We start from the raw sequence: 144,179 nt of genomic DNA on the forward strand, positions 1-144,179 counted from the left end.
CAATCTGGTGAGTAGGCTGTTAGAAGCGGTTATTTCGATTGGTATAAATAGGAAGTCTTAGTGTTTGGAAGGGGGTGTTTAAGATTGTATAAATTCATCAAATTACCCAGAGTACCCGTGTGTAGAGAAAGTGTAAATTGAGAAAATGTATGTTTGTTGCCGCACCATGTTTTTATTCAAAGAAATTTAATCAATATTTTCTTTTCTTTTCAGAAATTTATCTTCTTCGCCATTTACTTTAGAGTACTTTCCTTGCTTTCCTTGCACTACCTTTCCTTTATATTCTCTAATAAGTTATTTGAGTATGAACCTTGTCGAAGTGATTATCATTCCCTAGACTTTACCCTAAAAACAATTAGCACATGTCCTAGGATCAATCTGGTTGATCCTACAAGTAACCAAAATATTTTCGATTTGGAAGATCAGCGGTTGTTTACTAATTTTCACAGTAAACACCCCTTTGTTTGAAGACACAACAAGGGGTCAAGGTATTAATCTAAAGTATCTTAAACAACATTATTCAAATATGATATTAACCGAGGAATCGACCGAGGATAAAAGAATAATTAAAACTCCGTGTTATATTATGTTATTATTTGGTAATTTTAATTTCCTGAAAATACTGGTAACACGGTAAATATTATGTATTTGTCTTTGTTAAGAAGCATAAATAAAATGGGAATATATAATTGGATACAACTGTTTTCTCTCATCTATATAGTTTCTTGTGTAAAAACACATAAAAGGGTACTTGTTTGTTGTATTCTTGCACTTTTTTGCTCCAACCATAGGGTTGGTCAAGAATGTCGTCATTCTCTCCCGTCAATGAAAACAGCTTCACATTCCCCTTCATAGTAAAGTAAGTTTATCTCATTATTTCCACTTGCTTACTTTATACTATAACTAACGATAAATAATTTATTTTCACTTTTTTCGGTTTAGGTTGTCTGTTATAGGGATGAACTACAACAAATGTCCCAAACATGCTATAACGGTCTATCAAAATGTTATAGATCACCTTGGACCAGACGATATATTACAACTAAACAACTCATCATCTCGTTAATTTAGTTTTAATATTACCAATTTACAAATATTCTAATCATGTATTTTTCCTATATAGTTTATCTGGAGGTCGTATATAGGTCTCAACCATGAGTTTAACCCCAAGGATGTTACAATTTGGACTGCAAAACACCAATCATCAAGTTCTCTACTGTGGAGATGCACCAGAGTGTCCGTGTCAAACTGTAATTCAGCATGCATCAACAAATCCCAGACCCCCCGACGTGTTTAGGACAATGACATCAACTAAGATTCGATGCTCAATGGAATTACTCCGAATAGAGAGAGTTCGTTAGGGAGATGTGTCTTCAATGGAAGCAGCGACAATCAACCTCACAACATCACCGTACTTGATACAACCAACAACCAATCAAACATGATTACGAACCCACATACATCAACCCCGCAACTAATTCATGTCACACACCAAAACACAAAACCAAGAGCATGAACCATACAACCAACAACCATATTCTGCCATCACATCTTACTATAGCCCTGAAGAGGTATATGATTCGACTCCATCCCACCGTAGCACCCAAACATCACACCGCCAAAGCACCCAACCAACATATGTCTTTCAAACACCACAAGAACCATTGCTTCATTTCAAAACAATTCAATGTCTCAATTCAACCAACCAGCTCGTCCACACGTAACCCAACCAATACAACTCAACTACGACAACATGGACACCGAACTCAATTATGGCAGCATCGACTACTAGGGAGATATGATCAAAGATTTGTTAGATGTCATTAATATCCTAAGAACCCCACACCAACCAGCTTTGGCTCGGGTTAATACTAGGAGATCCGAAACACCTCAGGGAAATCGTGGGAGACCTCGAAGGAAAGTGAACGTGTGAGGATGTGGAACTGATTAGGGGTGTTCAAAACCAAACCAACCCAATAGAAAATCGCAAACCAAACCAAACCAAACCGAAACCGCAAAAAACCGTATTTGGTTCGGATTCGTTTGGGTCATTTTTTAATAAAACCGCACGGTTTGGTTTGGTTTGCGGTTTGTATTTTGCAAAGCGAACTAAACCAAACCAAACTGCATTATCTTACAACCCAAATTTTACTTATCCTACATCCAACCAAAACATCAAACCTAGTACGCCTTAACCTTACAATTACAAACAACATCAAACCTAGTATGCCTTAACCTTACAATTACAAACGATTTTCTCTTACTCACGCTTAGGGTTTCAATTTCAACCTTCTTAAATCTCTCATAGTAGTATCACACATTCTTCTCGTCTTCTTTTCCATGTAGGTTTCGCCTATTCTACTCTAATAAGTCATCTCTTATGTTCTTTCTTTTTCATCTTTTATGTTACTATTTTCTCTTTTAATTATATTTTTATCGCACCTTTCTTCTCAATCTCGCATCTCTTATGTTCTTTTTTTCATCTTCTCTAATCTCTCATCTCATACGTTTTTTATGTTTTATTATAATGTCTTCGATATTATTTTATGCTACTATTTATATATGTTTTTATTCCACTTTTGTTTAATCTAATTTTTTGTATATTGAATGAAACATTTTTGTCTAAATATGATTAGTTTTGATGTTATTTAGTCATGTATGAATGACTAAATACAAAGTTATGTTGTTCTCTATAGGTGTATGTATGGCACAATAAAAATATTATAAAAAACCGAACCAACCGAACCAACCCAAACCGCTTTGGTTTGGTTTGGTTTGGTTTGATTTTATTTCTGAAAGCCAACCGAACCAAACCAAACCGCATGCATTTTTCTCTTGCGGTTCGGATGATTTTTATCGCCAAAACCGCCCAAACCGCACCGCGAACACCCCTAGAACCGATGGATGTTACGATCGAGCGGGACATTAAATTTCTATTCAATCGTTGTATAATTCTATTTGACAAAATAATATTATAATCTTTTTATTAAACATTTTATTTAATATCATTTTGTTGTTAACATAATTATAAAAAAAAAACTAAAATAACACAGTAGCCACAGACTATAACACATGCTCTTAAAGGATGCATACGTGCGTCATAGACAATGGCATGACATATGTGCATGCGTCATAAGCCAAATAATGAATGCTTACGTCACATGCAGTTGCACATTCTTTTGGGGGCAATTTTTTTTGTTTGAAATATGATTACTTTGAATTTTTTTTAAAAACATGATTATTTTAAAAATAAAAAATTACTTTATAATTTCTTTCAATTCATATTGATTTAATTTTTCTTTTATAAAGAGTTATTGAGAGGTGTAAGTGTGATAAATTTGACATCTCATATTAATGAATTTTCAATCAATAAGTTAAGATCCATTAACACCTGATATCAAACTTAACATACTTACTATTTCAATAACTCTTTGTAAAAATTAAATTAAATCAATCCGACGGTTAAATAATATAATATTATCGTAATGATTACTTAATAATTTAAGAATTTAAACACCAGTTGCATATATTCTAATAATTTATATTTCTTTAAATAAGTTATTATAAATTGAAATAAATTGATGTCATCAAATATCAAATAATTTTTTTAATAGTTATATAAAACAGTAGAATGCCACACGTGTGTTTACTTTGACTGTTAATCTTCCTGTGTATATTTCTCACTTATGCAAACCAAATATATGAACGAAGACCAGTCTCAAAGAAAAGTTCTCATAAAATAAAATAAAAACTTTTCAAGTTTGAAGGCGTTAAATTATATATTTTCGTTTAGTGATAGATAGTTCAAGGAAATTTAAAAATGAATGTATTATATTAAAATTATTACAATTATGATATATTATTATTAATATTATTAAATTTAAAATAATAATTAAAATATTAAATTAAAATTTTAGTTCTTTAACTTTATTTATTTTATAAAAGAGAAAAGGAGACTAGTCATCCTAAGGATCCCTAACAACAACGTTGGAAGAATGGCTGCAGGTGCGTACTTCCTTCGAATGCGTCGAATATCGGTCTCAAAAGAAGCCTTCATCTGAGTCTTCTCAAGGACAAGATGATCAACAATCTTCTTCCAAGCAACGGAAGGTTGAGGCATGCTAGAGGAAGATGAAACCTCTGGTTCTCTCTGTCTCTTCGTCACTCGGTCTTCAAGTAGCTCAATAAGTGCATCCTTGTCCTTAGACTCAAACTGCAACTCCTCATGCTTCTTGCTCAAAGCATGGAACCGTTCTTCCCACATATCTTTCTCTCGCTTCATCTTGGCGAGTGCGTCTTCCAACTCCTCTATATCTTGGTTAGGGAGAGTTAATGGCTCAACCACGACCATAGACATAGGTCTCTCACAAGGATAAGGCATCTTCAACTCCAAAGCTCTCTTCTTCACCCAAGTAGTGTAAGCTTCCAAAGCTACACAATTGCACAGACCAAGCTCGGATCTTCCTTTCCTATGCACATTATGCCAAGCATGCACAATCGTGTGCTTCAAATGTTGGGGATCTTTACCCTCTTGATAGAAAAGACCTTCTAACAACATGTTATTAGGTTTGTCTCTCAAGGGGAACCCAAGTTGACGATGAGCCAAAGCAGGGTTGTAGTTAATTCCTCCTTGTGTACCAACGAGAGGCACATTAGAGAATTCACCACAACTATCAATAATCTCCAAACTGCTCAAAGAAGGATCATACCAAACTATATCATCATTAGTGAGAGACATAAGTCTCTGAGATCACCGTAGATATTATTTGTTCTCCACAAAAGCAGGCGTCTGAGGCAAGTGCGAAATAAACCACTTGTACAGAAGAGGAATGCAACATACAATCGTTCCACCACCCTTAGAATTCCTTAGATGCAAAGAGAAGTACATATCACCCAACAAAGTAGGCACATGATTCCCAATCAAGAAAATTCTAATGGCGTTAACATCAACAAACCGTCAATGTTAGGGAACGAAGCTAATCCATAGATGAGCAACACAAAGATAGCTTCAAAAGTTTCCACACTACCGACTTGAGCAAAGGCAATAGCTTCCTTGATGAGGAAACCGGATGGCAACCCAAACAATCCTCCTTTCTTCACCCAATGAGCCTCTATCTCAGACTTCTTCAAGTGAAGAGCTTCAACAATAAGATGAGATTTGGGAATCTCTTCCAATCCACTAAATGGCACTAGGTGAGAAACAGGTATTCCCAAGAGATGGACATACTCTTCCAACGTAGGCACAAGCTGATAATCGGGGAAAGTGAAGCAACGGTAGAGAGGATCATAAAACTGCACCAATACACTCAAAAGTCCTTCAACCACATCAGTAGACAAGATAGATAGAAGCTTCCCATGAAGTTGCTTGAAGTCCAAGGGATCTAATACAAAAGATGCTAGCTTCCTTAACTCTTTCAAGTTGGGACATCTGAAACCGTACTTCTTAGTGCTCCTTCATCCACAATCCATGGTCTGAAAATATTTGCAAACAACACCTCAGTTCCTTGAAATTTTCGTGTGATGAATGTTATGATGCGCATGAATGCAACAATCACAAATAAGAGATCACACACAAGGCAAACAAGCAAAGGTCAAGGGATGAATCAAGTCATTGTCAAGATCAATCATCCATTTTGGTGGATTATGGTTTTCACCTTATCAAGGGTTTGTTGTAAGTCACGAGCATGAAGTCTGGGTAAGAACCATCCCAAAGGAGAGAACTAAGGATAAAACTTGTAGATCATGTTCTAAAAAGTTCCCATAGTCTTAATTCCATCAATCGGATATTACAGGTTAGGATGACTGACTCATCAACCCATAATATTCTCAAGAGAAACTCGTCTGAGTGTAGTATCGTGTAACAACTGTTATCAAGTCTACACTTGAACAATCTCCGCACTACATCCTAAATAGGCCAAGAGGGGTTAAATGTTCTACGGTCCTCAGCTTCTCGGACCCCAAATTAGAGATAGTAATGCCTAACCACAAATACTTGTGTGACATTCCCAAATCCAAAAGGGTCTCCACTGAGTAGATGGGTCTCAAGCCAACTTGTTAAGGACTTCTCCACACAAGTCGAACATGACTATACCATCCTCTTATCTTAATTGCACTCAAGTTCGGGTTAAAACTTATCTCACCACTCAGAGATCATCAAGCACAACAAGCAGATTATATCACACAAACAAACATACATACATCAAACATATAATTATATACATACAAAAAAGTAGACTAAACCCACTAGAGACTACTCCCCAGCAGAGTCGCCACTTAATTTTTGAAGCGGTAAATTCATGATCATCCAGCTATGGATAAGCAAGACGTCAAATAACAAGAGTCACCACCGCGCTTTTATTATTTCCAAGGGAAAAGGGAAAAGTACGAACAAAACCCAAAAAGAAGAAGTTTTTAAATCAAAACTAATAAAATGCCCGAGATTACAGGTAAGGGGGTTGGTTACACAGAGGGAAGGTGTTATCACCCGAAGTGTCCTAGGTACTCCTAGGGAGCCCTTTCTTGTGTGCATATGTATTTTGTACAAATGATGTTAGCAAGCAAATAGAATGGGGGAATGAGAAAAGAATTCATTAATTATATTTTTGTGTTTGACGAGACCTTCGGACTTTTACCTATGTACCAACATAAAAATGAGGGATCAAAACCTCGTAGTTCGTGATACAAATTTCAAAGTGGATGATTTGCTTTTAACCAAAATTTAAGTTTGAAAGGCACAAAGGCCTGAAATGGTTTGAATGGGTTAGTTCTTTTGGCTTTTGAAACTTTAAGTCAAGTATGGTTAAGTTTATTTACAAGTTTGATTAAGAAAAATGAGTTTGAAAGTGCAATGGCATAAGGCCAAAGTTTCTAATTTGCAAAATGGTCTAAGTTTAGAAAAAACAAGTACGAACAAAGAAGTTTTTAAAAGGAGGAAGAGATTTTGAAATTAAAGAAATGGGGAGGAGATGGAGAGACTAATCCTAAGTATAAATTTAAAAGTTAAGAGTTGAAAAGATCTGACCAGTGGGCTGCAATCCAATTGGAATGAGTGTTGCCTAAATTCTATGTCCAATTGTCTCATGTCAAACCAACAGTCCACACAAGATGTTTTTTATGGTTTTGGTTTTTATTATGTACATTAATGGTCAAAGACCACACAAACAAACACAATATATACAAGAAAAAATATATCACAAAATATGGTCCAAATGGGCAAAGTGAAAATGACATTAACATAAACAATTAGAATGGTATGAATAATGGCAAATGAATAAGGCTTAAAAATAAAGTGCATTAAAGTAAATGACTTGAAATTAAATGTTAGTTGTTAATGAGTTAGGAGTTAGTATTGCTTATGCTTTTTATTTTAAGTCATTCTTTGGAGAACACTCAACCCACTTATCACAAGCATGGATCCTTGAACCAAGACATCTTCCAAAGGAAGGAAAAAGGCCAAGTTTCCACACAATACCATGAAAGAGAGGAGACTTACAATCTCACTAACTAGAATGCTATGCCTTTTGTATAAAAAATTTAGCGCTATGTTAAGTAATCGTAATTGGACTTATGTAGAAGTCACAACTATTTGAGATTGGGCAATAGAATCTTGGTGTCAATGCATGTTAGAGACATAGTATAATGGACTATGCTCATGAAACATACTACACACAAAAAGAATATGCAAAAGTGGTGCCCTAATCTCATCCGTACTTATGTTGATTTTTACAATCAACTAGCCTTAGGATATAGAGATATCATAGGTCTATAATATGAATGCATAAAGAAGGAGAATGAGATGGAGAGGGAGGGGAATTGATCAAAACTCAAATTGGACAAAGGAGGACTTTTACGAAATTAAGATCATTCATTCATTTTGGGAGATGGAATGTATATTCCATCAATCCCTTAAATCCAATGATCTTAACTTAACAAATTCAAATCAACTTTGACCAAGGCCCAACAACACAAGTCAAACTTATACAAACAATCAACATGGTTCAACATAATTATTTGGCATTTATTCAATTTAAAAAATACAAAAATAATGCATTATATTAAATATGGTTTGTCCAATTCCTAAAACCTCACCAAAACACCAAAGAAATGGCCATGAGATTTATCATAGGTCAAACAAGGTCAAAGGACCTTGGAGAAAAAAATTCAGAATTTTTGGAAACTTAAAAGTATTTTTAAATAATTAAAAATAATCACAAAATTAACTAAATCATGAAAAATATTAATAATGATCCAAAAAATAATTTTAATTCAGAATATGGAAGAGGATTTTATTTAAATTTTTTTGGTGAAACTCTCATATTTTTTGGATAAATATTAAAATTAATATGAATTAATGAAAATCAAAGGAATAAAATGAAAATCAGAAAATACAAAAAAACGTGGACCACTTTATCTCCCTCATTAATTGAGGTGGCAGATCAAGTGGTCCTCAGCGTGCTTTCCACCATAGTCACTAGTCAACGCATAACACAAGTGGTATTTACAAGCAACACATGAGATTAAAACATTTTGAATTGATCATATGGCTCAGAATCTGTCCAACACATCACCGACGCTAAACCTCCGGTCACCTTCTCAGGCGAACCTCGCCGGACTGGTTCAGTCATCACCACCACAAAAATGAAAAAGGAGGACATGATCTGAAAGAAAAAATGGCGTAAAGCACGAATCTGACCTCAATTTTAACTAACTCCACATATATAGAAAGATATGTGGACTTGAATTTTGAGGTGTGTCAATTGAGTTGCTTCGATTTAGCCTCAAAGCAACTCAATCTTCTTGCCTACATTGGTAGGACTTCAGACAACCAAAGATCCAAGAGAATTGATGAGAATTAAGGGAGAATCGAAGAGAAGAAAATTTCGGGAAAATACCTTCAATGTTGTGCAGAACTTGCTCTTCCTTGCTTCAATTCTTGTTTGATCTTGCTCCAATAACTTACAGAAATGGATTAGGAATGGAAAGAAGCTTTGGTTCCTAGAGTTTTTGAATCTCCAAACAGTGAGATTCAAACTCAATTTTCAAGTGAAAATTATCAGGTTTTCCTTTGAATTGTGGGGGTTTGAAGAGAGGGGGAAAAGCTGGCGCGTAAGGATCCTCTCAAATGAGCTCTGAGGGTCCATATTTATAGCATTTGGAAGTGTTATTTGCACACTTGAAAATGTTTCCAATTTTGGCAATTGCATGATGCATGCTTGCATAGGCGTGCACAAGCACATGAAGCAATCCAATTAGGTCCAAATGTATCTGAAATGAGGTTGGAATCAAGCTTGAATGGCAAGGAAATTTTATGTGATCATTTGAACTTTGATTTCCACCAATGATGTAGGCCTGTTAAAACCATACGCAGCCCTAGCAAACTTGGTCCAAAATGAATGAATTAGGACTCTTTGGAAAGCTTAGATCAAGAGGAACAACTCTTATGTTGAACACCTTTTCATTTGGAACTTGGATCAAGGTGAAATTTGAGGTGGAAGTTGGAAATTTCAACATGTTGAAATTTTTTCTAAGTGTCAAGCCATATACCTCAATGTTCCACCTTACTAAAAAATTTATGTGAGCTCCAAATGAGAAAAGTGTCTTTAGAAAAGTTATAGCTATTTAAACGAAATTAAAAATGGTCACCAATTTGACATCATTTGGATTTAGACTGAGAGAGTTATGCATTTTTGAAGTTGAGAAAAATCACTTGTTCAATGGTATTGGTCCAAAATGACCTATAATGTATCCTCATATCACATGCTCATAAAAGTTGATTTATCTTTCACTCTAAACATAAAAGTGGAAGTAGACATATTGAATTTGATTGTGAAACTTGGAAATCTTTTATATCATAAAAATTGAGCAAGTTATGGCCTTGGGAAGTTGACTTTCAAATTAGGGTTTAGACAAAATGACCTATAATTTTTCAACATAGAAAATGACTTTCCAAGAAAACTTAGCTCTAGACTTCAACATGAAAGTTGTTTTTAATGTCATTTAGAGTAACTTTGATCTTGGAATCATTTTAATATGGTGAGAATTGTAGGAGATAGGGTATAGGGAGACCTAATTTTGATTAGATGAATTTATCTGGCCAACCACCATCAACCAACTTGCTAACTATCAATTCTATTGACTTTTTTAGGCTCATGGTAGATCACATATGCATAAGATGATGAATTTTGGAGTCTCCCTTTAGAAATTTTATCAATGGATGAGGAAGCTTGTTGAAGAAGTTACTCAAGATACCTAGACAAACTAGGGTTTCCAAGGCAAATCAACTCCAAACTCTTGAAGAAAACTTGATCAAAATAACATGTAGGGATCATTGGGACTCATATATGATGCTTAAAGACATTGTGGATCATTCCTTGGTTGTGCTCTTAACAATGAGGGTCTTAAACCCTAGATGTGAACTTGATATACCAAGGGGGACCATGCCCTACCTACAAAAGAGTTAGGCAAATACAAAGACATATTTTTGGTATTTTGGTTAGTAAAATGATAAACATACAAGTATGATACAATCCCATGGTGCTTGGTGATCTCTCCCAAAACAAACCCAATAGAAGGGGGGTAAGGAGGATGCCAAGGTAAGATCCCAATGCTAATGCATATGATGAGATTGCATGAGGGATCTTAGGGTCAAAATTAGGGTCTTACAGATGCCCCTGTTTAAGGACATTCTAACTGAGGAGGTGAAGGTTAAAACCTTCATATCGACTCAGTAGAATGGGCTTAAATAACAACATATAGAAATAAATTTTGCTCCCTAAGAGACCTCATGATGCGTATGATATGAATGTAAAAGCAAATTCTCCGTGGGGAAATGTTGCCATAAAGGAAAAGAAATCAGAGAGACTGAATGTCCGCAGAAGTATAATGTATTCCGTAAGGAAAAATCACTGGGGAGATAGAGACTCTGGGGAAAAAAGGTTACGCGTAGGCCAGGCTACGACTTTAAAAACTGTTGGGGAACTAGAGGAATTCCATAAAAAAATGGAAAGACTCAACTGGGAGAACAAAAATATCTGCAGGGGAAACAAGTAGATCAGGATAAAACCGACATACTTGAATCATGAAGGAAAAGAGATTTCACTAAGGAAATACGCACTCAAATCAACTGGGAAAGAAATAAATTTCAACACAGGAGGAGCAGAAATCTATTATCCACTACCTGTTACTGGATAAGGAGATAATAAAAATCTGACAGAGAGTTCATCCGTCACTGGTTAGGATGAACATATCAAGGATGACTCGCTAGGAAACGCCAGGAGGGAATATTCACTATCGGTTACTGGGTAGGAATAACCTTGCTGGGGGGAATTATAGAAATAGGATTTACAACTACCAGTTACTGGGCAGAAGACTGAATATGAGAATATCCATCATCAGTTAAGATGAACATATCAAGGATAAACTCAAAGGAAAGAAAATCCGCCATCGGTTAAGATGAACATATCAATGATAGACTTGCCTGGGGATGTTAAGGAGTATATCCGTCATCGGTTAAGATGAACATATCAAGGATAAACCAACTAAACAGAAAGTAGGAATTACATCTATCGAATGTCGGATAGAATATCATCAAAGAGAAAAACCGTCATCGGTTAGGATGAACATATCAAGGATAGACTTTGCAAGGAAGGAATAGGAATTACATCTATCAGTTACTGGATAGAATACCACCAGAGAGAGTATCCATCACCGGTTAGGATGAACATATCAAGGATAGACTCTGCAAGGAAGGAATAAAAAGCAGGATTTACATCTACCGATTACTGGGTAGAAGACCGCAAAGAGAAGGAACCCGTCATCAGTTAGGATGAACATATCAAGAATTAACTCTTCGGGGAACACTACGCCAAAAAATGGAATAGACAGCGCACCTTAGAGGGCGCTTTATTACAAAAGCGCACTCTAAAGTGAAGAGAAAAAATAAGGAGTGAACAACTGGAATAGACAGCGCACTTTAGAGGGCGCTTTTGTAACAAAGCGCCCTCTAAAGTGAAGCGAAAAAATAATGAGGAAATGGAGGGACACCAATAGAGGGCGCATTTATGAAAGCGCCCTCTAAGGGTACCCTTAGAGGGCGCTTTTAAAAAAGCGCTCTCAAAGTCCATGTACATTTCCAGTTTATAAGGCGCTTTTGGAAAGCTTTTAGAAGCGCCCTCTTAGGCCCCCTTTAGAGGGCGCTCTTTTTACACAAGCGCCCTCTAAGGTCCCCTTTAGTAAACATTAAAATTATAACATATACTGCATATCTCTTTATTTTCCCTCGCTATATGCTATTTCGTCTATGTAACTGGGTTTTCTCTCTACTGCGATTACTCTCTACTACGATTACTCTCGTCCTCCGTTCGTTCTCCCTCCCTCACCGTCGTCGTCGCCGTCGCCTTTTTCTGCTGCTGCGTTCACGTTCACTGAGTTATCTGCATCCACCGTCGCTGTTCACTTTCTTCTCCATCCTTACCGTCACCTTGAAGGTATTTCTCTCAATAGTTTATATTTTCAGGTGTTTGATTAGGGCATTTTCTAAACTAAGTTTTACATTTTGTGCATTATGTTGATTAATGTTGTTTAGGGCAAACGAGCACTATATGGTGTTCATGAGCACCTTGTTGAAAATCATTTTTTGTTATTTTTTTGTGTATGGTTTTGATCACTGAATGTTGTATGTTGTATGGTTATGTAAGGTTTTTTATTTCTGATTGAAAACTGATGTCATTTGGAGTGTGTTTGAGCTTGTGCTTGGAAGTTTGATGATTATGGATGCAAGTTTGTTCATGTTCCAAACACCATAAGTTTGCATTGGTCTTTTGTATGCAGTAGGTGTGTGTGTGAGTTTGTATTCAATAATGATGAAAAAAAGAGAGAGTTTAGATTGTTGTAACATGAGAGAAATGGAAGGTATATGAATGTGTTTTTTGTGTAGCTTCACGAATATGGTCATTGTCTTACTTGGGTCTTATTGAATCATTTCTATATTACAGATAAAATGGCTAGTAACCAAGACGATACCCATGACGCGAGTGGATCACGTAACAATGTTGAAAATGAAATCAAACGAGGATTGACTGTTATGAAGTCAATCATTCGTGCAAGAGACAAGGGTGAAAAATTCGAAGTACATTGGAGTGCTGAAGACCAACTAATTGAGCCTAACGGTTCAATGTTGGCAAGTTACATTGGTTTCCTTGTTCGACAACATATTCCGATTACATGTGATAATTGGAGAAGTCCGGAATTGAAGGTTGGCCAAGAAAAAATATGGTCCGAGATACAGGTACTTACCATATATTGTTATATGTTTTTTTTGTTGACTATTTGTTGACCATATATTGTTATAATATTACTTATAATAACACACTCCATGTGTATGTTTTTTAGAGATCCTTTCACATCGATGAAAGCCGGCAAAAATATTGTATTCAATTGGCCGGAAAAAGACTCCGAGGATTTCGATCCTTTTTGTCCAACAAATTTCTCAAGGATGAGGAAGGAAAATTTGTTGAAGCAGAACGGCCAATGAAGTATGCGGAGATTATTTCAGCCGAAGAATGGGATAACTTTGTCGCCAAACGAAGAAACGAAAAATTCCATGTAATGTCTATTAATTATGGTATTATACAATTGTTAAGTTACTTGGTTCTGATATGCCTTAAACTTTTTTATCCAGGAAGTAAGCGATAAAAATCAGAAAAGGGCATCAAAACCCGCGCATCCGTACAAAAAAGGGCGTACGGGATATGCACGGTTACAACAAAGAATTGTGAGTATATTCAAATGCTATGAGCTTATACATTGTCACAATATGTTATAATTGATGATCTTATAATCTGATTCAATGTGTAGCTAGCCGAGGAGAAAAGTGATGCAACATCTCTTCCGGAGCACGTATTGTGGAAGGCTGCTCGGGTTGGAAAGGATGGGGCTGTCGTTGAAGCGGTTCAAAATGTTTATGACGAATGTGTAAGTATATATAACATTATTTCTTTAATTATATCGAAAATTTTGTTAGACATATAATTCATTTTTAATCTCCTCTAATAATATTTCAGGAGACTTTATCCCAAACCTTACCTTCAACCGAGGTCCAGGATTGCAGGAGCCTACTTAGTCGAGTACTAAATGTTCCTGAGTATTCCGGTCGTGTGAGGGGTAAGGGTTTTGGTGTGACTCCGTCGTCATTTTATAAAAAACCAAAAACAAAAAATCCTACCAACAAAGAGGTGATGGAGACCTTGGTGGAGTTAAGGGCACAAGTACTCGAACTGCAAAAGGAGAATGCAAGGTATAGAGAGGAAAGGCGCGGTTCCGAGGCAAAAGATACTAGTGACCGAGCTAGTATCAATTGTCAACCGAAATTTCCCGAGGTAATTATATATGTTATTATGAAATTAAAATAGCACTTTTTTACTTGACACATATACACGTTAACAATAACATATTTATTATTGGTTTAGGGCATTACACCTTGTCAGCTGTATCTATCGTCACCAACTTATCGCATAGTTGGCAAGGGAAAAGTGCACAACACTTCGGATGAATTACTTCACCATAATCTCCTCCCGGTGGGATATATGAAAGTTTCGGTTGACCTTGTATTAGATACGGACACGTTTCTACCATTACCTGACGTTGTTTCAGAGACAACGTTGATGCGAGATGCAGTCGGATCCTTTGTTGGATGACCGTCAGATCTAATTTTCCCAGATGCCGAGGTATATATGTTCTAAATGATTATGAATATTTAGTATTCACATTTCAATTCAGCTACCATTATGATATTTAATCAATCCTTATTACATGGTAATGTTAGACTCCTACAAGACCCACACATAAAGCTGGTAAAGGGATTTCAAGACGCATCAAGTCGGTTGCATCTCAAAAAGAGGTACAAATATATATACCCATTGAATTATATACGCAACGATTCAGTTGCATCACAAAAAGTCATGATTCAATTTATATGAATTTTTAGGTTCCCGGTCGAATGTTGAAAAAAGCTAGTAAGGATATTCCAACGAAGTCCGGGACAAAAACAAATCCTAAATCTCAAAAAGAGGTACAAATATATATACCCATTGAATTATATACACAACGATTCTGTTGCATCACAAAAAGTCATGATTTAATTTATATGAATTTTTAGGTTCCCGGTCGAAAGTTGAAAAAAGCTGGTAAGGATATTCCAACGAAGTCCGGGACAAAAACAAATCCTAAATCTCAAAAAGAGGTACAAATATATATACCCATTGAATTATATACACAACGATTCTGTTGCATCACAAAAAGTCATGATTTAATTTATATTTTTAGGTTCCCGGTCAAATGTTGGACAAAGCTAGTAAGGAAATTCCAACGACGTCTGGGACAAAATCTCAAATTATGATGCGTCTTGAGAAAATGGTGGAAGAGTCAGATATTATGCACGGCGCCATCCGTAGTGTAGATATGGATGAAGGTGTTTTCGGAATTGCTCATTCCGAATTAATTGCAAAGGAGGACATGCAACAACTTTTTGAACACGAAGAATTGGGCATCGCTGTCATTCATACATACATATGGTACTCCGATCAATCTATTATTTACTTAGTTGAACAATTTATTTACACATTTCAATGAGTAGTCTAATGTTTATTATGTTTCTATTTAAGGTATATGTATGACACATTGATGCGGGGAACTGAATTGTGTAACCGATTCAATTTTATTGCTGCTTCCCGTATCAACACAACGTTTATAACGAAAAATCCAACATCCGTAATGAATGAACTAGTCGATAGATTCATGGTGGCCGGCGATAATACTACACCCAGTTTGTATTTTTTACCGTTTAATTCTGGCAACGGGTTAGATTTTCTTTCTAATAATTTCATTCTAATCTATGTATATCTTTTACGTAGAAAATTTTCATGCATCTAAATTTTTGTTTTATTTTACAGTGGTCACTGGGTGTTGGTTGCTATGGATCTTTCGAGACTAATGGTGTATTATCTCGATTCGTTACCGGGTAATTGGAGTAAATATCCGAGTATGAAGAAGACGGTTGACGCGTAAGTGAAATTCCCCTAAATATTCGTGTGTATTTGTATATTTAATTATGTCTGTCAGATTGATCTCAATATACGTTTTTATTTTGTTAGGGCAATACTAAAATTTAGATCGAAAAAGAATTATCGTAATAGGAAGGACATTACCTGGGTCAGAGTTCAGGTATATATTAAGTTTCTTATTTTTGCTTATAATAGTGTTTGTAAGAAATTAAAAAAAAAAAAAAAATCGATCGATTGCAGATTTTTTGTATTGAGATTTATGAGAGATATCATTGCGTTGAATCGTATAGACATCCCAAAAATGGTATGGAATAATAACTTAGGGTTTATTTTAATATTATCGGATATTTCATCTAATTTGTTACTAAATCATGAATATGTTTTATTGTCTTAATTGTAGTACTTTGACGAATACAAATCTTACTCAAGAACTCATTTGGATGAAATGAAGGATGAATTGTGTCAATTCATTATTGATCATAGAATCATATAGGTTGTAGTTGTTGTACATATATGTATGGAATGTTGTTGTACATGCATGAATATCAATATATTAATGTTGTATATATGGAGGATTAATGTTGTATATAAATAGATTCATGTTGTATATATCAATGGATTAATGGTGTATAACATTGGATTAAAGGATGAAATCAATATGAATTTTACACTTTTGCAGCATGCGAACAGGTTCCCAATTAAATACCCACTGTTTTTCAAACAAATTTTTTTAAAATAACTAACACTTTAGAGGGCGCTTTCTGTAGGAAGCGCCCTCTAAACACTTTACATTGACAACTTTAGAGGGCGCTTTGTCCAGAAAGCGCCCTCTAAGGTGGTCCTTTATGGACCACTCCAGAGGGCGCTTTTTTCTGAAAGCGCACTATAATGTGGCCCTTAAAGGGCCACTTTAGAGAGCGCTTTCTCCAGGAAAACAAAGCGCTGTCTTTACCTATGCCAGCGCCACTTTAGAGGGCGCTTAAAAGCGCTGTTATAGGCCAAAATAAGCGCCCTTTTTTCCCTTATTTGGCGTAGTGGAATGAAAATAGGGATTATAACTACCTTTTTTACCAAGTAGAATACCAAAGATGAGAATATTCGTCACCGGTTAGGATGAACATATCAAGGATAAACTCAAAATAGGGGAAGGAAATATCCATCACCGGTTGGGATGAACATATCAAGGATATACTTCCTGGGGAATCATAAAAAATGAATCCACTAGGAACTCCACTGCGGAGAAAACAATGGTACTTTTGTCGGGTACTGGGCAAGAAGTAGCAAACGGAAAACTAAGAAGAATATTACCAGTTACTGGGTAATAAACTCTTAGGGGACCCAAAGCATTTATCTAGGTAAGATCTAGAAAGAAACGGTCAATCAAGACTCAACCCAATGAGGATATAACTCAAGGGGAGTAATTCCATCCAGATAATCAACTGGGGAGGAAACTGAAATAATAATCATTCACGAGGAAATAACTCAGCGGGGAAAGGACAAAGGTTAAAGTCTTTCTACTTAAGGGGCTGACACTCTACAATGGAGGGAGGACAGACATCAAACTTTTATGGGGATAAAGTACCGCCATAACGGAGAATAAGAATCTTGTTAGTGAATCAACAAAAATGATGATGAAATATATGAGTATATATGTACATGTATATGTATATGTATATATGTATATGTGATGATCATGCTGACAAAACGATCTCAAAGGATACAAAGGTGTCGCAAATTTGAATCATCGATACAATTCTCGGTCAATCCACAAAAGAGGGAGACGACTTGCTGGAGAAAAGAGAGATCATCATCCCAAAGACTCAAACCTAGCTGGGGAAAGAAGATATCTGCTGAGGAAAATCGTTATCGAGTCTACGGGGAATTTTAGGTCCACATCATATCAAATGGGAGACAACCATGCAGAGGATAAACGCAAATAGCTGCTCAGGAACCAGGAGGAAATTCTGATTGGGAGCGAATCAGATGGTGATTGGTGAGGAAACCAAAGTTCTATCGTAACCACACGAACTGCTGAGGAAACCGATTTTCAAGTGAGGAATAAACATAAATTTCGCTGAGGAATAAACATTCCGCAGGGGAGTGAATCAACCAACTTTGCTGGCTACCCTACTGGGGAATAGTGGACAACAATTGCTGAAAGCTAAAAATGCTGTTGAGGATGAAAGAGAAATTGCGCCTACTGCTCGGGGAGACCAATAATGCTCCACACTTAGGGCTTACTACTTTCGAACCACTGATGATATTTCTTTTAAATGAAATCAATTGCTTTAAGATTCATGCTTTTATATGTTTAAGAAAAACGATTTTGATTAAAAAATTTAATTTCAAAAATGATCATGATAAAATTTAAAACTATTTGTTGAAGTAAACAAGAGTAGAAACAATTGGGTAAAAGTTCAACTTTATTTAATGGAGTGGTAGTCCGTAAATGACAAGACTCCATAGATTTTTACAAAGTTGAAAATGGTAATTTTCATGGAAAGGGTTACATTGAATACAATGATCACTAATCCTTCTACCAACTCTTGACGTCCACTGTGTTTTTGGCCGCTACTGGGATGATGAATCACTGTCGACCGTTGTGCTCAACAAAGTCTTCAAAATCTGAAGATCAGCAGGATGCAGTTACTTGCCATAATCCCTAATTTTTGCATAAATTTCCCCAAGGTGGGGTATTCAATTTGTCAGGATAATTTTTCTGTTTTATGTCTCTAACTTTTGCCTGGATCGCCCTTTCGGGTTTTTAATCCACCGAGACGCTCATTTTTGCCTAAGCCGCCCTTTCGGGTTTTCAACTTAGCGAGTTGTTCTTTTCTTTTTAGGCGAAGTATTTCTTGACTGCATCTGCGTTCACAAGACGAGTGAACTCTTTACCATCCATAGTTGTAAGAATCAAAGCACCACCTAAAAAGGCTCTCTTAGCAACATATGGGCCTTCATAATTGGGAGTCCATTTGCCCCTAGAGTCCGATTTGAACGATAAAATCTTCTTGAGCACAAGGTCACCTTCTCTGAATATACGAGGTCTGACCTTCTTATCAAAAGCTTTCTTCATTCTCTGTTGATACAACTGACCATGACACATGGTAGTTAACCTCTTCTCTTCGATCAAATTCAGCTGGTCAAACCTGGTCTGACACCATTCAGCCTCAGTAAACTTGGCTTCCATGAGCACACGCAATGAAGGAATCTCAACCTCTATGGGGAGCATTGCTTCCATACCATATACAAGAGAGAAATGGGTTGCCCCTGTTGAAGTGTCGATGGATGTTCGATACCCATGTAAATAAAATGGGAGCATCTCATGACAATCCTTATATGTCACAACCATCTTCTGGATAGTCTTCTTAATGTTCTTATTGGCAGCTTCAACAACCCCATTCATCTTGGGTCTGTAGGGAGAAGAATTATGGTGTGCAATCTTGAAGTCTTTACAAAGAGCTTCCACCATATTATTATTCAAGTTTGATCCATTATCAGTAATGATCTTTCTTGGCACACCATAACGACATATAATATGATTCTTGATAAACCGCACAACAACTTACTTAGTTACGTTCGTGTACGATGCCACTTCAACCCATTTTGTGAAGTAGTCAATTGCCACCAAAATGAAACGATGGTCCGTTCAAAGATTTGGGCTCAATCATGCCAATCATATCAATTCCCCGCATGGAGAAGGGCCATGGGGAGGAAATGATGTTCAACAGTGTCGGAGGAGCATGAATCTTATCCGCATATGTTTGACACTTGTGGCATTTCTTCACAAACTTGCAACAATCAGATTCCATTGTCAGCCAATAGTAACCTGCTCGCAACATCTTCTTTTCCATTGCATGTCCATTGGAATGAGTACCAAAAGAACCCTCATGGACTTCAGTCATCAACAAGTCTGCTTCGTGTCTATCCACGCATATGAGCAGAACCATATCGAAGTTTTTTTTGTACAATACATCACCATTCAGGTAGAAATTTCCGGCTAATCTCCTCAAAGTCTTCTTATCTTTCAAAGATGCTTCATGCGGGTAAATCTGACTTTGGAGGAAACACTTGATGTCATAATACCACGGCTTCTTGTCTTTGGTCTCTTCAACAGCAAACACATGAGCTGTCCTATCAAGACGCATCACAGTCAAATTGGGAACCTCATTCCAATACTTCACTACAATCATTGACGCCAACGTTGCAAGAGCATCTGCCATCCAGTTTCCATCTTGAGGGATATGATGGAACTCAACCTTTGCAAAGAAAGTTGAAATCCTCCTCACATAGTCTCTATATGGTATCAAACCGGGTTGATTCGTCTCCCATTCACCTTTGATCTGATTCACAGCCAAAGCTGAGTCTCTAAAGACATATAAATGCTTGATTCGGAGATCAATGGCCTCTTCGAGCCCCATAATGCAAGCTTCACATTCTGCCATGTTATTTGTACACTTGAAAGTCAATCTAGCTGTAAATGGAAAATGCATGCCTTGAGAAGTAATAATCACTGCCCCAATGCATTACCATACTGATTAACAGCTCCATCAAATACCATGCCCCAACGAGAACTAGGTTATGACCCATCTTCAAGCAATGGTTCATCATAATCTTTCATTTTCAAGTATAAGATCTCTTCATCAGGAAAGTCATACTGTACTGACTGGTAATCTTCAATCAATTGGTGAGCTAAATGGTCATCCAAGACACTACCTTTGATCGCTTTCTAAGATCGGTATTCAATATCATACTCTGACAACAACATCTCCCAACGGGCAATCCTCCCAGTTAAAGGAGGCTTCTCAAATATATACTTGATTGGATCAATTTTGGATATCAACCAAGTTGTATGATTCAACATATACTGACGCAGACGCTTAGCAGCCCAAGCCAATATGCAACAAGTTTTCTCAAGCATAGAATACTGAGTCTCACAGTCGGTGAACTTCTTACTGAGGTAGTAAATTGCAAATTCTTTCTTTCCAGTCTCATCTTGCTGACCAAGAACACAACCCATACTATCTTCGAGCACAGTCAAATACATGATCAATGGTCTTTCTTTAACAGGTGGAGACAAAATCGGGGGTTCAAGTAGATATTCTTTGATACTATCAAAGGCTTTCTGGCAGTCTTCGGTCCAATCACAAGACTGATCTTTCCAAAGAAGCTTGAATATAGGGGTACATGTGGCAGCCATATGTGAAATGAATCTTGAGATATAATTTTCAAGCGGTCGAGAAAACCTCTGACTTGCTTCTTGGTTTTGGGCGCAGGAATCTCTTGTATTGCTTTGACCTTGGCCGGATCAACTTTAATACCCTTCTCGCTGACGATAAAGCCCAACAACTTACCAGAACGAACACCAAAAGTACATTTATTGGGATTCAAGCGGAGTTTATACTTTCTCAAACGCTGGAAAAGCATCAACAAATGCTCAACATGTTCCTCTTCATCAATTGATTTAGCAATCATGTCATCAACATAAACTTTAATCTCTTTATGCATCATATCATGAAAAAGAGTAGTCATTGCTCTTTGGTAAGTTGCACCAACATTCTTTAAACCGAAAGGCATCACTCTATAACAGAATGTTCCCCAAGGTGTAATGAATGTGGTCTTCTCTATATCATCGGGTGCCATCTTGATCTGATTATATCTGGAAAATCTGTCCATAAACGAAAAGACTTTGAATTTAGCAGTATTGTCTACCAACATATCAATGTGTGGCAGAGGGAAATCATCTTTCTGACTGGCTTTATTCAAATCTCTATAATCAACGCACATGCGGACTTTTCCATCTTTCTTCGGAACAGGCACAATATTGGCCACCCATTACGGATACTCAGCGGTCACAAGGAAACCAACATCAATCTGCTTCTGCACTTCTTCTTTAATCTTTACTTCCATATCATGATGCATTCTTCTCAACTTCTATTTGACTGGCGGACACTCTGGCTTCAATGGAAATCTATGCTCCACAATCTTAGAATCCAAACCAGGCATGTCTTGATAGGACTAAGCAAACACATCTGAATACTCTCGGAGAAGATCAATCAACCCCTTCTTAAGATCTAGACACAGTCGCGACCCAATCTTAACTTCCTTCACATCATCCGCGGAACCAAGTTGACTAACTCAATCTGCTCTTCGAATGGCTGAATGGCTTTTCCTTCATGCTCAAGAATACGAGACAATTCATCACTCACTTCTTCATCACTTTCCTCCTCAGTCTCAAACATAGGGAATTCAAAATTTGGAGAAGGAGAAGGATCATTGTATTCAATGGGGTTAGAAACCAACCTGCATAATGATTTGATATTTTGATTTTAGAGAAGTTATTTGTGACCAAATATTATGCAGATGGACAAGTTTATTTATTTATTTATATTTTTTGTGATTACCATTTTCAGAATAAAGCAAAAAGTAAAAACAAAACATCATAGTTGTGGATGAATAAAATTAATTTTATTGATGATCAAATTTGAAAATGCCCAACAATGTTCACTTCTCCCTTAGGCATAGGAGAAGGATTTTAAAAAAAATAGATAAAAGCAATTACTTAGATCGATGCATAATAACAGGAATATCAACAGCAACCCAATTGTCGCAAGCCTTTCCATGCATCACAAAATTGGTGTAGTCTTCCTCTTCGTCATCCTCTAGCACAACAGCAAGTGTTGTTTATTTCCATGAATGAATCCTCCGCTACAGAAGCTGAGTTACTCATCCTCTAATCTAGCAACCGAAGATCCTTGCTGAAAACCCAGACTTGCTCTGTTTTTGTTATCGGCGACTTCCACTACTCGCCCTCACTGGTCAACAATTCCTTCTTCAACAACCTTCCTTGCATCTTTCAATGAGGACATAGTTGCCCCAACTCTCTTTTCAACAGCAATAAACAAGGCTTGGAACGGAGTTCCAACCTCACCCTCGGCTTCAACATAAGAGAAAGTTGACAAGTGGCTAACCAACAGTGCCTTCTCCCCACCAACAATGACTAATTTCCCATTCTTAACAAATTTGAGTTTCTAATGCAATGTGGAGGTAACAGCTCCCGCCTAATGGATCCATGGCCTTCCCAATAGACAACTGTAGGTCGGGTGGATATCCATTACTTAGAAAGTAATTTGGAAATCAGTCGGACCTATCTTTACTGGAAGGTCCACTTCACCTATCACTGTTTTGCGTGAACCATCAAAAGCTTTGACGATTACACCACTATACCTCATAGGCGCTCCTTGATATGACAACTTTGATAATGTTGACTTTGGAAGCACATTCAATGAAGATCCGGTGTCAACAAGCATATTAGATAAAGCGTCATCTTTACAATTCATCGAGATATGTAAAGCCAAGTTATGATTCCTACCCTCCTCAGGGAGTTCTTCATCACAGAAATTGAGATTGTTGCAGGAAGTGATGTTAGCTACAGTATGATCAAACTGATCCACTGTAACATCATGTTCCACGAACGCTTGCTCTAGAACTCTTTGCAGTGCCCTTCTGTGCACTTCTGAATTCATAAGCAGAGACAATACTGAAATCTTCAAGGGGTTTTCGAACAGCTGCTCTACCATATTAAACTCAATTTTCTTTATTAACCGAAGTACCTCATCATTATCATTAGTCTTCAAATTGCTGGATTCACCAGACTGACGCTTTGAAGCACTAACTGGATTTACTGCAGGCACTTCCACTCTCTTACTGACTGTTGAATCTTCCACATCTTTTGGGAACACTGGCCCAAACACTCGACCACTACGGGTCACCTTAGTAATATCAGCAATGCTCACAACAGAATTGGTTGTAGGTAATGGAACCTCTTGACCATCCTTCACCATAGTTGCATTATACTGATAAGGAACAGCCCTATCGGATGCGTACGGGACTGGGCCCGCCAACCGTATGACCAACGACGATACCGATCTTTGGCTGATGATGTAATTGTTGCTGCTATCATATTAAATTACCACTTTCTCGAGATTCTTAAACACAGGAACGATCACATTTACATCGTCATTTATGTGACAGGATTGTATAATCTGGATCATACCCTCATCCATCAATCGCTAGATGTCCCTTTTCACAATCTCACAACCTTTTGGGTTAACACTGCAGATAGCACAACCATCATGGTCATGCTCATAATCGCTCACCAAACAAATATCCTTGTGCATCGTCATCAAGGACCTTCGAATAAAACAGACATCAAACACTTTGAACTCCCTAGGGCAGCCATCTACCATGTTGACAGATGAATTTCCATGAGCGGGCAGTGGGTTAGCCTTTACGTTGGGTGTGCGGTCCTCAAAAGACACCATTCCACTCTTTACTAGCTTCTGGACTTCATATTTGAGAGGGTAGCAGTTCTCAATGTCATGTCCGGGTGCTTCTTGATGAAAAGCATAGTGGAGGTCAGGCTTGTACCACCAGGGAAGTGGTTCAGGTATTTGCAGCAGAATTCTCGGTTGTAGCAGGTTCTTGAGAAACAATGATGGATAGAGTCCTGCTTATGTCATAGGAATCGGGTCGAAAGAGACCTTCTTCCTCTTGAAAGTTTGTTGTTGATGATTGTTGGTATTGTTGTTATTGTAGGTGTTTGTTTGTTGTTGTGGTTGTTGTTGTTGATGTTGTTGTTGAACTGGTACTGATTGTCTAGCTGAAAAAATGGGAATTACTGAAGATACTTTATGATGATGTTGACGGGGTGGTTGACTTCTTCTGATCTGAGGCCTTCTCTGCCTCCCACTAGTTATTGCGTTGGCTTCATTGTCTTTTTTCTTACCGAAACTGTTATCATATCTTTTGCTGGACGATACCTCCTCCTTTGACAACCGTCCTTCTCGGACACCTTCTTCTAGCCTCATCCCCATGTTTACCATTTCGGTAAAGTCACTGGGGGCACTGTCAATCATCTTCTCATAGTAAAATGAGCTAAGGGTCTTCAGAAAAATCTTGGTCATCTCCTTTTCCTCTAGAGGAGGGTTGATTTGAGAAGCGAGTTCCCTCCATCTCTAAGCGTACTCTTTAAACGTTTCCTTGTCCTTCTGAGATAGTGATCTCAACTGATCTCGGTCGGGAGCCATATCAACATTGTACTTGTACTGCTTGATAAATGCTTCTTCCAAGTCATTGAAAGTGTGGATGCTCACACTATCTAACCCCATATACCATCTTAACGCAACGCCGGTCAGACTGTCTTGAAAGTAATGAACTAACAGTTGATCATTGTCTGTTTGGGTAGACATCTTGCCGGCATACATCACCAAATGACTGAGCGGACATGTGTTCCCTTTGCATTTTTCAAAGTCAGACACTTTGAACTTCACTGGAATCTTCACATTCAGCACCAAACATAATTCAACAACACTCTTCCTAAAAAGTTCATTACCTCTCAATGTTTTCAGCTCCTTACGCAGCTCAAGAAATTGATCCTTCATTTCATCCATTTTCTCATAAACGTCCGGACCCTCAGATGACTCAGAATGATAAATGGTGTCTTCCACACGAGGCAAGGTATGCACTACAGGCGGTGACACAGACATGACCAGGCTAGATACCGGCATGGAAGCAAATGTAGGTGCAAAACCTTTAGGCATGAAGTTTGGCGGCATTCCCCACAGGAATTCGGCAGGCCTGAAATGAGCGGCAGTTGCAGGAACAGTAGAGATAGCTACCTCTGAAATAACAGTCTTCTGAGGAGGAAGAGTTGTAGGTGTTGGAGAAGACTGGCTCTGTGCGGCTAGAACTGACTCCATCATGGAAGTCAGGCGGGCGATCTCCTCCTTCAGGTCTCTATTCTCTTGCTCAAGATGTTCCATGATTCTGGAGTGATTGGCGCGAGTATTGTACCGATGAGTCAGCTTGGCTGAAGCACATAAGAAACACCAATGAGACATCTGGCTAAAGAGAAACCTATTTATGTAAATGATGCATGAAATGAAATGCTTGATTCTTTTTATTTTCAAGGAACTTACTATATTATTTGCAAATATATATACAACAGTAATTGCAACAATTTGATATGACCAAAAATTCTCTTTTATTTATATAATTGGAAGGATTACACTGTGTACAACTTCAGAAACCAAATGAAAAATACAAGAGAAAAAGAGACTAGTCATCCTAAGGATCCCTAACAACAACGTCGAAAGATCTGGCTGCAGGTGCGTACTTCCTTCGAATGCGTCGAATCTCGGTCTCAAAAGAAGCCTTCATCTGAGTCTTCTCAAGGACAAGTGATCAACAATCTTCTTCCAAGCAACAGAAGGCTGATGCATGCTAGAGGAAGATGAAACCTCTAGTTCTCTCTGTCTCTTCGTCACTCAATCTTCAAGTAGCTCAATAAGTGAATCCTTGTCCTTAGACTCAAGCTGCAACTCCTCATGCTTCTTGCTTAAAGCATGGAACCGCTCTTCCCACATATCTTTCTCTCACTTCATCTTGGCGAGTGCGTCTTCCAAATCCTCTATATCGTGGTCAGGGAGAGTTAGTGGCTCAACCACGACCATAGACATAGGTCTCTCACAAGGATAAGGCATCTTCAACTCCAAAGCTCTCTTCTTCACCCAAGTAGTGTAAGCTTCCAAAGCTACACAATTGCGCAGACCAAGCTCGGATCTTCCTTTCCTATGCACATTATGCCAAGCATGCATAATCTTCTGCTTCAAATGTTGGGGATCTTTACCCTCTTGATAAAAAAGAACTTCTAACAAAGTGTTATTAGGTTTGTTTTTCGAGGGGAACCCAAGTTGACGACGAGCCAAAGCAGGGTTGTAGTTATTTCTTCCTTGTGTACCAATGGGAGGCACATTAGAGAATTCACCACAACTATCAATAATCTCCAAACTCCTCAAAGAAGGATCATACCAAACTATATCATCATTAGTGAGAGACAAGTAGCTTCAAAAGCGTCATAAAGATAGCTTCAAAAGCGTCCACACTACAGGCTTGAGCAAAGGCAGTAGCTTCCTTGATGAGGAAATCAGATGGAAACCCAAACAATCCTCCTTTCTTCACCCAATGAGCCTCTATCTCAGACTTCTTCAAGTGAAGAGCTTTAACAATAAGATGAGATATGGTAATCTCTTCCAATCCACTTAATGGCATTTTGTTAGAAACAGGTATTCCCAAGAGATGGGCATACTCCTCCAACGTAGGCACAAGCTGATAATAGGGGAAAGTGAAGCAACGGTAGAAAGCATCATATAACTGCACCAATACACTCAAAAGTCCTTCAACCACATCAGCAGACAAGATAGATAGAAGCTTCCCATGAACTTGCTTGAAGTCCAAGGGATCTAATACAAAAGATGCTAGCTTTCTTAACTCTTTCAAGTCGGGACATCTGAAACCGTACTTCCTAGTGTTCCTTCATCCACAATCCATGGTCTGAAAATATTTGCAAATAACACCTCAGTTCCTTGAAGTTATTTTTCGTGTGATAAATGTCTTGATGCGCATGAATGCATGAATGCATGAATGCATCAATCACAAATAAGGGATCACACACAAGGCAAACAAGCAAAGGTCAAGGGATGAATCAAGTCATTGTCAAGATCGATCATCCATTTTGGTGGATTATGGTTTTCACCTTATCAACACCCAAGTTCCATTGATATTGACAAGACTTGATTGGATCAACCAAGAATAAAGGTTTTGTTGTAAGTCACGAGCATGAAGTCTGGGTAAGAACCATCCCAAAGGAGTGTACTAAGGATAAAACCTGTAGATCATGTTCTAAAAAGTTCCCAGAGTCTTAATTCCACCTATCGGATATTACAGGTTAGGATGACTGGCTCATCAACCCATAATATTCTCAAGAGAAACTCGTCTGAGTGTAGTATTGTGTAACAACTATTATTAAGTCTACACTTGAACAATCTCCGCACTACATCCTAAATAGGCCAAGAGGGGTTAAATGTTCTACGGTCCTCAGCTTCTCGGACCCAAATTAGAGATAGTAATGCCTAACCACAAATACTTGTGTGACATATCCAAATCCAAAAGGGTCTCCACTAAGTAGATGGGTCTCAAGCCAACTTGTTAAGGACTACTCCACACAAGTCGAACATGACTATACCATCCTCTTATCTTAATTGCACTCAAGTTCAGGTTAGAACTTATCTCACCACTCAGAGATCACCAAGCACAACAAGCAGATTATATCACACAAACAAACATACATACATCAAACATAAAATTATATACACACAAAAAGTAGGTTAAACCCACTAGAGACTACTCCCCAGCAGAGTCGCCACTTAATTTTTGTAGCGGTAAATTCATGATCATCAAGCTATGGATAAGCAAGACATCAAATAACAAGAGTCGCCACCACGCTTTTATTGTTTCCAAGGGAAAAGGGAAAAGTACGACCAAACCCCAAATATAAGAAGTTTTCAAATCAAAACTAATAAAATGCCAGAGATTACGGGTAAGAGGGTTGGTTACACAGAGGGAAGGTGTTAGTGTGAGAGAATTCTATACCTTGAATTAATTTTTAATGATAGCAAATTGTGTGATCATCATCCAAATGTTGGTTGTGCATTGCATTACATGATACATTTGTGTTTTTATTATGTCTTTCATCCCACTCTATTGTTGCATAACTGTACATATAAACCTACATTGATACTTCCCTTAAAATAACAATTAAAATGCATTTTATGTCAGTATGCATCAATACATAAGCCTCTGCATCGATACATACAGCAAGTGATAAATCACAAAACCTTTTTGTTCAGTATGCATCGATGCATACGAGTCATGCATCAGTACATGGAAGGCTAAAGACTCTATGCATCGATCCACACGATCCCTGCATCGACACATGACCAATTGAAACAACCTGTGTATCAATACATGCGCATTAGGCATCGATACATACTAGTGAAATAATCACATGCATCGATACATACGAATTATGCATCGATACATGATTAATAAATTTCACCAAAAATTCACATATCTTACAGTATGCATCGATACACACTCTTATGCATCAATACATAAAGTTGTTTTATGTTATAACAGTAACTGTTTTGCAGCATATATAAGACAGGTTATGACAGCAGTGAAAACAACGAATTCATTGAGGGAAAACAATTGAACACAAGATCAAAAGCAGTGTTGGAGCAATTGTTTTGAGAGCAATTAGAAACCTGAAAGAGACTTCATCTTCTCCATCTTCTCAATCACTTTTCTTCAAGAACATTTACACATAACCATTCTTGTTCTTTGGATTAAAGAAGCATCGAGATAACGTTCAGTGGTACGATCAAGGATCTAGCTGTGGTTTGCAGTGGAACGATCGAGGATCTAGCTGAGTTGAAGATTGAAGGGGGTTTCTAGGAAAAACCTACTGGTTTGTCCTTCAAGAACTGGAGTGTTCTTGAGGGTTTGGGAGTCACGTTTGCAAAACATATTCAGCCGCAGCGTTGCGTTTGGAGATCGGGGGATTTCGCAAGCAGGTCGTGGAACCGGTGAATTGTTTGCAATTTCGTGCAGGAAAATCTTGATCGTGCTCAGATCAAGTGAAGGTTCATACAAGAAGAAGTTCTTAGAGTCTAGAATTCTGTCTTTGTATCATAACCTTGTATCAACGGATTCAGCAAAAATTGATAATCAAAGTTCTCAATTTCATTTGAAATTGAGAGGGAGACGTACCCACACGCGAGGACGACGTGGGGAACTTCCTTACCAAATCTCTGCGTATCGTATTCTTACCTTACTCCTCTTTACGTTTTTCAAACTGTTTTCGCAATTTCAGTTAGTGTGTGGTGATTGTTCCTTTTGCAAGACAGCAGTGGCAAGAAAACTTTTAATCAAACTCCATTGCTGTTTATCATAGATCACATACACACCAACTGTTTGATAAAACGGTTAGCTAGATTTTATTCATTGGAAATAGACTTTAATGATAAGTGCATTCAATTAGTTAAAATTCTGGTGTGAATTGTTTCTGTCATTCTCATTAAAATCCAGCATTAAAACTTGTGTGTCCGGCTTTCTAGTAGCGGTTCAGAATAGACGGAAGTCGATTCGGGACTGATTTTTTCCGCCAACTTTGAAAACTCTGATAAAATTTCAAATCCGTTAAATTTCAAAGAGGTGATCTATTCACCCCCCCCCCCCCCCCCTCTCGATCACTAGCCACACCGTCTAACAGTTAGCACCCAAAGTGTCCTAGGTACTCCTAGGAGGCCCTTTCTTGTGTGCATATGTATTTTGTACAAATGATGTTAGCAAGAAAATAGAATGGGGGGATGAGAAAAGAATTCATTAATTATATTTTTGTATTTGATAAGACCTTCGGACTTGTGCCGACGTACCAACATAAAAATGAGGGATCAAAACCTCGTAGTTCGTGATACAAATTTCAAAGTGGATGCTTTGCTTTTAACAAAAATTTAAGTTTGAAAGGCACAAAAACCTAAAATGGTTTGAATGGGTTAGTTCTTTTGGCTTTTGAAACTTTAAGTCAAGTATGGTTAAGTTTATATTTACAAGTTTGATTAAGAAAAATGAGTTTGAAAGTGCAATGGCATAAGGCCAAAGTTTCTAATTTGCAAAATGGTATAAGTTTAGAAAAAACAAGTACGGACAAAGAAGTTTTTAAAAGGAGGGAGAGATTTTGAAATTAAAGAAATGGGGAGGAGATGGAGAGACTAATTATAAGTATAAATTTAAAAGTTAAGAGTTGAAAAGATCTGACCAATGGGCTACAATCCAATAGACAAGAATGTCATATAGAAACCCAAATTTTGCTTGGACATTAGAATCAAGAAACAAACAATGCACACAGTGTTAACTTGAAGAGAAAGGCATCAAATAAAGATAGCCACATCCAAGCTTAGCAACTCCATGATCTTCTTCAAATTTGCCCATGTAGCATATGAATTCCACAATGCCATAAGTCACGGGTTCAAAGTAACAGCTTCACAATGATCATGTTGCAGATGAACTTAAATGGATTTTCAATGATATATCAGATGAAGTTTCAGATTACAAGCACTTGGTTACATGAAAGTTGGCATTGGCCAAGTCCTTTGCATAGGGAGTGTTGCCTAAATTCTAAGTTCAATTGTCTCATCTCAAACCAACAGTCCACACAAGATGTTTTTTATAATTTTGGTTTTTATTATGTACATCAATGGTCAAAGACCACACAAACAAACACAATATATACAAGCAAAAATATATCACAAAATATGACCCAAATGGACAAAGTGAAAATGATATTAACATAAACAATTAGAATGGTATGAATAATGGCAAATGAATAAGGCTTAAAAATAAAGTGCATTAAAGTAAATGACTTGAAATTAAATGTTAGTTGTTAATGAGTGAGGAGTTAGTATTGCTTTTGCTTTTTATTTTAAGTCATTCTTTGGAGAACACTCAACCCACTTATCACAAGCATGGATCCTTAAACCAAGATATCTTCTAAAGGAAGGGAAAAAGGCCAAGTTTCCCCACAATACCATGAAAGAGGGGAAACTTACAATCTCACTAACTAGAATGCTATGCCTTTTGTATGAAAAATTTAGCACTATGTTAAACAATCGTAATAGAACTTATGTAGAAGTCACAACTATTTGAGATTGGGCAATAGAATCTTGGTGTTAATGCATGTTAGAGACATAATATAATGGATTATGCTCATGAAACATACTACACACAAAAAGAATATGCAAAAGTGGTGGCCTAATCTGATCCATACTTATGTTGATTTTTACAATCAACTAGCCTTAGGATATGGAGATATCATAGGTCCATAATATGAATGCATAAAGAAGGGGAATGAGATGGAGAGGGAGGGGAATGGGTCAAAACTCAAATCAAACAAAGGAGGACTTTTACCAAATTAAGATCATTCATTCATTTTGGGAGATGGAATGTATATTCCATCAATCCCCTAAATCCAATGATCTTAACTTAACAAAGTCAAATCAACCTTGACCAATGCCCAACAACACAAGTCAAACTTATACAAACAATCAAAATGGCTCAACACAATTATTTGGCATTTATTCAATTTCAAAAATACTAAAATAATGCATTAAATAAAACATGGTTTGTTTATTTCCTAAAATCTCATCAAAACACCAAATAAATGTCTATGAGATTTATCATAGGTCAAACAAGGTCAAAGGACATTGGAGAAAAAATTTCAGAATTTTTGGAAACTTAAAAGTATTTTTAAACAATTAAAAATAATCAAAAAATCAATTAAATCATGAAAAATATTAATAATGATCTAAAAAATAATTTTAATTCAGAATATGGAAGAGGATTTTATTTAAATTTTTTTGGTGAAACTCTCATATTTTTTGGATCAATATGAAAATTAATATGAATTAATGAAAATCAAAGGAATAAAATGAAAATAAAAAAATACAAAAAAACGTGGGCCACTTGATCTCCCTCATTAATTGCGGTGGCAGATCAAGTGGTCCTCGGCGTGCTTTCCACCATAGTCACTAGTCAACGGGTAACACAAGTGGTATTTGCAAGCAACACACGAGATTAAAACATTTTGAATTGATCATGTGGCTTAGAACCTGTCCAACACATCACCGGCGCTAAACCTCCGGTCACCTTCTCAGGCGAACCTCGTCGGACTGGTTTAGTCATCACCATCACATAAATGAAAAATGAGGACATGATCTGAAAGAAAAAATGGCGTAGAGCACGAATCTGACCTCCATTTTAACTAGCTCCACATATATAGAAAGATATGAGGAGTTTAATTTTGAGGTTTGTCAACTGAGTTGCTTCGATTTGGCCTCAAAGCAACTCAATCTTCTGGCCTACATTGGTAGGACTTTAGACAACCAAAGATCCAACAGAATTTATGAGAATTGAGTGAGAATCGAAGAGAAGAAATTTCTTGAAAATACCATCAATGTTGTGCGTAACTTGCACTTCCTTGCTTCAATTCTTGTTTAATCTTGCTCCAATGACTTGCAGAAATGGATTGGGAATGGAAAGAAGCTTTGGATCCTGGAGTTTTTGAATCTCCAAACAGTGAGATTCAAACTCAATTTTCAAGTGAAAATTATCAGGTTTTCCTTTGAATTATGGGGGTTTGAAGAGAGGGGGAAAAGCTGGGGAAAATCACTTGTTCAATGGTATTGGTCCAAAATGACCTATAATGTATCCTCATATGACATGCTCATAAAAGTTGATTTATCTTTCACTCCAAACATCAAAGTTTAAGTAGACATCTTGAATTTGATTGTGCAACTTCGAAATCTTTCATCTAATAAAAATTGAGTAAGTTATGGCCTTGGGAAGTTGACTTTCAAATTAGGGTTTAGACAAAATGACCTATAATGTTTCAACATAGAAAATGACTTTCCAAGCAAAATTAGGTCTATACTTCAACATGAAAGGTATTTTTAATGTCATTTAGAGTAAATTTTCTTTTGGAATCATTTTCATATGGTGAAAGTTGTAGGAGATATGGTATAGGGAGACCTAGTTTTGATCAGATGAATTTATCTGGCCAACCACCATCAACCAACTTGCTAACTTGCAATTATCTTGACTTTTTTAGGCTCGTGGTAGATCACATATACATAATATTATTAATTTTGGAGTGTCCCTTAAGAAATTTGGTCAATTGATGAGGAAGCTTGTTGAAGAAGTTACTTAGGATACCCAGACAAACTAGGGTTTCCAAGGCAAATCAACTCCAAACTCTTGAAGAAAACTTGATCAAAATAACATGTAGGGATCATGGGGACTCATATATGATGCTTAAATACATTGTGGATCATTCCTTGGTTGTGATCTTAGCAATGAGGGTCTTAAACTCTAGATGTGAACTTGATAGACCAAGGGGGAACATGCCCTACCTACAAAAGAGTTAGGCAAATACAAATACATATTTTTGGTATTTTGGTTAGTAAAATGATAAACATACAACTATGATACAATCACATGATTCTTGGTGATCTCTCCCAAAACAAACCCAATGGAAGGGGGGTAAGGAGGATGCCAAGGTATGATCTCAATGCTAATGCATATTGATCGGAAAAATAGCAAGTGTACTATTTTTACCGATGTAGTAATAAGGAGTTTTATTTCCAAGTATCGATCTCAGGGATTGCGGAGGAAATACTTATTTTACTTCAGATTCTATTAGAAAAAAAAGATAATGGTTTGGTTTTGGGAATTTATAACAATAAACACAAAAATATAGTAGAAATAATTGATTAAGATAAAACATGCTAGGGTGAGTGGTTGATTTAACCAGTTATGAATTCAGTCAAGATTTCCTTAATACACATGAAACATTCAATCACCTAACCTCAGAATGTTCTTCCTTAAGTCCTTAAAGAAGAAACTATTAAACTACCAATTCTTACTCAAATGTCCATTCAATTAATCATTGGTTTTAATCATAAACAATATCAAGGTTTATGGTGATTTATAAAAGTTCCTAGTCCTAGGTGATGCAATTGTAAACCCAATTGTGTGAAAACCCTAACAATCACAATCCTGTTATTGATAGTCATAGATCTAATTGTATTTGTCCGATACAAAAGCATAAGCACATCACACAATTGAATTGAAATTCGTAACATCAGATCAAATCAGGACCACCCCCCTAACATTGAGGGTTTTGTAGCACCTCAAATTTGCACCTATCATTGTACATACCATTTCATATTAGGTCATAGCATATCATGGTCCATTGCATAGCATTGCATTGTCCCCAGTTGCCTCAAGAGCAGGCAAGTCAAGAATTAGGTCAAACTGATCAGGAGATCAGTCCACCAATCAAGCAAAGGTGTTTCTCAAGGAGCATAGGCCCTAGAGTTTGTCCAACAAGTTCACATGACTTGAAGGCCCATTTTGAAGTGTTTTGATCAAGGGTTGAAGGCTCAGAAGCCATCAGTCAATGCACAGTCAGGCAAAAACCATAGACAGTCAACAGTCAGTCAAAGCAGTGGATGGTGGCCATTCTTGTGGAATTTGGGCACCATGATCAATCATCGAGAGTCCATTCAACTTGGGACATCATTTGAAGTCAAGGTCTCAAGGAATTAGGGTTTGGAATTCATCAGAAGGTGCTTCAGTCATCCAAAACCTAGATAAGTCAAAGTTGGTCAACTGTGGTTGATTCTTTGTTTTGATGGATGGAAATGGTTTGAGAGAGCTTATTCATGTCCTAATAGGCCTCATATATCATGGCAATCAACATCATTGAAGAATTTGAAGCCAATCAGAAAATTTCCAGAAATAGAAAGTGGACCTGTAATTTCAACTGCCAAAAATGGAAACTTCTTGATCCTCAACTTGCATCATGATACAAGCTTCAAATGAATTTTTGCCCAACATGAAAGTTGAAGGTCTTGTTCTCCCATTTTCAAAAAGTCCAAGAACTCTCAATTCCCATGCACGGTTGTCAAGATATGATCAAATCATTTTCACAAAATCTTGAACTTCAACAAGTCATATCTCTTGAACCATAAGGCCAAATTTGGTGGGGTTTTTTCCTACAAACCACATTTTTACTCCTCTTTCCAAAAATGTAAATTTCATGAACCAAAACCTTGCCAATCAAAATGGCATTTTTTGACCTATTTCATTTAAAAATCAAGTTTGACTCAAGTTTGACTTTTTGATTTAAGCATTTTTTACACAATTGGCCAATTGGGATTCATTTTAAATGATATTTGCAAGATGTTACAAGCCCTAATTCATGCTCATGATACCATCATATCACCATTTTGGCCAAAGGTGCATAACTTGAAATTTTGCAAATGGCTTCATTAAAACAAGGCAATGTTAGCAATCCATAAGCAGATGCAAAACAGCAAATTGGTTGGTCCTTTGCAGCCTTTCCAAGCCCAAAACCGTGCAGGATCACACCCTCCATATTCACTTATGCAAAATTAGCAAAAATGCATTTTGGTTCCATTTGAGCTAATCCAACTTAGCATTTCTTAAACCAACCTTAAACAGACCTTTCTAAGATTATTTTCTGCTCATTTCACAACCCTAGAGACTAAGAGAAACACAGCAACCATAGCAGAAAAACTTTTTTTCTCTCATTTGGTATTTTGCTCGATTTGATTTTTTCTGCTAAAAGCTCCAAAGACCACGAGCCATTCTTGTTCACTCCATCACTTGGACAATCTTTGGAAGCATTTTTCATCATCAAACCTCAACTGTAGCATGGCTTTGTGTTCTGTTTTCACCAAGATCCAACAATGGCAATTCGAGCTGTGAAGGTTTCCATGCACCATTGAGCCAAACAACTTCAAGATTCCATCATTCCATAGCATTGTAAGCATCTGTTTGCACTCGTATCCACCAAAACAACACTGTACCATCGAGTTCTTCAAATCAAGTAAGTTTTTCGACTTTCTTATTTGTCCAAATCATGCTATATATCATGTAGGTCTTCTTGTGCTGATTATTTTGAGCTATGAGTTTGTGAAAATGGTTGAATATTTGTGAAGATATGTCGATCTGAAAGTTGATGTTCATGGATGTTTTTGCATATTGCTCTTTATTTAGTTTGTTTCAATGATAATGGTTGCTGGATTTGGGTTATGCATGCTTTGCTGATGATATTAGTATGATTGATTTTGATTTCTAGGCATTTGGAAAATTTCGAATACATGATGATGATGAATGCCCTGCTGTTTTGCAACCTTAAACCTGCCCAGAAATCCACATGAATCATGTCCTGTTTGTTGGTGTTATGATGCTGCATGAGTGTTAATGCCATGATATTGTGTTTTGCTGCTTGGAATTTGTTTTATGATGATGAACTCGCATGAAAATACCATGAATGTTGCTGCATAAACCCTAGGGTTTTTGAACCCAGAATTTTGGACCTTGATTGGTCCGGGTACTGTTCCATTGGCAACAGCCAATGAGAACATTTCGTTCTCCATGCCAAAACGCAAAGTTTTGATAAGTGTCACGCTGAATTACAAAATTGCCATGCTGACCACATGTTTGACTTGTTTGCCATGCTACTTTGCTCATGTTGCTACAATTTGTTCATCAACTTGTAAAATTCATTTCTCCTTCAATTTAAATCCAAAAATCATGCCAATTTTTGCATCATGTCCATGAAGATGTCTAGTATTTAATCATGATTTTTAATTATTTTTTGGTTGGCAGGATTTTAAATGGTATGAGTTTTCTTAACATGTATGCCTAATTGATACCTTTTGCCAAAACCCTTGTGAAATAATGATGTTGCATCCAATGGCCCTGAAATTTTTTGTGGTGAAACTAGACTCATTTATCTTTGTTTTGATGTAGAGTTTGTTCATTTATCATTTGTGGTGTGTGAGTTATGAATTTTTGAAGTAGGGTGTGACAATTTGTGTCACACCAATGATGTGCAATTTCTTGATTTTTGTTCACATGTCTCCTGGCCTCCAAACAACTTGAAATTTTGCATGAATGATCTCTTACATGTCTAGTTGGTGTATGAATTTTCTTGGATTTAAACATGCTGTTTCCTATTTGTTTGTGAATTTTCTTCCCTGCCTAGTCAAATGTTGACTTTTTGTGCTACACATTGCCATATCCTTTGGGAAATTCTCATACCATATTATATGATCATGAAATTTCATATGTGATAACTAGACATATTGAGCTTTGCATTGGTGTTAATCTCATTCATTTCTCATCTGTTTTCAATTTGTTATGATTTTTTGAAGTTGACTCATGTTTGTTGACCTTCATTGTGCATGCTTGAATTTGGTTTAACTTCTTGATTTTAATTGACTGCCTTCCTCTCATCCAAATGCCATGAAATTTGACATGCTTACCATGCTAGATGTTAGGATTGAGTGTGATTTATTTGATGATTTTTGAAATTGTTTGAGTTGACTTTTGATGCAAGTCATTCTGTTGACTTCTTTGAGCTTGCATTTGCCTTACTTTGACTTCAAATGTTCATGAAATGATAATAATGCATGATTTGAATGTGAGACCAATTGAGATTGATTCTTAAATGCTTGAATTTAACTTTGGTTGACTTTTCTTTGCTGTTTTGACTTTTTTTTCATTTGTTTTTGACCCTAGGCTTGTCCTAGGGGTCTTTTGGACTTACAATTGAGTTAATGTTTCAGGTTAAGCACCAATGCCTCAAAGATCATTCAAACTTGTTTGAACTTGATTGTTTACCATGTGCTAACCTTTGTTTTGTAGGTTTGACTCATGTGTTTGAGTCTTGTGCCTTGCACAGTTGATCATCTGTTTTTTTTGTGAATCCCATTCCTTTGCTTTTAACTGTTGAATTGCCTACTGATTGGTTTGACTCTTTCAGGTACCCTTAGTTGCTTAAGTTCTCTGAACTTGCTTTGCTTTGCTTTTTAGCAACTTGCTTGAGGTATAATCTCTTTTACTTCATGTAGTCTGGAAGACCTGGCCTGTTACTTGGCCAGGCAACTGTCTGAAGTCCTCCTTAAGAGGCAATGTTTGTGTATGTTTAAATCTTGTCCTTGTACAGAGTCAAAGACCTCCTAAGTGAAGAGGCAATTGGTAGATCAAAGGGATAAGCAATCTATCCCCTACTATTCAGTGAGTCTTCTCAGTGCTCCCATTACATGGTTGTAGCACTGAGATCTTAACCCAAGATCTTGTGCAATTGCACAGTTGAGTCAGTATCAAATGTGTAGAAGGGTTCCCACTTTCTGAACCCACACATTCTTGTCAAATGCTCTCCCAGGCCAGGGATAGAAGCAATGAGGCACGCCCCTCATTTCCTTTCATCTGCTTCACCTTAGCCCTTCAATGGCAAGGTTAAGAGCACCATCACCCATTTCCAGAGGTTTGTTTGTTGAGGTTGATATGACCCCTCGACTAAAACCTAACCTTTGTGTGAGCCCCTTGTGTGTATATAGTGTGTGCTACCTGTGCTTGTATGTTTGTTTGACTTGCTTCCTGTGCAAGTTAGGTTTAGTTTAGACTAATCCGTGCTTGTTTTCGCCCTCGTTGCGATCCTTTCTCTCGCGCCTCGTTGCGATCGAGACTTTCCCTTTCTCTTGCCCTAGTTGCAATTGAGACCTTTGTCCCTCCGTAGCCGAACTACGACAACTCTGATTCTCATGTTCAGATGAGATACGTAGGCACGAGATGCGATGTCTTGTCGAGTTTGACTAACAACTAACACTAATTCTTTTCTCTCGCCCTCGTTGCGATTGAGACCTCCCCTTTCTCTTGCCCTAGTTGCAATTGAGACCCTTGCTTCCTGTGCAAGCCTTGTCTAGGATAGGTCGGCCCTCGTGCCAGTTAGCTAGAAACCTTAACTTAGGGTTGACTTTGCATGACAACATCTAGGCTCGAGTCGTAGTCTCCCTAGAGTTGTGTCTCCCTCTGTTATCTGGTTAGGCTAGATCCTTTGTCCCTGCGTAGGGGAACTACATCGCCCTGATCTTCACACCAGATGAAGTATGTAGGCAGGAGATTGAGCTGATCTCTCCGGGCGCCCTTTTTTCTTTTTCAACTCTTTGTGTCTTAACCACCCTTGTGTGTGTTCTGGTTGGAGTCCGACATAAGTCCAGCGATTGGCAGTTGGTTTCCTGTGTGTGTTTTCTGGTTCGGATGCTGATGTAAGTCCAGTGATTGGCATTCAGGCTCCACGTTTGCCTTTGCCTGTGTCTGTTTGTGTGCGTGTCAGTCGAGCTACGAATGCTCTGATTCTTCTCTCGTCCGAGAAGATACGTATGCATAGGATGCGATATCCTAGCGAGCATGTGTCGCTTTCCCTAGTCCGAACTACTTCGACTCTGATGTCTATGCCTGATAGACTAAGTAGGCCCAGGATGCGACATCCTGCCGAGTCAGTTTCAGTCAGTTTCTTTTGTCTCTTTTCAGCCAGTGTGTGTGAGTTTGAGCAGTGTTTAGCAACCTTTTTCCCTTCCTTTTGTGCGTGGATCCCGTAGAGTACTACGGATGCGTAGGGTGCCTAATACCTTCCCTTCGCATAACCGACTCCCGAACCCATCCTCTTTGGTCGTGAGACCATGTTCTTTCCTAGGTTTACTTCGAGCGTTTCCTTTCCCTCTTTTGGGATAAATAACGCACAGTGGCGGCTCTGTTGTTTCTTTCTTTTCCCGCCGGTTTTTCGCGTGATGCGACAGCTGGCGACTCTGCTGGGGATACAGAGAAGTTGACCTATGCTGGTCCATCTTCCCTGAGCGAGTCTCTCCTAGCGCTCTCTAGGATTAGGGTTTTGGTTGCTTTGTGCTGTGTTTATTTTATTGCATCCCTTATTTACTGTTTGCATTCATGGTCTATTGTTTGCATTTATGTTTGTAATTATGTTTGCATTCATATTCATTATTCATTCTGCCTGGCTGGTTGTCTGTTTTTCTTTGTGGGGTGGGAGTCAGTTGAGGTAAAAGGTTCTATACCCGAACTCGAGTGCACTCTAGGATAGGAGAATGGCATAGTCTTGTTGACTGGTGTGGAGTATTCCTTAGCCAGTTGACTTGCGTGACCATTCACTTGGTGGAGGTCATGTTGAACTAATAATGTCACACAAGTTATTTGTGGTTAGGCATTATTCTTTCAATCATGTGCCGCAGAAGCCAAGGACCTTAGTTTACCAAACCCATCTTGGCCTATTTTTTAGGACCGTAGTGCGGAGGTCGTTCAGATGTCAGTTCTGATGCGATTGTCACGCGATACTACACTCATAAGAGTTTCTCTTGAGAATATTTTTGGAATACGAGTATTCGTTCCTCCGATAATATTCGAAAGATGGAACGATGATTATGGGAACCTCTGATAGAACATGTCTGGCAGGTTTAAACCCTAGTACACTCCCTTTGGGCGGTTCTTAACCGAGACTCCATGCTCGTGACTCTCAACAAACCCATGATTCGTGGTTGAGTCGTTCAAACATTGTTAATATCAATGGATCCCGGATCAGGGGTAAAACCTAAAATCCACCAAAGCGGCTGGTTGATATTAAGGATGTTAGAGCCGGTTCATGTACCGTTAATATCAATGGAACTTGGGTGTCGATAAGGTGAAAACCTAAATCCACCAAAATGGATGATTGATATTAGGGATACCATGAGCTTTCCCACGACCTTTGTTTGGCGTGCTTTGCTTGATCCTTGAGTGTGTTTGTTGCATTCATGCATTCATACATTCATCTGCATCCATATCAAGAGAAAAAAAGAAAATTTTCAAGGAACTCAAAGGAGTTTATTTGCAAAAAATTTCAAAACATGAAAAAACCGGGAAAATTTTTTCACCTGATATATCTGATGAGATATTCTCATATATGATCAAAATGCTAAATGTTTCAAAGTTTGCAAATAAAACCCTCGAGTTCCTTTGAAATAAAAACAAGCATATGCATAAACACTTCATGCATCATTTGCATCAGCAGGTGTTTTGTTCCGGTCTCCCGTCCTGTGGTCTGACCCTGCGATCTTCATTTATTTTGAAGACGCACTTTGCCGGTATTATACCAGAGCCGACTCTGCCAGATTGATGGATCATCCCGAGCAAGAGAATTGTGAACTCAGAGAGATATTTGCCAGACTTTGTACTGTTGATGGATTTATTCCTGGTTAGCCGATCCTGGGCCGGCATTGACTTTTCTTCTGAGGTCTTCAATAAAGAGGGTTGTTCAGAAAGCAGAAGCTGCTGACGCAAAGGATACTGACAGTTGTCATCCCCGGTGGGATCTATCACAATTGGGTCACTGTGGGCGTTCCTACAGTTGTTCATAAGTCAGAGCAATAATCACTTTGTTTAAAAACCCTTCTCACATGCCAAAAGGAGAAGTGATGACATTGTTGGCAACATTTTGTGCAATGATATTTTCATTCAAATAAATTCATGTTAAAACATTTGTTTTTTCATTTGTTTTCCCTTTTCACTTTTTGCATGAAATTGGTGATCACAAAAAACCTTAAAAACAAGAATAAAAGCAATCTTTTCATCTGCATAACGATTGTCTTGTTTGATTTTCAAAGAGCTTTTCATCTCTAAATCATTATGCAGGTTGTTTCTTAAACCCATTGAACATAGTGATCGGACGTCATCTCCCAATTTTGAATTCCCTGTATTCGAAGCGGAAGAAGATGATGTTGAAGGGATTCCTGACGAGATTTCCCGACTTCTTGAGCAAGAAAAGAAGATCACTCAGCTGCATCTCGAGAATCAGCAGAACAGCCAACTGGGGCATCAAAAAAAAAAAAAAGAGAAAAGAAAAAAAAGAGAAAAAGAAAAGAGGGTGTAAAATCAAAAGAAATCAAAATCAGAAAAAAAAAAAACAAAAGAAAGATAGCACCCTCAAAGTCCCAAGTTGGCTGATGCTGAATTCGATCGAAAGGAAGAGATCAACTGCCATGTGTCATGGTCAGTCATATCAGCAGAGAGTGAAAAAGCATTCAACAAGAAGGTCAAGCCTCGTGTGTTCCGAGGGACCTCATGCTCAAGAAAGTCCTGTCTTTCGTGCCCGATTCCAGGGGCAAGTGAACCCCCCAAGCTATGAACGTCCAGCCTCTTCAGGCAATGTCTTGACACTTACAACAATGAATGGAAGTTCACTCGTCCTGTGAACTCCGATGCAGTCAAGAAATACTTCGCCTAAACAAAAAAAAAGAATAGCTCGCTAAGTCGAACACCCCAAAGGGCGACTTAGGCAAAAAGGAGCGTCTCGGTGGATTGAAAACCCGAAAGGGCGATCCAGGCAAAAGTTAGAGACATTGAAAAAGAGAATTCACATCCCGCTAGATTGAGCACCTCACACTGGGGCAATCTAGGCAAAAATTAGGGATTTGGCAAGTAACTGCATCTTGACAAGACGGTGCTGTACATCTGTCATCCGTCAGGGATTCTCGATTCGTCGTCGACTGAAGCTTTGAATACATCGAAAATTCAGAATGGTAGAGGAAAGGTCATTATGTTCAATGTAGCCCTCTCCAATATATATCATCGATTTCAAACTTGTACAGATCCATGGAGTCTCGCCCTTTGCAGACTACCATTCCATTACATCTATTTGAGCTTTTACCCAATTATTTGCACTCTTATTTGTTTCAACTCAACAAACGTTTTGCATGTTTTAATTGATAAAGTATCATTGTTTTCAAAATAACCAAATTTTTCACAAAATTGTTCTTAAACAAAGTGAACATTCACAATGATGGAAGAATACTTAGGAGACCCACAGTGCTCTCCCGAGGGTGGTATGATTACCAACAGGTAAGACAATTGTTTGTATCTCGAGCATGACTGTATCTTTGTCCTGCAGAACCTCGTATGGTCTTTCCTCAGTGAAGTTGCCCGATGCAGTGTCGTTGGAAGTTATTCATCTTCATGTTCCCGGCAGTACAGATTCTTCCTACAAATCCCTATTAGCCCTATTGTGGGGCATCCCCAGTAGAGTGCTGTTTGAGCCTTATCGTGGGGCATCCCCAGCAAGTTTGCTGTTTCGGACATTATTGTGGGGCAGCTCCCCAAGCAGAGTGTTTACTGAAGACTTCAACTTTCGCCTCTCCAGCAGGCCAGTCTCCCTCTCCACCAGCATGGGTGTTTTTCTTTGAAGATTCAGTATTCGGTGGATGGACATCCCCGTAATCCGGCATTCCCTCAGATAGATCCCCGAGCGGAGTTGTTGGCATGATGAGCTTTCTCTATGCCTATTTATCTTCATCAGAGATCTGACTGCTTCTTGGTATCTCTGAGCTTCAGCGCAAGTTGTTGCGGCGCATACGCCTGTATGTTGAACTCTGTTCACCGGTTGTGACTAACGATCCCTCCGGAAGCCTCCGGCGGCCTTCCTCCCCTGCAGGATAAGTGTTCCCTGATATCCTAGTCCCCAGTGGATTTTCTTTGCTCTCTGGTGGCTTTGGTTTTCTCTCCGGACGGTTGATTCCCGGACCTGCGTGTTGAGCATGTCTGTCTGTCAGCATTCATCATACATTTTAGGTAGAATGCATACATGCATAATCATAGCATTCGGATACTCATGATGCAGCTGTTGCCGTGCATCTGTCGATGGTTGCCTCCTGCTGTTTGTTGATACAGAATCTCTCCAGTAGATTTTCCTCAAGCAAATATGGGTGTGTCTGATCTCTCCATGTAGAGTCTACCCCTTAAGCAGAAAGTGTCTATCCTTTCCTGCCATTTCCCCACTGAGATACATCCTCGTGGATGACGGTTGCTTCCGTTCCCTCCCTACACGGGATGGGTTGTCCCTATTGAGTTCTTTCCTCATTAGGATGAGTCTTGTTTCAGTCTGCCTTTTTGGATCGATCCTAAATTGGCTCCCTGTTGACTGTTTCTTGTGCTTCCCTGGGGCATAAATGAATAGTTGCTCACTAGCCGGCACTGATTCATCTTATCCTCAGCGGAATTTGTGGGCCTCTACCTACGAACCGGTAGCTGTAAGTCCTTTCCTTACGGTCTTCTACCCACTACCCGGTAGTTGTAAATCCTTTTTTCTCACTCTGTCTCTCAGCAGACCGTTTGTGGGCCTCTACCTACAAACCGGTAGCTGTAAGTCCTATCTTTGTGGTTTTCTACCCACAAGCTGGTAGTTGTAAAATCCCACTTTCATCCCCTTGGTGGAGTTAACCCTTTGTGCTCATCCCGATGATGACTGGTTACTTTTCCATTGGCCTCTACCTACAAACCGGTAGTTGTAAGTCCTATCGTTGTGGTTTTCTACCCACTAGCTGGTAGTTGTAAAATCCCACTTTTCCCCCCTTGTTGGAATTAACCCTTTGTGCTCATCCCGATGATGACTGGTTACTTTTCCGTGGTTTTCTGCCTACAAACCGGTAGAAGTAATCCCCTCTTTGTGGTATTAATGGTCTTGTCCCCTTTGGATACTTGCCTTGATCAAGCAGTATTGTCCCCATTGGGTCTTCCCCTGCCTTTGGGTATTTGCTCCGAGTTAGCAACTTTATCCTCTCTTGATTGGTCATCTTTTGCATACCTAGTCCTGGTACCCTGATGCTTTTCTTTTCGGTCGGTTTATTCATTTAACAACCTACAACCCGGTTATGGATAATCTTCCATGCGAGGTTATTATCTACGTTCTGACGGCTATAGATAATATATCTCATGCACTCTTTGGTCAATCTTTCGATTGTTATCACCAGCAGAGTAAGATTCGTATTCCTTGTGAAATCGAATTTTCATCCTTTAACAAGTTTGCCTTTGCTCTCTTCAGGATGTTTTCGATCGATTATTCATTTAACAACTTACAACCCGGTTATGGATAATCTTCCATGCAAGTGTATTATCTACGTCTTGACGGCTTTAGATAATATGTCTCATGTTTTTCCGGTATTCAGACCGAAGGATTTTCCGACGATCAGGTCGATGTACTCATGGCACTCAGGCCAATTTTCCGGTATTCAGACCGAAGGAGTTTCCGACGATCAGGTCGATGTACTCATGGCACTCAGGCCAATTTTCCGGTATTCAGACCGAAGAAGTTTCCGACGATCAGGTCGATGTACTTATGTTTTTCCGGTATTCAGACCGAAGAAGTTTCCGACGATCAGGTCGATGCACTTATGTTTTTCCGGTATTCAGACCGAAGAAGTTTCCGACGATCAGGTCGATGTACTTATGTTTTTCCGGTATTCAGACCGAAGGAGTTTCCGACGATTAGGTCGATGTACTCATGGCACTCAGGCCAATTTTCCGGTATTCAGACCGAAGAAGTTTCCGACGATCAGGTCGATGTACTTATGTTTTTCCGGTATTCAGACCGAAGAAGTTTCCGACGATCAGGTCGATGCACTTATGTTTTTCCGGTATTCAGACCGAAGAAGTTTCCGACGATCAGGTCGATGTACTTATGTTTTTCCGGTATTCAGACCGAAGGAGTTTCCGACGATCAGGTCGATGTACTCATGGCACTCAGCAGCCAATTTTCCGGTATTCAGACCAAAGGAGTTTCCGACGATCAGGTCGATGTACTCATGGCACTCAGGCCAATTTTCCGGTATTCAGACCGAAGAAGTTTCCGACGATCAGGTCGATGTACTTATGGCGCTCAGGCATTGGTTATCCCTGTGTTGCCATTTATTTTGGTATCCAGGTCGACGTTTCTGTTTCGGTATTCAGGCCGATTTCTTTTCCGTTCCAGACGGATTGTTCTTTCAAGACTGTTTCTTTGCCGATCCTGACAGGCATTCTTGTAGTATATCCAGTCGGTGCAAATTTCTACGGTTCTTTTGTATTCAATCCCTGTTTACCCTGAAAGTCTGACAGCCATTGCTATCATCCGTTCGGGTTCCTAGCTGATTGAATAGGGGCAGCTGTAGCACCTCAAATTTGCACCTATCATTGTACATACCATTTCATATTAGGTCATAGCATATCATGGTCCATTGCATAGCATTGCATTGTCCCCAGTTGCCTCAAGAGCAGGCAAGTCAAGAATTAGGTCAAACTGATCAGGAGATCAGTCCACCAATCAATCAAAGGTGTTTCTCAAGGAGCATAGGCCCTAGAGTTTGTCCAACAAGTTCACATGACTTGAAGGCCCATTTTGAAGTGTTTTGATCAAGGGTTGAAGGCTCAGAAGCCATCAGTCAATGCACAGTCAGGCAAAAACCATAGACAGTCAACAGTCAGTCAAAGCAGTGGATGGTGGCCATTCTTGTGGAATTTGGGCACCATGATCAATCATCGAGAGTCCATTCAACTTGGGACATCATTTGAAGTCAAGGTCTCAAGGAATTAGGGTTTGGAATTCATCAGAAGGTGCTTCAGTCATCCAAAACCTAGATAAGTCAAAGTTGGTCAACTGTGGTTGATTCTTTGGTTTTGATGGATGGAAATGGTTTGAGAGAGCTTATTCATGTCCTAATAGGCCTCATATATCATGGCAATCAACATCATTGAAGAATTTGAAGCCAATCAGAAAATTTCCAGAAATAGAAAGTGGACCTGTAATTTCAACTGCCAAAAATGGAAACTTCTTGATCCTCAACTTGCATCATGATACAAGCTTCAAATGAATTTTTGCCCAACATGAAAGTTGAAGGTCTTGTTCTCCCATTTTCAAAAAGTCCAAGAACTCTCAATTCCCATGCACGGTTGTCAAGATATGATCAAATCATTTTCACAAAATCTTGAACTTCAACAAGTCATATCTCTTGAACCATAAGGCCAAATTTGGTGGGGTTTTTTCCTACAAACCACATTTTTCCTCCTCTTTCCAAAAATGTAAATTTCATGAACCAAAACCTTGCCAATCAAAATGGCATTTTTTGACCTATTTCATTTAAAAATCAAGTTTGACTCAAGTTTGACTTTTTGATTTAAGCATTTTTTACACAATTGGCCAATTGGGATTCATTTTAAATGATATTTGCAAGATGTTCCAAGCCCTAATTCATGCTCATGATACCATCATATCACCATTTTGGCCAAAGGTGCATAACTTGAAATTTTGCAAATGGCTTCATTAAAACAAGGCAATGTTAGCAATCCATAAGCAGATGCAAAACAGCAAATTGGTTGGTCCTTTGCAGCCTTTCCAAGCCCAAAACCGTGCAGGATCACACCCTCCATATTCACTTATGCAAAATTAGCAAAAATGCATTTTGGTTCCATTTGAGCTAATCCAACTTAGCATTTCTTAAACCAACCTTAAACAGACCTTTATAAGATTATTTTCTGCTCATTTCACAACCCTAGAGACTAAGAGAAACACAGCAACCATAGCAGAAAAACTTTTTTTCTCTCATTTGGTATTTTGCTCGATTTGATTTTTTCTGCTAAAAGCTCCAAAGACCACGAGCCATTCTTGTTCACTCCATCACTTGGACAATCTTTGGAAGCATTTTTCATCATCAAACCTCAACTGTAGCATGGCTTTGTGTTCTGTTTTCACCAAGATCCAACAATGGCAATTCGAGCTGTGAAGGTTTCCATGCACCATTGAGCCAAACAACTTCAAGATTCCATCATTCCATAGCATTGTAAGCATCTGTTTGCACTCGTATCCACCAAAACAACACTGTACCATCGAGCTATGAGTTTGTGAAAATGGTTGAATATTTGTGAAGATATGTCGATCTGAAAGTTGATGTTCATGGATGTTTTTGCATATTGCTCTTTATTTAGTTTGTTTCAATGATAATGGTTGCTGGATTTGGGTTATGCATGCTTTGCTGATGATATTAGTATGATTGATTTTGATTTCTAGGCATTTGGAAAATTTCGAATACATGATGATGATGAATGCCCTGCTGTTTTGCAACCTTAAACCTGCCCAGAAATCCACATGAATCATGTCCTGTTTGTTGGTGTTATGATGCTGCATGAGTGTTAATGCCATGATATTGTGTTTTGCTGCTTGGAATTTGTTTTATGATGATGAACTCGCATGAAAATACCATGAATGTTGCTGCATAAACCCTAGGGTTTTTGAACCCAGAATTTTGGACCTTGATTGGTCCGGGTACTGTTCCATTGGCAACAGCCAATGAGAACATTTCGTTCTCCATGCCAAAACGCAAAGTTTTGATAAGTGTCACGCTGAATTACAAAATTGCCATGCTGACCACATGTTTGACTTGTTTGCCATGCTACTTTGCTCATGTTGCTACAATTTGTTCATCAACTTGTAAAATTCATTTCTCCTTCAATTTAAATCCAAAAATCATGCCAATTTTTGCATCATGTCCATGAAGATGTCTAGTATTTAATCATGATTTTTAATTATTTTTTGGTTGGCAGGATTTTAAATGGTATGAGTTTTCTTAACATGTATGCCTAATTGATACCTTTTGCCAAAACCCTTGTGAAATAATGATGTTGCATCCAATGGCCCTGAAATTTTTTATGGTGAAACTAGACTCATTTATCTTTGTTTTGATGTAGAGTTTGTTCATTTATCATTTGTGGTGTGTGAGTTATGAATTTTTGAAGTAGGGTGTGACAATTTGTGTCACACCAATGATGTGCAATTTCTTGATTTTTGTTCACATGTCTCCTGGCCTCCAAACAACTTGAAATTTTGCATGAATGATCTCTTACATGTCTAGTTGGTGTATGAATTTTCTTGGATTTAAACATGCTGTTTCCTATTTGTTTGTGAATTTTCTTCCCTGCCTAGTCAAATGTTGACTTTTTGTGCTACACATTGCCATATCCTTTGGGAAATTCTCATACCATATTATATGATCATGAAATTTCATATGTGATAACTAGACATATTGAGCTTTGCATTGGTGTTAATCTCATTCATTTCTCATCTGTTTTCAATTTGTTATGATTTTTTGAAGTTGACTCATGTTTGTTGACCTTCATTGTGCATGCTTGAATTTGGTTTAACTTCTTGATTTTAATTGACTGCCTTCCTCTCATCCAAATGCCATGAAATTTGACATGCTTACCATGCTAGATGTTAGGATTGAGTGTGATTTATTTGATGATTTTTGAAATTGTTTGAGTTGACTTTTGATGCAAGTCATTCTGTTGACTTCTTTGAGCTTGCATTTGCCTTACTTTGACTTCAAATGTTCATGAAATGATAATAATGCATGATTTGAATGTGAGACCAATTGAGATTGATTCTTAAATGCTTGAATTTAACTTTGGTTGACTTTTCTTTGCTGTTTTGACTTTTTTTTCATTTGTTTTTGACCCTAGGCTTGTCCTAGGGGTCTTTTGGACTTACAATTGAGTTAATGTTTCAGGTTAAGCACCAATGCCTCAAAGATCATTCAAACTTGTTTGAACTTGATTGTTTACCATGTGCTAACCTTTGTTTTGTAGGTTTGACTCATGTGTTTGAGTCTTGTGCCTTGCACAGTTGATCATCTGTTTTGTTTGTGAATCCCATTCCTTTGCTTTTAACTGTTGAATTGCCTACTGATTGGTTTGACTCTTTCAGGTACCCTTAGTTGCTTAAGTTCTCTGAACTTGCTTTGCTTTGCTTTTTAGCAACTTGCTTGAGGTATAATCTCTTTTACTTCATGTAGTCTGGAAGACCTGGCCTGTTACTTGGCCAGGCAACTGTCTGAAGTCCTCCTTAAGAGGCAATGTTTGTGTATGTTTAAATCTTGTCCTTGTACAGAGTCAAAGACCTCCTAAGTGAAGAGGCAATTGGTAGATCAAAGGGATAAGCAATCTATCCCCTACTATTCAGTGAGTCTTCTCAGTGCTCCCATTACATGGTTGTAGCACTGAGATCTTAACCCAAGATCTTGTGCAATTGCACAGTTGAGTCAGTATCAAATGTGTAGAAGGGTTCCCACTTTCTGAACCCACACATTCTTGTCAAATGCTCTCCCAGGCCAGGGATAGAAGCAATGAGGCACGCCCCTCATTTCCTTTCATCTGCTTCACCTTAGCCCTTCAATGGCAAGGTTAAGAGCACCATCACCCATTTCCAGAGGTTTGTTTGTTGAGGTTGATATGACCCCTCGACTAAAACCTAACCCTTGTGTGAGCCCCTTGTGTGTATATAGTGTGTGCTACCTGTGCTTGTATGTTTGTTTGACTTGCTTCCTGTGCAAGTTAGGTTTAGTTTAGACTAATCCGTGCTTGTTTTCGCCCTCGTTGCGATCCTTTCTCTCGCCCTCGTTGCGATCGAGACTTTCCCTTTCTCTTGCCCTAGTTGCAATTGAGACCTTTGTCCCTCCGTAGCCGAACTACGACAACTCTGATTCTCATGTTCAGATGAGATACGTAGGCACGAGATGCGATGTCTTGTCGAGTTTGACTAACAACTAACACTAATTCTTTTCTCTCGCCCTCGTTGCGATTGAGACCTCCCCTTTCTCTTGCCCTAGTTGCAATTGAGACCCTTGCTTCCTGTGCAAGCCTTGTCTAGGATAGGTCGGCCCTCGTGCCAGTTAGCTAGAAACCTTAACTTAGGGTTGACTTTGCATGACAACATCTAGGCTCGAGTCGTAGTCTCCCTAGAGTTGTGTCTCCCTCTGTTATCTGGTTAGGCTAGATCCTTTGTCCCTGCGTAGGGGAACTACATCGCCCTGATCTTCACACCAGATGAAGTATGTAGGCAGGAGATTGAGCTGATCTCTCCGGGCGCCCTTTTTTCTTTTTCAACTCTTTGTGTCTTAACCACCCTTGTGTGTGTTCTGGTTGGAGTCCGACATAAGTCCAGCGATTGGCAGTTGGTTTCCTGTGTGTGTTTTCTGGTTCGGATGCTGATGTAAGTCCAGTGATTGGCATTCAGGCTCCACGTTTGCCTTTGCCTGTGTCTGTTTGTGTGCGTGTCAGTCGAGCTACGAATGCTCTGATTCTTCTCTCGTCCGAGAAGATACGTATGCATAGGATGCGATATCCTAGCGAGCATGTGTCGCTTTCCCTAGTCCGAACTACTTCGACTCTGATGTCTATGCCTGATAGACTAAGTAGGCCCAGGATGCGACATCCTGCCGAGTCAGTTTCAGTCAGTTTCTTTTGTCTCTTTTCAGCCAGTGTGTGTGAGTTTGAGCAGTGTTTAGCAACCTTTTTCCCTTCCTTTTGTGCGTGGATCCCGTAGAGTACTACGGATGCGTAGGGTGCCTAATACCTTCCCTTCGCATAACCGACTCCCGAACCCATCCTCTTTGGTCGTGAGACCATGTTCTTTCCTAGGTTTACTTCGAGCGTTTCCTTTCCCTCTTTTGGGATAAATAACGCACAGTGGCGGCTCTGTTGTTTCTTTCTTTTCCCGCCGGTTTTTCGCGTGATGCGACAGCTGGCGACTCTGCTGGGGATACAGAGAAGTTGACCTATGCTGGTCCATCTTCCCTGAGCGAGTCTCTCCTAGCGCTCTCTAGGATTAGGGTTTTGGTTGCTTTGTGCTGTGTTTATTTTATTGCATCCCTTATTTACTGTTTGCATTCATGGTCTATTGTTTGCATTTATGTTTGTAATTATGTTTGCATTCATATTCATTATTCATTCTGCCTGGCTGGTTGTCTGTTTTTCTTTGTGGGGTGGGAGTCAGTTGAGGTAAAAGGTTCTATACCCGAACTCGAGTGCACTCTAGGATAGGAGAATGGCATAGTCTTGTTGACTGGTGTGGAGTATTCCTTAGCCAGTTGACTTGCGTGACCATTCACTTGGTGGAGGTCATGTTGAACTAATAATGTCACACAAGTTATTTGTGGTTAGGCATTATTCTTTCAATCATGTGCCGCAGAAGCCAAGGACCTTAGTTTACCAAACCCATCTTGGCCTATTTTTTAGGACCGTAGTGCGGAGGTCGTTCAGATGTCAGTTCTGATGCGATTGTCACGCGATACTACACTCATAAGAGTTTCTCTTGAGAATATTTTTGGAATACGAGTATTCGTTCCTCCGATAATATTCGAAAGATGGAACGATGATTATGGGAACCTCTGATAGAACATGTCTGGCAGGTTTAAACCCTAGTACACTCCCTTTGGGCGGTTCTTAACCGAGACTCCATGCTCGTGACTCTCAACAAACCCATGATTCGTGGTTGAGTCGTTCAAACATTGTTAATATCAATGGATCCCGGATCAGGGGTAAAACCTAAAATCCACCAAAGCGGCTGGTTGATATTAAGGATGTTAGAGCCGGTTCATGTACCGTTAATATCAATGGAACTTGGGTGTCGATAAGGTGAAAACCTAAATCCACCAAAATGGATGATTGATATTAGGGATACCATGAGCTTTCCCACGACCTTTGTTTGGCGTGCTTTGCTTGATCCTTGAGTGTGTTTGTTGCATTCATGCATTCATACATTCATCTGCATCCATATCAAGAGAAAAAAAGAAAATTTTCAAGGAACTCAAAGGAGTTTATTTGCAAAAAATTTCAAAACATGAAAAAACCGGGAAAATTTTTTCACCTGATATATCTGATGAGATATTCTCATATATGATCAAAATGCTAAATGTTTCAAAGTTTGCAAATAAAACCCTCGAGTTCCTTTGAAATAAAAACAAGCATATGCATAAACACTTCATGCATCATTTGCATCAGCAGGTGTTTTGTTCCGGTCTCCCGTCCTGTGGTCTGACCCTGCGATCTTCATTTATTTTGAAGACGCACTTTGCCGGTATTATACCAGAGCCGACTCTGCCAGATTGATGGATCATCCCGAGCAAGAGAATTGTGAACTCAGAGAGATATTTGCCAGACTTTGTACTGTTGATGGATTTATTCCTGGTTAGCCGATCCTGGGCCGGCATTGACTTTTCTTCTGAGGTCTTCAATAAAGAGGGTTGTTCAGAAAGCAGAAGCTGCTGACGCAAAGGATACTGACAGTTGTCATCCCCGGTGGGATCTATCACAATTGGGTCACTGTGGGCGTTCCTACAGTTGTTCATAAGTCAGAGCAATAATCACTTTGTTTAAAAACCCTTCTCACATGCCAAAAGGAGAAGTGATGACATTGTTGGCAACATTTTGTGCAATGATATTTTCATTCAAATAAATTCATGTTAAAACATTTGTTTTTTCATTTGTTTTCCCTTTTCACTTTTTGCATGAAATTGGTGATCACAAAAAACCTTAAAAACAAGAATAAAAGCAATCTTTTCATCTGCATAACGATTGTCTTGTTTGATTTTCAAAGAGCTTTTCATCTCTAAATCATTATGCAGGTTGTTTCTTAAACCCATTGAACATAGTGATCGGACGTCATCTCCCAATTTTGAATTCCCTGTATTCGAAGCGGAAGAAGATGATGTTGAAGGGATTCCTGACGAGATTTCCCGACTTCTTGAGCAAGAAAAGAAGATCACTCAGCTGCATCTCGAGAATCAGCAGAACAGCCAACTGGGGCATCAAAAAAAAAAAAAAAGAGAAAAGAAAAAAAAGAGAAAAAGAAAAGAGGGTGTAAAATCAAAAGAAATCAAAATCAGAAAAAAAAAAAACAAAAGAAAGATAGCACCCTCAAAGTCCCAAGTTGGCTGATGCTGAATTCGATCGAAAGGAAGAGATCAACTGCCATGTGTCATGGTCAGTCATATCAGCAGAGAGTGAAAAAGCATTCAACAAGAAGGTCAAGCCTCGTGTGTTCCGAGGGACCTCATGCTCAAGAAAGTCCTGTCTTTCGTGCCCGATTCCAGGGGCAAGTGAACCCCCCAAGCTATGAACGTCCAGCCTCTTCAGGCAATGTCTTGACACTTACAACAATGAATGGAAGTTCACTCGTCCTGTGAACTCCGATGCAGTCAAGAAATACTTCGCCTAAACAAAAAAAAGAATAGCTCGCTAAGTCGAACACCCCAAAGGGCGACTTAGGCAAAAAGGAGCGTCTCGGTGGATTGAAAACCCGAAAGGGCGATCCAGGCAAAAGTTAGAGACATTGAAAAAGAGAATTCACATCCCGCTAGATTGAGCACCTCACACTGGGGCAATCTAGGCAAAAATTAGGGATTTGGCAAGTAACTGCATCTTGACAAGACGGTGCTGTACATCTGTCATCCGTCAGGGATTCTCGATTCGTCGTCGACTGAAGCTTTGAATACATCGAAAATTCAGAATGGTAGAGGAAAGGTCATTATGTTCAATGTAGCCCTCTCCAATATATATCATCGATTTCAAACTTGTACAGATCCATGGAGTCTCGCCCTTTGCAGACTACCATTCCATTACATCTATTTGAGCTTTTACCCAATTATTTGCACTCTTATTTGTTTCAACTCAACAAACGTTTTGCATGTTTTAATTGATAAAGTATCATTGTTTTCAAAATAACCAAATTTTTCACAAAATTGTTCTTAAACAAAGTGAACATTCACAATGATGGAAGAATACTTAGGAGACCCACAGTGCTCTCCCGAGGGTGGTATGATTACCAACAGGTAAGACAATTGTTTGTATCTCGAGCATGACTGTATCTTTGTCCTGCAGAACCTCGTATGGTCTTTCCTCAGTGAAGTTGCCCGATGCAGTGTCGTTGGAAGTTATTCATCTTCATGTTCCCGGCAGTACAGATTCTTCCTACAAATCCCTATTAGCCCTATTGTGGGGCATCCCCAGTAGAGTGCTGTTTGAGCCTTATCGTGGGGCATCCCCAGCAAGTTTGCTGTTTCGGACATTATTGTGGGGCAGCTCCCCAAGCAGAGTGTTTACTGAAGACTTCAACTTTCGCCTCTCCAGCAGGCCAGTCTCCCTCTCCACCAGCATGGGTGTTTTTCTTTGAAGATTCAGTATTCGGTGGATGGACATCCCCGTAATCCGGCATTCCCTCAGATAGATCCCCGAGCGGAGTTGTTGGCATGATGAGCTTTCTCTATGCCTATTTATCTTCATCAGAGATCTGACTGCTTCTTGGTATCTCTGAGCTTCAGCGCAAGTTGTTGCGGCGCATACGCCTGTATGTTGAACTCTGTTCACCGGTTGTGACTAACGATCCCTCCGGAAGCCTCCGGCGGCCTTCCTCCCCTGCAGGATAAGTGTTCCCTGATATCCTAGTCCCCAGTGGATTTTCTTTGCTCTCTGGTGGCTTTGGTTTTCTCTCCGGACGGTTGATTCCCGGACCTGCGTGTTGAGCATGTCTGTCTGTCAGCATTCATCATACATTTTAGGTAGAATGCATACATGCATAATCATAGCATTCGGATACTCATGATGCAGCTGTTGCCGTGCATCTGTCGATGGTTGCCTCCTGCTGTTTGTTGATACAGAATCTCTCCAGTAGATTTTCCTCAAGCAAATATGGGTGTGTCTGATCTCTCCATGTAGAGTCTACCCCTTAAGCAGAAAGTGTCTATCCTTTCCTGCCATTTCCCCACTGAGATACATCCTCGTGGATGACGGTTGCTTCCGTTCCCTCCCTACACGGGATGGGTTGTCCCTATTGAGTTCTTTCCTCATTAGGATGAGTCTTGTTTCAGTCTGCCTTTTTGGATCGATCCTAAATTGGCTCCCTGTTGACTGTTTCTTGTGCTTCCCTGGGGCATAAATGAATAGTTGCTCACTAGCCGGCACTGATTCATCTTATCCTCAGCGGAATTTGTGGGCCTCTACCTACGAACCGGTAGCTGTAAGTCCTTTCCTTACGGTCTTCTACCCACTACCCGGTAGTTGTAAATCCTTTTTCTCACTCTGTCTCTCAGCAGACCGTTTGTGGGCCTCTACCTACAAACCGGTAGCTGTAAGTCCTATCTTTGTGGTTTTCTACCCACAAGCTGGTAGTTGTAAAATCCCACTTTCATCCCCTTGGTGGAGTTAACCCTTTGTGCTCATCCCGATGATGACTGGTTACTTTTCCATTGGCCTCTACCTACAAACCGGTAGTTGTAAGTCCTATCGTTGTGGTTTTCTACCCACTAGCTGGTAGTTGTAAAATCCCACTTTTCCCCCCTTGTTGGAATTAACCCTTTGTGCTCATCCCGATGATGACTGGTTACTTTTCCGTGGTTTTCTGCCTACAAACCGGTAGAAGTAATCCCCTCTTTGTGGTATTAATGGTCTTGTCCCCTTTGGATACTTGCCTTGATCAAGCAGTATTGTCCCCATTGGGTCTTCCCCTGCCTTTGGGTATTTGCTCCGAGTTAGCAACTTTATCCTCTCTTGATTGGTCATCTTTTGCATACCTAGTCCTGGTACCCTGATGCTTTTCTTTTCGGTCGGTTATTCATTTAACAACCTACAACCCGGTTATGGATAATCTTCCATGCGAGGTTATTATCTACGTTCTGACGGCTATAGATAATATATCTCATGCACTCTTTGGTCAATCTTTCGATTGTTATCACCAGCAGAGTAAGATTCGTATTCCTTGTGAAATCGAATTTTCATCCTTTAACAAGTTTGCCTTTGCTCTCTTCAGGATGTTTTCGATCGATTATTCATTTAACAACTTACAACCCGGTTATGGATAATCTTCCATGCAAGTGTATTATCTACGTCTTGACGGCTTTAGATAATATGTCTCATGTTTTTCCGGTATTCAGACCGAAGGAGTTTCCGACGATCAGGTCGATGTACTCATGGCACTCAGGCCAATTTTCCGGTATTCAGACCGAAGGAGTTTCCGACGATCAGGTCGATGTACTCATGGCACTCAGGCCAATTTTCCGGTATTCAGACCGAAGAAGTTTCCGACGATCAGGTCGATGTACTTATGTTTTTCCGGTATTCAGACCGAAGAAGTTTCCGACGATCAGGTCGATGCACTTATGTTTTTCCGGTATTCAGACCGAAGAAGTTTCCGACGATCAGGTCGATGTACTTATGTTTTTCCGGTATTCAGACCGAAGGAGTTTCCGACGATTAGGTCGATGTACTCATGGCACTCAGGCCAATTTTCCGGTATTCAGACCGAAGAAGTTTCCGACGATCAGGTCGATGTACTTATGTTTTTCCGGTATTCAGACCGAAGAAGTTTCCGACGATCAGGTCGATGCACTTATGTTTTTCCGGTATTCAGACCGAAGAAGTTTCCGACGATCAGGTCGATGTACTTATGTTTTTCCGGTATTCAGACCGAAGGAGTTTCCGACGATCAGGTCGATGTACTCATGGCACTCAGGCCAATTTTCCGGTATTCAGACCAAAGGAGTTTCCGACGATCAGGTCGATGTACTCATGGCACTCAGGCCAATTTTCCGGTATTCAGACCGAAGAAGTTTCCGACGATCAGGTCGATGTACTTATGGCGCTCAGGCATTGGTTATCCCTGTGTTGCCATTTATTTTGGTATCCAGGTCGACGTTTCTGTTTCGGTATTCAGGCCGATTTCTTTTCCGTTCCAGACGGATTGTTCTTTCAAGACTGTTTCTTTGCCGATCCTGACAGGCATTCTTGTAGTATATCCAGTCGGTGCAAATTTCTACGGTTCTTTTGTATTCAATCCCTGTTTACCCTGAAAGTCTGACAGCCATTGCTATCATCCGTTCGGGTTCCTAGCTGATTGAATAGGGGCAGCTGTAGCACCTCAAATTTGCACCTATCATTGTACATACCATTTCATATTAGGTCATAGCATATCATGGTCCATTGCATAGCATTGCATTGTCCCCAGTTGCCTCAAGAGCAGGCAAGTCAAGAATTAGGTCAAACTGATCAGGAGATCAGTCCACCAATCAATCAAAGGTGTTTCTCAAGGAGCATAGGCCCTAGAGTTTGTCCAACAAGTTCACATGACTTGAAGGCCCATTTTGAAGTGTTTTGATCAAGGGTTGAAGGCTCAGAAGCCATCAGTCAATGCACAGTCAGGCAAAAACCATAGACAGTCAACAGTCAGTCAAAGCAGTGGATGGTGGCCATTCTTGTGGAATTTGGGCACCATGATCAATCATCGAGAGTCCATTCAACTTGGGACATCATTTGAAGTCAAGGTCTCAAGGAATTAGGGTTTGGAATTCATCAGAAGGTGCTTCAGTCATCCAAAACCTAGATAAGTCAAAGTTGGTCAACTGTGGTTGATTCTTTGGTTTTGATGGATGGAAATGGTTTGAGAGAGCTTATTCATGTCCTAATAGGCCTCATATATCATGGCAATCAACATCATTGAAGAATTTGAAGCCAATCAGAAAATTTCCAGAAATAGAAAGTGGACCTGTAATTTCAACTGCCAAAAATGGAAACTTCTTGATCCTCAACTTGCATCATGATACAAGCTTCAAATGAATTTTTGCCCAACATGAAAGTTGAAGGTCTTGTTCTCCCATTTTCAAAAAGTCCAAGAACTCTCAATTCCCATGCACGGTTGTCAAGATATGATCAAATCATTTTCACAAAATCTTGAACTTCAACAAGTCATATCTCTTGAACCATAAGGCCAAATTTGGTGGGGTTTTTTCCTACAAACCACATTTTTCCTCCTCTTTCCAAAAATGTAAATTTCATGAACCAAAACCTTGCCAATCAAAATGGCATTTTTTGACCTATTTCATTTAAAAATCAAGTTTGACTCAAGTTTGACTTTTTGATTTAAGCATTTTTTACACAATTGGCCAATTGGGATTCATTTTAAATGATATTTGCAAGATGTTCCAAGCCCTAATTCATGCTCATGATACCATCATATCACCATTTTGGCCAAAGGTGCATAACTTGAAATTTTGCAAATGGCTTCATTAAAACAAGGCAATGTTAGCAATCCATAAGCAGATGCAAAACAGCAAATTGGTTGGTCCTTTGCAGCCTTTCCAAGCCCAAAACCGTGCAGGATCACACCCTCCATATTCACTTATGCAAAATTAGCAAAAATGCATTTTGGTTCCATTTGAGCTAATCCAACTTAGCATTTCTTAAACCAACCTTAAACAGACCTTTATAAGATTATTTTCTGCTCATTTCACAACCCTAGAGACTAAGAGAAACACAGCAACCATAGCAGAAAAACTTTTTTTCTCTCATTTGGTATTTTGCTCGATTTGATTTTTTCTGCTAAAAGCTCCAAAGACCACGAGCCATTCTTGTTCACTCCATCACTTGGACAATCTTTGGAAGCATTTTTCATCATCAAACCTCAACTGTAGCATGGCTTTGTGTTCTGTTTTCACCAAGATCCAACAATGGCAATTCGAGCTGTGAAGGTTTCCATGCACCATTGAGCCAAACAACTTCAAGATTCCATCATTCCATAGCATTGTAAGCATCTGTTTGCACTCGTATCCACCAAAACAACACTGTACCATCGAGCTATGAGTTTGTGAAAATGGTTGAATATTTGTGAAGATATGTCGATCTGAAAGTTGATGTTCATGGATGTTTTTGCATATTGCTCTTTATTTAGTTTGTTTCAATGATAATGGTTGCTGGATTTGGGTTATGCATGCTTTGCTGATGATATTAGTATGATTGATTTTGATTTCTAGGCATTTGGAAAATTTCGAATACATGATGATGATGAATGCCCTGCTGTTTTGCAACCTTAAACCTGCCCAGAAATCCACATGAATCATGTCCTGTTTGTTGGTGTTATGATGCTGCATGAGTGTTAATGCCATGATATTGTGTTTTGCTGCTTGGAATTTGTTTTATGATGATGAACTCGCATGAAAATACCATGAATGTTGCTGCATAAACCCTAGGGTTTTTGAACCCAGAATTTTGGACCTTGATTGGTCCGGGTACTGTTCCATTGGCAACAGCCAATGAGAACATTTCGTTCTCCATGCCAAAACGCAAAGTTTTGATAAGTGTCACGCTGAATTACAAAATTGCCATGCTGACCACATGTTTGACTTGTTTGCCATGCTACTTTGCTCATGTTGCTACAATTTGTTCATCAACTTGTAAAATTCATTTCTCCTTCAATTTAAATCCAAAAATCATGCCAATTTTTGCATCATGTCCATGAAGATGTCTAGTATTTAATCATGATTTTTAATTATTTTTTGGTTGGCAGGATTTTAAATGGTATGAGTTTTCTTAACATGTATGCCTAATTGATACCTTTTGCCAAAACCCTTGTGAAATAATGATGTTGCATCCAATGGCCCTGAAATTTTTTGTGGTGAAACTAGACTCATTTATCTTTGTTTTGATGTAGAGTTTGTTCATTTATCATTTGTGGTGTGTGAGTTATGAATTTTTGAAGTAGGGTGTGACAATTTGTGTCACACCAATGATGTGCAATTTCTTGATTTTTGTTCACATGTCTCCTGGCCTCCAAACAACTTGAAATTTTGCATGAATGATCTCTTACATGTCTAGTTGGTGTATGAATTTTCTTGGATTTAAACATGCTGTTTCCTATTTGTTTGTGAATTTTCTTCCCTGCCTAGTCAAATGTTGACTTTTTGTGCTACACATTGCCATATCCTTTGGGAAATTCTCATACCATATTATATGATCATGAAATTTCATATGTGATAACTAGACATATCGAGCTTTGCATTGGTGTTAATCTCATTCATTTCTCATCTGTTTTCAATTTGTTATGATTTTTTGAAGTTGACTCATGTTTGTTGACCTTCATTGTGCATGCTTGAATTTGGTTTAACTTCTTGATTTTAATTGACTGCCTTCCTCTCATCCAAATGCCATGAAATTTGACATGCTTACCATGCTAGATGTTAGGATTGAGTGTGATTTATTTGATGATTTTTGAAATTGTTTGAGTTGACTTTTGATGCAAGTCATTCTGTTGACTTCTTTGAGCTTGCATTTGCCTTACTTTGACTTCAAATGTTCATGAAATGATAATAATGCATGATTTGAATGTGAGACCAATTGAGATTGATTCTTAAATGCTTGAATTTAACTTTGGTTGACTTTTCTTTGCTGTTTTGACTTTTTTTTCATTTGTTTTTGACCCTAGGCTTGTCCTAGGGGTCTTTTGGACTTACAATTGAGTTAATGTTTCAGGTTAAGCACCAATGCCTCAAAGATCATTCAAACTTGTTTGAACTTGATTGTTTACCATGTGCTAACCTTTGTTTTGTAGGTTTGACTCATGTGTTTGAGTCTTGTGCCTTGCACAGTTGATCATCTGTTTTGTTTGTGAATCCCATTCCTTTGCTTTTAACTGTTGAATTGCCTACTGATTGGTTTGACTCTTTCAGGTACCCTTAGTTGCTTAAGTTCTCTGAACTTGCTTTGCTTTGCTTTTTAGCAACTTGCTTGAGGTATAATCTCTTTTACTTCATGTAGTCTGGAAGACCTGGCCTGTTACTTGGCCAGGCAACTGTCTGAAGTCCTCCTTAAGAGGCAATGTTTGTGTATGTTTAAATCTTGTCCTTGTACAGAGTCAAAGACCTCCTAAGTGAAGAGGCAATTGGTAGATCAAAGGGATAAGCAATCTATCCCCTACTATTCAGTGAGTCTTCTCAGTGCTCCCATTACATGGTTGTAGCACTGAGATCTTAACCCAAGATCTTGTGCAATTGCACAGTTGAGTCAGTATCAAATGTGTAGAAGGGTTCCCACTTTCTGAACCCACACATTCTTGTCAAATGCTCTCCCAGGCCAGGGATAGAAGCAATGAGGCACGCCCCTCATTTCCTTTCATCTGCTTCACCTTAGCCCTTCAATGGCAAGGTTAAGAGCACCATCACCCATTTCCAGAGGTTTGTTTGTTGAGGTTGATATGACCCCTCGACTAAAACCTAACCCTTGTGTGAGCCCCTTGTGTGTATATAGTGTGTGCTACCTGTGCTTGTATGTTTGTTTGACTTGCTTCCTGTGCAAGTTAGGTTTAGTTTAGACTAATCCGTGCTTGTTTTCGCCCTCGTTGCGATCCTTTCTCTCGCCCTCGTTGCGATCGAGACTTTCCCTTTCTCTTGCCCTAGTTGCAATTGAGACCTTTGTCCCTCCGTAGCCGAACTACGACAACTCTGATTCTCATGTTCAGATGAGATACGTAGGCACGAGATGCGATGTCTTGTCGAGTTTGACTAACAACTAACACTAATTCTTTTCTCTCGCCCTCGTTGCGATTGAGACCTCCCCTTTCTCTTGCCCTAGTTGCAATTGAGACCCTTGCTTCCTGTGCAAGCCTTGTCTAGGATAGGTCGGCCCTCGTGCCAGTTAGCTAGAAACCTTAACTTAGGGTTGACTTTGCATGACAACATCTAGGCTCGAGTCGTAGTCTCCCTAGAGTTGTGTCTCCCTCTGTTATCTGGTTAGGCTAGATCCTTTGTCCCTGCGTAGGGGAACTACATCGCCCTGATCTTCACACCAGATGAAGTATGTAGGCAGGAGATTGAGCTGATCTCTCCGGGCGCCCTTTTTTCTTTTTCAACTCTTTGTGTCTTAACCACCCTTGTGTGTGTTCTGGTTGGAGTCCGACATAAGTCCAGCGATTGGCAGTTGGTTTCCTGTGTGTGTTTTCTGGTTCGGATGCTGATGTAAGTCCAGTGATTGGCATTCAGGCTCCACGTTTGCCTTTGCCTGTGTCTGTTTGTGTGCGTGTCAGTCGAGCTACGAATGCTCTGATTCTTCTCTCGTCCGAGAAGATACGTATGCATAGGATGCGATATCCTAGCGAGCATGTGTCGCTTTCCCTAGTCCGAACTACTTCGACTCTGATGTCTATGCCTGATAGACTAAGTAGGCCCAGGATGCGACATCCTGCCGAGTCAGTTTCAGTCAGTTTCTTTTGTCTCTTTTCAGCCAGTGTGTGTGAGTTTGAGCAGTGTTTAGCAACCTTTTTCCCTTCCTTTTGTGCGTGGATCCCGTAGAGTACTACGGATGCGTAGGGTGCCTAATACCTTCCCTTCGCATAACCGACTCCCGAACCCATCCTCTTTGGTCGCGAGACCATGTTCTTTCCTAGGTTTACTTCGAGCGTTTCCTTTCCCTCTTTTGGGATAAATAACGCACGGTGGCGGCTCTGTTGTTTCTTTCTTTTCCCGCCGGTTTTTCGCGTGATGCGACAGGTTTAACCTCTCATAGTATTCAAAGAAATCATAGTATGGAAATTAAACATTACGAAGAATTAGGAGATTTTGATCTTTAATTGTTGATGCCCTTGAATCTCGCCATCTTCAAATCCTTCGTAGTAGCTATCTTCTCCAGTGCAATGTTTTCTTTCGTACGTCAAAAAAGTTCCTTCTCTATCTCTCCAAAGTCTTCTAATAGCCTTAGATGGTTTTTTTTCCAGCAAGAAGTCCAAAATACCCTTAATGAACAAGGCAGATCCACACAATAAAAAGTAAAATTTCTCAGCCGCGCCCATCAACACGGGCCGTGTGGATTCACACGGGTGCCCGTGTTACTCTTCAAAAGTTGTGTTTTTTAAAGCAAGCTACAGAGGCATCAACACGGGCCGTGTTTATTTACACGGGTGCCCGTGTTAATCCTCTATTTTACCCCTTTGAGTGCTTGTTTCCTGACAAACAACACGGGCCGTGTTGATGTACACGGGGGCCCGTGTTGACCTGCTGTATCTTCATATTTTGGCCTTCCGGAGCATCCAATACTCAGCTATCAGTCCTTTGGAACCTATGCAACAACCTGCAACATTAACACTACCAAATCGAAGTATAAAAAGAGACTTTTTGACACAAACATATAACAAAATGAAATGCAATAATGAAACTAACAAAACATGTTAAATGACTTTAAAACAACTAAAAACAACCACAAGTCTTACCAAAGTGATGAAAATATCTCGGATAAAAGGTGGGAATTCAATGAAAATGGTGACCGATCACAACCCCAAACTTGTCTAATTGCTTGTCCTCAAGTGATGTATTGAGTCCAAACAAAGGTCACCCACGAATTCGTTTTCCACAATGCAACCTTGTCCTTCACAAATTGTGTTCTTCCTTTCCAATCAAGTTTCCGGTTTTCCCGATGTAGCACCTCAAATTTGCACCTATCATTATGCATACATTTTCATATTAGTTCATAGCATATCATGATCCATTGCATAGCATTTGCATTGTTCCCAGTTGCCTCAAGTGCAAGCAATCAAGAATTAGGTCAAACTAATCTCCTGATCAGTCGACCAAGCAAGCAAAGGAATTTCTCAATGAATCAAGGCCTTGGGGTTTGTCCAACAAGTTCACATGGCTTGGAGGTCTATTTGAAGTATTTTGGTCAAGGGTTGAGGGCTCAGAGGTCAGCAGTTCATACACAGACAGTCCAAAACCCTAAAAAGTCAACTGTCAGTCAAAGCAGTGGATGGTGGTCATTCTTGTGGAATTTGGGCACCATGATCAATAATCAAGAGTTCATACAACTTGGGACACCATTTGAAGTCAAGTCCTCTAGGAATTAGGGTTTGGAAATCATCAGTCAATGCATAATCAGTCAGAAACCCTAAAAGTCAACTGTTGGTCAACTGTCCATTTAATCAGTGATTGGATGGTTGGAATTGGTTTGTGAGAGTTCATTCATGTCCAAATAGTCATCATATGTCATGTCAAACACCATCATGAAAGAATTTGAAGCCAGATCATGAATTTCCCAAAATGGAAACTGAGCCTGTAACTGAAACCTGCCATAAATGGAAAGTTTTGATCCTCAAACTTACATCATGATACAAGCCTCAAATGAATTTTTGCCCAACATGAAAGTTGAAGATCTTGTTCTCCCATTTCCAAAAAGTCCTAGAACTCTCAATTCCCATGTATGGTTGGCAAGTTATGATCGAATCGATTTCAGAAAATCTTGAACTTCAAAGGGCCATATCTCCCAAACCGTTTGGCCAATTTTGGTGGGGTTTTTTCCTACAAGTCACATTTGATCCCCTCTTTCCAAAAATATAAAATTCACGAGCCAAAACTTCACCAATCAAAATGGCATATTTTGACCTTTTTCATTTAAATGTAAGTTTGACCAAGAGTTGACTTTTTGATTTAAACATTTTTTCAACATTTGGCCAATTGGAACAGCTCATAAATGTCATTTAGAATGTGTTTGCAAAGTCAATTTATGCAGCACATGTGAATCTATACTTGGTTGCTTGAATTATAAGAAAGGTACAAATGCACCATACTTGTCCATGCTTCCACCACCATGCCTTGTACCAGCATCATTATGCAGCATTCTTGATCATTCTTCTGTCATTTTTGAGGCCTTGTAGTGCAGCCATACTCCAATAGTACATATGGCCATGTTTGCTTACTTGAATTTTGGAAAATGAGTACAAAGCAACCATCCATCCATGCTTCCACACCTTAATTTGTACTATCCAACAGCAGGGCATGGCATAATTTTCTGTCATTGATAGCAGCAATGGCAGCATGAGAAACCACAATTGAAGGACATTGCCTTGCCACCAAAAGCAGGACCCAACAGTAGCTTATGTACTGCAGCAGAAAAAAGCATGGCATTTTTGATGACACATCCATATTGATCATTGTGAAGCAAGGAGCAAACCAACCAATCTTTCATTCACCTTGCCCTCACCTTGCTGTGGCACTAAAAAAGGTTGCTCACATCCTAAAAAGAAAACTGGCTGCTATTGGCATCTGACCCTTGTCTGTCCAAGCTCACACAAAAAACCTGGCCATTACCACAAAGAACCTTCACTCATATTTTCCCAACCAGAAAACCCTTGGCATTTCTCTTCTAAAAAACTGTCACAACACTGCAGCAGAAGAGAGAAAACCTTGGCAATTGCTCCATACCATACTTGTACTGTCACATGGCTTGAACATATACTGCATCATATACTGCATCATATACAAAGGCTGTCACATACATACCCTCCTGCATTTCCTGTCATGAAAAGGCTGCTAGCAGCATACCACCATACTACAGCAGAAAATTGAATTCATCTTACCCTCACCTTGTTAGTTGGCATTGGAAACTTTCTGTCAGAAAGAAGACACAAAAAGCACTAAACATTGCCTTGTGCCAAAAGCAACCATGACAGTATTTTCATTCATTTTTTCTGTCTTGGACAGGACCAAACATATAGGACATCACTCATCCAATAGGTGATTGACCCTACTTTTGCCATTGCCAAAAAAGCTGTCAAGAGAGAAGCGTGGCAAAGGTAAAAGAGCAGACCTTGTACATGTCCTGCTGTGATTTTTGAATCACAATGGCCTTGCCACAACCACATAACAGCATTCACTAACCCTGCTATCTTGGCATCTCACTCTTTCTTGTCCAAAGCTTCAAAATAGCCAAAACTCTGCTTGGCCAACCAACAGTAACCTTGTTCACCAATTGTTCATCATGGAACAGCAGCCAACCTAACCATAACAAACCAAAAAACTTCATAAACTCTCTCAGACCTCAAACTTTCTGTCCAAAATACCAAGAAACAAAACACTGCCAAACCCTGCAGCAACCTAGCAACCTTCATTTGCCACTGTCAAATCCTGCAGCATCAAAAGGCCAATATCCAACAGCAAGAAAAACTTGGTTGTGCACTCATTCACTCAAAAAATGATACCTTGACTCTTTTCATTTCCAGTCCAAAACACAAACCCTGCTAGCCCACAATACCAACCAACTTCATATCCACACACATTTCACTTGTTGCATTTCAAAAAGAAGTCTGTCACAACTCAATGAAACAAAACCAAGCCTTGCATTGATGCTTCACCATCCATTCCTCATTTTGTAAACCAGAATTGCAGCCATCATACAGAGAAAAACACACTGCACACATCAGTTCATTCTCTCCAAAAACACATTTTGCATTTCTCCAAACCAGTCAAGAAATTCTCATAGGACCAAAACTTGGCCTTGCATAAAACATCACCAAAACAACATTGTGGACCTGTTGCAGCCATTTCCCTTCATCTGTAAAGCCTCACAACACTGCTATTTTCAAGGGAGCATGGCCATGGCGGAGTTTGTTTAAGTTCTTTCCAAGTTGTTGCAAGCCAAACTATCTTCACCAACCATCATTTGAAGGACAATAGTGCATCTGTTTCAGGCTAAAAGACCACAACAACACTATTCCTCTTTCTGCTTCAAAAATAGGTGAGTTTTCGACCTCAACCTTTTCAAAAATCATGATGTACATCTTATAGGTCTTTTCACCCTGATCACACTGAGCTTTAAATGTTTGAAAATGGTTTGATATTTTGCAAGTTATATCATTTTGAAGTTTGGTGTTAAGATTTGTTTTAGTTCGATTCATGAGCATGTTGTTGTTTTAATGAAAATCAAGGCCAGATTCATGTTGTATGTTGTTTGATGATTACAATGGTATGCTCAATTGCAATTTCTGGAGAACTTTGAAAATCACGATTTGGGATGGTAGTGAACAGTGAAACCCTAAGCCAATTTTCCAGATTTTCTTCTGTTTCATGCGTGCATAGCCAACCACCAATAGGAACATTTCGTTCCTTGGCCCAAAACGGCGTCGTTCCGTTTAATGAGTTTCATATTTACAGCTTTGCCATTTTCGTTTCAATTATCCAATTAATTCATTTTTATTTCTCATTTTTTATTTCACTTGGGATGCCCATCTTGTAAAAATCATAACTTGTTCAATCTTGATCCAAAATCAATGGGATTTTTTGTGTTGTGTTCATCATGATCTCTACCTTTTTATCATTATTTTTCCAGGATTTTTGGATGAGTGGTTTTTAAATAGTGCTAGGGTTTGTGACATGTGACCAAATTTTGTACATCTTGCCAAAACATTTGTGAAATGATGATACTTTATCCAATGGCTCCCAAATTTTTTGTGCTTAAACTAGACACATTTATGGTGATTTTGGTATAAAGTTTGTGAGTTTATCATTTGTGGTTTGTGAGATATGATTTTTTGAATTAGGGTGTGACAATTTGTGTCACACCATTGATGTCCAACTTCATGATTTTCATTGCCATGCTTCTTGACCTCCAAATGACTTGATTTTTTGCATGAACCTACTCTTGTATGTCTAGATTACATGTGAATTTTCTTGGATTTATTTGAACTATTTTCCATTTGTTTGAGATTTTTCCTCCCTGCCTAGTCAAATGTTGACTTTGTGTGACACATGTTCCCATTTCATTTGTGAAATTCTCATACTTTATTGGATGGACATGAAATTTTACATGAGATAACTAGACATCCTCATCTTTTCTATGGTTTTGATCCCATTCATTTATCATATTCCATCTCTGATTTATGAATTTTCTAAGTTGATACATGTTTGGTTGACCTCATTGAGCATGTTCAAAATTACCTTGACTTTCTGATTTTCATTGACTGCCTTCCACTTGTCCAAATGGGATGAAATTTTACATGCTTACCATGCTATGTGTTAGGTTTGATCATGATTTATTTGGTGATTTTTGAAAATGTCTAAGTTTGCTTTTGATGCAAGTCTTGCTGTTGACTTCTATGAGCTTCTGTTTGCCATGTTTTGACCTAAATGGTTCATGAAATGATGATAGTGATTGATATGGATGTGAACCCAATTGGTTGTGTTTCTTAATGGCTTGAACATGATTTTGGATATTCATCCCTTGCTGTTTGGACTTTCTCATTCACTTTTGACCCTAGGCTAGCCCTAGTGGTCCTGTTACTCACCTTTGAGCTTGTGTTTTCAGGTTGACCATCAAATGGCCATTGAGACCAATTCTTTTGATTGAGCTTGCTTAAAAATCATTGTCTAACTTGTGTGTTTTGTAGGTGGCTTGGCTCACATGTCCTAAGCCTTGTGCCTTGCACATTCATTTACTCCTGATTAACTGGTTGACATCTGTTTCATTTTGATTTAACTTTGACTTGTATACTAACTGTGCTTGACTGATATCAGGTACTTTAGTTGCTTTTAGTTCCTTGTGAACTTTGCTTTGCTTTGCTTAAGAGCAATCTGTTTGAGGTATAATTTCTCATCTTCATGTAGTCTGGAAGACCTGGCCTATTACTTGGCCAGGCAACTGTCTGAAGTCCTCCTTAAGAGGCAATGTTTGTGATTGTTTAATTTTGTCCTTGCATAGAGTCAAAGTCCTCCTAAGTGAAGAGGCAATTGGTGGAAGGTAGGGATATACAATCTATCCCCCACTATTCAGTGTGTCATCTGCTTTGCTCACACCACTGTGTTGATGCATTGCCGATACAAACCCAAGATCTTGTACCATTGTACAGTTGAGTCAGTTTTAATGTGTAGAAGGGTTCCCACTTTCTGAACCCACGCATTCTTGTCTTGAGCTCTCCCAGGCCAGGGATAAGAGCTGTGAGGTCTCATCCTCACTTCATCCTTTCATCTGCTTCACCTTAGCCCCTCAATGGCAAGGTTAAGAGCAACATTCACCCAGTTCCAGAGGTTTGTTTGTCGAGGTTGATATGACCCCTTGACTAAAACCTAACCCTTGTTTGAGCCACTTGTTTGTGTATAGCGTGTGCTATCTGTGCTTGTAGGATTGTTTGACTTGCTTCCTGTGCAAGATAGGATTGTTTGACTTGCTTCCTGTGCAAGTTAGGACTAGTTTAGACTTGCTTCCTGTGCAAGTTAGGTTTTGCTTGGCTTGCTTCCTGTGCAAGTTAAGTGTGTGTGGCTTGCTCCCTGTGTGAGCCATACTTAGGATAGGTTAGCCCTTGTGCCAGTTAGCTAGAAACCTTAACTTAGGGTTGATTTGCATGATAACATCTAGGCTCGAGTCGTAGTCTCCCTAGAGTTGTGTCTCCCTCTGTTATCTGGTTAGGCTAGAACCTTTATCCCTGCGTAGGGGAACTACATCGCCCTGATCTTCACACCAGATGAAGTATGTAGGCAGGAGATTGAGCTGATCTCTCCGGGCGCCTTTTCTTTCTTTTGTGTGTGTTGTCTGACCTTTGCTAGGCTCGAGTCCGTGACTCCTTAGCATTTGCTGTCTGTCTGTTTGTGTGTGTTTGACAGTTATAGGCTGAGTCCCCGACTCCCTATCTATCTGTTGTGTTGTTTTGGTTCGGATGCTGACATAAGTCCAGCGATTGGCAGTCAGGCTCCACGTTTGCCTCCTTGCGTGTGTTTAGGTTCGGATGCTGACATAAGTCCAGTGATTGGCATTCGGGCTCCACGTTTGCCTGTGTTTTGTTTTTTCGTGTGCGTGTCAGCCGAGCTACGAATGCTCTGATTCTTCTCTCGTTCGAGAAGATACGTATGCATAGGATGCGATATCCTAGCGAGCATGTGTCGTTTCCCCAGTCCGAACTACTTCGACTCTGATGTCTATGCCTGATAGACTAAGTAGGCCCAGGATGCGACATCCTGCCGAGTTCTGTTTCAGTCAGTCTCTTTCGCTTCCTTCAGCCAGTGTGTGTGAATATTTGAGCAGTGTTTAGCAACCAATTTTCCTTTCTTTTGTGCGTGGATCCCGTAGAGTACTACGGATGTGTAGGGGTGCTAATACCTTCCCTTCGCATAACTGACTCCCGAACCCATACTCTTTGGTCGCGAGACCATGTTCTTTCCCCAGGTTTACTCTGAGCGTTTCCTTTCCCTCTTTTGGGATAAATAACGCACGGTGGCGGCTCTGTTGTTCTTTCTTTTCCCGCCGGTTTTTCCCGCGATGCGACAGCTGGCAACTCTGCTGGGGATATAGAGAAGTTGACCTATGCTGGTCCATCTTCCCTGAGCGAGTCTCTCCTAGCGCTCTCTAGGTTAGGGCTTGGTTGCTTTGTGTTGTGTTTATTTATTGCATTCATTATTTACTGTTTGCATTCATTGTTTATTGTTTGCATTTATGTTTGCATTAATGTTTGCATTTATTCATCTGTTCACCTGGCTGGTTGTTTGTTTCTCTCTGTGTGGGGGGAAGAGTCAGTTGAGGTAAAAGGTCCAATACCCAGACCATGAGTGCAATCTAGGATACCTAGGAATAGAGTGATTCATGGGAAGCGGGTGGTATGGCGCCACTTAGCGGAACATTGATATCACGAGCAGTTCAGACCCTGGTGGGATGCTGTCGTTACATACTTCGGGTGTGTATATGACAGTATTCTGCGAAAGGTTATTTATGCTGCGTTTCTCTCAAGCTTTACCCTGGCCTAGACTACACCCGTGAGTGGGGAAGGGTTATTCATTACAGGTACCGTTGGTGACTCGGTTCTGTTGGTGACTTGGTTCTGATGGTGACTTTGTGTTCAGACAGTGTTCAGTTGACCTTAAGTTGGATTTATGTTCTGATTTTGACTGAAGCTTCGACCCAGTGATCAGAGATTGCACAACCAGCCAGCCGTGTCTGCATCATGTGCATCATAGCATATTTATTTTTCAAAAGAAACGCATTGAAAAAAAAATATATATAAAAAAAAAAAAATCAAAAGAAAAGAAAAAAAGAAGAAAAAAATTAATCTCTGCATGCATATCATTTCTCAGGTACATTCCCGAGCTTGTCTACTGATAGAGATGGCAACAGTCCCAGAGTTGAAGCGGAAGACCTGTTCCTACAGTTTCCACCGTGAGCCGTTGACTCCGCTAGTTGAGTTGGGTAGCCTCGTGACAGACGATCGACTGAAGAGTTTTGTTGGGCGGTATGGAGATATCTTGACAGTATTGAAGACGGTAGTGGATCCAGTGCCTCTGCATACGCTTCTTCAGTTCTACGATCCAGAGCTCAGATGCTTCACTTTCCAAGATTACCAGTTAGCACCTACTCTCGAGGAGTATTCTATCCTGTTGAGTATCCCTATTCAGCATCAGACTCCCTTCTTGGACGTTCCAAAGGAGGTCGACTTCAGATTGATTGCCAGAGCTCTCTGGTTGAGTGTTGAGGAGGTCGGTAAGAATTGGAAACCCTGTGGGGAAGTTGTAGGTCTGCCATTGAAGTTCTTGTTGAGAGTAGCCAGAGTTGAAGCAGAAAAGGGGAATTGGGAAGTTTTTCACGCACAGTTAGCTGCCATGATCTATGGTATCATCCTATTTCCCTGTATGCCAAATTTCATTGACTTCACTGCTATCAGCATTTTCATCAGAGGGAATCCAATCCCTACTATTCTAGCAGATACTTACTATGCCATTCACAGCAGGCATGGTAAGGGAGGAGCCATCAGGTGTTGCCTACCTCTTTTGTTCAAATGGTTCATGTCTCTTCTGCCAGCCAGTGGACCGTTTGTGGATACCCAGAGCACTCTAAAGTGGACTCAGAGGGTCATGTCGCTTGCTTCCTACGACATCAGGTGGCAGTCGTACCGGATGGATGTGAAAGATGTCATCATAAGTTGTGGTGAATTTCGGGGCGTGCCACTCATAGGGACCAGGGGTTGCATCAATTACAACCCAGTTCTTTCTCTTCGCCAGCTAGGGTTTGTTATGAGCGAAAGACCGCTCGAAGCAGAGATAGCTGAGAGTTTTTGTTTTGAGAAGAAGGATGACCCTGTTAGGTTGGAGCGGATAGGGAGAGCCTGGAGAGATGTGGGAGTGAAGGATGGATCCGTCTTGGGGAAGAAGTTTGCCGTTGCTATGCCCGATTACACTGATTGGGTCAAGAAGAGAGTGGAAACTTTGTTGTTACCCTATGATAGGATGGAGCCGTTGCAGGAGCAACCACCTTTGATCCTTGCTGATAGTGTGCCTGCTGAGCACTATAAGCAAGCCTTGATGGAAAGTCGTCGGTTGAGGGAGAAGGAGCAAGACACTCAGATGGAGTTGTACAAAGCTCAGGTTGATAAGCTTCACTTGGCCTATCAACTCAGGGAAGTGCAAGGAGAAGATGCTAGCAGACTAAGAAGCAAGAAGAGATCCTACGAGGAGATGGAGAGTATGTTAGATGCAGAACACCGGGAGCGCTTGAGGCTGCAGAGGGCTGAGGCCAGTTATCAGAAGAAGATCAGAGACTTGGAGAAGCAACTCAGAGACAAAGATGCTCAGTTGAAGAAGGAGATGGAGTTGAGACAGAGATCAGAGGACCACCTTGGAGGAGAAGTCTTGGAGCTCAGAAGACAGTTGAAGGAGAAGATCACCCCTCTACCAGATTGTTCAGAATGCTCACTGTTGATCGACCAGTGCCATTACCTGAAGACCCTCATTCCGGAAGACCGTCTGTCTTAATTTGTATCTCTGATTGTATTTTGTTGAGAATCACCTCCAAGCTTGTTGGATGGGATTCATTTGCGTGTAAGCCATCTCTTGGATTTTTTTGTTGAGAATCACCTCCAGGCTTGTTGGATGGGATTCTTTTTCTTTGTACGTTGTTTGTTCAGATATTCTGTTGACATTGGTTGTATGCCTTTTCACCCTTATGTATATATAAGGATGTCAGCATTTCCTTGTATCTGTTTGTTCTCTTGTTGCTGCAGGTTGCCATCTTTTCAGGATGGGTCAGGCTCTTTGAATACCTGAGAAATGAGCATATCATGTGCATCATACGCATCATTAGCATCATACTCATATCATTTTGCATAACAGGTGTTCTTGGTCGTGGCTTCTCACTCTGGTTCCTGTTTTAGGCAGGATAGCTGATCAACGTCCGCACCGCTACTCAACAAGACTGAATCAACAGAGAAGTATGGATCAATTTCAAGCTGAGTTAGCTGAGATGAAGGCTAGCATGGCCCAGTTTATGAATATGATGCAAGGGGTTGCGCAAGGGCAAGAAGAACTTCGAGCTATGGTTCAGAGACAAGAGGCTGCAAATCCACCGATCAACCATGCTCCGCCAGAGGGAGGCCCGGTCAATGATAACAATGTCGCTGCTGCTGTACCCGTCAACAACTATGCTGTAGGTGATGAGTTGGGGGGTATTCGAATCAACGGTCAACCTATTGTTCCAGATGCCGCTAATGCCAGAGTAGTCCGTGCTCCGGCCCGTAATCCTGTTCCGATTGTTGACAGACAAGAGGATATGTTCTCTCTGCTCAGCGAAGACGAAGATGTTCTGGGAAGGGTCAATGAGAGAGACCGCAAAGTTGAAGCTCTTGCTGAGAAGATCCGTGCTATGGAAAGTCAGAATTCTCTTGGTTTTGATGTTACTAATATGGGATTGGTTGAAGGTTTGAGAATCCCTCACAAGTTCAAAGCACCGTCCTTCGACAAATACAACGGTACTTCTTGCCCTCGCACCCATGTGCAGGCTTATTATCGAAAGATCTCTGCATATACCGATGATGAAAAGATGTGGATGTATTTTTTCCAAGATAGTCTATCTGGGGCTTCTTTGGACTGGTACATGGAATTAAAGAGAGATTCAATCCGATGCTGGAGAGATCTGGGTGAGGCCTTTTTGAGGCAATACAAACACAACATGGACATGGCACCGAGCCGGACTCAGCTGCAGAGTCTATGTCAGAAATCCAATGAAAGCTTCAAGGAGTATGCCCAGAGGTGGCGTGAACTGGCTGCTAGAGTTCAACCCCCTATGCTGGAAAGGGAGTTGACAGACATGTTTATTGGTACTCTTCAAGGTGTGTTTATGGACCGGATGGGGAGCTGCCCGTTCGGTAGTTTTTCTGATGTCGTCATTTGTGGAGAGAGAACTGAGAGTTTGATCAAAACTGGGAAGATTCAAGATGCTGGTTCCTCTTCTTCTAGGAAGCCGTTTGTTGGGGCACCTCGTCGAAGAGAGGGTGAAACTAATGCTGTTCAACACCGCAGAGATCAGAACAGAATTGAATACCGTCAAGCTGCTGCAGTGACCATTCCGACACCTCAACCTCGTCAGCAACAACAACAAAGAGTTCAACAACCGCAACAACAACAACAACAGCAACGTCCTTTCCAGCCTAGGCAGAAATTGCAGGCTGATAGAAAATTTGATCCTCTGCCTATGTCTTACGCAGAGCTACTACCCGAACTACTCAGGTTGGGGATGATTGAGTTGCGTACAATGGCTCCGCCTACAGTATTGCCTCCTGGATACGACGCCAACGCCCGTTGTGACTTTCATTCTGGGGCACCAGGCCACCATACTGAGAAGTGTCGAGCTCTCCAGCACAAGGTTCAAGATTTGATCGATGCCAAGGCAATCAACTTCGCTCCAGTGCCTAATGTCGTAAACAACCCTATGCCTCAGCATGGTGGGCACAGAGTGAACAATATTGAAGGGAAAGAAGCTGAAGATCTGGTTGTTAATGTTGATGATGTTCAGACTTCTCTGCTAGTTGTGAAGGGCCGTCTGCTGAAAGGGGGTGTCTACCCGGGCTGTGATGAAGATTGTTTGGGCTGTGCAGAATCTGAGAATGGTTGCGACCAGTTAAGGGCCGGTATCCAAGGTATGATGGATGAAGGTTGTTTGCAATTCAGTAGGGCTGTAAAAGATCGTGGAACAGCGTCAACTATCACCATTTACTTTAAACCGTCTGAAGAACGTGGACAAAGGGTCGTCAGTGCACCTGCAGCAAATGGTACCCCAGTTACCATTCCCGTGCCTGTAACCATCAGTGTTCCAACTACTACCGCTGCATCTGGAAGAAGGGCTGTTGAGAATAGTAGAGCTGTGCCGTGGAAGTATGATAATGCTCACCGCAGTTACAGAAGGGCTGAAAGTCAGACAAGACCAGTGAATCAAACTCCAGTGACAATTGGTGTACCGAATAGAGTTCCTGCAACTGTTGGTCCGGCTGTGGATAATGTAGGGGGTCCAGGAGGTTTTACCAGAAGCGGTCGTCTGTTCGCACCGCAGCCTTTGAGGGACAATAATGCTGAAGCTCTCGCCAGAGCAAAGGGTAAGCAAGCTGTGGTTGAGGAAGAGCCTGTTCAGAAAGAAGCGCCCGAGGGGTCATTTGAGAAAGACGTGGAGGAGTTTATGAAGATAATCAAGAAGAGTGACTACAAGATTGTAGACCAGTTGAATCAAACTCCGTCCAAGATTTCTATACTTTCACTATTGATGTGCTCTGAGGCACACCGTAATGCCTTGCTGAAAATGTTGAATCTGGCTTACGTGCCTCAGGAGATTTCTGTCAATCAACTGGAGGGTGTGATGGCCAATGTGAGCACCAGACACGGTGTAGGTTTCACCAACCTGGACTTACCGCCTGAGGGGCGAAACCATAACAAAGCCTTGCACATCACCATGGAGTGCAAGGGGGCAGTGTTGTCTCACGTATTGGTAGACACCGGGTCGTCGCTGAATGTGCTGCCTAAGCAGATTCTGAGGAAGATTGATGCAGAAGGGTTTGTGCTTAATCCCAGTGACCTGATCGTTCGTGCTTTCGACGGATCCAAACGTTCTGTGTGTGGAGAAGTTACCTTGCCTGTGAAGATAGGTCCTGAGGTATTCAATATCATCTTCTATGTTATGGACATCCAGCCCGCCTATAGCTGTTTATTGGGGCGTCCATGGATTCATGCAGCAGGGGCAGTCTCGTCGACTCTCCATCAAAAGCTCAAGTATGTCTGGAACGGTCAGATTGTGACTGTGTGCGGTGAAGAAGAGATTCTGGTGAGTCATCTATCCTCGTTCAAATATGTTGAGGTGGATGGCGAGATCCACGAAACCTTATGCCAGGCGTTTGAGACTGTGGCTCTTGAGAAAGTGGCGTACGCTGAGCAGAGGAAGCCGGGTGTTTCAATTACTTCTTACAAGCAGGCTAAGGAAGTTGTTGATTCTGGCAAAGCTGAAGGCTGGGGCAAGATGGTGGATTTGCCGGTTAAAGAAGACAAATTTGGCGTTGGTTATGAGCCTCTCCGAGCAGAGCAGAATGGTCAAGCGGGTCCGAGTACCTTTACCAGCGCTGGGCTGATGAATCATGGTGACGTCTCTGCAACCGGTAGTGAAGACTGTGACAGTGATTATGATTTGGACAACTGGGTTCGCCCGTGTGCACCAGGGGGGTCTATCAACAACTGGACGGCTGAAGAAGTGGTTCAAGTTACTCTTCTGACAGAGTAATTTTCTGTTGTTTTGTCATTTTGCATGAAAATCCTACGTTCTGCCCAAGGCGTAGTGATTCATTTTTGTAGGGCCTCATCATGTTTTAATGATTATCATTAATGAAAGACATTTTTTGAACAAACTTTATGATCTTTGTCTTTCTATTTTTTGTTTTCATTTTTCTTTTTCAAAAACAATAAAAATGGCAATGTTTTTTGTTTTTGTGACTTTATTGAACTCTTTTTCTAAAACAAAGCATCAAACATGCAGAAGCGATCTTATGGCATTCGCTATGAACAGTCCTGTTATGGCTCAGTATGATTTCGACAATCCCATCTACCAGGCTGAAGAGGAGAGTGAGGAAGACTGTGAACTCCCTGCAGAATTGGCCAGATTACTGAAGCAGGAGGAAAGGGTCATCCAACCTCATCAGGAAGAGTTGGAAATTATTAATTTGGGTACTGAGGACGCCAAAAAAAGAAATCAAGATTGGGGCTGCTTTAGAGGACTCTGTCAAGAGGAGGCTGATTGAGATGCTGAGAGAATATGTGGAAGTCCTTCGGTCAAGCAGAAGCTTCGTAGAACAAGTCCTGATATGGCAACTAAGATCAAGGAAGAGGTTCAGAAGCAGTGGGATGCAGGTTTTCTGGCTGTCACCAGTTATCCACCGTGGGTGGCCAACATTGTTCCTGTGCCGAAGAAGGATGGAAAAGTCAGAATGTGTGTCGATTACCGGGATTTGAATAGGGCGAGTCCGAAAGATGATTTCCCATTACCCCACATTGATGTATTGGTTGATAATACGGCTCAATCGTCGGTATTCTCTTTCATGGATGGTTTCTCCGGATATAATCAGATCAAGATGGCGCCAGAGGACATGGAAAAGACGACATTCATTACACCTTGGGGCACGTTCTGCTATAAGGTGATGCCATTTGGGCTGAAGAATGCTGGTGCTACCTATCAGAGGGCAATGACGACTCTCTTTCATGACATGATGCACAAAGAAATTGAAGTGTACGTGGACGATATGATTGCGAAGTCGCAGACAGAAGAGGAGCACCTGGTTAATTTGCAGAAGCTGTTTGACCGGTTGAGAAAGTTCAGACTGAGGTTGAATCCGAACAAGTGCACGTTTGGAGTGAGATCCGGGAAGCTCTTAGGCTTCATTGTCAGTGAGAAAGGGATTGAGGTTGATCCAGCTAAAGTCAAAGCTATTCAAGAGATGCCTGAACCGAAAACGGAGAAGCAAGTCCGTGGGTTTTTAGGGAGGTTGAACTACATTGCAAGGTTCATATCTCATCTAACTGCTACATGTGAACCAATCTTCAAACTGCTTAGAAAGAATCAAGCGATCAAGTGGAATGATGATTGTCAGAAAGCTTTTGATAAGATAAAGGAGTATTTACAGAAACCTCCAATCCTTATACCTCCAGTTCCAGGGAGACCTCTGATAATGTACCTGTCAGTGACTGAGAACTCGATGGGGTGTGTATTGGGACAGCATGACGAGTCTGGTCGAAAAGAGCATGCCATATACTACCTTAGCAAAAAGTTTACCGACTGTGAAACAAGATATTCACTGCTCGAGAAAACTTGCTGTGCTTTGGCCTGGGCTGCTCGCCGACTGAGACAGTATATGTTGAACCATACTACCTTATTGATTTCTAAGATGGATCCAGTGAAATACATCTTTGAGAAGCCAGCTCTCACCGGACGTGTTGCCCGTTGGCAGATGATTCTAACAGAATACGACATTCAGTACACGTCACAGAAGGCCATCAAGGGTAGTATTCTGTCAGACTACCTCGCCGAACAACCGATTGAAGATTATCAGCCTATGATGTTTGAATTCCCTGATGAAGACATCATGTATCTCAAGATGAAAGACTGCGAAGAGCCTCTTGTCGAGGAAGGACCGGACCCGGATGACAAATGGACACTGATGTTTGATGGGGCTGTGAATATGAACGGTAACGGTGTTGGGGCAGTGCTGATCAATCCTAAAGGTGCTCATATACCTTTTTCTGCCAGATTGACGTTTGACGTCACCAACAACGAAGCTGAGTATGAGGCTTGTATCATGGGGATAGAAGAAGCCATTGATCTGAGGATCAAAACTCTTGATATATTTGGAGATTCTGCTCTAGTGGTCAATCAAGTCAATGGAGATTGGAATACGAACCAGCCGCATTTGATTCCGTATAGAGATTACACCAGAAGAATACTGACGTTCTTCAAGAAGGTGAAGTTGTATCATGTCCCCCGGGATGAGAATCAGATGGCTGATGCCTTGGCTACTTTGTCATCTATGATCAAAGTTCATTGGTGGAATCATGTGCCACATGTTGCGGTGAATCGACTTGAGAGGCCTGCGTATGTGTTTGCAGCCGAGTCTGTTGTGATTGATGAGAAGCCGTGGTATTATGACATCAAGAATTTCCTCAAGACTCAGGAGTATCCTGAAGGTGCGTCGAAGAATGACAAGAAAACCCTGAGGAGGCTAGCTGGAAGCTTCTATTTGAATCAGGATGATGTGTTGTATAAGAGAAACTTTGACATGGTCTTGCTCAGATGCGTGGACAGACCCGAGCGGACATGTTAATGCAGGAAGTTCATGAAGGTTCCTTCGGTACTCATGCCGGCGGACATGCAATGGCTAAGAAATTGTTGAGAGCGGGTTATTACTGGATGACTATGGAATCCGATTGTTTCAAGTATGCTCGGAAGTGCCATAAGTGTCAAATCTATGCTGATAAGGTGCATGTACCACCAAGCCCTCTGAATATCATGAATTCGCCTTGGCCGTTTGCCATGTGGGGCATTGATATGATTGGGAAGATTGAGCCTACTGCTTCGAATGGACATCGCTTCATCTTGGTTGCGATTGACTATTTCACCAAATGGGTGGAAGCAGCTTCCTATGCTAACGTTACCAAACAAGTGGTTACCCGGTTCATCAAGAAAGAAATCATATGTCGTTATGGAGTTCCTGAGAGAATCATCACTGACAATGGTTCGAATCTCAACAACAAGATGATGAAAGAGCTTTGTAAAGATTTCAAGATTGAACATCACAATTCTTCTCCCTACAGACCGAAGATGAATGGTGCTGTGGAAGCGGCAAACAAGAATATCAAGAAGATTGTGCAGAAGATGGTCGTTACGTACAAAGATTGGCATGAGATGCTGCCTTTCGCTTTGCATGGGTACCGTACCTCAGTACGTACGTCGACCGGGGCAACCCCTTACTCCCTTGTGTATGGTATGGAAGCTGTCCTACCTGTTGAAGTGGAGATTCCTTCTCTGAGAGTTTTATTGGATGTCAAGCTGGACGAAGCCGAGTGGATTCGAACAAGGTTTAACGAGTTGAGCCTTATCGAGGAGAGACGGCTAGCAGCTGTATGTCATGGACAGTTGTATCAGCGAAGGATGAAGCGAGCCTTTGATCAGAAAGTGCGCCCTCGAAGCTATCAGATCGGTGATCTAGTTTTGAAGAGGATCCTCCCTCCCGGTACAGATAACAGGGGCAAGTGGACTCCTAATTATGAAGGTCCGTATGTTGTGAAGAAGGTCTTCTCCGGTGGAGCCTTGATGCTTACAACTATGGATGGTGAAGATTTTCCGTCTCCTGTTAACTCAGATGTAGTCAAAAAATACTTCGCATAAATTGACCCGCTGGACAAAAAAAAAAGAGTCCAGGCAAAAATGGGCATCCCGACGAACCAAAAAACAGAAAAAAGGTTCGGGCAAAAATTAGGGATAAAATGAAAAAATGTGTACACCCGGTAAGTCGAAAACCCGCAAGGGCGGCTTAGGCAAAAATGGGTATCCCGGTGGATTGAAAACCCGAAAGGGCGATCCAGGCAAAAGTTAGGGATTAAAGCGAAGACTACAGTCTGAGTTGTCTGTACTTCATCAAGCTTTGTCGTCTGCCATCTCGAAAGATGTGATCTGTCCAGTCATTCTTCTCAGAAAGCAAGGAGTTGGGAGGAAAACTGATGATCTGTGAGTTATAACAGAATTGGGAAATAGTGGATGCCGTGTTCACGTTGCCATTAGGATAGATTTTTCCTTTTGTACGCAATTACCTCTTTCTAGGAATTGCTTCCTAATGTATTTGCCTCTTCAGGCACATTTTCAATCAATAAAAATCGTTATTCAGATAAACAGCTCTTGTTTTTATTTTTACTGTTTTGTTTGCAAAATGTCCGAATTTTTGATAAGCATTGCATATAAAAAACATGAAGGCAACACAACAATGTGCAGAAAGATAAAACATTTGAAAATCATTTTGAATGTTGAGGACACTTGAGCGTATCTTGTCCATACATCCCCTGGGGGCATTTTGTTGTGCTGTTTTTTCAGATTGGCATCTGTGAGGACGTTTCCTCAACAGATATCTTCCCCAAGCAAGTTTGGAAGCTACCAGAGCTATGTTCCCCTGCAGAGACATCCGTGGATAGTGCCTTCTATTCCCCAACAGATCTAAGGATTGCCTATCCCCAGCAGGCCTGTATTTGCCGACTTCCTCCCCGAGTGGGGCAGGTTCATCGAAAGTTACCTCCAACATTTATTCTACCTGTGGACTGAAGGATATCCCCAGCGGAGTTTACCCTTCCCCAGCAGCAAGTGCTATTCTTCAACATGAGTGTGAAGTCGTTTCACCATTCCTCAAGCAGAGTTCCCCGCAGAATATTTCCCCAAGAGGAGTCTCCCCACAGAGTCAGAGTATCTGATCATTTCGGCTCCCTAGCCAGGGTTCATTTGCATTTTGCATGTAGTAATCATTGCATCCTCAAAAATTGCGTAGCATTCCCATTCAATATGGAGCATTACGCCATAGAAAAATTCAAACATATGCATTCATGTGATTAACTTCACCAGACCGTATCCCCGGCAGAGGCGGATCATTTCATTCAACATCAGCACAACACGTCTGCTACAGTTGCTTCGACAGCATTCAGAATTGGTTATCCCCACAGAGGTTTATTTCCTCACCCGTTGGTGACAGAAAGTTTGTTTCTCCCCAGTGAGACCCCCTGCAAGTGGTCAACCTTGCCCTGATGTATCTAAGATGTTGATACCAGTAAGTGTCATGTCAACACCCGCGCGTGTTTCTCATTTTTGGTGTCGGTAAACACCATTGTTTCGGTGTCGGTAAACATCGAGTCTCACCCAGTCATCAGTAAATGTCTGGTCATCATTTTGGTGTCGGTAAACACCATTGTTTCGGTGTCTGTAAACATCATCTTTCGGTGTCCGTAAACATCGAGTATTTTCTCCAGTCATCAGTAAATGTCTGGTCATCATTTTTGGTGTCCGTAAACATCATCTTTCGATGTCTGTAAACGTCGAGTTTCTCCCCAGTCATCGGTAAATGTCTGGTCATTTTTGATGTCGGTAAACATCATCTTTCGATGTCGGTAAACATCGAGTCTTTTTCTGCAGTCATCGATAAATGTCTGATAATCCCCAACTAGAAATCCCCAGTAGAGTCATCTGTAAATGTCCTATTTGGTTTCCAGTTGCGAATATTTACTCCCCAGTCATCAGTAAATGTCTGGTAGTTTTGTTTTGATGTCGGTAAACATCATCTTTCGATGTCGGTAAACGTCGAGTCTCATCCCAGTCATCGGTAAATGTCTGGTCATGCTTTGTCCCCTTGTTGATAAAGTCAAGATCCCCAGAAGTCGTCGGTAAACGTCTTGTCTGGTTATACCACAAGGATTTTGTTCCTCCCCCAAGTGGAGATGCCATCGGTAAATGGCCCCGTTTTCTTCGATATCGGTAAATATCGGATCCCCAGTTACAGTAGCCATCGGTAAATGGCCAGTTTGAAGTTGACATCGGTAAATGTCAAGTTTCTTTGAAGCCACCATCGGTAAATGGTCTTGCTTCCTTATTACATCAATTCGTTTTTCCCAGCAGCCATCGGTAAATGGTCGTGCTGAAGTTGATATCGGTAAATATCAAGTTCTAACCATCGGTAAATGGTTGTTGTTTTTCAGAAGTTTATTTTCCCCAGACGCCATCGGTAAATGGTCGTGCTGAAGTTGATATCAGTAAATATCAAATTTCCAGTTTCTAAACCATCGGTAAATGGTTTTGCTTTTCTGAAGTTGTCAATTGCAGGCGTCATCGGTAAATGACGTGGTTCTTCTTGTATCATATCCAGTGCTGTGCAAATTCTACGGTTCTTTGGTATTCAATCCATGTTTACCTTGAAAGTCTGACAGCCGTTGCTATCATCCGTTCGGGTTCCCAGCTGATTGAATAGGGGCAGCTGTAGCACCTCAAATTTGCACCTATCATTATGCATACATTTTCATATTAGTTCATAGCATATCATGATCCATTGCATAGCATTTGCATTGTTCCCAGTTGCCTCAAGTGCAAGCAATCAAGAATTAGGTCAAACTAATCTCCTGATCAGTCGACCAAGCAAGCAAAGGAATTTCTCAATGAATCAAGGCCTTGGGGTTTGTCCAACAAGTTCACATGGCTTGGAGGTCTATTTGAAGTATTTTGGTCAAGGGTTGAGGGCTCAGAGGTCAGCAGTTCATACACAGACAGTCCAAAACCCTAAAAAGTCAACTGTCAGTCAAAGCAGTGGATGGTGGTCATTCTTGTGGAATTTGGGCACCATGATCAATAATCAAGAGTTCATACAACTTGGGACACCATTTGAAGTCAAGTCCTCTAGGAATTAGGGTTTGGAAATCATCAGTCAATGCATAATCAGTCAGAAACCCTAAAAGTCAACTGTTGGTCAACTGTCCATTTAATCAGTGATTGGATGGTTGGAATTGGTTTGTGAGAGTTCATTCATGTCCAAATAGTCATCATATGTCATGTCAAACACCATCATGAAAGAATTTGAAGCCAGATCATGAATTTCCCAAAATGGAAACTGGGCCTGTAACTGAAACCTGCCATAAATGGAAAGTTTTGATCCTCAAACTTACATCATGATACAAGCCTCAAATGAATTTTTGCCCAACATGAAAGTTGAAGATCTTGTTCTCCCATTTCCAAAAAGTCCTAGAACTCTCAATTCCCATGTATGGTTGGCAAGTTATGATCGAATCGATTTCAGAAAATCTTGAACTTCAAAGGGCCATATCTCCCAAACCGTTTGGCCAATTTTGGTGGGGTTTTTTCCTACAAGTCACATTTGATCCCCTCTTTCCAAAAATATAAAATTCACGAGCCAAAACTTCACCAATCAAAATGGCATATTTTGACCTTTTTCATTTAAATGTAAGTTTGACCAAGAGTTGACTTTTTGATTTAAACATTTTTTCAACATTTGGCCAATTGGAACAGCTCATAAATGTCATTTAGAATGTGTTTGCAAAGTCAATTTATGCAGCACATGTGAATCTATACTTGGTTGCTTGAATTATAAGAAAGGTACAAATGCACCATACTTGTCCATGCTTCCACCACCATGCCTTGTACCAGCATCATTATGCAGCATTCTTGATCATTCTTCTGTCATTTTTGAGGCCTTGTAGTGCAGCCATACTCCAATAGTACATATGGCCATGTTTGCTTACTTGAATTTTGGAAAATGAGTACAAAGCAACCATCCATCCATGCTTCCACACCTTAATTTGTACTATCCAACAGCAGGGCATGGCATAATTTTCTGTCACTGATAGCAGCAATGGCAGCATGAGAAACCACAATTGAAGGACATTGCCTTGCCACCAAAAGCAGGACCCAACAGTAGCTTATGTACTGCAGCAGAAAAAAGCATGGCATTTTTGATGACACATCCATATTGATCATTGTGAAGCAAGGAGCAAACCAACCAATCTTTCATTCACCTTGCCCTCACCTTGCTGTGGCACTAAAAAAGGTTGCTCACATCCTAAAAAGAAAACTGGCTGCTATTGGCATCTGACCCTTGTCTGTCCAAGCTCACACAAAAAACCTGGCCATTACCACAAAGAACCTTCACTCATATTTTCCCAACCAGAAAACCCTTGGCATTTCTCTTCTAAAAAACTGTCACAACACTGCAGCAGAAGAGAGAAAACCTTGGCAATTGCTCCATACCATACTTGTACTGTCACATGGCTTGAACATATACTGCATCATATACTGCATCATATACAAAGGCTGTCACATACATACCCTCCTGCATTTCCTGTCATGAAAAGGCTGCTAGCAGCATACCACCATACTACAGCAGAAAATTGAATTCATCTTACCCTCACCTTGTTAGTTGGCATTGGAAACTTTCTGTCAGAAAGAAGACACAAAAAGCACTAAACATTGCCTTGTGCCAAAAGCAACCATGACAGTATTTTCATTCATTTTTTCTGTCTTGGACAGGACCAAACATATAGGACATCACTCATCCAATAGGTGATTGACCCTACTTTTGCCATTGCCAAAAAAGCTGTCAAGAGAGAAGCGTGGCAAAGGTAAAAGAGCAGACCTTGTACATGTCCTGCTGTGATTTTTGAATCACAATGGCCTTGCCACAACCACATAACAGCATTCACTAACCCTGCTATCTTGGCATCTCACTCTTTCTTGTCCAAAGCTTCAAAATAGCCAAAACTCTGCTTGGCCAACCAACAGTAACCTTGTTCACCAATTGTTCATCATGGAACAGCAGCCAACCTAACCATAACAAACCAAAAAACTTCATACACTCTCTCAGACCTCAAACTTTCTGTCCAAAATACCAAGAAACAAAACACTGCCAAACCCTGCAGCAACCTAGCAACCTTCATTTGCCACTGTCAAATCCTGCAGCATCAAAAGGCCAATATCCAACAGCAAGAAAAACTTGGTTGTGCACTCATTCACTCAAAAAATGATACCTTGACTCTTTTCATTTCCAGTCCAAAACACAAACCCTGCTAGCCCACAATACCAACCAACTTCACATCCACACACATTTCACTTGTTGCATTTCAAAAAGAAGTCTGTCACAACTCAATGAAACAAAACCAAGCCTTGCATTGATGCTTCACCATCCATTCCTCATTTTGTAAACCAGAATTGCAGCCATCATACAGAGAAAAACACACTGCACACATCAGTTCATTCTCTCCAAAAACACATTTTGCATTTCTCCAAACCAGTCAAGAAATTCTCATAGGACCAAAACTTGGCCTTGCATAAAACATCACCAAAACAACATTGTGGACCTGTTGCAGCCATTTCCCTTCATCTGTAAAGCCTCACAACACTGCTATTTTCAAGGGAGCATGGCCATGGCGGAGTTTGTTTAAGTTCTTTCCAAGTTGTTGCAAGCCAAACTATCTTCACCAACCATCATTTGAAGGACAATAGTGCATCTGTTTCAGGCTAAAAGACCACAACAACACTATTCCTCTTTCTGCTTCAAAAATAGGTGAGTTTTCGACCTCAACCTTTTCAAAAATCATGATGTACATCTTATAGGTCTTTTCACCCTGATCACACTGAGCTTTAAATGTTTGAAAATGGTTTGATATTTTGCAAGTTATATCATTTTGAAGTTTGGTGTTAAGATTTGTTTTAGTTCGATTCATGAGCATGTTGTTGTTTTAATGAAAATCAAGGCCAGATTCATGTTGTATGTTGTTTGATGATTACAATGGTATGCTCAATTGCAATTTCTGGAGAACTTTGAAAATCACGATTTGGGATGGTAGTGAACAGTGAAACCCTAAGCCAATTTTCCAGATTTTCTTCTGTTTCATGCGTGCATAGCCAACCACCAATAGGAACATTTCGTTCCTTGGCCCAAAACGGCGTCGTTCCGTTTAATGAGTTTCATATTTACAGCTTTGCCATTTTCGTTTCAATTATCCAATTAATTCATTTTTATTTCTCATTTTTTATTTCACTTGGGATGCCCATCTTGTAAAAATCATAACTTGTTCAATCTTGATCCAAAATCAATGGGATTTTTTGTGTTGTGTTCATCATGATCTCTACCTTTTTATCATTATTTTTCCAGGATTTTTGGATGAGTGGTTTTTAAATAGTGCTAGGGTTTGTGACATGTGACCAAATTTTGTACATCTTGCCAAAACATTTGTGAAATGATGATACTTTATCCAATGGCTCCCAAATTGTTTGTGCTTAAACTAGACACATTTATGGTGATTTTGGTATAAAGTTTGTGAGTTTATCATTTGTGGTTTGTGAGATATGATTTTTTGAATTAGGGTGTGACAATTTGTGTCACACCATTGATGTCCAACTTCATGATTTTCATTGCCATGCTTCTTGACCTCCAAATGACTTGATTTTTTGCATGAACCTACTCTTGTATGTCTAGATTACATGTGAATTTTCTTGGATTTATTTGAACTATTTTCCATTTGTTTGAGATTTTTCCTCCCTGCCTAGTCAAATGTTGACTTTGTGTGACACATGTTCCCATTTCATTTGTGAAATTCTCATACTTTATTGGATGGACATGAAATTTTACATGAGATAACTAGACATCCTCATATTTTCCATGGTTTTGATCCCATTCATTTATCATATGCCATCTCTGATTTATGAATTTTCTAAGTTGATACATGTTTGGTTGACCTCATTGAGCATGTTCAAAATTACCTTGACTTTCTGATTTTCATTGACTGCCTTCCACTTGTCCAAATGGGATGAAATTTTACATGCTTACCATGCTATGTGTTAGGTTTGATCATGATTTATTTGGTGATTTTTGAAAATGTCTAAGTTTGCTTTTGATGCAAGTCTTGCTGTTGACTTCTATGAGCTTCTGTTTGCCATGTTTTGACCTAAATGGTTCATGAAATGATGATAGTGATTGATATGGATGTGAACCCAATTGGTTGTGTTTCTTAATGGCTTGAACATGATTTTGGATATTCATCCCTTGCTGTTTGGACTTTCTCATTCACTTTTGACCCTAGGCTTGCCCTAGTGGTCCTGTTACTCACCTTTGAGCTTGTGTTTTCAGGTTGACCATCAAATGGCCATTGAGACCAATTCTTTTGATTGAGCTTGCTTAAAAATCATTGTCTAACTTGTGTGTTTTGTAGGTGGCTTGGCTCACATGTCCTAAGCCTTGTGCCTTGCACATTCATTTACTCCTGATTAACTGGTTGACATCTGTTTCATTTTGATTTAACTTTGACTTGTATACTAACTGTGCTTGACTGATTTCAGGTACTTTAGTTGCTTTTAGTTCCTTGTGAACTTTGCTTTGCTTTGCTTAAGAGCAATCTGTTTGAGGTATAATTTCTCATCTTCATGTAGTCTGGAAGACCTGGCCTATTACTTGGCCAGGCAACTGTCTGAAGTCCTCCTTAAGAGGCAATGTTTGTGATTGTTTAATTTTGTCCTTGCATAGAGTCAAAGTCCTCCTAAGTGAAGAGGCAATTGGTGGAAGGTAGGGATATGCAATCTATCCCCCACTATTCAGTGTGTCATCTGCTTTGCTCACACCACTGTGTTGATGCATTGCCGATACAAACCCAAGATCTTGTACCATTGTACAGTTGAGTCAGTTTTAATGTGTAGAAGGGTTCCCACTTTCTGAACCCACGCATTCTTGTCTTGAGCTCTCCCAGGCCAGGGATAAGAGCTGTGAGGTCTCATCCTCACTTCATCCTTTCATCTGCTTCACCTTAGCCCCTCAATGGCAAGGTTAAGAGCAACATTCACCCAGTTCCAGAGGTTTGTTTGTCGAGGTTGATATGACCCCTTGACTAAAACCTAACCCTTGTTTGAGCCACTTGTTTGTGTATAGCGTGTGCTATCTGTGCTTGTAGGATTGTTTGACTTGCTTCCTGTGCAAGATAGGATTGTTTGACTTGCTTCCTGTGCAAGTTAGGACTAGTTTAGACTTGCTTCCTGTGCAAGTTAGGTTTTGCTTGGCTTGCTTCCTGTGCAAGTTAAGTGTGTGTGGCTTGCTCCCTGTGTGAGCCATACTTAGGATAGGTTGGCCCTTGTGCCAGTTAGCTAGAAACCTTAACTTAGGGTTGATTTGCATGATAACATCTAGGCTCGAGTCGTAGTCTCCCTAGAGTTGTGTCTCCCTCTGTTATCTGGTTAGGCTAGAACCTTTATCCCTGCGTAGGGGAACTACATCGCCCTGATCTTCACACCAGATGAAGTATGTAGGCAGGAGATTGAGCTGATCTCTCCGGGCGCCTTTTCTTTCTTTTGTGTGTGTTGTCTGACCTTTGCTAGGCTCGAGTCCGTGACTCCTTAGCATTTGCTGTCTGTCTGTTTGTGTGTGTTTGACAGTTATAGGCTGAGTCCCCGACTCCCTATCTATCTGTTGTGTTGTTTTGGTTCGGATGCTGACATAAGTCCAGCGATTGGCAGTCAGGCTCCACGTTTGCCTCCTTGCGTGTGTTTAGGTTCGGATGCTGACATAAGTCCAGTGATTGGCATTCGGGCTCCACGTTTGCCTGTGTTTTGTTTTTTCGTGTGCGTGTCAGCCGAGCTACGAATGCTCTGATTCTTCTCTCGTTCGAGAAGATACGTATGCATAGGATGCGATATCCTAGCGAGCATGTGTCGTTTCCCCAGTCCGAACTACTTCGACTCTGATGTCTATGCCTGATAGACTAAGTAGGCCCAGGATGCGACATCCTGCCGAGTTCTGTTTCAGTCAGTCTCTTTCGCTTCCTTCAGCCAGTGTGTGTGAATATTTGAGCAGTGTTTAGCAACCAATTTTCCTTTCTTTTGTGCGTGGATCCCGTAGAGTACTACGGATGTGTAGGGGTGCTAATACCTTCCCTTCGCATAACTGACTCCCGAACCCATACTCTTTGGTCGCGAGACCATGTTCTTTCCCCAGGTTTACTCTGAGCGTTTCCTTTCCCTCTTTTGGGATAAATAACGCACGGTGGCGGCTCTGTTGTTCTTTCTTTTCCCGCCGGTTTTTCGCGCGATGCGACACCCGACTCAAACTGTTCACCACATTTCCACATAAGAAGCCTCGTTACCTACAAACTTTTTCACATACTCACAACATCTCTCATGGTTAGGGTGTTTACACTCACAACACTACATGCAATACCAAACTCTTAAAATTGAATACATTCTAATTTCACTGCAACAACAGATTCCACACACTTTATGAGGTCTTTTCGGTTGTAACGGGGCTTGGGTGCGGTAGGATAAACACAGAAATGGATAACAAATGGTTTTGAACCCGACATTCATGTTGTTTGATTTTCTCTTTTTCTTTTCGTGCTTAACTCATAGCTCTGGGGGTTTATTCACTTTTGACTCTTTTTACTCATTTCTCTATGAGCATTATACAGGTGTTGGAGTCTTTAGTCTTGGTAAGTGCATTTTTCTCTTCTTTTTGTATTACTTTTAGATCTCTTACTATGCACTTGCCCCTTTTTTTTTCAAGGTTACCACCCCAAACTTAGCTTTTTGCACATCTTGTAACTCACAACAATCATGCCGATTAATGGAAGAAATGAATGATTAATGGTTAACATGGGGTTTATTACGAACAAAATGGCTAAGGCTCAACGGGGTTCACAAAGGGTAAACATACAAAAAGGGGTGGCTAGAAAGGCTCTGGGCTAAACAAATAACTTGCCTCAGTGTGTGTTGTCATGCTGTGAAGTGTCAAAAGAACATACGCAAAATCAGAGTGATAAAGTCATACCTGGCTGAACTCTCATGCTGATATTTAGTGTTTTCCTTTGTATTCTCACCATGTTGGTTAAACTTACAAGCTCTGAAGCCTCCTAGTGTCATGTGGTTTCTTTTCCGATTCGGTTCTACCATACCGCTCTCTCGGTCCAGTGTCACCAAATTGTGTCTGACTTTTACTTTCTCATGGTTGCATCAACTTTCGGGGTACCTTAACAGAACAAGTATGGGGAGTGTCTTTCATCCACTACAATCGATCCCGGATTCGTCCATAATTTCTCATCACTCTGTACACACAGGTAAACAATAAAAACAAAATACTACGACAACAGAAGCAAAAACGAAAGCCAAAAATGATGGAGGAAAACATGAACAAAATGAAAACAAAATCAAACATGAAAGGAAAACCCCCCCACACCTGAACTAAACATTGACCTCAATGTTTAAATCCAGATACAAAGGGAACTCACAGCGACTACTGTTGTTTACTGCACTTGTGTGGTTTCCTTCCATTTTGAGGTGTTTGTGACTTTGCCCTTCTAATTCTCCTCCTCCCCTACAACAAAATTTTAGCACACACAAAGAAAAAGAAAAACAACATAAATTAGAAATCAAACGCGTGGGTTGCCTCCCACGAAGCGCTTCGTTTAACGTCGCATGGCTCGATGGTTCATTTCCCTTATCATGAGGGGTATTTCAGGTTCAAAACCTTGTTACACCTCTTGTCTATAACTCGGACGTTGTCTCTTTTATCAGTGTGGACTCCTTTGTGCCACGATTCCTTTTTAACCTTCCTTCCGGTGTTAGGGATCTTTCCGTTTTGGGTGGCTACTGGCAGCAGGTAAGGAATAGAACCACTCTTCGATTTCATCTGCTAAAGTGAATGGGAACATACGAAGCCTGATTGCTTCTTCGTTATGTCCAAGCATTTTCAGCATTGTGCTCATAGTTAAAAACCTTTGGAGATGCTTGTTGGCATCTTCATTCACTCTTCCAGAAAAGGACCGCCTTTCGAGTTGATTAATTATGCTGGGATGCAACTGAAATTGTTCTACATTAACCGGTTGATTCACAATTGTCATCCGACCACACGGAATGTTGGTTCCGCCATAGGCACCGAGAAGTCTCTCTGGTGGTGGTGGATTTGCAGCCATGACTTCAGGAACTGTTTCTGCGTCTGAATCTGAATTCTATAAGTGCACTGAAACAACTTCCTTTGTTTCTCTGCTAATTCCAGTTTTTCTCGCTTAGCTTGTCTCAGTCTAGTGCGAAGAGTTCTTTCTGGATCTGCGTCAAAAGAAAAATCCGCTGAGGCCTTACCTCGCATAAACAAGTTAGGCAAATATTAACCTTGAATAACAAGATTGTCACAGATAAAATTTTGGTTGACGAGGAACAAAATTTCAATAGAATAAAAATTAAAATAGGTATTTTGGCAATCCCCGGCAACGGCGCCAAAAACTTGATCAGAAAAATAGCAAGTGTACTATTTTTACCGATGTAGTAATAAGGAGTTTTATTTCCAAGTATCGATCTCAGGGATTGCGTAGGAAATACTTATTTTACTTCAGATTCTATTAGAACAAAAAGATAATGGTTTGGTTTTGGGAATTTAAAATAATAAACACAAAAAGATAGTAGAAATAATTGATTAAGATAAAACATGCTAGGGTGAGTGGTTGATTTAACCAGTTACGAATTTAGTCAAGATTTCCTTAATACACATGAAACATTCAATCACCTAACCTCAGAATGTTCTTCCTTAAGTCCTTAAAGAAGAAACTATTAAACTACCAATTCTTACTCAAATGTCCATTCAATTAATCATTGGTTTTAATCATAAACAATATCAAGGTTTATGGTGATTTACAAAAGTTCCTAGTCCTAGGTGATGCAATTGTAAACCCAATTGTGTGAAAACCCTAACAATCACAATCCTGTTATTGATAGTCATAGATCTAATTGTATTTGTCCGATACAAAAGCATAAGCACATCACACAATTGAATTGAAATTCGTAACATAGTAATAAGGAAATCCATAGTGAGAATTCATAACATCAGATCAAATCAGGACCACCCCCCTAACATTGGGGGTTTAGCCTCTCATAATATTCAAAGAAATCATAGTATGGAAATTAAACATTACAAAGAATTAGGAGATTTTGATCTTCAATGGTTGATGCCCTTGAATCTCGCCGTCTTCAAATCCTCCGTAGTAGCTATCTTCTCCAGTGCAACGTTTTCGTTCATACGTCAAAAAATTGCCTTCTCTATCTCTCCAAAGTCTTCTAATAGCCTCAGATGGTTTTTTTTCCTGCAAGAAGTCCAAAATACCCTTAATGAACAAGGCAGATCCACACAATAAAAAGTAAAATTTCTCAGCCGCGCCCATCAACACGGGCCGTGTGGATTCACACGGGTGCCCGTGTGGATTCACATGGGTGCCCATGTTGATTCACACGGGCCGTGTGGATTCACACGGGTTCCCGTGTTGCTCTTCAAAAGTTGTGTTTCTTAAAGCAAGCTACAGAGGCATCAACACGGGTCGTGTTGATTTACACGGGTGCCCGTGTTAATCCTCTATTTTACCCCTTTGAGTGCTTGTTTCCTGACAAACAATACGGGCCGTGTTGATGTACACGGTGGCCCGTGTTGACCTGCTGTATCTTCATATTTTGGCCTTCCGGAGCATCCAATACTCAGCTATCAGTCGTTTGGAACCTATGCAACAACCTGCAACATTAACACTACCAAATCGAAGCATAAAAAGAGAATTTTTGACACAAACATATAACAAAATGCAATGCAATAATGAAACTAACAAAACATGTTAAATGACTTTAAAACAACTAAAAACAACCACAAGTCTTACCAAAGTGATGAAAATATGTCGGATAAAAGGTGGGAATTCAATGGAAATGATGACCGATCACATATGATGAGATTGCATGAGGGATCTTAGGGTCAAAATTTGGGTCTTACAATAGTAAGATACTTAAATAGGTAAGTGATATGTCAAACAAGCATGCAGAGCTATGTATGCGCCATGCTAGGTAAAGATGTAGCATGTGTAAGACCCCAATTTTGACCCTAAGTTCCCTCATGTTATCTCATCATATGCATTGGCATTGGGATCACACCTTGACATCCTCCTTACCCCTCATTCATTGGGTTTGCATTGGGAGAGATCACCAAGCACATTTGATTGTATCATACTTCATTTTTATTTATTTACTAACCAAAATACCATAAATATGTCATTGTATAGTTTAACTCTTTTATAGGTAGTAGACATGCTCACATATGCTCTATCAAGCTCATATCTAGGGTTTGAGACCCTCAATGCAAGGAGCTCAATCAAGAATTGGTTTACTTTGGCTCTAAGTGTCATATATGAATCCCCATGATCTTCACATGTTATTTTGATTAAGAAATCATCAAGAGTTTGAAGCTTGTTTGCCTTGGAAACCCTAATTCATCTGGGTATCTTGTGTGACTTCTTCAACAAGTTTCTTCACCAATTGATCAAATATTTCAAGGGATACTTCACATTACATCATCTTATGCATATATGATCCTCCATGAGTCCCAAAAGTCAAGAGAATATCAAGCTAACAAGTCGGTTCATGGTGGTTTACCAGAGGAATTCGACTAGTCAAAACTAAGGTTCCCTAGACCCTATCTCCTACAATTTTTATCATATGAACATAATTACAAGATAAAATTTACTCTAATGACATTCCAAACAACTTTCATGTTGAGGTCAAGAGCTAGTTTTTCTTGGAAAGTCATTTTTTATGGTGAAAGATTATAGGTCATTTTGTCTAAACCCTAATTTGGATGTCAACTTCCCAAGACCATAAATTGCTCATTTTTTATGAGATGAAATCCATTCAAATTGAATGATCAAATTCAAGATGTCTACTTCAACTTTAATGTTTGGATGAAGTGCAAATTTAACTTGAAAATGCATGTGCCAAGAGGAAACATTATAGGTCATTTTGGGCCAATACCATTAAACAAGTGATTTTCCTCAACTTCTATAATGCATAACTCCTTCATGCCAAATCCAAATGAGGTCAAATTTATGAACAAATTGAAGGGATTTGAAATAGATACAACTTTGATGAAGGAACCTTTCTAATTTGAAGCCCATAGAAAAAATTATTCAAGGTGGAAGAAGTGAACATATGGCTTGGTACCTAGATTTTTTTTATATGTTTGATTTTCCAAACTTCCACCTCAAACTTCATCATGATCCAAGCTTCAAATGAAAAAGTGTTCAACATGAAAGTTGTTCCTCTCGATCTAACCTTTTCGAAAAGTCAAAAATCATCTCATTTGGACAAAGTATACGGAACTTGCCCATGGATTAAAGTTGAAGGACCATTTGGAAGATTTCAAGTTCCACTTTTCATACACGAGTGCATGGCTTCACAACATGATTTCAGCATGGCTTACACTCATTTTTAGACCTTGGTGTATCACTTGATGGGTCTATCACACGCCCATGTAAGCATGCAATAGAGATTTTCAAGATTTTCCAAAAATGGAAGTGTGCAATTATCAATCCCTTTGGCCTATAAATAGAAGCTCTCTTGCTCAGAAATAAGGACCTCATGCACCAGCTTTGATTAAGCAACCCTAAACCCTCACCATTAAAGGATAAGCTTGAGGATTTTCTTGGAAAATCGAGTTTGAATCTCCCACTATTTTTGAGATTGAAACTCCAAGAGTCTATCCCTTTCCTTGATCCATTTTCATTCCATCAAGCATCTGAAGCAAGGTCAAGCATAATTGGGAGCAAGATCGTGCCAATCTGAAGCTCCATTGAAGGTGAATTTCCAGATTTTTTCACTCTTCGATTCTCTCTTATTTCTCCACTATTCTTGTTGATTTTTGGTTGTCTGAAGTCCTACCAATGTAGGCAACAAGATTGAGTTGCTTAGAGGTCAAATTGAAGCAACTCAGATCATGATCCTCAAAATTCAACTCCCTGTATCTTCCTATATACTTGGAGTTATACAAAATTGAGGCCAGATTCGAGCTCCTAAGCATTTTTTCTTTAAATCCATGTCTTGCTTTTTCATTTTGGTGATGGTTGAAGGTGGACCAGTCCGATGAGGTCCACCTGAGAAGAAGACCAGAGCTCTTTCTCCGGCGATGTGTTGGCATGTCTTTGAACCACATGATCCATTTGAATTGTTTTAATCTTAGGCGTTGGTTTTGATTACCACATGTGCAGCGCTATTGACTCAAACCACATGGAACGCGCGCTAGGGACCATCTGATCTGCCACCTCAACTAATGAGGGAGATCAGATGGTCCACGTATTTTTGTAATTTCTGATTTTCATTTTAATTGCTTTATTTTTATTAATTCATATTAATTTTAATATTGATCCAAAAAATATGCGACTTTCACCAAAAAATTTCAAACATTTTTCCCTTTCATTTTCTGAATTAAAATTAATTTTTGGATCAATATTAATATTTTGCATGATTTAATTGTTTTTGTGCATATTTTTAATTGTTTAAAAATACTGGTGAAGTCAAGCCTCTCTATGATGAATGTTTTTGATGAAGACAAAACTCCAAGCAACAAGAAGGCAAAAATTTTATTCAATGAAAAAGCATCTTGATTCAAGAAGTTAAGCTTTTCACTTCAAGAAGGTATAATGAGAATACTTACCTTCACTAAAGTCTTAGATGCTCAAGTATTCATATGGCTATTGCATAACTTTTTATAGTGCATGGAAAATGTCTTAGAATCATATTTTTCATTTTCAAACTGGGTCAATCGATTTACCTATAAGGGAAATCAATTTACCACTGGAGCCTTCATATTTTTTTAATGCAAAGAATAAATTTTTCACTTAGGTAAATCGATTTACCACTTAGGGAAATCGATTTACCATTGGAGCATTACTTTTCCAAAAGCGAAATTTTAAGTTTTTTAACTAGGTAAATCGATTTACCTCTTAGGGAAATCGATTTACCACTGAAAGATTTTGAAAAATTTTAAACGTTGCAACAGGGTAATCGATTTACCCATTATGTAAATCGATTTACCACTGTGCGTTTCTGAAAAATCAGTGGCTATTCATACACCTCTTCATGCACCATTTCATGGAATCTTTTCATTTCATCTTTGACATTCGTTCATGATTCTTTTAGAATATTACCATGTTTCATTTGAGGTGTTATGTGCATATAAATACATGATCTTTCAAATTCAAATTTCACCTCTTCCAATCAATCTCTTAGAATTTTCAGAATTCACACTTATTATTTTAAATCTTCATTCAAGATTTTTCTGCATATTTTCATATCACTCAAAACAGAAAATTCTTGAGCAATCTAATATCTTTGTGTTGTGAATTATTTTCATTGGAAGAGAAGATCAAGCAAATTGATATATCACTTTGAGTGATCATTATACTACAAACTTTACATTCAATCCATTGTTGTAATACATGTCTTATTTTTTAGAATTGTTAAAAAAATAAGATTGTGTGTTTTGGAAACACCTTGCTGTCCAGGATTGTTGGAAGCAAGAGAGTTAAGTTTGAGAGGATTGTTCTCATATCAACTTGGTGAATCACAAGAGGTTGTTCTTGGTGATTGTGTCCGTCGTGTACAAGTCATAACAGATAGTGAAATCTCTTTCATGTTGAAAGGGGACTGGAGTACTCTCGATCTGTGAGGGGAACCAGGATATTTCTTCGTGTTCTTTATCTTTCCGCACTTTACCGTTCATCGCTTAACATAACCAGAAAAGAAATAATAAAGTTTTTCATAAATCGGAAAAAGAGTTCAAAGATCCTAATTCACCCCCCTCTTAGGCGCTACTCAACTTACAAATACTTTTCATTTCCAAAAATAATGGAATTTTTTCTCCAAGGTCCTTTGACCTTGTTTGACCTATGATAAATCTCTTGGCGATTTATTTGGTGTTTTGAAGAGGTTTTAAGTTTTTTATTAGACATAATTTAATTTAGTGTATTTTTAATTGATGTTTAATTGTTTAATTGTGAATAAATTGTGTTGAGCCATTTTTGTTGACTTGTGGAGTTTGACTATTATGTTTGGGCCTTGGTCAAGATTGATTTGACCATGTTGGATTAAAATCATTGGATTTAAGGGATTGATGAAATGTACATTTCATTTTCCAAAATGAATGAATGATTTTAATTTGATAAAATTCCTCCCATGACCAATCTGTGTTTGTCTCATTTCCCCTCCCTCTTCATCTTCAATCTCATACTATCCCATTCATTCCATTGACCCATGATATATCTATATCCTAAGGCTAATTGGTTTATAAACCAATACAAGTATGGATGAGATTAGGTCCAGCCTTTTGCCATTTTCTTTTAAGTGTGCTATGTTTTAGGAGTATGGTTCATTATACCATATCTATAACATGCATTAACACTAAAATTTCTATTGCCTGCCCACAAATAGTTGTGACTTCTACATAAGTCCAATTACGATTGCTTAACATAGCGCTAAATTTTCACCCAAAAGCATAACATTCTAGTAAGTGAGATTGTAAGTCTCCCCCCTTTCATGGTATTGTATGGAAACTTGGCCTTTTTTCCTCCCTTTGGAAGATGTCTTGGTTCAAGGATCAATGCTTGTGAATAGAGGGTTGAGTGTTCTCCAAAGAAAGACTTAAACAATTGAAAAGCAAAAAAAATATTAACATCTAATCAACTAACATTTGACTAACTTTTAATTTCAAGTCATTTACCATATGCACTTTAAATTCAAGCCCTTTTATCATTTTCCATTATTCATATAATTTAACTTGTTTATTTTAATGCCATTTTTACTTTTATCACTTGAGCCATGTATTGTGAATATATTGTGATTGTATATACTTGTTTGTGTATTTTGTTTGTGTTTGTGGTATTGGGACCTTAATGTACATAATAACAACAAAAAACTCTAAAAAATGCTTGTGTGGACTGTTGGATTTGATCTGAGACTTGGACTTAGAATTAGGCAACACTCCCTATGCAAAAGGACTTGGCCAATGCCAACTTTTCTGAAGCCAAGCCATTGTGAATTGAACTTTCATCTGATGCAAGTATTGGGATCCACTTGAGTTCATCTGCTACATGGTCTTGATGCAAATGTGACTTTGAACCCGTGTCTAATGCCTTATTCTGAGCCATTCAAGGAGTATATCATCTGATACATGGGGAAGATATTGAAGAAGATTATGAAGTTGCTAGCTTGGATGTGGCTATCTTTATTTGATGCCTTGTTCTTCATCTTGCTTGCTTGTAGATATTGCTTGATTTTAAAGTCCAAAGTAAAAATGGGTTTCTATATGACATTCTTGTCTATTGAATTGCATCCCATTAGTCAGATCTCTTCAACTCTTAACTTTTAAATTTCTGCTTAGGATTAGTCTCTTCATCTCCTCCCATTTCTTAAATTTCAAATCTCCCCCCTCTTTCAAAACCTTCTTGGCCTGTGATTTCTAAACTTTGACTTTATTGTAAATTAGAAACTTTGGCCTTATGCCATTGCATTTTTAAACTCCTTTTTCTTAATCAAACTTGTGAATGAACTTAACCATACTTGACTTAAAATTTCAAAAGACAAAAAGAACTAACACCCATTCAAACTCTTTTAGGCCTTTTGTGCCTATTTTAAACTTAAACTTTTGCTAAAAGCAATCAACTCACTTTGAAATTGTTACCACGAACTACGAGGTTTTGATCTCTCATTTTTATGTTGGTACGTAGGCACAAGTCTGAAGGTCTTGTGAAACGCAAAAATATAATTAATGAATTCTTTTCTCATCTCCCCATTCTATTTATTGCAAACATTTTTTATACTAAAACACATACACACATAAAAAAGGGCTCCCTAGGAGTACCTATGACACTTTGGGTGCTAACACCTTCCCTCTGTGTAACCAAACCCCTTACCTGTAATCTATGACATTTTATTAGTTTTGATTTGAAAACTTCTTATCTTTGGGTTTTGTTCATACTTTTCCCTTTTACTTTGGAAATAATAAAAGCGCAGTGGCAATCTGGTTTTATTGACGTTAAGTTTATCCATAGCTTAATGGTCATGAATTTACCGCTACAAAAATTAAGTGGCGACTCTGCTGGGGAGTAGTCCTCAGTGGGTTTGGCCTACTTTTTTATGCATATATAATTTTATATTTGATGTTTGTATATTTGTTTGTGTGATATAATATGCTTGTTATGCTTGGTGATCTCTGAGTGGTGAGATAAGTTCTACCCCAAACTTGAGTGCAATTAAGATAGGAGGATGGTATAGTTATGTTTGACTTGTGTGGAGTAGTCCTTAACAAGTTGGCTTGAGACCCATATGCTCAGTGGAGACCATTTTGGAGTTATGAATGTCACACAAGTTATTTGTGGTTAGGCATTACTTTCTCTGATTTGGGGTCCGAGAAGCTGAGGACCGTAGAACATTTAACCCAACTTGGCCTATTTAGGACGTAGTGCAGAGACTGTTCAGGTGTAGACTTGATAATAGTTGTTACACGATACTACACTCAGACGAGTTTCTCTTGAGAATATTATGGATTGATGAGTCAATCATCCTAACCTGTAATATCTGATAGATGGAATTAAGACTCTGGGAACTTTTTAGAACATGATCTACATGTTTTTATCCTTAGTACACTCCTTTGGGATGGTTCTTAACCTGACTCCATACTCGTGACTCACAATAAACCCTTTGATTCTTGGTTGATCTAATCAAGTCTTTGTCAATATCAATGGAACTTGGGTGTTGATAAGGTGAAAACCATAATCCGCCAAAATGTATTACTGATCTTGACAATGACTTGGTTCATCCCTTGACCTTTGTTTGTTTGCCTTGTGTGTGATCCCTTATTTGTGATTGTTTCATTCATGCATTCATGTGCATCATGACATTTATCACACAAAAAATAACTTCAAGGAACTGAGGTGTTATTTGCAATATTTTCAGACCATGGATTATGGATGAAGGAACACTAAGAAGTACGGTTTCAGATGTCCCGACTTGAAAGAGTTATGGAAGCTAGCATCTTTTGTATTAGATCCCTTGGACTTCAAGCAACGTCATGTGAAGCTTCTATCTATCTTGTCTACTGATGTGGTTGAAGGACTTTTGAGTGTATTGGTGCAGTTTTATGATCCTCTCTACCGTTGCTTCACTTTCCTCGATTATCAGCTTGTGCCTACGTTGGAGGAGTATGCCCATCTCTTGGGAATACCTGTTTCTAACAAAGTGCCATTTAGTGGATTGGAAGAGATTCCCATATCTCATCTTATTGCTAAAGCTCTTCACTTGAAGAAGTCTGAGATACATGCTCATTGGGTGAAGAAAGGAGGATTATTTGGGTTGCCATCTGATTTCCTCATCAAGGAAGCTACTGCCTTTGCTCAAGCCGGCAGTGTGGACGCTTTTGAAGCTATCTTTGTATTGCTCATCTATGGATTAGCTTTGTTCCCTAATATTGACGGTTTGTTGATGTTAACACCATTAGAATTTTCTTGATTTGGAATCATGTGCCTACTTTGTTGGGTGATATGTACTTCTCTTTGCATCTAAGGAATTCTAAGGGTGGTGGAACGATTGTCTGTTGCATTCCTCTTTTGTACAAGTGGTTTATTTCGCACTTGCCTCAGACGCCTGCTTTTGTGGAGAACAAACAATGCCTACGGTGGTCTCAGAGACTTATGTCTCTCACTAATGATGATATAGTTTGGTATGATCCTTCTTTGAGCATTTTGGAGATTATTGATAGTTGTGGTGAATTCTCTAATGTGCCTCTCATTGGTACACAAGGAGGAATTAACTATAACCCCGCTTTGGCTCGTCGTCAACTTGGGTTCCCCTTGAGACACAAACCTAATAACACTCAGTTAGAAGATCTTTTCTATCAAGAGGGTAAATATCCCCAACATTTGAATCTGAAGATTATGCATGCTTGGAATAATGTGCAGTGGAAAGGAAGATCCGAGCTCGGTCCACACAACTGTGTAGCTTTGGAAGGTTACACTCTTTGGGTGAAGAAGAAGGCTTTGGAATCGAAGATGCCTTATGCTTGTGAGAGACCTATGTCTATGTTTGTGGTTGAGCCATTAACTCTCCCTAACCAAGATACAGAGGAGTTGGAAGACGCACTCGCCAAGATGAAGCAAGAGAAGGATATGTGGAAAGAGCGGTTCCATGCTTTGAGCAGAAAGCATGAGGAGTTGCAGCTTGAGTCTAAAGACAAAGATGCACTTATTGAACTTCTTGAAGACCGGGTAGTGAAAAGACAGAGAGAGCCAGAGGGTCCATCTTCCTCTAGTATGCCTCAGCCTTCCGGTGCTTGGAAGAAGATTATTGATCAGCTTGTCCTTGAGAAGGCTTAGATGAAGACTTCTTTTGAGTCCGAGATCCGATGCATCCGAAGGAAGTACGCGCCTGCAGCCAGATCATCGGACACTGTTGTTAGGGGATCCTTAGGATGATTAGTTTCCTTTTCTCTTGTATTTGTATTTTTGGTTTCTGAAATTGTACTCAGTGTAATCCTTCAAAATTATATAAATAAAAGAGATATTTTATGGTCAATCAAATTGTTACAAATTGTTATTATTATATATTTGCAAATAAAATAGTGTGTTCCTTGAAAATAAAAATAATTGAAGCATTGCATTTCATGCATCATTTGAATAAACAGGGTTTCTTCTGCCAGATGTCTTATTGGTTATTCTTTTGTGCTTCAGCCAAGCTGACTCATTGATACAATACTCACGCCAATCATCGAAGAATCATGGAACACTTGGAACAAGAGAACCGAGAGTTGAAGGACAAGATTTCCCGCTTGACTGCCATGATGGAGTCTATTCTAGCTGCTCAGAGTCAATTTTCTCCAACACCTGCAACTCCTCCTCCTTAGAGGACTGTCATTTTAGAAGTTGTTACTTCAACTGTGCCTGCCACTCATTTTGCGCCTACTATGCCTGCCGGATTCCCGTGGGGAATGCCGCCAAACTATGTGCCTAGAGGGTTTGCGCCTACTTTTGCTTCCATGTTGGCATCTAGCCTGGTCATGTCTGTTCCGCCTCTAGTTGTTCACACTCTGCCTCGTGTTGAGGACACCATCTACCATTCTGAGCCGTCAGAGGGTACGAATGTTTATGAGAAGATGGATGAGATGAAAGACCAATTCCTTGAGCTGCGAAAGGAGTTGAAGACCTTGAGGGGAAAAGATTTGTTTGGTAAGAGTGCTGCTGAGCTCTGCCTAGTGCCGAATGTAAAGATCTCTATGAAGTTCAAAGTCCTTGACATTAAAAAGTCTAAGGGAAATACTTGTCCACTTAGCCATCTCGTCATGTATACCAGAAAAATGTCGACGCAAACTGATAATGATCAGTTATTGATTCACTACTTCTAAGACAGTCTGACTGGTGCCGCTCTGAGGTGGTACATGGGATTGGATAGTGCAAGTATTCACATATTTAATGATTTGGGTGAAGCTTTTATGAAACAGTACAAGTACAAAGTGGACATGGCGCCAGATAGGGACCAATTGGGGTCGATGTCTCAAAAGGATAAAGAGACATTCAAAGAGTACGCCCAGAGATGGAGAGAGCTTACTGCTCAGATTAACCCTCCGTTGGAAGAAAAGGAGATGACCAAGATCTTCCTCAAGACCCTGAGTTCGTTTTATTATGAACAAATGATTGCTAGTGCCCCCAGTGACTTTATCGAAATGGTAAATATGGGGATGAGATTAAAAGAGGGTGTCCGTGAGGGACGTTTGTCTAAGGAAGAGGTATCTTTAAGCAAGAAGTATGGTAAAAGCTTCGCTAGGAAGAAGGAAGGTGAAACCAATGTAGTGTCAGCAGGGAGGAATATGAGGCCTCATGTCAAAAGAAATCCGCAACCACGTCGGCATCATCATCAAGTATCATCCGTTATTCCAGTATTTTCCAATAATCAATCAGTACCAGTTCAACAACAACGTCAACAATAGCCACAACAAAGAACAAACAACAACAACACCACCAATAATCAACAACAAAACTTTGAGAGGAAGAAGGTCTCTTTTGACCTTATTCCTATGTCATATACTGAGTTATATCCATCTTTGGTTCTCAAGAACCTTCTCCAACCAAGAAATCCACCGCAAATTCCAGAACCACTTCCATGGTGGTATAAGCCTGAACTCCATTGTTCCTTTTATCAAGGGGCTCCTGGCCATGATATTGATAATTGATACCCATTGAAATACGAGGTCCATAAGCTAAAGAAGGGTGGGATGATGTCCTTTGAGGATCGTGCGCTGAATGTGAAAGCTAGCCCATTGCCTGCTCATGGCAATTCCTCTGTTAATATGGTAGATGGTTGTCCAGAAAGTTTCCGAGTATTTGATGTGAGACGTATCTGAAGATCTCTAGTGGAAATGCACAAGACCCTGTGTACAATTAGTGATTGTAAACACGACCATGACAGTTGTACAATCTGCAGTGTGAACCCCCGCGGGTGTTCGGCTGTCAAGAGAGATATCCAGAAGTTGATGGATGAGAATGTAATCTAGATTCAACAGTCAAGGGATATAGATGATGTCAACGTGATAGTTCCAGTCTTTAAGACCCCTGAGCGGGTGGTAGTTCAGTTCAATAGCAGCAGCAGTAACAGTGACAACAGATCGGTATCACCGTTAGTGATACAGTTAGCGGGCCCAGTCCCGTATGCATCCGATAGAGTTATTCCGTACTAGTATAATGCAACAATGTTGGAGAACGGTCAAGAGGTCCCATTTCCTACGACTAATTCTGTTGTGAATATTGCCGATATAATGAAGGTGACCCGTAGCGGTCGTGTTTTTGGTCCTGTTTTCCTGAGGGATGTAGAGGATGTTGGTAAGAAGGTTGAAGTGTCTGTAGCAAATCCGATTAGTGCTCCAAAGTGTCAGTCTAGTGAATCCAGCAATTTGAAGCCTAATGATGATGATGAGATGCTTCGTTTGATTAAGAAAAGTGAATTCAATATGGTGGAGCAACTGTTCCAAACTCCTTCCAAGATTTCAATGTTGTCTCTGCTCATGAACTCTGAAGTGCACAGAGAAGCATTGCAAAAGGTATTAGAGCAAGCTTAGGTAGAGTATGATGTGACTGTGGATCAGTTTGACCATATTATAGCTAACATTACTTCTTGCAATAATTTGAGTTTCTATGATGAAGAACTCCCCGAGGAGGGTAGGAATCATAACCTAGCATTGCACATATCAATGAATTGCAAGGATGATGCACTGTCCAATGTATTGGTTGATACCGGTTCGTCATTGAATGTACTCCCCAAATCAACTCTGTCAAGATTATCGTACCAAGGCACTCCCATGAGATACAGTGGCGTGATCGTCAAAGCTTTTGATGGTTCTCGCAAGTCGGTTATTGGAGAAGTGGACCTTCCAATAAAGATAGGTCCGAGTGATTTCCAAATTACTTTCCAGGTAATAGATATCCACCCGGCCTATAGCTGCTTATGAGGAAGGCAATGGATATATGAGGAAGGAGCTGTGACATCCACTCTACATCAGAAATTGAAATTTGTGAAGAATGGTAAGCTCGTCATTGTGGGTGGAGAGAAAGTGATGTCGGTGAATCATTTGTCATCTTTCTCATATGTGGAAGCTAAGGATGAGATTTGAACTCCGTTCCAAGCTCTATCTATTGCTGAAGAAAAGAGAGTTGGGGCACCTACGTCCTCTTTTAAAGACGCTTAGAAGATTGTTGAAGATGGTAGTTCAGATCAGTGGGGCCGGATGGTAGAGGTCGCCGAAAACAAGAATCGTGCAGGTCTGGGATTTCAGCAAGGGTCGTCCGCAATGAAAGTTGAAGATGTGACACCTAGTTTCCGTAGTGGAGGGTTCATTCATGGTAATGAACAAAACTCAACTACAGTGATCGAGGATAATGAAGATGAAGACTGCACCAATTTTAAGACACATGGAAGAGCTTGCAGGAATTGGATCGCTGTCGATGTTCCTGTTACTGTTCATCGCTCTAAGTAATTGCTTTATTGTTTTTGAAAATCCTTCTCTTATGCCTAAGGGAGAAGTGAACATTGTCATGCATCTTTCAATTTAATCATTAATAAAATACAATTCTATTCATTCACATCTATGATGTTTTGTTTTACTTTTTTGATTTTCTGAAAATGGTAATCACAAAAAAACATAAATAAGTAAATAATAATTGTCCATCTGCATAATATTTGGTCACAATTCACTTCTCTAAAATCAAAATATCAAATCGTTATGCAGGTTGGTTTTTCTAAACCCATTGAATACAATAATCCTACTCCTTCTCAAAACTTTGAATTCCCTGTGGTTGAGGTTGAGGAAGAAAGTGATGAAGAAGTGTCTGATGAATTGTCTCGTCTACTTGAGCACGAGGATAAAGTCATTCAGTCGTTCGAAGAGCAGATTGAGTTGGTCAACTTGGGTTCCAAGGATGATGTGAAGGAAGTCAAGATTGGATCTCAGTTGTATCCAAGGGCTAAGAAGGGGTTGATTGGTCTTCTTCAAGAGTATTCAGATGTGTTTTCTTGGTCCTATCAAGACATGCCTAGTTTAGATTTTGAGATTGTGGAGAATAGATTGCCGTTGAAGCCAGAATGCCCGCCAGTCAAGCAGAAGTTGAGGAGAACCCATTCTGATATGGTAGTGAAGATCAAAGAAGAGGTGCAAAAACAAATTGATATCGGTATCCTTATTACTGCTGAGTATCCGTAGTGGGTGGCCAACATTGTGCTTATTCCAAAGAAAGATGGAAAAGTTCGTACGTGTGCTGATTATAGAGATTTGAACAAAGCTAGTCCAAAAGATGATTTTCCTTTGACACACATTGATATGTTGGTAGACAATACATCCAAATTCAAAGTCTTTTTCGTTTATGGATGGATTTTTCGGATATAATCAGATCAAGATGGCACCCGAAGATATGGAGAAGACCACATTCATTACACCTTGGGGAACATTCTGTTATAGAGTGATGCCTTTCGGTTTAAAGAATGCTGGTGCAACTTACTAGAGAGAAATGACCACTCTTTTTCATGATATGATACATAAAGAGATCGAAGTCTATGTTGATGACATGATTGCCAAATCCAGTGATGAAGAAGAGCATGTTAAGCATTTGTTGAAACTATTCCAGCGTTTGAGGAAGTACAAACTCCGTTTGAATCCCAATAAATGTACTTTTGGTGTTCGTTCTAGTAAGTTGTTAGGCTTTATCATCAGCGAGAAAGGTATTGAAGTTGATCATGCCAAGGTCAAAGCAATACAAGAGATGCCTGCGCCCAAAACTGAGAAGCAAGTCAGAGGTTTTCTCGGCCGCTTGAATTATATCTCAAGATTCATTTCACACATGACTGCCACATGTGCACCTACATTCAAGCTTCTTCAGAAAGATCAGTCTTGTGATTAGACCGAGGACTGCCAGAAAGCTTTTAATAGTATCAAAGAGTATCTGCTTACACCTATGATTCTGTCTCCACCTGTTGAAGGAAGACCGTTGATCATGTATTTGACTGTGCTTGATGAAAGTATGGGTTGTGTTCTTGGTCAGCAAGACAAAACTGGAAAGAAAGAATACGTTATTTACTACCTGAGTAAGAAGTTCACCGACTGTGAGACTCGGTATTCTATGCTTGAAAAGAGTTGTTGTGCATTGGCTTGAGCTGCTAAGCGTCTGCATCAATATATGTTGAATCATACCACTTGGTTGATATCTAAAATGGATCCAATCAAGTATATTTTTGAGAAGCCTTCTTTAACTGGGAGGATTTCCCGTTGGCAGATGTTGTTATCAGAGTATGATATTGAATACCGATCTCAGAAAGCAGTTAAAGGTAGTGTCTTGGCTGCCCATTTGGCTCACCAACCAATTGAAGATTATCAGTTAGTGTAGTATGATTTCCCCGATGAAGATATTTTGTTCCTAAAGATGAAAGATTGTGATGAACCATTACTTGAAGAAGGGCCAGAACGTAGTTCTTGTTGGGCCATGGTATTTGATGGAGTTGTTAATCATTATGGTAATGACATTGGGGCAGTGATTATTACTCCCCAAGGCACTCATTTTCCGTTTACATCTAGATTGACTTTCAAGTGTACAAATAATATGGATGAGTATGAAGCTTGCATTATGGGGCTTGAAGAGGCCATTGATCTCAGAATCAAGTATTTAGACGTCTATGGAGATTCAACATTGGTTGTGAATCAGATCAAAGGTGAATGGGAGATGAATCAACCCGGTTTGATACCATATAGAGATTACGCGAGGAGGATATCAACTTTCTTTACAATGGTTGAATTTCATCATATCCCTCGAGATGAAAACTGGATGGCAGATGCTCTTGCAACGTTGGCTTCAATGATTGTAGTGAAGTTTTGGAATGAAGTTCCCAATTTGACCGTGATGCGTCTTGATAGGCCAGCTCATGTGTTTATTGTTGAAGAGATCAAGGATGAGAAGCCGTGGTATTTTGATATCAAGTGTTTTCTCCAAAGTCAGATTTACCCGTCTGGGGCATCTTTGAAAGATAAGAAGACTTTGAGGAGATTAGCTGGCAACTTCTACCTGAATGATGATGTACTTTACAAGAGAAACTAGATGCGTGGATAGACACGAAGCAGACTTATTGATGACTAAAGTACATGAAGGTTCCTTTGGTACTTATTACAATGGACATGCTATGGCTAAGAAGTTGTTGAGAGCAGGTTACTATTGGCAGACAATAGAATCTGACAGCTGCAAGTTTGTGAAGAAATGCCACAAGTGTCAAATCTATGCAGATAAGATTCATGTTCCTCCGACACTGTTGAACGTCATTTCCTCCCCACGGCCCTTCTCCATGCGGGGAATTGATATGATTGGCATGATTGAGCCTAAAGCTTCAAACGTACATCGTTTCATTCTGGTGGCTATTGACTACTTCACAAAGTGGGTTGAAGCGACATCAGAATGTAACCAAGCAAGTTGTTATGAGGTTTATCAAGAATCAGATTATGTGCCATTATGGTGTGCCAAGTAAGATCATTACTGATAATAGATCTAACTTGAATAATAATATGGTGGAAGCTCTTTGCAAAGACTTCAATATTGCACACCATAATTCTTCTCCCTACAGACCCAAGATGAATGGGGTTGTTGAAGCTGCAAACAAGAACATTAAGAAAATCATTTAGAAGATGGTTGTGACGTACAAAGATTGGCATGAGATGCTCCCATTTTCTTTGCATGGGTACCATACATCCGTCCGCACTTCAACAGGGGAAACCCATTTCTCACTTGTTTATGGCATGGAAGTTGTGCTCCCGGTAGAGGTTGAGATTCCATCACTATGTGTCTTGATGGAAGCCAAGTTAACTGAGACTGAATGGTGTCAAACCAGGTATGACCAGTTGAATTTGATCGAAGAGAAGAGGTTAACGACCATGTGTCATGGTCAGTTATATCAGCAGAGATTGAAGAAAGCTTTTGATAAGAAGGTCAGGCCTCGTGTATTCAGAGAAGGTGACCTTGTGCACAAGAAGATTTTATCTTTCAAACCAGATTCTAGGGGCAAATGGACTCCTAATTATGAAGTCCCATATGTTGTTAAGAGAGCCTTTTCAGGTGGTGCTTTGATTCTTACAACTATGGACGGTGAAGAGTTCACTCGTCCTGTGAATGCCGATGCAGTCAAGAAATACTTCGCCTAAAAAGAAAAGAACAACTGGCTAAGTTGAAAACCCGAAAGGGCGACTTAGGCAAAAATGAGCGTCTCGGTGGATTGAAAACCTGAAAGGGCGATCTAAGCAAAAGTTAGAGACATAAAATAGAAAACATTATCCCGATAAATTGAGTACCCCCCTTGGGGAAATTTATGCAAAAATTAGGGATTATGGCAAGTAACTGCAAGCTGTTGATCTCCAGTCTTGAAGACTTTCTTGAGCACAATGTTTGGTTCTGATTCATCTTCAACCAAAGCCAAGAACACAGTGGATATTGAAGGCGGTAGAAGGATTAGTGATCATTGTATTCAATGTAGCCCTTTTCCATATAAATTACCATTTTTCAAACTTTTTTAAAGATCTATGGAGTCTTGTCATTTACAGACGACCATCCTATTAAATAAAGTTGAGCTTTTTATCCAACTGTTTCTACTCTTATTTATTCAACTAAATAGAATTAAATTTTATTATGATCATTTTGAAATTAAAGTTTTAAAATAAAAAATCATGTTTTCTTCAATAATAAAAGCAATTACTTTTTAAAGAGCAATCGATTTCATTTAAGGAATATCCACAGCGGTCTGAGAAACAGTAAGCCCTAAAATGTGAAACATTGCTGGTTTACCCCAAGCAGTTGGTGTGATCTCTGTTTCTTCCCCAGCAGCTTTGCAATCTCCAGTCGAGTTTTATTGGTTTCCCCAACTGAGTTCGTAATTGCCTCCCTCGAGTTGTAGGCGCATTATCACAGCAGGTTGCATAGATTCAGCAAATTTTGTTTCCCCTCAAGTCGCCAGCGGAGTTATCCCTGACCCTTGTTAGCCCTGATTCTTGAGCAGTATTTTCAGTCCTGTGCAAGGTTGTCTCCTATTTGATATTGTATTGACCTAAAATTCTCCGCAAAATTGATGGTGCAGATTTTCGGCAAACCTTTTCCTTTTCCCCAGCCAGGGTTGAGCCTTCGAGATAAATGATTCTTATTCTTTCCTTTGCAACTCTTTCTCTCCAGCAAATGCTTCCCTCCTATGAGGATTGGAAGAGTATTGTATTGGTGATGCATACCGGTGACATTTGTATCCTTTGTGATCGCTTTGTCATCATAATCATCATATATACATATATATATACACATACATTCATAGATTTCATCATTGCATCAATAATGCACTTTGTGATTCACTATTTCTCTGATCCTCTACTGTGGTGGTATCCTTTCCCCCACGCAGATTTGGTGTGTCTGTCATCTTTCAATTGTAGAGTGTCAGCCCCTTAAGCAGAAAGAGTTTAACCTTTCTCATTCCCCACTGAGTTATTTCCTCGTGGATGATCATTATTTTAGCTTCCTCCCCAGTTGCTTATCTGGATGGAATCACTCCCCTTGAGTTATATCCTCATTGGGTTGAGTCTTTGATTGACCATTTCTTTCTAGATCTTACCTAGAGAGATGCTTTTGATTCTCTGGAAGTCTATTACCCAGTAACTGGTAATATTCTTCTCAATTTGCAAGTATTTCACTTCTGCCCTAATACGCGGCAAAAGTAACCTTTTCTCCCCAGCAGATTCGTTTTCACGTCTCCTAGGAAGTTTATCCTTGATATGTTCATCTTAACCGATGACAGATACTCTTTCCCTTCTTAGTTTATCCTTGATATGTTCATCTTAACCGATGATGGATGTTCTCGTTTTGGTATTCTACCCAGTAAAAAGGTAGTTGTAATCCCTATTTTGTTTCCTAGAAGGTTAATCCTTGATATGTTCATCCTAACCGGTGACAGATTTCCTCTTCTTTGCGGCCTTCTGCCCAATAACCGTTAGTTGTAAATCATGCTTCCCCTTTTGCAGAGTCTATCCTCGATATGTTCATTTTAACCGATGACGGATATTCTCTTTTCGGTATTCTATCCAGTAACTGATAGATGTAATTCCTATTTCTCCCCTCGGAGTCTATCTTTAATATGTTCATCTTAACCGATGATGAATATTCTCTCTCCGATATTCTATCCAGTAGCCGATAGATATAATTCCTACCCTTCTTTTTCAGACAGTTTATCCTTGATATGTTTACCCTAACTGGTAACAGATATTCTTCCTAATGTCCCTAGGTGAGTCTATCCTTGATATGTTCGTCTTAATCAATGACAAATATTCTTCCCTTTGAGTTTATCCTTGATATTTTCACCTTAGCCGGTGATGGATATTCTCTTGCTTTGTGGTCTTCTGCCCAGTAACCGGTAGTTGTAAATCCTATTTGATTTGGTTCTTTCCTCAGCGAGTCATCCTTGATATGTTTACCCTAACCGGTAAAGGATGTCCTCTTTGACAGATTTTGTTATCTCCTTACCCAGTAACCGGTAGTGGATAATATACTTCTGTTACTCCTGTGTTGAAGATCATTTCTTCCCTAGTTGAGTCTGAGTGTGTATTTCCTCAGTGAGATCGCCATTTCCTGTTTGGTTCAAGGATTTCAGTTTTGATCTGATCTACCCGTTTCCCCTGCAGATGTTCCTTTTATCCCCCGGATGAGTCTTTCCATTGATTTATTTTCGTGGAACCCCTCGAGTCCCCCAACAGTTTTAAAGTCGTAGCCTGGCCTACGCACGACCCTTTTATCCCCTAAAGTCTTTATCTCCCCAGTGAGTTTTTCCTTACGGAATGTATTATACTCCTGCGTACTTACGGTCTCTCTGGATTCTTTTCCTTTGTGGCAACATTTCCCCCACAAAGATTATTTTTAACATTCATATCATATGCATCATGAGGTCTCTTAGGGACCAAAATTTGTTTCTATATGTTATTATTTAAGTCCATTCTATTGAGTCAATACAAAGATTTTAACCTTCACCTCCTCAGCTAGAATTTCCTTAAATAGGGGCAGCTGTAAGACCCCAATTTTGACACTAAGATCCCTCATGCTATCTCATCATATGCATTGGCATTGGGATCACACCTTGGCATCCTCCTTACCCCTCATTCATTGGGTTTGCATTGGGAAAGATCATCAAGCACATTTGCTTGTATCATACTTCATTTTTCTTTATTTACTAACCAAAATACCAAAAATATGTCATTGTATAGTTTAACTCTTTTGTAGGTAGTGCACATGCTCACCTATGCTCTATCAAGATCATATCTAGGGTTTGAGACCCTCAATGCAAGGAGATCAATCATAAATAGTTTACTTTGGATCTAAGTGTCATATATGAATCCCCATGATCTTCACATGTTATTTTGATCAAGAAATCATCATGAGTTTGAAGCTTGTTTGCCTTGGAAACCCTAATTCATCTAGGTATCTTGTGTGACTTCTTCAACAAGTTTCTTCATCAATTGATTCAAGGGATACTTCACATTACATGATATTATGCATATATGATCCTCCATGAGTCCCAAAATTCAAGAGAATATCAAGCTAGCAAGTTGGTTCATGGTGGTTGACCAGAGGAATTCAACTAGTCAAAACTGGGGTTCCCTACACCCCATCGCCTACAATTCTTATCATATGAAAATGATTCCAAGAGAAAATTTACTCTAAATGACATTTCAAACAACTTTCATGTTGAGGTCAAGAGCTATTTTTTCTTGGAAAGTCATTTTTAATGGTGAAATATTATAGGTCATTTTGTCTAAACCCTAATTTGGATGTCAACTTCCCAAGACCATAACTTTCTCATTTTTTATTATATGAAATCCATTCAAATTTCATGATCAAATTCAAGATGTATACTTGAACTTTTATGTTTGTAGGAAATGAAAATTCAACTTGAAAATGCATGTGCCAAGAAGAAACATTATAGGTCATTTTGGGCCAATACCATTGAACATGTGATTTTCCTCAACTTCTAAAATGCATAACGCCTTCATGCCAAATCCAAATGAGGTCAAGTTTGTAACCAAATTTAAGGGATTTAAAATATATACAACTTTGATGAAGGAACAATTCTCATTTGAAGCCCATAGAAAAAGTTATTCAAGATGGAAGAAGTGAACATATGGCTTGGTACCCAGATTTTTTTTTGATATGTTTGATTTTCCAAACTTCCACCTCAAACTTCATCATGATCCAAGCTTCAAATGAAAAAGTGTTCAACATCAAATTTGTTCCTCTTAATCTAACCTTTCCGAAAAGTCAAAAATCATCTCATTTGGACAAAGTATGCGGCACTTTCCCATGGATTAAAGTTGAAGGACCATTTGGAAGATTTCAAGTTCCACTTTTCATACACGGGTGCATGGCTTCACAACATGATTTCAGCATGGCTTACACTCATTTTTAGACCTTGATGTATCACTTGATGGGTTTATCACACGCCCATGTAAGCATGCAATAGAGATTTTCAAGATTTTCCAAAAATGGAAGTGTGCAATTATCAATCCCTTTGGCCTATATATAGAAGCTCTCTTGCTCAGAAATAAGGACCTCATGCGCCAGCTTTGATTAAGCAACCCTAAACCCTCACCATTAAAGGATAAGCTTGAGGATTTTCTTGGAAAATCGAGTTTGAATCTCCCACTGTTTTTGAGATTGAAACTCCAAGAGTCTATCCCTTTCCTTGATCCATTTCCATTCCATCAAGCATCTGAAGCAATGCCAAGCATAATTGGGAGCAAGATTGTGCCAATCTGAAGCTCCATTGAAGGTGAATTTCCAGATTTTTTCACTCTTCGATTCTCTCTTATTTCTCCACTATTCTTGTTGATTTTTGGTTGTCTGAAGTCCTACCAATGTAGGCAACAAGATTGAGTTGCTTAGAGGTCAAATTGAAGCAACTCAGATCATGATCCTCAAAATTCAACTCCCTGTATCTTCCTATATACTTGGAGTTATACAAAATTGAGGCCAAATTCGAGCTCCTAAGCATTTTTTCTTTAAATCCATGTCTTGCTTTTTCATTTTGGTAATGGTTGAAGGTGGACCAATCCGATGAGGTCCACCTGAGAAGAAGACCAGAGCTCTTTCTCCGGCGATGTGTTGGCATGTCTTTGAACCACATGATCCATTTGAATTGTTTTAATCTTAGGCGTTGGTTTTGATTACCACATGTGCAGCGCTGTTGACTCAAACCACATGGAACGCGCGCTAGGGACCATCTGATTTGCCACCTCAATTAATGAGGGAGATCAGATGGTTCACGTATTTTTGTAATTTCTGATTTTCATTTTAATTGCTTTATTTTCATTAATTCATATTAATTTTAATATTGATCCAAAAAATATGAGACTTTCACAAAAAAAAATCGAATATTTTTCCCTTTCATTTTCTGAATTAAAATCATTTTTTGGATCAATATTAATATTTTCATGATTTAATTGTTTTTTGCATATTTTTAATTGTTTAAAAATGCTTTTTCATTTCCAAAAATAGTGAAATTTTTCTCCAAGGTCCTTTGACCTTGTTTGACCTATGATAAATCTCTTGGCCATTTATTTGGTGTTTTGAAGAGGTTTTAGGTTTTTGGTCAAACATAATTTAATTTAATGCATTTTTAATTGATGTTTAATTGTTTAATTGTGAATAAATTGTGTTGATCCATTTTTGTTGACTTGTGGAGTTTGACTATTGTGTTTGCGCCTTGGTCAAGGTCGATTTGACTTTGTTAGATTAAAATCATTGGATTTAGGGGATTGATGAAATGTACATTTCATCTCCCAAAATGAATGAAAGATTTTAATTTGATAAAATTCCTCCCATGACCAATTTGTGTTTGTCTCATTTCCCCTTCTTCTTCATCTTCAATCCCATTCTATCCCATCCATTCTATTGACCCATGACGTCTCTATATCCTAAGGCTAATTGGTTGATAAACCAATACAAGTATGGATGAGATTAGGTCCACCCTTTTGCCATTTTCTTTTAAGTGTGGTATGTTTTAGGAGTATGGTTCATTATACCATATCTCTAACATGCATTAACATTAAAATTTCTATTGCCCGACCTCAGATAGTTGTGACTTCTACATAAGTCCAATTACGATTGCTTAACATAGCGCTAAATTTTGACCCAAAAGCATAACATTCTAGTAAGTGAGATTGTAAGTCTCCCCCCTTTCATGGTATTGTGTGGAAACTTGGCCTTTTTTCCTTTCTTTTGGAAGATGTCTTGGTTCAAGGATCCATGCTTGTGAATAGAGGGTTGAGTGTTCTCCAAAGAATGACTTAAACAATTGAAAAGCAAAAACAATACTAACATCTAATCAACTAACATTTGACTAACTTTTAATTTCAAGTCATTTACCTTATTCACTTTAAATTCAAGCCTTTTTATCATTTGCCATTATTCATATCATTTAACTTGTTTATTTTAATTTCATTTTTACTTTTCTGACTTGAGCCATGTATTATGAATATATTATGATTGTATATACTTGTTTGTGTATTTTGTTTGTGTTTGTGGTCTTGGGACCTTAATGTACATAATAACAAAAAAAACACTCTAAAAAATGCTTGTGTGGACTGTTGGATTTGATCTGAGACTTGGACTTAGAATTAGGCAACACTCCCTATGCAAAAGGACTTCGCCAATGCCAACTTTTCTGAAGCCAAACCATTGTGAATTGAACTTTCATCTGATGCAAGTATTGGGATCCACTTGAGTTCATCTCCTACATGGTCTTGATGCAAATGTGACTTTGAACCTGTGTCTAATGCCTTATTTTGAGCCATTCAAGGAGTATGTCATCCGATACATGAGGAAGATCTTGAAGAAGACTATGAAGTTGCTAGCTTGGATATGGCTATCTTTATTTGATGCCTTGTTCTTCATCTTGCTTGCTTGTTGATATTGCTTGATTTTAAAGTCCAAAGGAAAAATGGGTTTCTATATGACATTCTTGTCTATTGGATTGCATCCCATTGGTCAGATCTTTTCAACTCTTAACTTTTAAATTTCTGCTTAGGATTAATGTCTTCATCTCCTCCCATTTCTTAAATTTCAAATCTCTCCCCTCTTTCAAAACCTTCTTGACTTGTGATTTCTAAACTTTGACTTTATTGTAAATTAGAAACTTTGGCCTTATGCCATTGCTTTTTTAAACTCCTTTTTCTTAATCAAACTTGTAAATGAACTTAACCATACTTGACTTAAAATTTCAAAAGACAAAAAGAACTAACACCCATTCAAACTCTTTTAGGCCTTCTGTGCCTCTTTTAAACTTAAACTTTTGTTAAAAGCAATCAACTCACTTTGAAATTGTTACCACGAACTACGAGGTTTTAATCCCTCATTTTTATTTTGGTACGTAGGCACAAGTTTGAAGGTCTTGTCAAACGCATACATAGAATTAATGAATTCTTTTCTCATATCCCCATTCTATTTATTACAAACATTTTTTATACCAAAACACATACACACATAAAAAAGGGCTCCCTAGGAGTACCTAGGACAATTTGGGTGCTAACACCTTCCCTCTGTGTAACCAACCCCCTTACCTGTAATCTCTGGCATTTTATTAGTTTTGATTTGAAAACTTCTTATCTTTGGGTTTTGTTCATACTTTTCCCTTTTCCTTTGGAAACAATAAAAGCGCGGTGGTGACTCTAGTTTTATTAACGTTAAGTTTATCCATAGCTTAATGGTCATGAACTTACCGCTACAAAAATTAAGTGGCGACTCTGCTGGGAGTAGTCCTCAGTGGGTTTAGCCTCCTTCATATGCAACAACACTCATTTCTTCCTCAACAAGATGTCTCTCCTCATAATTGGTGAATTGCACAGAGGCACAGTTGCAAACATAGCAACTTATGTAAGTGTTTTATTCTTCTGATATTTGTCTAGAATGCCTTTAATAATGATACTTCATTTGTAGTTTATCTTTTATAAAGTAACGTATTTTGTTATTTCTTTTATAGGATATTTCAAGGTTTCGAACTCGGGTCCACGAATATGTACACATGGACTCGCTGATTCAACCGTATGTCGAACTCGCCGGTTTGGACATATAAGCAAAATAATGTCTTGGTCAGTGGATAATAAATTCATTCTTGCGTTATGTGAAAGATGGCGTCCCGAGACACACACATTCTGGTTTCCAATCGGTGAATGTACTGTGACGTTAGAAGACGTCTACATGCTATTGGGACTGTCTATCGAAGGTAAGGCGGTAAATGGTAAAACCAACTATGTGAATTCAATTTGCATGGACCTCTTGGATGCTGATTTGTTAGGTGATAACTCGAGAGGTCAAGGTATACTCCTTTCACACCTTATGGCATATTATAACAACTTACAGTTAGATGAGAATTTGATCGAAGAGACTCGAATAATAAAAACTAGGTGTTACATTATGCTTTTAATTGGTTCATTTTTATTTCCCGAAGGTAGTGGTTCTAGTATGCATGTTATGTATTTACCTTTACTAAGACATGTAGATAGAATAGGAAGTTACAATTGGGGATCCTCTTGTCTGGCTTATCTTTATAGCTCTTTGTGTAAAAATTCACACAAAGACACATCTACCTTTTTTGGATGTGTTGTTTTGTTCCAAGCATATGGTTGGTCCAGACTACCGTTACTAGCGTCCGTCAACAACAACCCTTTCACATTCCCATATGCACAAAAGTAAGTTCTTAAAAATGGACTATATTTACTTACTTTACCAATTATTATCTCTAGATAATATTTTTACCTTTATGGTGCAGATGGTCGGCACATGGTATGAGTTATAACAGATGTCCTAGACACTGTATTATCCAGTATCGCAATCTCTTGGATCACCTTCGACTAACAGATGTATGACCATTAACCTAATTATTTCGTAATAATTTCTTAATTTCTTCTACAAAATTTATAATCTAACATATATTCATATTTCAGTTCATTTGGCATCCATACCTAAATTTGAATCATGACCATGAAATCAACGAAGAAGACGCGACCGTTTGGACTGCATGCACACCGATCATAAGATTCACCACTGTGGAGATGCACAATAGTGATCGTGTTAAATTGCAGTTTGGTATGCTTCAACACATCCCAGATCCCCCAACAAACCTAGGAGAATGGCATCTACGCAAAGTTAACGACCAATGAAACTTTAATCCATGGCAAAGCTTCGCTAGATCTGAGTGTCGCAAATGGAAGCACCGCCATGACCATGTCTTAACTGACGATGTGATGCCAACTGAAGAAAAACCAAGTCATAATTATATGGATTGGTACAGATCGATTGTATTTTAGTTCATCACCGAGGATACGTACCTATACGACCCTTGTCAGGCAACTTACACACCAGAAGGCTCAACATTTAACCCCCAACAACATTGCCTGATCGGATACTCACAACCCCCTACCCGTCAAACTTTACGTTCCACAAACACACAAACATACATTCCTAACATGCCATACACCCAACCACAATACCAAGAGCATACCTCGTACCATCACCAACAACTAGATCATAATCAAGAGACCCAACATCGTTATGCACCCAACACATCACCCTACCATAGCCATCTTAGCCAAAACACCTAACAATCATTTAACACCAACCGTCCCTCCTCCTACCATAGCGAAGAAGCCCAAACATATGAAAACAAAAACCTTTAACAACCATATGTCTACCAAACACCACAACAATCATTTCAACCTGTCCTCGACGCATCATTCACACCAATGTCTCCCTTCAACCTTCCCGATCGCCCTCCAACAACTCAAACATAACCCAACTACTCTAGCATGGGTCATGAACTCAGTTATGGAGGTACCCATTTGATGCATACACAAGACTATGCTGATTTGTCTGACTATCTCAGGAAATCTAGTGCAGTTGGTGGTGATGTTCCTGGGCTCTCAAATACTCAAACACTTGGGTGAATCATCAACGTGGGTTAGGACCACGAGTTCGGGTAGCTAGGGGATATGGGACTGGAGGTCGGTTAGGTGATCCCGGTCATTAACATTAGCCTTTTTTGTGTAAACGGGTATTATTATTAATATGAATTGGTCTGATTTCGAATTTATCTATCATGTAGAATGTTTTTTTAAAAAAAATTACAAAACACACAGAGGTGTCAATCCAATTGGCGCCTCCCTTAAAGCTTAACACATAGGCGCTAATTGGATTGGTAACACAAGGAGCCCTAGCCAATCTAATTGGCGTCTCCTCTCTAAGTTTAAGAGGAGGCGCCAATTGGTCTGGCACCTCCTCTTAAAAGTGGGATAGATTGGGTTTTTTTTTTAAAATCAAGGGTATTTGGGTAAAAAAATCTTTATTTTCTCACGTCTCTTAATTTTTTTTAAATACTGATTTTTCTATTTATCTATTTTTATTTTATCTTTATTTTAGAATTTATTCATCAACTAGATAAAGAATAAATAAAATAAAAATTAAATTTTTTTTATACGTGTCCAGAGTCGGACCAGAATCTAATATCCTTACCATTACCTAGAAACCAATTGGAATTGTTGTCTAGGATTGTGAATTCTGACTTGATACGTGTCCAAATCGTTGAGTAAATATGGTATTTCATGACTTTGTTTCTTTTGATGACACGATTCTTAAGAAGAATCTCCCAAGACTCCTTGCTAGTCCTCAAATTCCACATAAGCCTGAGATTTTTGGCCTCATTTAGTCTCACCAACGAAGACCAAGGCCATCGTTAAGGAAAGGCTTGCATTTTTTCTTCCAAGATACCATGAATAACTTCCTGTTATGGATATCTCCAGTCCAAATAAAGTTCCTACAAACCTGTTCAATTTTCCTCAGCAATGCCACCGGCCAAGAATAAATGTTGATAGTATAAGAAATCATGCTATGAATGATAGATTAACAAGCATGATTCTTCCTGCCATTGAAAGCAAAGATCACTTCTAAGCTGATAACTTAGCCAAAACTTGTCAGAGATAGGAGAAAGATGAATGGATTTTGCTCGTCCTTTGAAAATAGGAATACCAAGATAAGTAAAAGGAAGAGATCCTTTACTGAAACCAATGATGGAAATAATCTTGTCAAGTTAACTATTGTTGATTGAGCCAGAATAAATAAATGACTTAGCCAAATTGAAACATTGACCTGAGGCAACAAAGTATTCTTGAAAGATCTTTCTTAGAGATTGAATGTTAGATAGGTTTCCTATACAGAAGATCAGAATATCATCTGCATAAAAGATGTGAGAAGAGACAAAATTGTTTCTAAAATACTTTATGAGATCAAGGCTACCCTGATTAACCAGATTAGAGATGCTTCTACTTAGCGCATCTTCAACAAGACAAAATAATAGAGGAGGTAGTGAATCATCTTGTCTCACTCCTCTTTTACACTTAAAATACCCTTGCTGAAGACTATTGAAGTTGATAGACAGATTGACATAAGAGATTAAGGTGTTAATCCAATCACAAAACTTCTAACTAAAACTAAACTTTGATAGAACGTGAAGAAAAAACTCCCAGCTTATGGTATCAAACGCCTTAGCAATGTCCACTTTCAAAGACAGATTACCATGTTTATTCTTGTTGTCCAGAACACTGACTGCATCAGAGGTAAGACATGTACAATCTTAAATATTTTCCTACTATGAATAAATCCTCTCTGCTCTTTAGAAACAAGAAAAGACATTAAAGAGGCAAACCTACCTGCCAAAATTTTAGCAATTATCTTGTATTTGAAATTAGAAAGAGTAATAGGTCTGAACATATCTAAAGTTCGGCATCTTTAGATTTAGGGATCAGAATCACTGTACAAGCATTGTAGTTAGGAAAAATCCAACCTGTGTTAAAGAATCGTTTGACTGCATTACAAACCTCCTCCTTGATGATGTCTCAGTACATGTGATATAACACACCACCAAACCCATTTGGACCAGGAGCACTAAACTTGTTAAGGCTTTTGACTGCACCAATGATCTCCTCAGTTATAGGAACCATTGTTTGGAGGTTATTCATGTGAGAATCCACCAAGCTAGGAATGGTATATTCCACAATTGAGGTAACTTAATGAGAACTTGCAAAACAAAAAAGATTAGTGAAATAAGTGACTGTCATTATTGTCATTTCTCTTGGATCAGTAATAAGGGAGTCTCCATCTTTGAGGGTTGTGATAACACTTCTGGACCTCTTTATCTTAGCCATCCTATGGAAAAAGTAGTGTTCTTGTCACCAGAAACATGCCATTGCAATGTAGCCTTCTTTGACCAAAAAACCTCTTGCATACACTGATTTTTTTCAAGCTGTTAAATGGCACATTTCTCTCGAGACCTAAGAGAATCAGTAGGCCCATCAACACAAATCCTCTCGTGAATTCCTTCCAGCTTGATCAAAGAATCATTCACCTGGTCGTGTATATTATAAAAAATGTCTCTATTTCATTGCTTTAGACTATGTTTTAGTTTTTCGAGTTTTTTTTTCTCAAAACATACATAAGGGCAACCTACTACACAATTATTCCAAGAGGCCGCAGTAAAATCTTTGTAATTATCATGAAGAGACCACATCTCCAGAAACTTGAACTCAGAGCTGATCCTTTGAATTTGGGTGTCTTGGGCAAATCATAAGAGTGATGCCCTTATAATTTTTTTTAACAATAAATACATAAAGATAAAAGAAATAATTGGATAAAAAACACATTTTCATTTGACATCGTGCAAAAAGGATACAAGTATGGATCTTTGAATCAATGTTTATACTACATCAAAATATAAACCAATATAAAGAGACTTCTTCTTCTTCTTCTTGATCTGATCTTTTTTCCTATAAAAAATTGACTAAACCTTTAAATTATTTAAATATCATCCTCTTAGCATTTTTTGTTGCAAAATCATTAATAATTTGTTCATAATCAATGTTTTTCAAAAAATCATTTTCAATTGAAATCAACGCAAGATTATATAATCTACCTTGTGACGTAGTAGATCTCAAATAAGATTTTAATAATTTTAATTTAGAAAATTTTCTTTTAGCATATACAACACTGATATGAATAGTCAATATTATTCTATAAGTTATGCATGTATTAAGAAAACAATTAAAAGTTTTTAAAGAACTCAATATCATATAGTTTGATTTTGATTCAACTGTTAAAACTTCTCTAATAACTTTCAATTCTTCAAACAAAATTTCAACATCAAGATGAAGAGAATTGTCATGTTTTAAAGGAGTTTCAAGATGTTTATAACATGCTTTCAAGTCCCTATCAGATAATGATCTAAGCCTTTCAATACTAAACAAGAATCCAAAAATATTTTCATATGTGCTATACTGCTCAAATCTTCTATCAAGTGAGCCAATTGTTTAATCTACAATATATTAGAAATAGTGATTTCGAAAATACTCTTTAGCCGACTTAAGATCCAGTTGCGTGGGTTGAGATGAACTTTCATCATAGTGTTGTTTTCTACGAATTTGACGTTTTTGAATAAACACACTTTTTGATTCATTGATTGTTTGACACTTACGGTAGACACTTATGCTTTTCCAATTTTCTTGTTGAATTGACGGTCGACACTTATGCTTTTCCAGAAAGATTGAGAAATTATAATTAGATTGAGATATGAGAATTAGAAAGAGCACAGATTTATAAATCAGGGTAAAATTTTGTGACTTTTGAGTCTTAATAAAGAGTTAGAAATTTGACTTTTTAATGATTCATATTTCTTATATTGTTATTTTAATTTTAGTGTCTAAATTAGATTCTTTAGTTGCTAAAATTATAGATATATTAATTGATTTTATTTTTAAAAAAAATAATTGATTTTATTCTACTATATATTTTATTTAAGAGAAATTACATTCATTTATTAATTTTAACTTTGTAATGTCTCAATAATTTTGGTAGCCAATATTTAAAAAAAAAATTATAAGAAATATTTTTATAATAAAAAATTCTCTTTTAATATATATATATATATAACAAAAATTAAGTGTAGGCTCCTGCTTAAACCGAGAAGCAACCCTTAATTGAGTAAAAGAAGATTCAATCAAGATGGGAATGATGATCAGATCTCAATCTAAGCAAAGTGGTGGATACCATAGTGTGGCAAATTTCAAACCAATTATTGTTGCAAACGGTTCTGTGCAGCTTTCTCCCAACTGAGGCTCTACCTGACTTGCCATTATACCAGATAAAACTAGGACCTTTAACTGTGATGTCCATCGATCTATTGTTATCTTCCCAAGCTTTAAAATATTCCAGGAGTACTCCAAAGGATACAACTGCCTCTGTGCTCATGAGCCCAAGAATAGAGTTATTATAAAGACTATTTCTTCTAAAATAGATTTTTATAACAATATTTTAGATTTAATTTAATATTTTAAGATTTTACTATATTGAATTTTTTATATAACATTTTAAGTTTTTCCCAAAAGAAATTAAAAGGATAAATCTGTAAGCTGTTTCCTGGATGTTTCATTTCAACACCAAATATGGTTTGGATATCCAACCTAACCTTATTTAATTTGGTCTAGCGTTAAGATTTCAAGGAAGATGGCATGAGACAGAATAGTTATGTCAAAGCATGAATGAAAGTGTTGTAGTTAAACCTACTCTTTTGAAGAAATGAACCAGCTGGATTAAGAGACAGGTTTTAAAGCATGATGCAGCCAACTAAGGATACAATACAACACATTTTATACATCATGTACGAATTAGTATTATTCAAATAAAGTACTTTTTACATTAGTTATATTGAAATGTATTAAAAATTTGAATATGTCAAAGATTAAGCAAAAAGTGAAGCTACCCAGGTTTTTTCATGGAGAATTTATGATAGCACCCCAAAATTTGATCTAATTTTTCATAATACTTGTATTACTCTTGGTAAAATATTAAGTCAAAAAATTCGGACGAAAAATCCAAAAAATTCAGTAGTGTATTTAAAAAATTCGATAGACAATTATATTTATTTAAAAAAGATTGGTGTGTGGAAAAATTTACCAGTTTAAAAAAAACATCATGTCGTAAGAGATTTTTTACGAAACCTTGAAAAATCCAATGGTTTAAAAGCATCGACTTTTTTGAAAACCTCCGACATATACCAGATTTTTAGAGGACTTGCAAAAAATTAGGTGATGTATTTTCAAGAGTTGAGATTTTATCGATATTTTTATACGACTACGATTGCATCGATTATTTTGTGTGGTCCAGAATGAATCCAAACATGTATAAATAGATATCACGTGTTGTCAAGAAAAAAATCTTACAATGCATCACTATTTGTTTAAGACAAAAGTGTGCTTCAACGAAATGAAACCTCCTATTGATTTTGGGCTCCCTAGGGACACCACATGTCTCGCTCTTTTGAGATTCAAATTGAATAAAATGTTGTTGATATCGAGAATAGAAAGGTGAGTAAGATCGAGTTTCTTGCACCATAAATCGATATTGATGGAAGGGTGAAATATGATCGTATGAAGTTGAAGAGTAGTGAATATTTGAATGTTATGTGGAGAACATATCAACGTAGGCTAACTAAGGGACCGTCGAGTTTGATGTGACAATTTCTAGATCTCTCAACGACATAATCAAGATGTTGAAACATCCATAATCATCTGGTAGTGTTTAGGTTTTTGTTATTTATTATTGTTTTGTTAAGTTATGTAATCGTTTGTCTAAATTTATATTAATTGTCATGTATTATGCTATTTGTCAAATGTTAAGTTATGTTCATCCTGCAATAATGAAAGTGACAAAATATTATCTAATACACGGTGTGGTGCAAATGTCTGAGGAATAGTACACATAATATACAAATAAAAAATACAAAAATGATAATAATGTCTAAATAGGTCCCCCATAGGCTAAGTGTGTTGCCTACGATGTGAAATTATAAACCTCACCATCTAGGTTCACTAAACCCATGAGGTTATCCATAATGGTTACTATCATCTGAATACGTTGTGGGTCATCCGCACCATGTGGAGGCGGCGACACATCATCAAAAGGTCTCCCGACATGAGAAGGCTCAACATCATCTACATGTTGCCTATGTGGGATGATGTGAGGATGTGATATAGTAAGGCGCCACTCGAAGTACCCATTCACACACTACACAGGAACTAAATTTCTAATGCACGATCTCTAATAGCATAGGCAGAGTCGATAATGTTACTAACAAACCATCTATCAATGCCCTCAAATGAATATCAAGGACTGGTTGTGGGATGTCCTGGACATATCCAAACTGGCGCAGAGACCTCTCAGGTAAGTGTCTAGCCACTAAGGTCTCCCATCTCAGATAACAAGAAAAAGTGAAGTTTCATCGAACTTATGATTTACTCTATGGTCTATGTAGGGTGTCCATGTGACATTGACTACAATCGACTCATCAATCCTCTTCCTATACTCCAGAACACCTCTTTGGTGTACATTCTTAGACTTACATCTTTTGGCCCATGTGGAGCTAATAATGGTAGGAAGAACTAGCCTCTTACAAATGGAGGATAAATGATAGTATATCCAACATTGTATAAGAACGTAGGAAAATAAATAAATTTCATAAATAAGAACCAAATTAATAAGTAACAAAAAATTCATTCCTGAAACAAACTCATATAATCGACAAGCTTCTTAGTGTCGAAGACAATCTCCTCTCTAAGTGCAACATATAAAACAGTCATTACAACATTATCTTCATGCTTAGCTAACATAGGCAATGCTACTAAATAACCCTATGTACTTCACATCAATACATTAGACTTATACGCTAATATAGTACATCCTAGAAGATGTAGCATGTCTACCCTAGCGGTTGCCTCATACACAGACTGATGCACTAGGTCGTTATGTCTATCCTGAAGTCAAGATACGCAAAATGAGAACCCCTGTAAAACCTAAACTTCTATATCACCTTCCCTTCAATAACTCTCAAGTCCCATATAGCAGTAATAAATGTTGCTTGCTAGCTAATGAGAGGATCGATTAAGAAATACATTCCAAGGGAAGATGGAACATAGAGGAAACATCATCCAATGTAATCATTATCTCACAAAATAGAAGATAAAATAAGATGTCTCCTTATGTTGTCGCTCAACAAAGGTTGTCAATAGCTGACCGTCGAGCATCGTTAGTGAAAAATCCACCAGTGAAAGAAGACTGCACTCTTCGATAGTCGCCCTGACCTGCCGTGGCATCAAGGAATCTAAGAACATCTTCAGCTTCCCCCCGTGGGTGGGCACCTTTAGTTACAGTCAATCCTGTAACAAACCAAGTAAAAAGCATCAATTATTTTCAATGTATCAATAATAAATAAATCCAAGTTTAATATAACATATACATACCTCTTCCTGCCATAATCGGAATACCACACGATCAACATATCCAGTGAGCACAAAACAATCATTGGGCCCTCTAGGAAATCCTTCATCTGTATGGACAGACGACTCTGTCAAAGTCGGAGTAGTAACCTCTGTCTCAACCAGAAGAGTAACCTCTATATCACTCGTAACAGGCGGAGCAACCTCCATATCACCCGTAGCAGGCACCTCAGTATCCGTCTATGAAGTAACATTTGTAGTAGGCGGAGTCGTCGTCTCATAATGATGGGGCCCCTTTATCCCAGTCACCATCTGCATGTCATCCTTAATTATTGTCTGAACATCCTCGACAACTGGCACATCATTAGAATCTATAGTCCATCCAACAATAGATCTAGATCCTCTACATCAGATACTATAGGGTGCACGAAACTCCTTGGCTGCCATCCGTCTCCTGTGAGAATCGGTTGGGGCTACTCTTGTCGCTCGGATATGCAAGTCCTCGACATCGTCTCCCCTCTAACGAGTCCTCGTTGCAGCAACTACAACTCTGTCACGTTGCCTAGAAGCAACTGTGTGGTATGATCCTTTAGTCCTCACTACAAATAAAAATATGATGTAATTTAAGCTATCAAATTTTTAAAAAATCTAAATAATAATTGTTCACTACCGTTTTTTCAAAATCATTGGTATAAATGCGTAAGACCCCAATTTTGACCCTAAGATCCCTCATGGCATCATATCATTGCATTTTGCATTTGCCTCAAGGATCATAGCATTTTGGCTCCTTAACCCTAGGGGTTGAGACATGTGTGAGTTGGTTTGAGACCACCAAGCATGCTTTTATTGTATATTATTGTTTTTCTTATTTTGTTTACTAACCAAAAGCATAAAATATGTCACTAACGTATTTTGTTTTGTAGCTTGAGAAATCATGTGATCCAAGGCTCCTATGAGGCCCCTATGCTCATTGATATGGCCAGATGAAGTTGAAAGAAAGCATGACAATGGTTCAAAAAGCTCTCAATCATCATATATGCCTCCCAAGTATCTCAATTTGGCAATTTGATCAAGATAAACCAAAGGGCTTGAGGATTGTTTCCCAAGGAAACCCTAATTCAACTATGCATTGACTGTGCCTTGCTCATGAAGCAACCTCAAACCATGATCAAATACAATCAAGGGAAGTTCTTTAATTCATCGTTTCATGCATATTTGAGCTTATGTGAGTGTCCTCAATCATCAATTCATTAAGATTTGAAGTTTGGACTTGAGAAGTTGATCAGTCAATTCATCTGACTATTTTGAAATCCACTGAGACCTAACTTTTTATGTATTTGTCAAATGAAGATGACCCTAAGAGAAAATGTGTTCTTAAGAACCATATGAACAACTTTCATGTTCATCAAAAATCAATTTGAAACTTGGAAGGTCATCATTCATTTCAAAACATGATAGGTCATTTTGACTGAAACCCTTATTTTGGGTCAACTTCCCAAGGACCTAACTCACTCATTTTTCATGATTTTGAGGTGGTATCAAATGCATTGGAAGGTTTAAGATGTCTACTTAAATTGTTATGTTGGACAAAATTTCATAATCCTAAAATAAACACATGTGATAATACAAAACATTATAGGTCACTTTGGACCAAAGTCATTGAAATGTGAAAAAGTCCAACTTCAAGTGCCCATAACTTTCTCATCAAAAATCCAAATGATACCAAATTTAAGTCCAAATTGATTGTATTGAAAATATATGCAACTTTGATATTGAAGGTTTTGTCATTTGAGGCTTGCATCATTGAAACAGAAGGGCTTGAAGTTGGTCCATTTTGGCTAAATTCTCATATACATGTTTTGCACCTTGAACTTCATGGTCTGTTTTCAATAATTTCCCAACTCCAAATAGATTGTTGTTCAACATAACATTTGTTCCTCATGTCAAGACCTTTCCAACCATTACCCACATGCCTATGCTCCAATTTGGCAAAGGGCATTTTCGAAGAGGAGAAGATTTGTGTTCATTTATGGAAACCATGTTGAAACTTTGTGCACAAGCCAATTCATTCCAATCCGCACGTCCAAAACACTTTAATTACACTTCAGGTTTCATTTGCCATCAAGTTTGGGCCTCCCATGCGCATGTACAGGCCCATGCATGAAGGATCCAAACTCATGCACACATGAGTTTTCCATTGCTTGCATCATCTCTTGCTATAAATACACATGCCTGGCTTAATTTAAAAACCAACCTCAAGGCGCCTGAATTGCTGCAGAACTGAATCCCTAACCTTCACTCAAAGGAATTTTGCTTTTCTCTTTCAATTTTCAAGTTCAATTTTCAACTACGCTGGTTGATCATTGAGCTTCAATTCCTTAGCCTAGCTTCCTTTCCATCTCAAGACCAAGCTGCATCAAAGAATTGGAGAAGATCTTGCCATTGAAAGTTGCACTTCAAAGGTTGTTGTTCAAACTTTTTTGTATCGAAACTCCTTGGATATTGCTCATTTCTTGTGTTTGTTGGTACCTCTGAAGTCCTCATGTGAGAGGCAATTGATCTGTGCATTTAATTTCATGAATTGATCAAGTTCAGTATGAACACCATAAATTTCTATCTCAGATTTCTCCTTCTATGAGATTCTAGAGTAGAAACCAATGGCACAGGGGTGATGTACATCACCCCAGCTTTCCAATGATATGAGGATCGTGCATTTTAGTGAAGTTTTTAAAACCTGTAAATTTCGCCGGAACTGTGAAGCTCACAGGAGAAGACGGTGATTTCCACCACCATCCCCACGTGGCCGAGTTCCCAGCCCTTGGATCCATGGCCTCTGATCTAATCTGAGCCTTTAAATGTTATGACTTTTTTAAATACCATGTGTTTCTCTTTTGACCAAGGCCTATAGTGCGCGCGCGTTTTCCATCCTTCAGATGCGCCACGTCAATTAATGAATCCAGATCTGACGCCTCTGGATTTTTGGCATTTTTAATTTCTGATTTTTATTTTCTTTTATTTCAATTGTTTTCCAAAATTCATAACTTCTTCATTTTAAATCCAAAAAGTATGGGACCAATTGCATTATTTCCCTTTTTAATTCTAGTTTCTAAAAATGATTTTTTATATTTTTTATGTTTCCATTTAATATTTTTTGTGAATTTTCTCTTTTCTGGTTATTTTTAATTCATTTAAAATAATTTCTAATATTCAAAAATGCCAAAAATATTTTCTTAACATCTTTGAATGATGATGAATCTATGAAAAATATTCTCATCAATTTCTTAATTGATTTGAGATTTATTTGAGATTTTAGTTCAATTATGTTATGTTTTCTTCATTTTTAATTGTTTAAAATTAATTTCTGGTTTCTAAAAATGATGAAATTTTTTGTCAGACTTTGTTTGACCATGTTGAACTTAGGATGATCCATTTGGAATTTTCCAAGTTGATTTGAAATGGATTTGAAGTTTGACCTTTATTTGTTTATTTTAATTCAAGTATTATTTTAATTCCAAGAAATACCAAAAATATTTTTGTTGTTTCTTGACTTCCAAGCTTCATCTCACTTCTGTTTACCATTGATTGATGTTGATTCATTTCATATTTGGTCAATGTATTTTGCTTATGTCATTTGAATTCCATTTATGTACATTTCCATTTCTTCTTCTTCTTCTTCTTCTTTCTTTTTGACCAATGAGTTAAAGATTGGTGGTTAGCCTTGACATATGAGAGGCTTAACCTTCCTTGATTCAGATCAAATTCATCTTGATCAAAGATCAAGTGAATTGCTTTGCATTAAGAATAGGTTGCTTCTTGGTCAAGCAAAAAACCTAAATCAATACAAGGTCCTTCTTTCTTTTCTTTTGGCATGGCAAGTCGTAGGAGCTTGGCTTACTAGTCATGGTCTCTAACTTGTGTTTATTGCCTATAGTTTTATTGACCGGTCTCAGATAGGTGTGACTACTACATTAGTCCACTTACGATTGCTTAACATAGTGCTAAATTGCCTTATGGCACACTAACACTAACTACTAATGACTAACTTTTAATTCAAGCATTTAATTCTTGCAATTTACATTTTATGCAATTTAATTTCTTGCATATTAATTCATTTGCCTTTGCCCTTTGCTCACTTGAGCTCATGTTTATGTTAATGCAATTTTCCTTTTGCTCACTTGAGCACATTATTGTGTATATACCATTGTGTTTGTCTTATTTTGTTTGTGTGAACCCAATGCAAATGGAGAAAGGACTTAGATTTAGGACCTTACCTATGCTAATGGAGTTTGAAGAGCAACTAGGCCTCGTGCCTTTAGAGTGCTAAAATTGTCAAAGAGCAACTAGGCCTCATGCCTTTAGAATGCTTAAAGTTTGAAGATAAATTGAAAGGATCCTAATTCTAAACTCACTCTTGTCCATTCTTTCTATTGTATTGTGGAACTTTTTTATTTGTGTGTTCTTGTGTGCTAGGGATCCTAAACTTGAGCCAATTAGAAGAACCATTGTCATGGACATCCAAGTGAGAGATACAAAAGCCTATTGGAAGATTCCTAGGAGCTTGTTTGATTGTTTGCTTGATTGCTTGAGTTATTTGCTTATTGCTTGCTAATTCCAAAGGAAGGGGAGCAACTTGGATCATCTATATGATCTCAAGAAGGGAACTCCATTGTGGTTTTATTTCTCTTCCCTCATCTTTTTCATGTTTAGGACCTAGCCATTCTCTTTTTCTCTCCACTCTAACCCAAGCCAAACTTTTGTGCAAACATTAATATTGTTTTCAAAATTAGAAACCTAAGCACTATGCTTTTGATTTTTCAAACTCTTTTCATAACACTTATTTTGAATTGAATCCTAAGTCAACTTTGACCATACTTTGTAAATACTTTTCATTGGTAAATACAACTCACTCAATTGTTTTTGTGGTTTCAATGACCACTTCTTGCCAAAGCTTTTCATAAACATTAGCTATTAGGTTTGAGTTATCTTAGAGGTTGATATAATATTCACCTGTATCCTTAGTGATGGACTATAAGTCTTCCATGCTTATTATAGGGTTAACCCCTCACTAGCATGTTGAAGCTCTCCTCACATGGTGGATTTGTGGTTCTAGATTGAGTTTTCTCCCTTTGATAACAAAAGACTTTAAGGTTTTTGACCAATCAATTCACCAACTTCTTTTGAGATTTTTACCCCGAACTACGAGGTTTTGATCCTACCTTTTTTAAGATGGTACGTAGGCAGTGGGTTTATCCATTCAAACACAAAATTGTAAATAACTTGTATATTCTTTTCTCATCTCCCCAATCATGTTTGCACAAATATTTTCACAAATACCAACCTACCTTACAACATTTGTAAAAAGGGCTCCCTTAGAGTACTAAGGATATTTTGGGTGCTTAAAACCTTCCCATTGCATAACCAACCCCCTTACCCAGATCTCTGACATTTTTATTAGTTTTTTATTTGATAAAACTTCTCGGTTTTTGTTCGCTTTCTAACCCTTCCTTTGGATAAATAGAAGTGCGGTGGCGACTCGAATTGTATGATTTACTTTTGATTTAGTCCATAAATCTAAAGGTAACGAATACCCCGCTACAAAATGCATGCATTTTCATCAGTTTTTTAAAAAAATCTAGTAAAAAAACATACACTTTTACTGATTTTTTCAAAATATTTGATAGAAACCATGCATTTTTACTAGTTTTTTTTAAATCCGGAATAATGTATGTATTTTTATCAATTTTTTCAAAATATTTGATAAAAAATATGCATTTTTATCAAAAAAAATTCAAAATATTCGATAAAATTGAAAGAAAAACATGAATTCTTACCATACATTTTTGAAAATCTTATAAAAATGCATGTATTTTTTTAAAAAAAATCCGTTAAAAACATAAGAATTCGGTAAACTTAGACACTCACCGCTCAAAAATTTGGTAGTTTGAATGAAAAATTTGATATTGACAAAAGTTTTTAAAATACTCAAAATCTTACAATAAAATAGTAAAATGAATTTATATATTTCACAAGACTAATATTATAATTGCATTACAATCGAAAGATGTCAAATTAAATTTGTGGCAGAAAAAAATTGATGTGGTTGCCGGTCATAGTAGATGTTTGGATTGGATAGTAAGAGGGCCCAATTCTTGTCTAAAGATCACTAAACTGTTTGAGACAATACAACATGTTATAATTATGATTCAAATCTCCTTACTAAAAAGTCAAATCTCATTGTCATAAAAACTATTTTTAAGTCTTCGGGACACCCATTAATTCTAAAGTTGAAATATTTTTTCGTGGTCCTTTTTGTTTGGCCTAATAACCTAATAAAATTGAGGCCAGGTACATTACTACATGAGATATTATCATGAAGCTTGCTATTCTTATTCCTCAATGTCATTTCCCTAAGAAGAGTCTAAAAGGAGTGATATTGTTATTAAAATAAATGAAAACGTGTATAAGGCTTGGTGAAAAGAGTGCACATTTCATATTAGAATGTTGTTATTGTCTAAGGGTAATCTTATGTTAATCTTATTGTCTAACGTGTATAAGACTTGCGTTGAAGATCTTGACATTGTTCCTGTGGTGATTTATATAGGTCATAAGCCATATTTCTCAAATCATTTGCACTTGCTCATCATTATAATATTTATAATCACAATAAGATTGCTTATTAAAAAAACTACAATAAGATTTGTAATCGATGCAGTGGAGTTATATAACATTTATAAATAAGTTGTTGATATTTATAAATTAATAAGTTTAAAAAAAAAATTATTAATTTTTTCTAATACTATACAGATTTAAATGCAATTTTGACTCCACAAGTTTCTCAATTGCATGATTTTGATCTTTCAAGTTTCAATTGTTGATTTTGTCCCTTCAAATTTGTTCTCTTTTGCATTTGATAATGCCATGTGATGCGTAGATTAAACTTCGCTTATGTGAGATTAAAAAATTAAATCACCACAAATATGGAATCAAAAAATAAAGTGGCAAACGTGGCATAAGTACATTGATCTTTATTGAGCATGTAAACCAAATAAAAGAACTAAAAAGTACAAAAAAAAGTACTAAAAACTCACATAGTAAAATAACTACTAAAATGTCGCACATAAACCAAATAAAATCAACCATTAACTTGCTACACTCAATGCGATCATCGCAAGATGGATCAAATCCATACAAAAACCAACTCGAAGAAATGAACACATAAGGAAATAATACTTATCGCGTGCGAATTACAACATAATGCAACCGCCGTGCACAATGTAACGCTATAATGCAAACAAAGTCAGCCCGCATACACATTGAGATATTATCGATATATCGAACTAAATTTTTGGCAGAGTGACGACATATGTGTTGTGTCGAACTCGCAGATTTATCCGATTTAACACAATAAAACAAACAACAAACAAACAATGTGTATTTTTCATTATTTCAGCCGTCTTACATTATTACAATAGTTCAACGCAGTCGAAATCGAAAAACCATCACACACACATTATCCAACTATATTCAGTATCGTTACGACATCAAAACAAACACTAGAAACCCACTATAAAAAGCAACAAAAATCAACAAACTTAAACGATAACAAAATGAATATGCAAACAACAACATATACTCAAATCACGCAAGAAATTTTGATTTGAAGCGTTACCCACTTAGTTGAAAACCCAATTGTTGTTATGTAGGGCTGTTGAGTAGTGTTGTTATCATTTTTCTGGAAAGCAATCGATAAAGATGATGGAATGGGACTGTTGCCCGCCATTTCAACCTTTAGACCCTAAGACCGTGACCCAAAATAAAACTTTTCCTGACCTAGCACCTGCATAAACACGTATGAGAGCGGATGGAAGAATTTCCAGAATTTATTAAAGAAATCGTTGCCTTTACTCTTACCAGTTTGCAAGATATCATTAGCCATGTTCAGAAAGGGACACACTGATCTTTGAGGTTTTGAAACTAGAGATGGAGTTGGTGGCTTAAGGCTGTTAGAGGTGGGTGAAAAGAAGAAAAAAGGAGTTAACGTTTTTTAGAAGAGCTTTTCATGGTTGTTTTGTTCGGTTCCATCATATGAGATTTAGAGGTGGAGGCGAGTTGGGTGGTTGAACTTTAGAGAGATGGTGGCAGTTGAGTTTAGGTTGAGGGCAGAGGAAGTTGAGTTTAGGTTGAGGACAGAGGGAGCTGGAACATTGGGTGAGAGGGATTTCTCCGTTGGTTGTGGTCGGAAGATGATAGGGTGGCGAGAGGAGGGAGTTTGGAGAGGATGGAAGTGGGAAAGAAGGTAATGGATGAGGACTTTTGGGATGTGGAGAGAGGAAACTTGAGATGTAGAGATAAAGTAAAAATGGACGTGGAATAAGAAAAAAGAAAGTCCAACAATTTTTTGAGCTTTTTCTTCAAGTGACGACGTCCTTTTCTCTTTGGTTCTCCCCTCTTTTTTGAAAGGCAAGATCCAAAAATCACAGATGCGTCGCGGATAGTGTATTTATGGTCTCCTTCTCACTTCTCAACAGAATACACACACACATACTCTCTCTCTGTCTCTCTCTGTCTCTCTCTCTCTCACTCTCACACACACACACACACACACACACACACACACACACATATATATATATATATATATATATATATATATATATATATATATATATATATATATATATATATATATATAATATATATATATATATATATATATATATATATATATATATGTGTGTGTGTGTGTGTGTGTGTGTGTGTGTGTGTGTGTGTGTGTGTGTGACAATTAGGGTTTTAGTTTAATAAATGTCCACAATGCCTTTTTGAGTGTTATTTAGTAACAAAAATGACTTTAAATAAATTAATCAACTGAATTTCAAACAAATTAGATAACTAAAATGGAACTATAAATAATCCTATTTATTTGTTATGAACGCTTTGGCGAAACAAACAAATAAAAAAGATTAAAATGAGTAAAAATCAGGCATGAAAATGCTCGAAAAATTAAAATAAATGTATTACAAAGATACACGCGAAATAAACTTCTGGAAAACAGACAAGAAAGTATCAAATTTTGAAGTAAAAAATGGCTTGTTGAAAAAGCTCAGACTGATCAAAATACGACCGCAAATGAAGTCAAAAAATTCAAACGAGCACACCAGGTTGAACTATGCAAACCACAGATCGATAAAACTGACGTCTGCAAGCCCGATCTTAAAATTTTATGCCCTTTAACTTTACGCACATTTAAGAATCGACTCAGTCAGACTATCTATAAAATCGAAATTTTATTCTAACCAAAATTATATAAAGTTGGATGCATAAAAGTTTAAAATGTCCGGACAAAATTGGGATATGACAGTTGCCCCTATTTAATTACCTTGAACCTGCAGGTATGAATGACAAGAATCTTCATACATTCATGGTGGAAGATGATTAAATACGAAAAGTCCCGAAATTTTATTGTTCGAGACGCATACATGAAATGCAAAGATAAAATGCAGATGAGTTATGCATAAATGAAACACAATTAAGTTAGGAAAACAAGTTTATCGGGATAGGATACCGGATCAATATCAACCCTCGAGTTTATACTAATCAAACTGCAAAGATTGTAATCACTAAAAGGATGATGGTTACATCACAAAGACTTCAAAGATCTCCATCTCCAAGAAGACGAGGGTAATATTAACAACACAACTTGGTATGATCGTCATCGGAAAAAGGATGATTATGAGATCACAACGGCAAAGATTGTTGGCATCAAAAGGATGACGGTAGGATCAATAAAAAAGCTTGATATCACCAAAAGGATGATAGTAAGTCATAATGATTTTCAAAGATTTCCATCACCAAAAGGATGATGGTAGCATAATAATGATAAAGATCGGCATCACCAAAAGGATGATGGGTAAATCAAACTGATTTCAAATGTCGTCAACACCAAAAGGATGATGATAAGATTAGAAATAAATATTTTCCATCATCATAAGGATGATGGTAGCATAATAATGACAAACATCTCTATCACCAAAAGGATGATGGTTAGATCGAACTGATTTCAAAGATTTCTGGTACCAAAAGGATGACGGTTAGATCGAACTTACTTCCAAGATATCTATTACCAAAAAGATGATGGTTAAACCAAACTTACCAGATTTCCATCACAAAAAGGATGAGGGTAATACCAAACTTCAAAGGTTTCCATCACCAAAGTGATGATGGTTAAACCAAACTTCAATGATTGTCATCACCAAAAGGATAATGGTTAGATCACCATTACAATGATCACCATCACCAAAAGGATGATGGTAAGATCACAACTTTAAAGATTGCCATCACCAAAAGGATTATGGTAAGATTAACAACATATCTTGCTATCACCAAGAGGATGATAGTTACACCATAAACTTTCAAAGATCGCCATCGAAAAAAGGAAGATGGTGAGATCATAAATGCAAACATCGTCGACACCAAAAGGATGACGGTAAGATAAAAAATAAAGCTTGCTATCACCAAGAGGATGATGTTTAGATAACAAACTTGCAAAGATCTCCATCGACAAAAGGACGATGGTGAGACCATAAATGCAAAGATCGCTGACACCAAAAGAATGGCGATAAGATTAAGAACAAAGCTTGCTATCACCGAAAGGATGATAGTTAAATCACAATGATTTTCAAAGATTGCAAGCACCAAAAGGATGAGGGCCGTCACCAAAAGGATGATTGTAGCATAATAATGAAAAATGTATGCATCACCAAAAGGATGATGGTTAGATCTAACTTCAAAGATCTCCGTCACTAAAAGGATGATGGTTAAATCAAACTGACAAAGATCATCGTCACCAAAAGGATGATGGTTAAATCCTAACTCCAGAGATTGCCATCACCAAAAAGATGATGATTATCAATAAAAGCTTTCAATTATTAAAAGGATAATGGTAAGATAACAATGACAAAGATCGCTATCACCGAAAGGATGATGGTTAGATCACAATGACTTCAAATATCTACCATCACCAAAAGGATGATGGTTAAATCATAATAACTTCAAAGATTGTCGACACCAAAAGGATGACAGTAAGATCAAACAACAAAGCTTGCTATCACCAAAAGGATGATAGTAAGTTCATAATGACTTTAAAGATCTACCATCACCAAAAGGATGATAGTTAGATCACAGTTTCAAGGATCGTCGACACCCAACAGATAACGGTAAGATCACAGTTTCAAGGATCGCCATCACCAAACGAATGATGGTTAGATCACAACTTATCTTGATACCACCGAAATGATGATAGTAAGACATAATTATTTCAATGATCACCATCACCCAAAGGATAATGGACCTCACCAAAGGGATGATGATTATTATTAATGATTAAGGGACATCCATCAAAAGGTTGATACTAAAAAAAACTTATTGGGGAATAAAACTACCAACAAAAGGTCAATATAATAAACTAGATGGGTAATATTGGAATAAATGGGTAAGACTTGCTTAGGGATATTATCAATAAAATGTTTGAGAAAAGGATTCGTTGCGTAACATCATCCTTATCAACAAAAGGTTGAAGGGATATATCCAATGAAAGATATAATTTCTATCAACAGAAGGTTGAAGGAAACAAATTCATTGGGGGACGTCCAATGAGAAAATAATGCAGGGTATGAACTTATTTAAAGAAATATTGTTCACTTAACTAAGGATAACATGCTCAATAACAAAAGGTTAAAGGAAAAAATTCACTAGGGAACGCACAATGAGAAAGCATGCAAAGTAGGAACTCACTCAGAGAAATACCACTGACTTGGTTAAGGATTGACTTGGATACTTATGATTAACCATGGATCCTGAATTATGTTATGTATGTTTAATTTTTGGTATGACATTCCACCTTGGATGGAACTACCATGTATGAACTGATGCATATAGGGATGCAACAGACTGATTGTATTTTGTTATTTTTGGATGAAGCTTCCCATTTTGGCGGGAATGCTATGCATGTATATAGGCGTGATGATTATTGATAGGATTGTGTTCTCTTCATGAAATTTCCTTTTCAACAGGAAAGCTATGAATGAAGTGATGCATGGGAATACAAATGGATAATTATATTTTTTGGAAACTTCTTGTTTTAGCGGAAATGTTTGCATGTGGGAATGTAGATAATTTTGTTTTTGATGAAATTTCATGTTTTGGTAGGAAAGGTATACATGAAGTGATGCATGGGAATGCAGATGGATAATTGGATTTTTTTTTAACTTCCCGTTTCGGCGGGAAAGTTTTTGGATGAAATATCTTGGTTCGGTAGGAAATCTATATATGCATGTGGGAATGCATATGCGTGACTGAATTTTTTTGGAAACTTCCAATTTTGACTTTAAGGTTATGTATGAAGCTACGTATGAAATGCATGTGGGAATGTAGATGATTGAACTTTTTTTTTTTTGAAACTTCCCGTTTCGGCGAGATTGTTATGCATGAAATGATGCACATGATGCATGTAGGAATGTCAATGATTGATAGGATTTTTTTTAATGAAACTTTTTGCCTTAGCAGGACTACTTTACATGGAATGATGCATGTGATGTATGTGAGAATGTAGATGGGTAATTAGATTTTTTTGGTGGAATGGGTCTCCCTTTTTTAAGAATGTCATTTTAGGGCGCCAATGTCAGTTCGATTTGGATTTGTGATAATGCCACCAAGGTGTACTTTTATTTTGGGAGACTAATGAAGATTGGTACGTTGAGTGGGTCTGACTTCTTGACACTGATCGCGACTTTATGTGTCGAATTGGGGTACAAACTGCAAGTGCACAGTTCTATCGCGTAGTTTTAAAAGATATCGATCCCACAGGGACTTATGAATCGATATACCATTTTCTAAGGTTACTTCGTAAAGCTAAGGCGGATGATAATTTGATTGTTTCGGGGGAAAAGTTAAAACTAAAACTAGATCTAAATTAAATATCAATTAAGCGGATATCGGTATGTAGTTCGTCGTAATTAGGGAATCAAATCTTCGTTGGTTTCTTGGTTTTAAAATAAATCTTTTCAGTAGACACTATTGATTAAAAGCCTTTTCTCAAACTCTTGCTCTGTTGAATAGACCATGACTTTATATTAACGTAGCTGTCACTTATTAGTTAAGTCCAAAATCACTTTTTGAAAACAATAGAATCCATAGAAACTCTTTTTATTAAAATACTAATCGTTTAAACACCCTCGTCTCAAACTCTCGCTCTGTTGACTTAGATTATATAATTAAATTCAAATGCTTAACTCTCGTCCTCACATTTAACTTTTAAAAATACTTTTTGAAAAAGATTAGAATTTAATTAACTATAAAAATTGCTTTCGCCTTGATTTAGAATTAATGTCCAATTTACACTCTCCAGTTAAAAACTCAAACTCTCGTTCTATTGATTTTAACTTCTTTGGTTTTTTACTCCCGTATAAAAACCTTGGTATTAAACCTGTAAATTGAGACCATAAAAAGAGTGATTTTATTTTTAAGCGTAATTAAATCAACTTAGTTTTGATTCCTTCATTCCGCTTACTTTACATACCGATACCTAAATAAATTAGCCAGACATGCTAAACAGATCTAAACAATCATCATGCTTAAATAGAAACATCTCAGGCAAATAATGCAAATAAACAATAAAACAGGGCATATATAAATTCAAACAATAATTAAAGAACCTGAATAATTAATGGCAATCTTGAACACTCCACCACAGACCGGTTGGATTTGTTCTTGAATTCTTCAATCGGACAGGAAAATAAAAGTGAAGGAATAAAAACCTAGGGTCTAACGTAAGGTTAGATCCGGTAAAAGATACACAATAGTTTCTGGTGTAGAAACTATTGTGTGAAAAATTAATTAAGTGCTGAAAGATTGACTGGAAAAGAAAATAGAAATTGCAAAGAAAAGTAAAAAAAACTGTAAAAAATAATGCTGTAAAGTATGCTTGCACGGCTAGAAGAAAAAAAAGCACGAAGAAGAGAGAGCTGCAGGGTTTGTTCCTTGGCTCTATTTATATTATCCCAATTTGTAACAGTTTCCAAAACTCCTTCCGTAAAAGTGGTCTTCACGTTTCCCAGGTCAAGCGTAACAATAGGCTTCAACGTGCCTCTGTTGCGCTTCTGAAGCCAAAAATATAGAAGAATGGTGTGACGTCCGTCACACCATGTGTTACGCTCGTAACACAAGGCAGCAGGGCGTGACGCTCGTCACACCATGTGTGGTGCTCGTCACAGGCTCAGCGCTAGTACTTTTGGACTGGGCTTTGGTTTGGTGAAATTGCTTCTCCTCATTTCTTTTTGCACCTCCTTTTCTTCCTTTTTCACTTGTGCTTCAAATAAGCTACCTGAGATAAATAAGAGGAAAAATACCAAGTAATATCGAATAAAATGAAATAAATTGAAGTGAATAATAATATAATTTAATTAAATCGAGTCCAAAAATGTGATATTATTTCATGTTATCAAACTCCCCCATACTTAGATCTTTGCTTGTCCTCAAGCAAGATAAAGTATAGAAATCATTTTAAAAATTTGGCCAGATGAAATTTCAAAACACACATCAATTCGTACTAGGTTGCAGGTAAACCTTGTTTAGAAATAACCTGAGTCTAATCTTGACATCAAGAACTACCGTTACAACATCTGATAACCTTACCTCATGCAAATCAGTTTGAGTCATGCTATTATAACCAGCCTAGTTCTTTTACTCTTATTTCACCCGTTTTCATTCTAGCGAAATCACATTAAGCCCTTTATCGTTTTGCGCATATAGTGGAGTGACCGGTTAGTGATTCTGATCCTCTTTTTAGCTTGAAGCTCTGGTACATAAGTCGGATAACTTCGTTATTTAGTCCATTGCAAATTGCGGGGGATCGGATCGTAGTCCTCCCTACCAAGTTCAGCACCAGATACCTGCTGAACCAACTCATAATGGATCTTTTGTATTATGCTTTCATATGATATGCAGCCTTTAGATTAAATGATCTGGTAAGGATCACCTAACTTAGTTAGTGCATTTCCATATATATATATATATATATATATATATATATATATATATATATATATATATATAATATATATATATATATATATATATTATATATATATTATATATATATATATATATATATATATATATAATATATATATTATATATATATATATATATTTTTTTTATTTTTTATTTTGGGAATCATTCACTTATATTCATCGGCCCTCCACGTAGTTTGCTATTAAGATGGTGCTGACTTCTTGTATAAACTACTCGGGGTTACTATAAAGTTAAAAATCCAGGGACTTGTATAACATGTACCTTTCTGATCTGAACATGTTGAGGTTTGTTTAGAGCGTTGGGGAGGTAATAATTTTTGTCTTAATTTTTTTTCTCAAGTTTGATAAAATAAGCAACCTTTATATTTACTGAGTGTGTTGAATTTTTGTTATGGCTCATGAAAATTTGAGGGAGTAGATAATAGAAATTTTCTCACACTAGGGACTTAATTTAGAATAAATATATATTATAATTAATTTTTTTTATTTTTTTATTTTTTATATATTCATAAGAAAAGGAAATAACAATGAAAAGGGAAAGATAACATACTTGAAAAGGGAAGATTTAAAGAACAAGGTTTTCCCCCCCACACTTAAATGAAACATTGTCCCCAATGTTTCAAAGAAAACAAAAGAAATACAGAAAGAAAAAGAAAGTAAAGTCAATGTTGCCTTCCGCCGCGTGTTCTTGGACCTGGTGATCTTTGACGTACTTCCAAATCATCAAACCTGCTGAGAAACTTAGTGAACCGCTGATCGGTTAATGCATTCCTCGCCTCCTGTTGTTGTTGCATCTGGCGCATCATCTGCATCACTTCGAGATTCTGCGCTTGCATACCATCGATAGCATCCATGATGTCGTCGTTGGTTGCTGGCCTTCTTCGTCGACGACGTCGTGAGGATGGACCAGCTGCATTATCGGAAGGGTTGAGCGGGACTGATTGTTGTGCAGGAACCTGATCACCCTGCTCCATTTCGGCAAACTCGTCTGAGGGCGGGTTTGCTTGTGTAGGCTCGGTAGCTTCGGGAGCATTCAGATCATAGATGTGGCGGTTGGGATTGGTGACATCTGTTAGGGAAATGTTGGGTAGAACAACGCTTGGGACTTCCTAGTTGTTCACCATAAGGTAATACCCTCCGTCTCCTACCCTGTTTTTGATTAGGCGGCTGGACCGACAGTAGCTTATATCCATCAATAGGGGTGGGAGAGATTGTAAATTCTGAAGTCGATCCCCAAGATTTAAGCCAAGTGCTATGGTGGTGATTAATCCACCAATTACAAAAGGTTGACGGCCTCTAGCACATAGGGTGCGGATATGATGAAATAGAAAGGAGGCAGCGTTTACCTGTGTATCCGCTGCAAAGACGCAGTGGAGGAAAAATAATTCCTTGGCGTTGACTTTGCTGTTGTTCGGTCAACCAAAAATAGTGTTTTGCAGGATGCGGATGAAGTACCGGATGGTTGGGTTATGTATATGTGAAGCAAGTAATACATCCCAGTTGTTGGTTTCCACACCGGAAATTTTTCTAAAGAGGTCGAAGGCGTTTATATGCCACTGGGAGTTCGGAGGTATCCTAGGGTGGACTTGACCGTCTATAGGGAATTGTAGCATGATGCTCAATTGGTTTTGGGATAGGGAGTACTCGGTGTTGAACATGCGGAAGGTTGCGGTACCGGTTAAGTACTCGTCTTCACCGGTAGGAGTGTTGTACGAATAAGAACTTAAAAATTCTAAGGTGAGAGCGGGGTAGGTAGGTTGATTATGAGTGCAAAGAAAGGTTAAATCAGCAAGGCGGAGCATCCATTCTATACCTTGAAGTAATCCTAATTCTTGTAAACAATGTAAATTGGGATACCTGGTGGATTGGACGCCTCGCTGTTGGAAACGCTCAAACTGCTCCCTTTGATAATTTTCATCTTCGGATCGGAAGATGATATTTCCGAAATCTTGGTTTCCCGCCATAACGATAAGTGGTTTGAAAAAGGTAATAAGGAGAGAAGGGAAATGAGATTGATTTTATAGAATGGTTTGTGGTGTATGAAGAAAGGTATGGTGGGTATTTATAGGAAAAAAATTGGGAGTTGGAAAGGGAGTGGTTGAAAAGTAAATAAATGTGGGTAAATGTGAATAAATGGGGAAGGTAAAAAGGTGGGATGGTGTAACGGTCGTGTCCCAACGGTTAGTAACGTTCACATAGTCAGAAGGTGTCACGCTCGTGACAGGGATGTTACGGGCGTCACAGGCACTTGGTGTGACGATCGTAATGGGTTGTGTGACGCTCGTCACACAGTCATTCTAGTAACATACTTTGTTTTTATCATTATATATCATTGTTATTATTTCGTTATGCATATGTTTATTTTATTTTGCTATTGTGATACTTTTAAATTGCCTTGCATGCTATTCTACTTTCATAATATATATATCTTTAATAAGTCATGTAGGTGGCAACAGTAGA

General features: G+C 38.6%; 1 protein-coding gene across 1 annotated transcript; it reads left to right on the forward strand.

Annotated features, from left to right (window-relative positions):
- Positions 1–14,987: 14,987 nt before the first annotated feature.
- LOC127078901 (uncharacterized) lies at positions 14,988–117,389 on the forward strand. Its single transcript, XM_051019316.1, has 6 exons — positions 14,988–15,067; positions 15,322–15,569; positions 15,660–15,854; positions 15,948–16,058; positions 16,149–16,212; positions 117,297–117,389. Exons 1-6 carry the CDS (start codon positions 14,996–14,998, stop codon positions 117,387–117,389), a joined length of 783 nt encoding a protein of 260 aa, XP_050875273.1. The 5' UTR covers positions 14,988–14,995.
- Positions 117,390–144,179: the final 26,790 nt, after the last annotated feature.

This window comes from Lathyrus oleraceus, chromosome 5 (genome assembly GCF_024323335.1).
Source record: "Lathyrus oleraceus cultivar Zhongwan6 chromosome 5, CAAS_Psat_ZW6_1.0, whole genome shotgun sequence".
In the NCBI taxonomy this organism is placed as follows: domain Eukaryota; kingdom Viridiplantae; phylum Streptophyta; class Magnoliopsida; order Fabales; family Fabaceae; genus Lathyrus; species Lathyrus oleraceus.

Excerpts from the sequence above, each read along its gene's own strand:
- LOC127078901 (XM_051019316.1), top strand. The coding sequence starts at position 14,996 with ATGTTGAAAAAAGCTAGTAAGGATATTCCAACGAAGTCCGGGACAAAA. Across the intron at positions 15,068-15,321 it reads ATCCTAAATCTCAAAAAGAG|GTTCCCGGTCAAATGTTGGA; the intron begins GTACAAATATAT and ends TTATATTTTTAG. Across the intron at positions 15,855-15,947 it reads CCGTTTAATTCTGGCAACGG|TGGTCACTGGGTGTTGGTTG; the intron begins GTTAGATTTTCT and ends TTTATTTTACAG.